Source organism: Ceratotherium simum, chromosome 25, assembly GCF_057802395.1.
Source record: "Ceratotherium simum simum isolate JZ-2026a chromosome 25, ASM5780239v1, whole genome shotgun sequence".
NCBI lineage: Eukaryota > Metazoa > Chordata > Mammalia > Perissodactyla > Rhinocerotidae > Ceratotherium > Ceratotherium simum.
In genome coordinates, this window is record NC_141924.1 from 769,077 (window position 1) to 909,398 (window position 140,322).

A 140,322-nucleotide genomic window follows, 5' to 3' on the forward strand; every position below is an offset into this window, starting at 1 on the left:
AATGAGGCGCTTAAAGCCTCAGATCCCCCCAGGTGTTCAGGTCACTGAGAAAGTGATTGCATTCACTTGTAGAATTAAGTGCTTATTTTTTTCTTCCAATTTACAGCACTTAAGTATCGATGATATTTCTTTTATTGAAAACAACTTAAAAACAAGTGTTTATTGAAAACAACTTTTTAATTAGAGTTTTTTGAGAGTGATTGAAAATTAATGGTAATTTTATTACAAACAAACAAGTGACAGAAGAGGTGACTGCGGGCTCCCAGCACAGCCGTCAGGTGGGCGCTAACATCGTGTCTGGCCCCTGAGCGCCATGACACGGGAGGAGCAGTGCAGGGAGGAACTTGGCTACGACCGGCTGCCCACCCTGGAGCGGGGAAGGCTGGACTCAGGGAGCTACACCCCGGACGCCAAGCCTAACGACCTGCAGCTGTCATCAAGGCTGCCCCCGTGCTTCAGTCACAAGACGTGGGTCTTCTCTGTGTTGATGGGGGTGAGTAGCTCCATGCCAGGACCACGGAGGCATCATCCCCACCCCCCACCCCCGTCCTCTATGCGGTGTCCCCGGGCCTGGGTGTTGTGGGAAAGAGCAGCTCCCGGTCACTCCTGTTTCTGGAGAGCCTCGTGGGCGCTGATGGGCTTATTTTGCTTGCGTTCTCTGAATTATTTTCCTGAATTCACGAATATCTATTGCACTAGTGCCGCTGGCCTCCAGGCTGTGGCTGCTCTGTGTCCCACCAGGGTTGGGACAGCACAGGGCCCGCGCTGATCATCTCCTGGGTCGTGCATCGTGCCAGGGCGGCCTCCAGGACCCTCGACACCTGGGGGCTCTGGAGTCGCCCCGCAGAGATGGGGAGGAGGGCTGCGTTCTCAAGGCAGGCGTCTGGCAGAGGGAACCGTGGGATGGGCTCCCAAGGAGGGAGGCTGGGGCCAGGGAGAGGAGCAGGCCGAGGGGCTGGAGGGACAGGGCCAGCAGAGAGCTGGGGGGCAGGCCTGGGGGGACCAAACATTTGAGGGGACTTTCCTGGGGTCCCTGGAGTCCTGAGCATGCATGGTTGCCTGGGGATGGGCCATTGGATGTGACTTTCTGCAGGCGGGACCCCAGGGCTTCTCATGGCCCAGGCTGAGAACCGGGATCCTGGCCAAGACCTCATCCCTCCCCGAGCCCTGGCTTCCCGGGCTGCCCACGCAGCACCCCCAGTGGTCCTGCCTGCCCTCCTCCCCAGCTGTGACCCCATCCCATGGAGACTGGAGCCTCTACCCTCCCTCCTGCTCCTGGGGGTGGCCAGTCAACCTCCTGTAGGTCCGGGGCCCTCGGCTCTGTGCAGCGCCCCCAGCAGCCTGCGGCCACAGTGCCCGATCCTGCCTGTCCCCTCCTTGCTTTGGTGTGCGCTGTGGTCTCTTCTGCCCCCTAGGCCCTCAGGCCCCAGGGCTCCCACCACAGCGGGGAGTGCACAGCCCCCTGCCTGGACCCAGGGTCCAAGTGACCTTTTAACATTGACCTCTTCTTCATGGCCTCACCCTCTGCTGTGAGTTTCCATCTCCCAGGCCTTGCCTGAGGCCTGGGCGCCCCTTGCCACCAGGAAACCCTGGAACCTACAGCCCCTGATTTGGCGGTCATTTTCCAGCTGTCCGCTGGGATCAGCTTCTACAGGGGGAGCAGGAGGGAGTTGTTTGCCAGGCTCTGTGCCTGGACCTGGGGATGGGGATCCTGGGGCCCCTGAAATTGCACATGTTGGGGTGAGAGAGTTGTCTGGGGAGAGGTGCCATTTCTTGCTTTAAATTTTGACAGAACTCCCTTCTTCTCTCCCCCAAGTAAGTGTTGAGGCCCATAGTCTGACACAGGGACAAGGGTGGGCTGTGGCCATCCTTCTGGGAGGAGTTAGGTCTGGCGGGACCCAGGGGAGGATGTTGGCGTTGTCCAGACAGTGAAGTTGCAGTCAGAGGGCTAGGTGTTCCACCGTCTGATCTTCGGACACGACTGCGTTGTCACCTGGACTGTGCTGCTGTCCTGCAGAGCTGCCTGCTTGTGACCTCGGGGTTTTCGCTGTACCTGGGAAACGTGTTTCCTTCTGAAATGGATTACTTACGTTGTGCTGCAGGCTCGGTAAGCAGTGCCCCTCTTTCAGGACCAAAGTTCACGGTTGTGCCTTTGAGCTTTTGCTCCGAGATTTACCCGTTGCTGTCGCTTGCTCCTCATTCATGTGATTTTAGCTTCAAATAGGATTTATTACTTTTGAAAATGATTGAGGAAGCGTGTCTGAGTCTCACCCCGTAGACTTCTGGCAAGAAAGGGCCCTTTGATCTCTCACACCAGCTGCAGCTGTCCTGTAAGCTGGCAGGGAACCCTCCCTGTGGTCTGGGAGCTGCACTCCCCACCCTCTGGACTCATAGAGTGCAAGGCCTGGAGCCACTGGTCCTCCCAGGAGAGGCAATGAGTGACCCAGCCAGCTGAGCACAGAGCCTGCCCCTGGGGTCTTGTGGGGGCCTCTCACCCGCCTGCTCTCCGGCTCCTGTCTCCTTTACTTTGCCCTCACCCCCACGTTGCCGGCCTCTGCTCCCTTAGGACAAAGTTCCTTGAGAGAACTTGACCCACCCCCTGCCCTTCTTTCCAGAAACTTCTAGGTGGCCTTTGTCCTCACCACTGCAGCAGCCCTTGTTGGGGGGCTCGCAGTGGCCTCTGACCTCTGACCCAGTTGGGTCTCGGGCAACGCCGACCTAGGCCAGATGTCCCAGCAAAATCCTCAGTAGGGCCTTTCATCCTCAGGTGACGTGCTGGGGAGCCAGGTCACGTGGTCCCACTGGCTCCTCCTCGGCCCTCGGTGGCCCAGCCCGTAGAGCCCCCCTCCAGCCACTGCCCTGCATCCTGTGGGCTCTGCCCTCCCCGCCCCCCGGCTCGTGCTGCTCCTACTGCGAGCAGGGTCTGCAGGGGTTGGTTGTCCGCAGGAGCAAGACCTGGCATGGCCCTTAAGGCCCGAGCTGGTCCCCCTCTGTCCACCTCCCCTCTGCCCTGACCCCCATGCTTGCCCTCTGCCTCGTCCCTGCTCTTGTGGGGGTTGCAATGGGGGACCTCCGACAAGAACCCCCAGGGGCCCTGGGACCCTGAACATTTCCGCTTCCTTCACACACAGATGCTTTTCCCTTTTTGGGTCATTCTTAAGCTAAGACAAACCCTGATCTCGTGCAATAGGAGGTTATGTTCTGGCTTCCAAGTGCGTCCAGCTAGAATAGTTCTTGTTGTCGAACATCTTTCTCATTTCATCAGAAAAATGAAAACTTTTTCCAGCGTAAATTATTTTGAAATACCTGGGAACCTTTCATCGTTGAGCAAAGCCCCTGCGTCCGGTGGACAGGCAGCACCTGTTTTGCTGATATGTCTTGGGTCCTTCTGGAAGCTTCAGCATTGCAGTGCATTATTTTCAGGACACAGTTGTGACCAGCAGGGGCGCTCAGGCGATGAGCCATCAGCTCACTGAGCTCTGGTGTCTTTTCAGTGCATTCCCTCTGCAATTGTGAGCTTTGCTGTTTCGAGGAAAACCATCAACTCGGTGAGTCAGCCTTCTGTCCCAGCTCTGTAGACATGGGGGCCGCTGTGCAGCTCACGGGCTGTGGAAGAAACCCTGATGGAAGGATGCACTGGGGAGGCAGACTCAGGCCCTCTGCGGGGCTGACGGGACGTGTGTGCACGTGTGTGCATGTGTGCGCGTGTACGTGTGCGCACACACGTGCACACACACGTGCAGGGATGGCACATGCTTCCACCACCAACAGCAGCTCTGTGCTCCCCACTGTGGGGCCTCCCGTGTCCTCCCACCCTCTGCCCCCACGAGGGGGTGGAGGCTTGAGCTCACAGGGCACCCATCCAGCTAATTCTTATGTGTCCCAATCTTTGGGATTTTTTCATTAATGAACTGGAATTTGGTTTAATGTTACCTTTATTCTTTAGTTATGTGAAGGAGAATAAACCCCTCCTGTCTTGTTTTCCAGATTCCCAACTTTCAGATATTGTTTGTTTCCACGTTTGCTGTCACCACGACGTGTTTAATCTGGTTTGGATGCAAACTTGTCCTGAACCCATCAGCAATAGACGTGAGTCACGGGGAAGCGAGGCGGGTCCCCCATGCTGTCCTGTTTTCTCTGGGACGTGTCTTCCTGCTGACGCGGGTGCCAGGCCGCTGGCCCACCGAGGCTCTGCCCACCATGTGGGCACGTGGTTGGTGTCAGTGAGCACGGTCTGTTGGGCTGGAAATGTGCAGTCATTACAGTAAATGTGTACCACAGCTCTGGAGTTTGGCAAATTTTGAGAATTATATTTATGCTTCTGAAGAAAAGGATTGTCTTTATTTAACTTTTTCATTGATTCCAGCAGACAGATTTATTGATAATATTTTTAATATCTCTTTCACAATAGTTCTTAAAAATTAACAGTGACATAATAATGTATTTCTTCAAATCTGTGATGCTGTTGATCATAAGCACACTTACTTTATGTACCACTAAGAAAAACAGAAGAGCCTTGTCGTTTAAATTATGATGCCCAAAGAGAACTCACAGGAAACAAGGACCTGATCAGAGACACCTCAAAAAAATCTGCTTTGTGAGACGTTGAATGCACTTTGCTTAAGATCAGGAAAGGGTTGAGGCGGCCCCAAGGCAGTCTTAGCCAGGCTTACAAGGCACCAACAGTGAACAGACACGCGCAGATCTGAGAGGAACAGCATCCTGCCACTGTCTGAAGGTGGGATGGTTTCCACTCACCTGACATCAGAATTTCTAAGTGTGTGGAGGAAGGTTGCTGGATGTGAAAATCAGTGTAAAACACTTGTTTGTGCCAGCAACAGAAAGTTGTTAGAATGTAATTTAAATATAGATATCATTTTATGGAAATAAACATACAAAGTTCCTGGGAATAAATGTAACACAGGGTCTGCAAAGCTGTTTTGTGGAAATTCGTGAAGCCTCACTGAGAACGACAGTCAGGAAATCTGCCCAGTGGAGGTGGGAGCGCCTCTCCAGTGGGTCCAGAGTAGGTGGGCCTACGGGCAGGACCCGGCAGGTTTAGGGAGTGACCGAGGAAGGGCCAGGGCAGGGAGCCCCTTGAAGAACAGGTTGGGGGCTCACCCACCCCCCACCAGGAGTTATCATACAGGGGAGCCACGTCTGGATCAGGTTGGCCCGAGCGTGGGTGCAGACCCGGGAGAAACTGTGCACGTGTGACCAGGAAGTGTGGGTCCCAGCAGCACTCTTTGTCGTCGGAAAAACCCCAAACCAAAGCAGATCATCCAGGGTCCGTTCCCTAGGACGGTGCCTCCAACGTACACAGAATGGATAAATAAATTGTGAAAGATCATGACACCACATGCTGCACAGCTTTCTACCAAAGGGTGACCCGTGGGCCAGCGGTGTCGCCTCAGCTGCAGCTCGTACCTGAGAACCTCCGCCCTACCCAGGCCACTGCGCCAGAATCCGCAGTTACCCAGTCCTCACGTGGCTCCTGCCACATCGAAGGTGAGCCACGCTGCACTGTTTGCTGCATTGAGGACGCAGGGCCCTGACACCTGAACCCTACAGAAGAACCTCAGGCCCCTCACGTTGGGACACTAGTGTCAAGAACAGAAGACACACACACACGTACCATGAAGTGGGAGGCAGCACCCAGGAAAGGCCCATGTGAGCGGATGGGAGGTGGGCTACCCCCTACCCGTCCTACCTGCTCAGCCCGGGAGTGGGATCCTCCCAGGCTCTGCGCTGAGGCGCTGTCCCCTGTTGGGAGGCCTTTAGGGGGAACCGCGTTCTCACTTCCCCTTGGCGGTAGAGCTCCTCTGTTTTCTGTGTTTCCACCCGTGCTTGTGGATCTGCCCGTCCCACTGAGGCTGCACCACTTGCACCACTAACACTGCTCGGGGCCCACGGTGGGCCCTGCCGTCTCCCCAGCATCCTTCAGGGATGGATCTGGACTGATCGTCTCCCAGGCTCCACTGCCACAAACGGTGCCGACGTGGACACGTTTCTTTGGGACACATTTCATGAATTGTACCCGGATTTAATTTGACAGAGAACACAGTTCGGTGCACGCCCTCGCTACCAGCTTGAGGCTTTGGTTCCCATAGCCTCCCCTGGCGTCATCGACTTGCTACCGTTTACCGGTCAGATGACTGTGGTGTGGCTACTTGTTCTTTTAGCTTACATTCTCTGATCACTGACATTTCCGAGCACCTCTTCTGCTCTTTCCTTCCTGGGCCTCCTTCCTGGTCACCTGCCTGGCCATGTCCTCGGCTTGGCTGTAAACCAGGTTGTCTTTTGCTGGTTGAGTTGCAGGACTGGGTTCCCATCTCTGCGGCTGCTCGTGGTTTGTCTGTGACAAGGCAACACCGCGCTGTGGGGCAACGGCGTGTAGTGCATCCTGATGTCTTGTGGGGGGCGCCCGCTCCACTCTGCTCTCCCCCAGAGTTCACCTCTCTTACTTCAGGTATATTTTAGGACAAGTTCATTGAGCTCCCCAAAAAATGCAGCTGGACCTTCATTATGATTATTGTAAGTTTATAGATTAATTTTGTGACTTGACATCTTTATGATGTTGTCATCCTCTCTGGGAGCATAGGCTGTCCTTCCATTTCTTCAGATCATCTTGCAAGTCCTTTCTCAGGCCATCAATGTTTTGTGTATTCTTGGCTAAGTGATCCCTAGGTAATTTACAGATTTTGTTGCTAGTAAGAATGGTGTCTTATTTTTTAAATTATATATTCAGATTGATTTTTGTTAGTGCAGAGAGAGGCTACTGATTTAAATTTTTTCTTTATTTTGAAATATTTTGAGATTCAAAAGAATTTGCACAAATAGCATGGAGAGTGTCTATGTATCCCTCATCCCGCAGCCCCCAGTGACGGCGTCTTACATGGTCAGAGTAGTTGTCAAAAACAGGAAATTGACGCTGGTACTACCCATCAACTCAGGTACATACCTTATTCAGATGTATTGGTTTTTAGAAATGGATTTTTATAAGTTGATTTTGTGCCTGGAAACTTTGCTGAACTCTCTTATTCTCATAGGTTTTCTGTGGGTCATGTTGGTTTTTCTATAGGTGACCATGTCCTCTGCAAATAATGACAGTTTGTGTTCCCCTCTCAGTCTTCACCTCTGACTTCTTTTTCTTTCTTTATGGCTATGGCCGGGATCTTCAGCAAATGTGGCAAACGGGCGATGTGAGCATCTCTGTCTTCCTCCTGATTTTATATGGATTGTATATCAAGAGTCCCTGTTACATTGTTGTGTATCTTTCACCAGTTAAAGTGTTTTCTTCAAGTCCTGGTTTGCTGAGTTTTTCATTTTAAAACTATAAAGATGTGTTGAACTTTAATAGTTGTTTTGTTTTTGCAGATATTGAGATGATCTTTCCTCATTTAGTTTATTAAATTGATAGATTTTTGTGGTGCTGAGGCTTTCTTTTCTGGGATAAACCTTACCTGATCACAGTGGTATTATTTTCAATATTCTGATGGGCTGACTAGCTGGTATTGTGCTTAGGATTTCTGCACCAGGGTTCTTGAGTTAATTAGACCCGTATTTCCTTCCGGTTTTGGAATCAAGGTTATACTGGCCTCATGAAATGAACTAGGCAGCTCTTATCTCTTTTCTGTGTTTAGGAATAACCTGATATGATAAGAATGCACTGTTTCTTGGAAGTTTGGTCAAACTCACCTGTAAAATCATCTCCATCTGGGGCTGGGGTGAGGGGAGATCTTCATGGTTAGTATTCAAGTTTTCTGTTTCTTTTTGTGTCAAGTTTTGGCTTTTATATTTTTATCAAAAATGTGTCCATAACATCCAGGTATTTAAAATTATTAGCATATAGTTGTTCATAATATTGCTCACTATTTTTAACTCATGCCAGATATTTCTCCTTTTCATTCTAAAATTTAGCTTTATTTTCAGTGTATCTGTCTCATGAAGATGTTCAAGGGCCAGCTTGTGCTGGAACCTCCTTCAGTTTGGGGTTGTCATTCTCCGCTTTATCGGTTTCTGTTATTTTCTTCGTCCTTGTGTCTTTGGGGTCACCTTTGGTCTCTGTGTGACTTTATGAGCTGGAGGCCCAGTTGCTCGACCTCAGCGCCCCCGTGTCCTGATAGGTGTGTCTGGCTGCATAGTTCCCTCTTCGCGCTGGGCTAGTGTGTCCTGGATCTGACACGTGGCGTTTTCATTGGGTTTGCAGATTTCCCCTTGCCCCTCCAGACCCTATTCCCACCCACTGCCTCCCGTCTGTGTCCAGGAGGTGGCTGTGTGGGCTGGTCCACTGGGTGCCTCGCCCTCTGGCCTCCATGGGGTTCAGCCTGAGGGAGATACAGATGGGACATTCCAGAGAGGTTGGGGTATTAGTTCCCCTGGCCCTGAGCCCTCTGGGATGTGGTTGGACAGGGGCTGGTCCTCTGCTGAGGCCACAGCCCTGCTCGCAGGCCTCCTGCAGCCGCCCATGTGGGCTCTGTGACCACTCCCTCCCCACTCCGGCCGCTGTGGATGCCATGTCCCTTGTAAGTGTCCCTTCACCCCACCCAGACTTTTGTGAGTCACCCTCTCATTAAACTTTCTCCACTCCTTCCTCTTGGTGTCCATCTGCTTCTTCCCAGGACCCTGAGGAAACAGAAACGTGGGATTATTTTTAAAAGTCATCCATTTATTATTGAGTTCTAATATTATTATGTTATGGGCAGAATGCACAATCTATAGTGTACTGATTCTTTGGAATTTACCGAGGCTTGTTTTGTGGCCTAATGGATGGTCAGTTTTTGTTAATGTTCCACAAATGCTATAAAAGAATGAACATTTTGTTTTATTTTGCATGTAGGGTTCTGTAGATCAAACTTATTAATTGCATTTGTTTTTAAATGTGAGTATTATTATTATTCAGGTTTAGTGAGGCCAACAGATCAGGAGACGACTGCCATTGAAAGGACAGTTTGTGACTCACAGTTCCCAGGAGGGGGCATACCATGCCTGGGGGAGCACACGGGGAAGCACCAGACCGGTCAGGGGGCAGAGGGGAGGGGAATGTGGGCAGGAGCCTTTCCTGTGGATTCCGCAGGAAAGAATGGGTGGGGCAGGGTGAGCAGGCTTAGGACTGGCTCCTTTGACCATTTCAGGGCTCCAGGCACCTGACCCTGGGTGCTGAGGGCAGGTGAGGGGGCCCCGGTGCAGGAGCCCCACAGAGGAGGGGGTGGGTGGGGCTCTGGGCCGGCTGGTTTGTACCTCATACAGTTAGATGGACTTTTTCAGCGTACAGCTCTATGACTGTTGACACGGGTACAGATTCATGTAACTGCTGGCACGTCGGGACACGAAATAGTTCCATTACCCCACAGCCCCGGTGTCTTCAGTTTGGGACAGTTACACATAGAGCTGCTAGAAACGTGCACAGATTTTGGTGTGAATGTAAGTTTTCATCTCGTTAGAGTAGATACCCAGGAGGGGCAAACCACCAAGGAACGTTTAGATCAGGGTCAGCAGACTGCAGCCCAAGGGCCAAATGCAGCCCTCAAGCTAAGGATGGTTCAAACAAACAAACAAACAAACAAACAAACAGAAAAAGGACACGCATAAGTCAGGGCGGTGTGTGGGACACGCCTGGCGCCTTGGACAGAAGTTGCCCAGAGCTCTGCAAAGGCCTCTAAGCCTGTCCGTGGACTTGTCCACGTTCACTGGATAAAAGTGGGGAAAGCGGTTTCACAGACACGTGTGCTCTCCTTTGGCAGATAAATTTCAATCTGATTCTGCTCCTTCTGCTGGAGCTTTTGATGGCGGCCACGGTGATCATCTCCGCCCGGTCCAGCGAGGCGCTCTGCAAGCAGAAGGTAGGTCCCGCTCTGTGCCACACAGTGGACACAGCAGACGCCGCTGCACACTGGCTGGCTCACGCCCCTGCAGGCAGGGCAGGCGCCCAGGACACTTGCCCGCCCGGGTGGGTCAGGCTGCTGAAGGGCATCCAGGCAGCCCCAGCTCTGCGGGTCCTGTGGAGGCTGATGGCCTGTCCCGGGAAGGCAGAGATGAAGACGCAGCAACCCCTGTCCCACCAGTGTGATTCTGATCAAGCTCCCCCCCCACCGGAGAATCACACGGAGAGACCAAGTCTGCTAAAAATACCCCCAGTAAACTGGGATTGCAGCAATTAAACACGTTTTCTCGTGCAAGGAAAATGTCTGTGTCTGAACTTCTGCTCTCAAGCCTGAAGATGCACTAGCAACTTCCAGACGCTCGTATTTCGGAACGTCACTCGAGCAACACAGCCAGCCTGCGCGGAGGGGCTGGACGGTGCGCGTGCCCACCCAGCAGCATATTCAAAGTCACTGTGTCGCATTGTTGCTTGTGACATTTTTTTTTAGGGTTCCATCTCAGATAGTGCCAACGTTCTGTATGACGTGACATTTCCTGCTCGGGTCCTGAAATCCTATTCAGTAAGAAAATCTTTCCTTTTCCTTCTCCTTCTTATTTTATTTTGTTTGGGGGAGGTACGTGGTATGTTTGGTATAGGCGTACGTGCTAACACACACTGTCCTGACTGACACCTGCTGTCCCCGAGGAACTCTTCCTCTCGTCCCCTTTCGCTTTCAAAAGTATCCTGGTTTGGAGGATACATTATATGGCCATCTTCTCTTGTTAACTGCGTTTAAGTCTTTTACACCTTTTCCAATTTTTTTTTCAGTCTACTTGTTCTATTACTGAAAGGTCTGTGGAAAACCTCTCACTCTGAGTGTGAGATTTCTCTTTGTAGATTTTTGGAGCCCGTTTTTAGTTACATACAAGTTTAGAATTGCTTCCCGGTGAATTTCCTTCTTTTTTGCATCATCACGTGGCAACTTTCTATCTTTAGTAATGATACATTTAGCCATAAAATCTGTATGGATTGGTTTAATTTAAGTACATTGATTATCTTTTGGTTAATATTTGCCCCCTGTACCTTTCTCCCTATTACTTTCGACTTTTCTTGTGCTTACATTTTGGTATGTGTCAATAAACGTCATATAACTGTATTTTATGTTTTATCTCATCCGTCGGTCTCTCTGTCCTTTGAATTACTGATCACTATTTCCTGACACATTTGTGTTTATTTTTGCCGTCATTGGTTTCTATTTTCTACATGTTTTCACGCCCTACCTGTCTTCCTTTGAACTGGCGGGAGCTCCTTCCTTCCTTTTCCCACTGATTTTGGGTTGGAGCCGGTGCATTTGTCGGTATTCCGTTGGAGGGTACCCACAACGTTTCGACACAGGCGCGTCACTTACCCTCCCTCCCTGCCTGCCACGTTCACTGACACCTTCGGGGTGGGGACTCTGGGGAGCCCATGCCACCTCCCCGGGTGAAACGGCTCCGCCATCTACCCCTCCAGGTCATCGAGGTGATTGCCGGTGTCTCTGCCGTCCTGGGAGGGGTCATCGCCCTGAACGTGGATGACACCGTCTCGGGCCCGCATCACTCGGTGACCTTCTTTTGGATCTTAGTGGCTGTGAGTACATCCTGGGTGGCCCTCGTCCATTGTGGCTGGCCAGGCCTCGTGGTTACCTGCCGCAGCCCTGGGCTACTCTCATCAAGCCGGTCGTGGCCGGTCTTTGAGCTCAATTTTGGTGGATTTCGGGCAAGAAAGCAGCTGGGAGCGAAGAAGGTGGGAGAGTGAGCACTGGTGGGCGGGGTGGAGGAATTTGGGAATCAAGGATTAAATGAGTCAGTGGGTTAACTACTATATATTAACTGCTATTGTTATTTTATATTTTTGGTATTTTCTCCTGAAAAATACTTATTTTTATTATTTTATATAATTTTATAATATATAGCATTTACATTGTTTTATAATATAATGTATTTTATAAGATGTGATATGTTTATATCATTTTCCATTAAAAGCTACTACAGTAAACGGGTAGTACAGCATCTAGGTCAGGTAAGTACTTAATACACAGTTTCTGTGTTACATATGGTCCTTTCATCATTTTATAAGTGATTCTAAATTTATAATTAATTACTTACATAATTTAATGTTGTTTAATGTTTAACTGGAAAGCAGCCTGTGGAACGCACGGCCCTGAGGCCACAGCCCGGCACCTCCCGGTCTGGTCTGTGGCCTCGGCTGGGTTGGGGCTCCTCGTGTCTGTCCCTCGTGGGACAGTTTAGATTGACCCCTGCACCCCCGAAAATCCACAGGTCATGTGACACACCGAGAAACCATGTCCACCTACGCTTGTGCTTCTGGATGTTGTCACCACACGGCCACTGAGCAGTGTCACTGTGTCACGTGGTGATGCCCGCAGGAGGGGCCTGGTTTGTTTACACCGTGTCCAGCTGTGCTCCTGTCACCTTGCAGGAGTGAACGGGATGCAGTAGGCATCCTCGGCCTCGTCCACATGCTCCTCTTCCTGCAGCTGCTGCAGGGCACAGGCTTAGCCCTGATCACTTGCCTTTTAACCGCACGTTCAGCCGTGAGAAGGCCGAGGGACTGATTCTGGGCTGGAGCAGTCCACGGTGGATGCTGGGACTGGACTCCTGCTGTGTTCTGGGGGTCCCAGCCATGCCCTGGGGTGCCCATGTCAGAACTCACTGAGCCCCGGACCCGATGGCTCGAGGGGCCCTCCGAGGACAACAGTCCAGGGAGAGAGCGGCAGGGCAGGGCGTGGGGTGGAGCCACTCACCTGTGCATGGCCGAGTGTGACTGACAGAGGAGGAGGCACATCTGCGTGTCCAGCCTTGGCGGTGACACAGAAGCACCTGGAACAACGTCCTCGGTTATTGAGGACGGAAACCAAACGCTGCCTGAAAGTTGCTAACGAAAGACACTCGTCCCACAGCAGCGACCTCGGTGTTTCCTGCACGTCTGCACAACCATCTCCCCCAGACCCTTCTCCTCCCGGGCCCCTCTCTCAGCAGAGGCCCCTCCATCCCTTCCGGCCAGCCACCGGCCTCTTCCTCTCCCTCACGCCCCATCCCACACCTGACCAAGTGCTACCCTGTCCTCCTGGCCATCCCTAAATCCACCCACCACTCCCACAGCTGGGAGGAGGGGGAAGGATGCGGGTGGGGTTTTCCTTGGTGGGGAGTGAGCCAGCTCCACCTGCCCCCATCTGGGTCAGTGGCCAGTGGGAGAGGCCAAGGGCATGGACAGGGAGCCAGGCAGGGGTCCAGGGCTCGGGGGCCTGGCTGAGAGCCTGTCCCTGCAGCCTTCCCACCCCCGTGGCCCAGTTTCCTGCCTCTCCAGGGCAGGGGGCTGGAGCAGCCACGCTGGATTGAACAAACACACTTGTGCCCTCCCCTTGGCTCATTGGAACCACTCCAGTCGCTTCCTCACTGGCTGCTCCACATCCACCACCCCCTCCTCTGCCCCTGCTCCTGCTTGTAACCAGAAAGCCCTGCTGGAAACACCAGCCTCAGGAGAGGCCCCTGCATTGACATATCAGCCTCCGCACACCACCTCAGAGGGAGCCGACTCCCGGCCCAGGCCCACCCACCTCTGCAGCCACCTCCATACCCTCTCCCGGCCACATACTCTGCCCTTGTGCAGGCTCCACTGCTCCTCCCACCCCAGGGCCCTTGCACGTGCTGCTCTCTACACCGTCCTTGGTCTGCTTCTCTCTTCAGTCCTCCCCCTGCTGCCCAGAATCTCACTGCCCTGAGCCTACCTCTGTCCCACTCACCTTCTCTCCAGAGCCGCTAATGAATGCAGACGCCTCCCAGTGTCCAGGGGTCTGAGACATTCCCACCTCCGGGAGGAGTCTGCTGCTGCCCAGGGCGTGGCATTTCCTTTTCCTTTGTGGGTGTGTGGACAGGTGACCAGAGCTTGGACTCACTGGGGTCACAGGCTTAGCGGGCTGTGCCAGGCTGGGCAGCAGAGGGTGCTGGGCACCTAGAACCTGGAGGGTGAGGGAGGGTGGGCACAGCACCCAGACATTTCGAAGAGGACTCATCTTCTCACCATGCTCCCTCTGCCCAAATTGTGTGGAACTAAATCAAGCTCCTTATAATAAGTGGAAAAAGGCATTTATTGACTACGAAGGGGCAGGGGTGCCAGTCACCGCAGACCCCACTTAACCCAGTGGTCAGTCAGCGTGGTGGGTGGGGCGCCTCCCGGTGTCCTGGGAGGCACGTGTCTCCTGGGTCTGATCACGAGGAAACACCAGACCAACCCACACTGAGGCCAGTCTGCAGCCAGCTGGTGCTCGCTCCAGAAATGAGAGGGTCAGGGCCATCTCCCCATCAAGGAGACCAGCAAACACGACAATGAAATGCGAAGCGTGATGGCTGATGGGACCCTGAACCAGGAACAGGAAACACCACGACCAGGACATTGTCAGGACAAACCGGAGGACACGGATTCTAGGCTGGATATTGCGGTTGAATCTGTGTTAAGTTTCCCCAGCATGGGACTGAACTGAGATGGCACGGGAGAACGCCCTCGTCTCAGCACACGCACAGCGTTTGGGGCGGGCGTCCCGCTATCCCAGAGAGCAGGTGTGCCGACATGTCTACAATCGGTGACCGGCTCTTGCAGCTTCTTTTCAGAGTTGAGTTGAGTTGCAGTCGAGGAACAGAGAGTATACGAGCCTCGGAGAGGCCGCCCTGCTTCCTTCCCACTGCCTGTCCCAGCCCGGCCCCACACCCAGCAGGCTGCCCGCTCCCTTGGGAGGAGGATGGCTCCCATCGAGACGGGAGAGCATGTTGGGAATTGGACTCTGGAACTGTCACCTCTGAAGCTTTTCTTTTTTCTTTTCTCTTAGTGTTTTCCAAGTGCCATTGCGAGCCATGTGACAGCGGAGTGTCCCAGCAAGTGTCTGGTAGGTGATGCCCCATCCCCGGGAACCAGGGACCCACTGAGCGGTGCCAGCGCCGGTGCCCTGCGTGTGACGAGGCTCCCACAATGGCGGGCACCGGGCTGCAGGGCTGCCAGGCTGGGCAGGGGCGGGCTGAGCATCCAGGGGTCGGGGGGGGCCTGAGGAGGCCTTGCGACTTCCCAGGGCTGGACTGTCTGTGGAAACAGACAGAAACGAGCATGCTTGGTGTGCAAGTCAGCAGAAATTCCTGTGACTCAGCAAAGCAGGGAGGAGGAGCCGCAGCCTCTGGCTGCACCCTGGGTCTTGTCAGGTGGTGGCTGTTTGACAGCAACCATCACTAGATTAGGCCCAATGCCCTGCGGCATGAGTGTCCACACTTGTGTGATGCACGGCCAGAGACTTCGGGCTGTGTGGCCTCTGAGACCATCTAGGCCTCACTCTGCGATGTGGGGAGAAGGTTAAAACAACAGATTTTAGGACAGCGGGAGGAGGCCATTGATTCCTAAGTGTTATTTTTTCAACATGGATTGGAGAATTGTGCATAAAGTGAGAAAACTCACGTGACACAGCGGTGTGCTTTGAATTAATGAGCAAACTGAGCTGCATGCTGAACCCAGACACACACATTCACACACTCACCTCGGGGTGGGTGGTGAGCAGCACCCTCTGTCCACGGGCTGGCTCCTGGAGCCCGTGGGCCGGCTGCAATGTGCGCCTCTCTGCTCTCCGTCAGGTGGAGGTGCTGATCGCCATCTGCAGCCTCGCGTCCCCGCTGCTGTTCACGGCCTCCGGATATCTGTCGTCCAGCATAATGAGAACCATGGAGATCTTTAAGGAGTACCCACCGGCCATCAGGGTGTGTGCTGTTCCACTTTACCGTAAAGCTCTGCAGAGACATGGGGCTGATGTGCCATTCGCGCTCATCTGAGGGGAGGCGCCGGGATGGGTGCCCCCCTGGCCCGAGCTGCTTTGCACATGGTCCGACCTGCGTGGAGCTGGTTCTGCGTGCAGCGTGAGGCTTTTCTGGTGGACACTCAGGTGTCTGGGCACCGTTCTTGGATGTCCCTTTGTCCCCCTGGCCTGCAGGGCCAGCTCTGCTCCCAGCCCCGTTCCGTTCGGGCTGTGTCTGTTTTTCCAGCTTTGGGCCGTTCTGCCCAGTCTCCCTGTAGCCCTGGCGCTCACCCAGACACCCCTTCCTCACAGGTACCCTGGCTTCTCTTGCCCTCTCCTCTTCCATTCACGTTTTAGGATCCATCGTTCGTCAAGTTTCATGAGAGACCCTTTTGGAATTTCTATTGAAAATCCATAGGTTTATGGATCAATTTGGCGGGAATTGAGAGCCTTTCTGGGTGTGCACGTGCCTCTAACCAGGACTTCCCTAGAGCCTTCTGCTGACATGTCACCTTCTCCCCGCACGCTCAGGCATACCTTGCTGGGTGATTTCTTAGACACCTTGCGTTGTTTCTAGTACCAATGGTATGTTCCCCCAAATGTTTATAATGAGAAATTTCAAATAGACAGAGAAGTTAGAATAGTCTGGTAACCCCCGAGATTTTCCAGTGGTGTGGGCGTTGCTCTTACACCCGTGTGTTTACACTGACGGGGGGCAGAGTGCACACACGCACAGCGTTGCTCGGAAGTGCCTGAAAGCAAGTGGAAGTGTTTGACCACATGACCACCTTTAAATACTTCTGCATTTCTAAGAGTAAGGACAGTCTCCTACACACCCACAGTCCCACTGTCACACCTAAGATGGCTAAAATTACCCCATGTACCTCATTCAGTTTCCAGGGATCATCCCAAGAGCGTGCTTCGTGGGCTGAAGTTTTCAGAGCAGGACCCAGCCGAGGTCACACTTGCACTTTGGCCTCTTTTGGTTCAGGACTCACCTTTCCCCGTGACGCTGACTTTTAGGCCAGTTGTCTGGAGATGGTCCCACCTGTGGATCTATTTCCTGTGGCGTATTCGAGAGTGAGTTCAGCAGCACGTGGTGTCACGTTCTGCCTAGTTCGGTGGTGGCTGCCAGAGTGCCCCCCGGGAGGCATGCCCTTCCTCTGGGGTCAGCCGGGCACCAGTGTAGATGCCCCTGTCACCTGTGGGTTGGCACTGATGGCTGGTCCTTGCCTGAGTTGTTTTCACACCGAGGAGTCAACAGGGTGGTCCTGGGCCTCACTCCCGCTTCCTGTGCGAGCTGGCACGCTGTGTGACAACAGTGCTCCTGTCCCTTGGAGCACCACGAGGGACTCACGGGTTGTCATGATTTGCTGCAGCTGTTATTCTCTGACGCTCAAGTTGACCCGGGTGTGGCCGGAGGGAGCACACTCCAGCTCCGTGCCCCCATACAACCCCGTCAGCCTCTCCTTACAGACACCCCGTCCTGCCCCTGCCCCGGCCGCACCCTGGGCCCCTCGGAGGGGACGGCACGTGGGAATCCAGATCTGGGGGCTCCGTGTGTTCACTTCTTCTGGGATGTCATTGCTTCTAAGCCCTTTCAGTGGACAGAACCGAGAAATATATATATATGTGTGTATATATATATATACACTCAAAAATCCTGAATTTATATTGGTATTTCCAATTCAAATTTCACATTTCAGGGGTTTTTTCCTTAACTTCCATTATTTTATATCTGCATCCTTTTCTCTTACTCCAAAAATCTTGTTTCCTGATAATATTGAATATAGTTACTACTTTACCTTACAAGACACACAGAACTTTCACAGTTACGAGACCAGGATCACTGACAGTGGCACACCACTGAGTGAGCTGACCGCTCCCATATCTCCCTCAGGAGGCCGGTCACCCGCCAAGTGAACAGTCCCCTCTGCGTGGCCGTGCTGTTGATCTGACACACAGTCAAGTTTAACGGTTTCTGTTCATATTCAGTTTCAGGGTTTGATGCTTTTTTCCTTTTTAATAGCATTTTTGAATGCATAAAACTTTCACATGGTTCAAAAGTCAAACCGTCCCACTGCATTCTCAGAGGAGGTGTGGCCGTCCTCAGCCCCCCGCTCCTCTTACGGGCGCTGTGCGTGTTTTCCTTGTCCTTCCTTTCTTACAGAACAGCTCCCACACTCTAGTCACCTCTCTGTGTCTTGCTTTTTTCTTTTTTAGACTTAATAATCTGTCCTGGCGTTTCCTCAGGACCCAGAGGGATCGGAGCTCTCTGTGTCCTTTAATCACACATGCACACGCGGACGTGGCCCAGCCCGCCTGACCAGGCCCCAGTGATGGAAATGGGGTTACTCCCAGCCGTCCACTGTGGGAATGACTCCTCTTGGTTTTGAGTCTGTGCGGTGCATCTTTAGGACAATTAGCTAGGAGAGGGGTTGCTGGGTGCGAGGGTAGAGGCTTCTGTGGTTTTGTTAGATCTCCACAAATTCCTCTCATGGGGGCCCATTTTCCTGTTTCTCCATGGCCCTCACACAGGGTTGTCACCCTGAGTCTTGTAACACAGGTGCGTGTGTAATGCGCATCTCTCTGAACACGAGTGGTGGTGATGAGCTTCTACTCTGCCAGATGGCGTTTGGGTGTCTCTTCCAGGAAACCCTGGGGGTGTCTTCTGCCCATTTTCTGGGGAGCTTTGGAAACTCTGCTAACATTAGGAAGACCAGTCCGCTCTCTGTACGGAAAATGCAAATAGTGGGCTCAGCTTGGCAGTTGTTCCTTTTGCTTATCGTGATTTTTGTCATGTGGAAGTTTTTTTGTTTTTATGTAAATATATCAATATTTTCCTTTATTCCTTCTGGATTTAAGTCATAATTAGAAAGGCTGGTACTTGTGTTTCCAGCTGGAGTTTATCCTGGAGCTTGGCATAAGGAATGGACCCAGTTGGATCTTTTCTCAGATGGCTCTTCAGTGGTTCAAACACCATTTATTAAAAGCCCATCTTCTCCTCAGTCATTTGAGACGCTGCCTTTACCACGTGCTGAGCTCTGTCTGGGTTTGGGTCTCTTTCTGCCTTAGCCTTCTCCTCCACCAGCCAGTCGTGTGCCATGTGCCCTGTTCTGATTACGGAAGCTCCACGGCAGGCTTCACCAGCTGATGGGCAGATGCTCAGCGACTCAGGCTCTGCCCTGCAGGGGTGGGTACCTGGCCTATGATGCTTGTTTGTTTTCCTCTGTGAATTTTAGAGTCAACCTGCCTGGTGCCAGACAGCACGATGTTGCTATTTTTATTATTGGACTCACTGTTCAAGTTAATATAACTTGAGGAGAGTTGTTATTCTGTTTCTTTTTTTTTTTTTGACAGTGATATTGTATGGGTGTTGGGTTCTTTTTTGTGTTAACATTTAGTTGCTTTGTATTTTGGAGGCTGGAAGGCCATCGGTGCAGGGTGGGGAGGGGCGGGGTGTTTTGGGGGTGTCTCTGCAGCCCGATGGGTCCATTTCCTCCGGCCCAACAGGACTCTTTGCTTGCCCGAGACACCTCCTCCTGCCCCCCCATTGCTCCGTCTGGTCCGGGGCACTCCTCAGCCCCCTCCTTCCAGCAGCCTCCAGCCTGACCTGAGACCAATCCATTGACGGCGCCTGTGTCCGGGATCTGGTCCCTCTTCCTCCTCTGGCTCAGGGCCCTCCAGGGCAGAATCTGCCAATCTCGAGAGCGTATTTCCTGCTTACACATAACCGGTCACTTCCGTCCCATACAGGCACCCTTGGTGTGGCCACGAGGGGTTTTATGGGCTCCCTTGTTGACCTATGTGGTTGCTGAGGGGCGTGGAAAACTTGACCGTAAGCGGCCAGGACTATCCACAGGGCTTGGCCGCCTGTGGGTCGTTTTTGTGCCTGTTAAACCCAGGCCAGCAGAACTTCTAGCAGAGCTGATTTCCTCATTCTCATTCACTGGGACAGAATGATCACTGCTTGGGTTAGTGAAATAATAGGACACAGTGGGGCTGGAAGGGCCCAGGAGTGAACGCACCTGAAACTGTTAGACACGGACTTGCTCTAGGGCTTGAATTCTACACTCTGGAAGCTGGATGCCAACGGGCCACGGGCACAGGGAAGCTGTTTGCATTGTCTCCTTGGCTGGAGCAGGGCCTCTCCCACGCAGCGGGGTCCCAGGCGGCCGAGAACCAGGATGGGGGAGGTGGGGCTGGCGCTGCTCATGCACCTTGTTTCTGCCGCCAGCAATCCTACGACGTGCTCCTGCTGCTCCTGATGCTGGAGCTGCTGCTGCAGGCGAGCCTCAACACAGGCACCGTCATCCAGTGCGTGAGCTTCAAGGTGGGTACATCCTGGGACGCCACGCAGACCGGCCAGCAAGAGCGCCCAGCAGGGGAGGTGAGTGGCCTCCGAGGCGGTGACCTCCCCGTCTGGTGGGACGGCCCACCAGGGCCCCGTGCAAAGTGACAACCCACTCTTGCTGACTTCTTTCAAGACCTGTTGTGTCACTTTGTTGTTTTTTTTTTTTTTTGTGAGGAAGATCAGCCCTGAGCTAACATCCATGCTAATCCTCCTCTTTTTGCTGAGGAAGACTGGCTCTAAGCTAACATCTATTGCCAATCCTCCTCCTTTTTTTCCCTAAAGCCCCAGTAGATAGTTGTATGTCATAGTTACACATCCTTCTAGTTGCTGTATGTGGGACGTGGCCTCAGCATGGCCGGAGAAGCGGTGCGTCGGTGCGCGCCCGGGATCCGAACCTGGGCCGCCAGTAGCGGAGCGTGCGCACTTAACCACTAAGCCACGGGGCCAGCCCTCACTTTGTATTTTTTAAAACACCACGGAAAAATCTTGAAGAAGTAAAATATGTAATACGTTTTTTTAAGCCAGCTAGGCAAACACAAATTCATTCCTGAAAAAACATTATGGACTGAATGCTTTCAGTTTTACTCTTAAAAGTGTAGAAGAGAACTTTGCAAGGATCCGAACGGGTCACAGAGGTCCCTTTCCTGGCCCCTCTTGGGGACGTGGCTCTGCTGGGAAGGGGGCACCCACCAGGCTCCCTACAGATGTGGCATCAATGACCTCTGGCCAGCAGGCTCTAGGAGGGGTTACACTAGCCCCTCTGCCAGGCTCAAGGCCGCCTGGACAGTACTCTGCTCAGGTCCTGCCTCTCGTCCCACCACAGCCAAAAGGCTGGGGGGGTCAGCGTCTCCTTCAGGTGCACAATGCCCCGTGTACCTGAGAGGCTGCTGCAGGGCCCTCCAGGGCCGCCCGCGGTGGATTGGACACTCCTCCGCCCCTTACGGTCTCACATCCTGCCCTCCTGCGCTCTGCATGACACCCGCTCGCATCCTGGAACACGCCTGGCGCTGCTGGCCGCTGCCAGGGCTGCTCCCCGCTCTTCCTGGGGGACACACTCCCGCCACCAGGCCCCTTCCTAGTGACCCTGCCATTCCCCGTGCTTCCCAGTGCTGTTCCCTTCATTGTTCTTCTCAGACGGTGTCGTTTTCACCTGTTGTGGTCTGTCTCCGGCGGGATGGCTTTGTCCCGGCCCACGTGAAATCACCCGGTTCTGTGTAGGGATATCAGGTGTGGAGTCGGGTGCATGAGTCCCCCTACCGGGCTCCAGGACTGCTGGGTCCAGGGGCTGAGGGGGCAGGCCCAGCAGCTTCCTCGAGCGCCCTCCTTTCCCGGTCAGGTCCCCGACCAACTACTGCCTTCATACCTTCCAGGCCAGGTCAGACCCTTCTCTGTGGGGCATCCGTCCCCTGCCCTAAGGAAGGGCTTGGAGGTCCTCACCCACCCCTACCCATTTATCCCCGCACTGTGGTGTCTGTCATTCCCACAGTTGGTGAGTATTTATCTATTGAGCACCTATTATATGCAGACGCTTGCTCTGCTGGTGCTGGGATGCAGCCCCACCTGCAGAGAGCCAGTGGGAAGAGTAGGTGGGGGTTCCACCCAAGCCCCCACCTCCTCGGCTGTGAGGCCAACAGCCACCCATGGCAGCCCCGCACGCCCCCCCCCAGCCCAGGTCCTGTTCCTGCAGAGGACTGAGGACAGAGGATGGAGGACAGGCACAGACGAGGTGTGGAACGTGGGCAGAGGCCCCCGCACCTGTGAGAGCCTGAAGGAGCAGAGGCCCCCTTCTCTCCTCCGTCTCTCCTCCCCGAGGTCTGGGCCTTCTCTCCCTTCTTTCACAGCTGAGAAAAGCTCTCAGATTAACAGAGCCTCCCTCCCTGCCCTCCTGCGCATGGCTGGCCAGGGAGAAGTAACACTTTGCCTGTCTTGGTCGCAGGTGGCCAGAAGCCCCCTGAAGGAGTTTGACAAGGAGAAAGCCTGGAGAGCCGTCGTGGTGCAAATGGCCCAGTGACGTGGGAGGGGAGCCCGAAGAGCAGGCCGGCCTGGCCCCAGCGCTGAGCTGCAGAAGTGTCCCCGAGCCCCTCCTTTCTAACTTGCCTTCCCCTTGTGAGGGTGGGCGGGCTGTAGGTGGTTTTCACTTGTTACCTAGTTTAATTTTGAAATGGGCAAATGTTGACCATTTGTGCTTGTCGGTCCCTCAGTTCAGTGCTCCCAAGGCGGCCTGACTGCATGAGGCCAGGCCCCCAGGTGCGGAAGGGGCTCAGGGTAGAGCTGGACCGTCCAGGCACTGCTGTTCAGGCAAACCACAGGTCTCTGGGTTTCCTGTCCACTCTATGGCCGGCTGCCTGTATCTGCGCCTCCCCCATCTCACCCCCATCTCATCTGCCCTGCTCACTTTTTTGAGCACCTACTGTGTGCAGCCAGTATACACCCTGTGCTCAGCCCCGTGTGGATCTCACTCATTTTGGCGTTTCTCTTCCGAGACATGCTCAGATGAGGGAGTCCAGCCTGCCGAGCGTCGTTTCCTTGACAAGCAGCCCCCACACCCAACACACTGCTCTGCCCCCATCAATCCACTGTCCCACAGCTGTCCTCTCTTCTTACTTAAGCCCAGTTATTCCGGAAGGACCCCATCTGCTCAGTGGCGCTGGTCCCTGTCCGCGTGCCCTGCATGGCATGTGGAGACCCAGCTCAGCAGCGGCTCAGTCTGCATGTGTCCCGAGGTTCCCAGCTCCTGAGCCCATTGTCAACACCCACACTGAAATGGACCCCTGTCCGCTGTGACAGCTCAGTGTTCTTTGGGTGGGGCTGCATCTTAGGCTTTGAAAACCAACTGGGCCATATCTCAGTGTCTCCATGGCCTTGGGCCCCGGGCAAGGCTGGGCCCTCCCTCCTGCTGCGTTGGCTCTGCTCCCACTCCCATTACCTCGCTCAGAAGGCATGAATCCTCACGGCCCCGGGGCCTTTCCCAGCCCTCCCCATCTCCTAACAAGCAGGTACCTTGATCCTCACTCACATGAGATCTAGCCCAGGCCGGGCGTCTCTTCCATCTGCCGCTGCCCATGCCAGACTGCAGGGGCAGTTTGGGTGTGAGAATAACACTTGTTTTGATTAAAATAACAGCCAAGAATTAGTTTGTGTGCCATCTCCCTGTCACTGAGTACACCTGGAATCTTCTAGAAGAACTGTTAGCTGAGCAAGGCTAATAAATCCCCACCTTGTACAAGTAGAAGTGTTCATTGTTTCAGGACTTGTTTTCAGCAGTACTTTCATCACTGTGGTTCTGTTTCTTTCCTCCAGTAGAAGGAGGTAAGCAGCACTGGGCTGGAAGATGCTGACTTTGCTCTTTACTAAGCTGAGGTCCATTACTGTTGCCCCGGGAGATGAGGGCTGGCCAGTGTAGACCTGGCGAGGGGGTTCCAGGGTCCTCCCTGGTTTGTCACTTCTGAGCAGGAGTCACTGGCTGCCATGGTATCCTCACAGCGTTCATGACAAGTTGGGTCATTATTTTCAATCAAACGGGAGGAATGCCGGTAAGACACCTGAAAGGAGGGGTGCCAGCCAAGGAACCGTTGCCAGAGCCCTGGCCGGCTGCCCTGAGAGTGCTCTGTGAAGGGGCAGGGCCAGCCCCTCTGCTGTCTTCGGCAGCTGCAGAAAGCAAGGACAGAGCCAGGGGCCAGGCGGCAAATGCCTTAGCCACGTCCCCAGACAAGCGTGTGCACGGGAGGTGGCTCTCCACACACACACAGACCCCACCCAGCTGCAGCCTGCCAGTCCCCTTCCACAGCTCCAGGAGGAGGCCAGGTGGGACCTGCCCCACAGCCTGGGACGGGAGCCACGGGGACAGGGCAGGCAGTGTGGACGCCTTCTTGGGGGTCCAGAAAGTCTGAGTCTTAGAGCCAGAATTAGGTGCCCCGGGGGCTTAATACTGGCTTGTACTTTATTATTTTAGAGAGAGCTTGAAAACTCCAGACAAATGTTTAAAAAATTTGTAATTCTGTCTCTGTCGATTTACATCTTTGTTTGATATTGTTTAGTGCTTCCTGAACAATAAATGCTAACATGTAAACATGGCCCGAGGCCTATTTAATTTTGGGTCTCCCAGGTGTCTCCTTGCTCAGGTCCTGAAGAGGCAGAGCACAGGAGGGCGGGTGGAGGTGAGGGCCACCTTTTAATTTATTTACGATTTACCTAAGCTCTGAGGCCAGTCTGGAGGTGGCATCCGGTGAGAGCCCAGTGGCTTTCCTCGGGTGAATACGGGAAGGGGGCATGAAGGATCCGTCCCCACCCAGGGGAACAGCCCACCTACAGTCTCCACAGCCCCTTCAAGGGGGGAACTGAACCGCACTTATGGGCTATCTTGGGAAGTTAAATGCAAAATAAAGATGACATCTAGGTTTCGGAAAGTTACTGGAGAGCCAAGGCACCGATGAGGCCGGTGGGTCTTCCCTCCACAAAGATGCTGGACTGAGAGGCGGCGACCAAGAAGGCAGCCAAGGGCGGGAGGAGTGGGGGGCATCTGGGTGGCGGGGGACCTAGATGCGCTCGGGACAAGCGGCGGCGGCGCGGGCCCCGCGAGTCACCATGGGGATACGAGGCCGCCCCGAGTTCTCTGTGGGACAGACAGCTGCCCCGGCCACCCGGACCGCCCCAGCCGGTAGCCCCCAGCCCTGCATCCGCACGCGGGGACTGTGCGCGCCGTCTCCGACCCCCGAACCCGGCGCGGGGGTGGGGGGGCGCCGGGAGTGAGGGTCGGAGGGAGGCCCGGGGTGGCGCGCGGAGGCGGGCCAGGAGGGTGGCGGGCGGAGCCTGCCCAGCGCCCGGGGCTGGTCACTGGGGGTCCGGTTGTGACCCTCGGGTCTTTATGACTTGGGGGCTCTGACTGTAAGGGCGGGTCTGTGTGACTCCGACAGCCGGGCGCCGGACAGGACCACGGGACCCCGGGCGCAGGCGGGGCGGCCACTCCTCCCCGCGGACACCATGGCCCGCGCGTTCCGGCGCCCCGGTCCCCGTCCCCGCGCCAGCCACGGCCGCGCCTCGGACCCCAGCCCCGGCCCGAGCCCCGAACCCGGCTCTGGCCCCAGCCCGAGCGCTACCGACTGCGGTCCGTCGGGGCCCGCGCCCCCCGTGCGCCCCCGCCGCCGCTCCCAGCGACCCCCGCCGCCCGCGCGCCCGCGCAGCCCCACGCCCCGCGCCGCCCGCCCGCACCCCCGCGTCCCCCGCGCCCCCGGGCGGCACCAGGCGCCGCGCGGCCCCGGCCCGTTGCCCCGGGCAACCGCAGGACACAGGGCGGCGCGGCAGGGGGCGGGGGCGCGGTGCGCGCCTCGGGGCCGGTCCCGGGTGAGCACGGATCCCACCTCCCCTCGCAACCCTACCTGTGCCCCCTGCGGATCCCAGATGGGACCCCAGGCCCCGCCCCGCCCGCCCCGGGATTCTAGTCCACCCCCCTCGGAACCCCAGACCTTCAGCCAACCCCAGACTTGCCCAACCCTCCAACTCTTACACCCCCATCCCTGACCCGCCCTCCCACTCCCCTTGGGATTCCAGGCTTGCCTACCTTCCTTATGTCCTTGGAACCCCAGATCTCCTCCTTTTTGGAACCCCATACCTGCCCCCCCAACCCCAGCCCTGCCTCGAGCTCCAGGCCTCCCCGCTACCCCAGACTTTCCCACCCCTACTCCTGCAACCCCAGACCTGCCTCAACTGCCCTCCCACCCTAGACCTGCGCCCGATCCCAGATCCGCCCCGACCCCAGATCTGCCTGGACCAGGCTTCAGAACCTGGACACAGCCCTAGCCTGCCCTGGATCCCTAGACCTGCCCCCGACAGGGCAGCTGCCGCTTGGTCCATCACTGATGCCCCTCCCTGCAGGGGCCCGAGCGGCCGGAGGGAGGAAGGGCAAGCTGCCGGGGGCCGGCATGGAGCCGGGCGAGAGGAAGAGGCTCTCATCTGCCTCGTCGGAAGGAGACCGGAGAGAAGAAAACAGTAAGCATTGTCCTCCCCGCCCAGGCGAGACCTAGCGTCAGGGCTGCCCTTCTCGCTGCCAGCGGACTGGGTGGCCGAACTGGTCAGAGCGCGCAGAGCTCGGGCGCGCGCGTCTCACCAAGGCCGGCTGGTTCGGGTGTTTACGTGCAAATCAGGTGGAGGTCTGCTTTTGGTTTCTCCATTCCCTTCCGTACTATCCTGTTTTAATTCCAGTAGCTGCATAACAAGTTTTAATATTTCCTAGTGTAAGTCTTCTGACTGTTCTTCAAGATTTGTTAGGTTTTCTTGGACTTTTGCGTTGCCATATAAATGTTAGAATCAAAGTGTTAATTTAACTCCCTTGTCCCCCACCCCCCAAATCCTGCTGGGATTTTAATTTTGATTACAATCAATCTATAGATCAATTTGGAAACGTAAGAATTTACATCTTAGCATCTTGTCTTCCAGCCCATGAACATTTAGTTCTTTAATTCTCGTCAGCACTGTTTTGTAGTTTTCACTGTAGAGCTATGCAAGACCTCTTTTGTTAGATATACTCCTGGATAGATAACGTTTTTTAAAGATGCTGTAGATGACATTTTTGAGTTTCATTTTCTAACTGTTTCTAGTACATAGAAATACAATTGATTTTAGTATACAGACTTGGTATTTGGTGACCTTGTTAAATATATTTACTAATTCTTTTTTTTTTTTTTTTTTGTGAGGAAGATCAGCCCTGAGCTAACATCCATGCCAATCCTCCTCTTTTTGCTGAGGAAGACCGGCCCTGAGCTAATGTCTATTGCCAATCCTCCTCCTTTTTTTCCCCTTTTTCTCCCCCAAGCCCCAGTAGATAGTTGTATGTCATAGTTGCACATCCTTCTAGTGCTGTATGTGGGTTGCCGCCTCAGCACGGCTGGACAAGCGGTGCGTCGGGGCGTGCCCGGGAGCCGAGCCACTGCTAAGCCAGGGGGCTGGCCCCACATTTACTAATTCTAATGGCTCGTAGATTCATTTAGATTTGTTACATACACCATCATCACCTGCACATCTTTTCAATCTTTAAAGACCTTTTATTTCCTTTTCTTGGATAATTGCATTGGCTAGTACTTTCAGTGTAATGTTGAATAGAAGTGGTATAAAGGACATCTTTATTTGTTTCCAAGCTGAGGGGGAAGGTGCTCAATAATTCACCATGATGTACGATGTTGCTATAAGCTTTAAAGGAGATTCTCTTTTATTCCTGGTTTACTGAGAGTTTTAAATGAAAAGTTATTACATTTTATCACATGTTTTGTTCCATGTCTATTGAGATGATAATATATATTTTTTCCTTTAGTCTATTAAAGTGATGAATTATGCTGATGGATTTTCAAATATTAAACCAACTTTGTATTCCTAGAATAAACCTCACCTGGTGATGTTGTATTGTCTTATATGTCACCAGATTTGATTTACAAATGTTTTAAGATTTTTGTGTCTATTTTTATGAGTGAGATTGGCCTGTATTATTCTTTTCCTTGTAATCCTTGTTAGATTTTGATGTTAAATGTATGGCCTCCTAAAAAGAGTTGAAAAGAGTCTCCTACTTCCCTGTTCAATGAAAATGTTTATGTAGGTATTTTTTTTCCACTTAAATGTTTAGAAACATTGACCTGTGAAGCCATTTAGACTTGGAGTTTTCATTGTGGGAAACATTTTAATTGTGGAGTTAATTTCTTTAACAGAAATAAGCCCATCTGGATTTTCTGTTTCTTTTTTGTCAGTTTTGATAAGCTGTGTTTTTCAAGGAAAATGTTCGTTTCATATGAACTGTCAAATTATTGGCATGTGGATGTTCATAATACCTTATTATCATTTTAATATCTGTGCAATTGATAACAATGTCTTTTTCATTCTTGATATTGGTAATTCGTGTTTTCCCTTTTCTCTTAATCTAGTTATCAATTTAATCTAGGTTTATCAATTAAAAAAAATTGTTTCAAAGATCCAATGATTGGTTTTGTTAGTTTTCTCTGTGGTATACTTGTTTTTACTTAGTTGAATTCTGCTCTTTTCTTTATTATTTTCTGTCTTCTACTTTTTTTTTTTTAAAGATTTTACTTATTTATTTATTTTCCCCCCAAAGCCCCAGTAGATAATTGTATGTCATAGCTGCACATCCTTCTAGTTGCTGTATGTGGGACACGGCCTCAGCATGGCCGGAGAAGCAGTGCGTCGGTGCGCACCCGGGATCCGAACCCCAGCTGCCAGCAGTGGAGTGCGTGCACTTAACCGCTAAGCCACGGGACCGGCCCATCTGTCTTCTACTTTCTTTTTGTTTGATTGTTGTTCTCTTTCTAGCCTCTTGGGATGACAGATTAGATAATTTTCAATTAGTTTTCTTTTCTAATATGCATTTAAATCTATAAATTTCCCTCTAATCACTATGTTAGCTACATTGTAGTGCTTTTGTATGTCATATATTCATTATCATTCAATTCAAATAATTTTAAATTTTCCATTTGTTTTCTCCTTTGATCCATTTTATTTTATTTTATTATTTATTTTTATTTTATTTTATTTATTTATTTTTGAATTTTTTGTTTATTGCAGTAACATTGGTTTATAACATTATATAAATTTCAGGTGTACATCATTATACTTCTATTTCTGCATAGATTACATCATGTTCACCACCCAAATACTAATTACAACCCATCACCACACACATGTGCAGAATTATGCCTTTCGCCCTCCTCCCTCCCCGCTTCCCCTCTGGTAACCACCAATCCAATCTGTCTCTATGTGTTTGTTGTTGTTATTATCTACTACTTAATGAGGGACATCATATGGTATTTGACCTTCTCCCTCTGAGTTATTTCACTTTGCATAATACCCTCAATGTCCATCCATGTTGTCACAAATGGCTGGATTTCATCGTTTCTTATGGCTGAGTAGTATTCCATTGTGTATATATACCACATCTTCTTTATCCATTCGTCCCTTGATCGGCACTTAGTTTGCTTCCAAGTCTTGGCTATTGTGAATAATGCTGCAATGAACACAGGGGTGCGTGTATCTTTATGCATTGGTGTTTTCAAGTTCTTTGGATACATACCTAGCAGTGGAATAGCTGGATCATATGGTAGTTCTATCCTTAATTTTTTGAGGAATCTCCATACTGTTTTCCATAGTGGCTGCACCAGTTTGCACTCCCACTAGCAGTGTATGAGAGTTCCCTTCTCTCCACATCCTCTACAACACATGTTGTTTCCTGTCTTGTTAATTATAGCCATTCTGACGAGCGTGAGGTGATATCTCATTGTAGTTTTGATTTGCATTTCCCTGATAGTTAATGATTTTGAACATCTTTTCATGTGCCTGTTGGCCATCTGTATATCTTCTTTGGAGAAATGTCTGTTCAGGTCTTTTGCCCATTTTTTAATTGGGTTGTTAGTTTTTTTGTTGTTGAGATGCATGAGTTCTTTATATATTTTGGAGATTAAGCCCTTATCAGATGTATGGTTTGCAAATATCTTCTCCCAGTTGTTAGGTTGTCTTTTTGTTTTGTTGATGGTTTCCTTTGCTGTGCAGAAGGTTTTTAGTTTGATATAGTCCCATTTGTTTATTTTTTCTATTGTTTCTCTTGCCCGGTCAGACATGGTGCTTGAAAATATGTAGCTAAGACCAATGTCAAAGAGCGTACTGCCTATGTTTTCTTCTAGAAGTTTCATAGTTTCAGGTCTTACATTCAAGTCTTTAATCCATTTGGAGTTAATTTTTGTATATTGTGTAAGGTAAGGGTCTACTTTCATTTTTTTGCATGAGGCTGTCCAGTTTTCCCAACAACATTTGTTAAAGAGACTTTTTCTCTATTGTATGTTCTTGGCTCCTTTGTCGAAGATTAGCTGTCCATAGATGTATGGGTTTATTTCTGGGCTTTCGATTCTATTCCATTGATCTGTGTGTCTGTTTTTGTGCTGGTACCATGCTGTTTTGGTTACTATAGTTTTGTAGTATATTTTGAAATCAGGGAGTGTGATACCTCCAGCTTTGTTCTTTTTTCTCAGGATTCCTTTAGCTATTCGGGGTTTTTTGTTGTTTCATATAAATTTTAGGATTCTTTGTTCTATTTCTGTGAAAAATATTGTTGGCACTTTGATAGGGATTGCATTGAATCTATAGATGGCTTTAGGAAGTATGGACATCTTAACTATGTTAATTCTTCCAATCCAAGAGCATGGACTATCTTTCCATTTCTTTGTGTCGTCTTCAATTTCTTTCAGCAATGTTTTATAGTTTTTGGTGTACAGATCTTTCACCTCTTTGGTTAAATTTATTCCTAGGTATTTTATTCTTTTTGTTGCAATTGTAAATGGGATTGTATTCTTAATTTCTCTTTCTGCTACTTCATTATTAGTGTATAGAAATGCAACTGATTTTTGTATGTTGATTTTGTATCCTGCAACTTTACCATATTCGTTTATTACTTCTAAAAGTTTTTTGGTGGATTCTTTAGGGTTTTCTATATATAAAATCATGTCCTCTGCAAATAGTGAGAGTTTCACTTCTTCCTTTCTAATTTGGATCCCTTTTATTTCTTTTTCTTGCCTGATTGCTCTGGCTAGGACTTCCAGTACTATGTTAAATAGGAGTGGTGAGAGTGGGCATCCTTGTCCGGTTCTTGTTCTTAGAGGGATAGCTTTCAGTTTTTCACCATTGAGGATGGTATTAGGTGTGGGTTTGTCATATATGGCCTTTATTATGTTGAGGTACTTTCCTTCTATACCCATTTTATTCAGAGTTTTTATCATAAATGGATGCTGTATCTTGTCAAATGCTTTCTCTGCATCTATTGAGATGATCATGTGATTTTTATTCTTCATTTTATTAATGTGGTGTATTACATTGATTGATTTGCGAATGTTGAACCATCCCTGCATACCTGGAATAAATCCCACTTGATCATGGTGTATAATCTTTTTAACGTATTGTTGTATGCGATTTGCTAGTATTTTGTTGAGGATTTTTGCATCGATGTTCATCAGTGATATTGGCCTGTAATTTTCTTTTTTTGTGTTGTCCTTGTCTGGCTTTGGTATCAGGGCAATGTTGGCTTCGTAAAATGAGTTAGGAAGCTTCCCCTCCTCTTCAGTTTTTTGGAAGAGTTTGAGAAGGATAGGTATTAAGTGTTCTTTGAATGTTTGGTAGAATTCACCAGGGAAGCCGTCTGGTCCTGGACTTTTATTTTGGGGGAGGTTTTTGATTACTGTTTCGATCTCCTTACTGGTGATTGGTCTATTCAAATTCTCTATTTCTTCTTGATCCAGTTTTGGAAGGTTGTATGATTCTAAGAATTTATCCATTTCTTCCAGATTGTCAAATTTGTTGGCATATAGCTTTTCGTAGTATTCTCTTATAATCTTTTGTATTTCTGAGGTGTCTGTTGTAATTTCTCCTCTTTCATTTCTGATTTTACTTATTTGAGCCTTCTCTCTTTTTTTTCTTGGCTAATCTAGCTAAAAGTTTGTCAATTTTATTTATCTTTTCAAAGAACCAGCTCTTGGTTTTATTAAATTTTTCTATTTTTTTTTTAAGTCTCTATTTCATTTATTTCTGCTCTGATTTTTATTATTTCCCTTCTTATACTGATTTTGGTCTTTGTTTGTTCTTCTTTTTCCAGTTCCTTTAGTTGCATTGTTAGATTGTTTATTTGGGATTTTTCTTGTTTGTTGAGATATGCCTGTATTGCTAGAAACTTCCCTCTTAGAACTGCTTTTGCTGTATCCCATAAATTCTGGCATGTCGTATTTTCATTTTCATTTGTCTCCAGGTCTTTTTTGATTTCTCCTTTGATTTCTTCATTGACCCAATCGTTGTTCAGTAGCATTTTGTTTAATCTCCACGTATTTGTGGCTTTTCTGATTTTCTCCCTATAGTTGATTTCTAGTTTCATACTGTTGTGGTCAGAAAAGATGCTTGATATTATTTCAATCTTCTTAAACTTATGGAGACTTGTTTTGTGGCCTAATATGTGATCAATCCTGGAGAATGTTCCATGTGCATTTGAAAAGAATGTGTATTCTTCAGTTTTTGGATGGAATGCTCTGTATATATCTACTAGGTCCATCTGTTCTAGTGTGTCATTTAAGGCCAATGTTTCCTTATTGATCTTCTGTTTGGATGATCTAACCGTGTAAGTGGAGTGTTAAAGTCCCCTACTATTATTGTGTTACTGTCTATTTCTCTTTGTATGTCTGTTAATAATTGCTTTATGTAGTTAGGTGCTCCTACATTGGGTGCGTAGATATTTACAAGTGTTATATCCTCTTGTTGGATTGTTCCCTTGATCATTATGTAGTGCCCTTCTTTGTCTCTTTTTATAGTTTTTGTTTTAAAGTCTATTTTGTCTGATATGAGTATTGCTACCCCAGCTTTCTTTTCATTGCCATTTGCGTGGAGTATCTTTTTCCATCCCTTCACTTTCAGTTTGTGAGTGTCTTTAGGTCTGAAGTGTGTCTCTTGTGTGCAGCATATATATGGGTCTTGTTGTTTTATCCAATTAGCCACCCTATGCGTTTTAATTGGAGCATTTAGTCCATTGACATTTAAAGTAGCTATTGCTAAGTATATACTTACTGCCATTTTTTAACTTTTTTTTTCTCTGTGTTTTAGTAGTCATCCTCTTTTCCTTTCTCCTTCTATACAGAATTGATGGTCTCTTTAGTTTGACCTCTGTCTGAAAGCTCTGCTCTTTAATTCCCTTCCTCCCTCATTTTATGTTTTTGATATCATATCTAACCTCTTTTTTGTGCATTTGTATCCATTACCCTCTTATCATGGAAATAGATCATTTTTCCTATTTGTGGTCTTCTCCTTTCCCGTTAAATCAGTCCCTTTAACATTTCTTGTAGCACTGGTTTCTTGGTGACAAACTCTTTTAATTTTTGCTTGTCTGGGAAACTTTTGATCTCTCCTTCCATTTTGAATGATAACCTTGCTGGGTAGAGTATTCTTTACTGTAAGTTTTTTCCTTTTAGCACTTTAAATATATCGTACCAGTCTCTTCTAGCCTGTAAGATTTCTGCTGAGAAGTCAGCTGATAGCCTTATGGGGTTTCCTTTGTATGTAACTTGTCTTTCTCTTGCAGCTTTTAGGATTCTTTCTTTATCTTTAATTCTGGACATTTTGATTATGATGTGTCTTGGTGTGGGCCTCTTTGGGTTTATCTTGTTTGGTGCTCTCTGTGATTCCTGTACCTGGATGTCTGTTTCCTTCCTTAGGTTAGGGAAGTTTTCATCTATTATTTCATCAAATAGATTCTCTGCCCCTTTGTCTCGCTCTTCTCCTTCTGGGACACCTATAACACGGATATTAGTGCACTTGATGTTGTCCCAGAGGTCCCTTAGACTGTCCTCACTCTTTTTAATTCTTTTTTCTTTTACCTGTTCAGCTTGGGTAATTTCTTCTAGTCTTTCGTCCAGCTCGCAGATCCGTTCTTCTGTATCCTCTACTCTGCTTTTGAGTCCCTCTAGTGAATTTCTCATTTCCAGTATTGTATTCTTCATTTGTGATTGGTTCTTTTTTATATCTTCCATTTCTTTGTTGACATTCTCACTGAGTTCATCTATTCTTCTCCCCACATCAGTGAGCATCCTTAACACTCTTTGTTTGAACTGTCGGGTAGGTTTCTGTTTTACTTAGTTCCTTTTCTGGGTTTTTGTCCTGTTCCCTTACTTGGAATGTATTCCTTTGCCTCCTCATTTTGCCTCTTTCCCTGTGCTTGTGTGTACGTATTAGGTAGGTCAGCTACGTCTCCTGCTCTTGGAGAGGTGACCTTATATAGTGATGCCTTAGGAGGCCTGCAGTGTGCTTCCCTCAATTCTCAATGTTCCAGAGGTGACCCATATGTGGGCTACGTGTGTCCTTCTGTTGTGGCGTGTTTGCTCTCCCTGTAGGCGCCCAGGGAGGCTGAATTATGCTCCTGGCCAGCTGTTGTAATGCTCAGCTGCTTGTAGTTGTTGTGGGCCTTTCAGTCTCTTTATCATGTGTGGGGAGCCCCAGCACAGTTGGCTGCAAGTTCTAACACCACATTTGTGTTTCAATATCTCTTTTAAGTGAGTAGGCCCCCAGCATGGCCAGTTGTTAGGCTCAGGGCCTTACAACTGCTATAAGCCTCCAGCCTTTAGGTCTCTTGTCAGCTGTCTGAGGATTGCAGCTGGGTGGAGCTGGCCTCAGGCACGGGTGTACCCAATTGTTTCAGGCTTTGGAAGGTGGGGCAAACCCCCTATGTGGGTCTTTGAGAAGCACAAGTGTTCTGCAGCTGACGAGCCCTGCTGCCCACAGGTCCACACACACAGTCAACACAGTCCTGCCCTGTGTGCACGCCCTGACCTCCTAAAGTGGACCCAGTCTCCCCATGGCGGGAGCCCCACACACTCCACCACTGCCTCACACTCTCCACCCGCTCCTTGTGCGTGCCCTGCCCCAGTAAAGTGGGCTCAGTTGCCAGGCTGCAGAGAATCCAGTCACCAATCTTTGCAGGCCCACAAGTTGCCTGAAGGCTTGTTGTTGGGTGGGGCCAGTCTCTAGGGTGGGCTGCCTGCCTTGGCTGAGCTGGATTAAATCAGTGCTCCAGTGGGTGGGGCAGACCCTGGGCTAGCAGGCCCCAGGGAGAACTCCAATGGTGTGTGTGCCAGCACACCCACACCAGGCCACAACAATGGCCGCTGCCAATGTCCCAGTCCCTGGAGAGGTCTCATCTCTCACTGCAATGCACTCAGAGCCTATCAGGTGAGTCTCTTTTCACCAAAGCACTGTGCATCTTTCTTGTAATTGTAGGTTGCTTTCTGAAACGCATGAGTTTGCGCATGGGCCCTTTAAGAGCCGGTTTTAATTTCTTTGTGAACCAGCTTTTCTGGGGGTACTCCCCCGTGTTTTAGTAGCAGGCAAAGTCAGATATTATTCCACTCATCTTGATTGTGCTGGGTCCACAAGATGCCTACAGTGGGAGTGCTCCCCGGCTCAGGGCCCCCCTCCTCCAGGGAGGGTTGCGTACCTTTGGGCTGCTCCCGGGCCGCCGTGAGGCGCTGCAGCTTGTGAAGGCGGCATTTTTTCTCTCCAGAAGGGAGTTTCTGCCTCTTCCACCTCAATTAGGATTGTCCTTTGTTGCAGGAGTTCCTCTTATCCAGTTTTTAGTTCTCTCTCAGGGGTAATTTTTCCACAAGTAGTTGTAAATTGGCTGTGTTGCGGGAGGCGGTGAGTTCAGAGTCTGCTTATGCCGCCATCTTGACTTCTCTCCCCCATGTTTTATTTTAAAAGTGTGCTGTTTAATTTTTGAGCATTTAGGAAAATTTCTAGTTACCTTGTTATGAATTTCTAGTTTAATTCAACAGTTGTCAGAGATTTAATCTGTATTATTTCAATCTTTTGAAATTTGTTGAGACTGTTGGTGGCCTAGCACGTGATCTGTGTTGGAAGATGTGTATGAAAAAAATGTGTGTCTCAAGTCGTGGGACCTGTTGTCCACATGTGTCGTTTAGGTCTAGTCGCTTAATCCTGAAGTTCAAGTCTGCTACATGCTGCTGATTCTTTGTTTGTTTTATCTTTAATTTACTGAGAGAAGCAGGTTAGAATATCCCAATATGGTTGTGAATTTTCCATGTCTTTTCTTTTTTCAATTTTGTCAACTTGTGTATTTATATGCCTTGAAGCTCTGTCGTTAAGTATTGTCAATTTAAAAAGCAAATTCGCCTGTTATTTTATCCTCAAAATGAGTTTATTCAGGAATAGCTAAAAGAATGGCAATTTGGGATGTGCATGCTATGGAGAACCATAGGCAGATCCAACAAACAGGATGGGAACTGCTTTTATAGAGAAAAAGGCAGAATAAGGAGGGGCTGTTCTAAAGGAAAGTCCATTGGGCCAAAGTGACAGTTCAGGGCAGCAACTTCTGATTGGCTGAGCTGCGGCATTTCTGATTCGCTGAGCTGTGGCATTTCTCATTGGCTGAGATGCAGTGTTTCCCATTGGCTGAGCTGCAGTGTTTGTCATTGGCTGAGCTGCGGTGTTTGTCATTGGCTGCGCTGTAGCATTTCTGATTGGCTGAGCTGTGGCATTTCTGATTGTCTGAGCTGCAGTGTTTCTCATTGGCTGATGCACTTCTGATTGACTGAGCTGTGGCATTTCTGATTGGCTGAGCTGCAGCATTTCTCATTGGCTGTGCTGTTGCTGGGCAGGGAGGGAAATCTTCCTTCAGTAGTAAATAGTTGTGCCTCCTGAGGAAGATGCAAGTTTGTCTCTTCCTATTTTGAGTAATTGACTGTGTGTGGTGGGGCTGAGAGCTCCCCCTGCAGGCCTTCCCGACTCCAACCTAGTTGAGGTTTCTTTTATTAATTTCCACAGTATATATACATTTGGAATTTTTTAATCTAACTGACAAACTCATCTTTTTCGTATCATGGAATGTCTCTCTTTTGTCTTTAATAATGATTTTATTAAAATTTTATTAATATTTTCTAAATAAATATTAGTATGTGTCTAAATATTTATGATGTATCTCTAAAAATGACATTTATTACATAACCAAACATTTTTCACACTCAATAAAATGAACAATAATTCCTTAATAAAACTCAATAACCAGAATATATTCATATTCCCCCAAATGACTTTCCTGTTGTTTTGTTCAAATCAGAATCTGGTCAAGGACCACACATTGCATTAGGTTGTTTTGTCTTTTAATCTAGACTAGCCAGTCCTCTTGTCTGGGGTTTTCAAGGTGTTGACTTATTGGTGAGGACAGCCTCTTGTTTCTGGAGGGTCCCACCTGGGGATTCGCCTGGGCACTGCCTCGTGGCAGTGTGTGACCTGTTCCTCTGTTCCCTGCTTGCACCTCGTGGTCTGGAGGTGGGATGCAGAGCCCCATGGCTTTGGGTTAAGTCTTGCCGAGACTCCCTCAGAGGTGGTGCTGTCACCTAGTTTTGCCCACAGTGTCTGGCCATCCCATCGTCAGTGCCATGACTGGTCACTGGGCCGGTGCTGGCCAGGCCTGCGTTTCCCGTGGCCACTCTGAAGGGTGGTGCTTTGGCACCTGGCACCTGTCCGAGTCCCCTGCCTCAGGAGGTTCCCTGGAGAATCCTTCTGAGATGGGATTAGGGCGCAGGAGGTTGCTTGGAGAGTAATTCTGGATCAGTGCTGGGGTTGTGAAGAACCCAGGCCTGGCCAGGGGACGTGGTCACTACTCCGCTGGGAACCACCCTGGCCACCACAGCTCCCGCAGTGCCCCCTCTCCTCCTGGGGCTCTGCAGCCTTTCTCCGACACTGACGAGCTGATCAGCTGCTCTCTGGAAAAAGAGCTTCCCTCCCCACAGGCCTCCTTGGCCTCAGCGAGGTTCAGATCCTTCCAGAAGGTCTGCTCAGGTGCTATTTCTTCCCCTCAGTTACTGATTTCCAGGGAAGGTGTTGGCATATCCGGCATCTCCCATGGCCTCGGGTGAGCTTTCTCACTCTTGAGAATCTTTCTGACGCCTGTACAGTCAGTCGCCATCATATTTTGTGACGCTCTGTGGTCTCCACTTGGCCCTCTCGGCCTCTTCAAGCCGTTTCTCCGTGTTTTTGCTGTCCCCCCAGGTCTTTAAGTGCCCCACGATGCCCTGAGAGCACCTGGGGCTTCCAGTGTCCCAGACCAGGAATCACAGTCCAGAGAGCTCTGGTCCCCTCCAGTGGGGGGCAGGGTGGGGTTTAGAAACCAAAATCTGGGTGCTGGGCAGTCGCTGCCAGGCTGTTTATGTGCTTCCTAGCCCACCAAGAGTCTTCAGCCAGAATGGAAATTAAGGTTTATTAAGATATTTCTGTATCTGCTGAGATGGAATTTACAATTTTTCTTTCTTCCCTTCATCTGGTGAATTACAATGCTTGGTTTTCAATCCAGCCTCCGGGTAGCCCAAGCTGGCCGTGACTTGGTGCCCTGTCTGTGTCACTGGTGTCCTTTGCTCATCATTTCCGTCTGATTTTGTCATCCGTGTGTGAGTCCCCATGGGCTGTGATCTTACCTTTTTGTGACGTGTCAGGATGGCCCCGCTCTTTCTACTCCCGGGGTGAGTTGTGTGGGATTAGATGCTGGTGGCATTCGCCCATGAAGCCATTAGCCTGGAGTTTTCCTTATGGGAAGGATTTAAAATTCAGATTTAGTTTCTGTATTAGGTAGAGTATTATATATATCTTCTATTTCTTCTTGCATCTGTTTTGGTAATTTGTATTTCTCCAGGAATTTGTCCATTTCGTGTAAATTTCTAATTTATTGCCATAAAAATTCATGATATCCTCTTAGATTTTAAACATCTAAAGAGTTTCCCTGTCCCGTTATTACTTTTTATGCCTTTTCTCTTTTTCATTTGTCCCTCTCACCAGTCGTTCATTAATTCTATCAGACTTAAACCCTGGCTTGGTTAGTCCTCTTTATTAATTTTTAATAATTTCATTCATGTCTTCTCTAATAATTTTCTTATAATTTCTTTGGGTTTAAATTTACTGTGTTCTTTCTCAAGTCTTGAGATGGATGCTTAGCTCGCTGTTTTTAGCCTTTCTTATTTTCTAGTATATGCAGCTAAAAGTCTCTATGTAAACACAGCTGCGGCCCACAGGAATTCATAATTGGTATTTTCATTATCATTTAGTTAAGAAATACGCAGCACTTTCCATCGTGACTTCTTCTCTGGCGCATGGGTTGTTCAGAAGTATGTTTGATACTTTGTTCTATTCCTGATTCCTGACTTCATGGCTCTGTGATCAGGGGACAGATCTGTGTGATCACAACCCCTTTGAAATTTGCTGCGACCTTCTCTGTGGTCGGTTTTAGTAAACGTCCCCTGTGTACTGGAATTAAGGTGCCCGGCAGCTGTTGAGTGAGGTGGTCGGCGTGCGTCCGGGACATGCAGTTTTGACTGTCATGTTCACATCCGTGTCCTCACCGATCTTTGTCATCAGTTCCTGAGAGCAGTCTCGTCCTCGGCGTGGCTGTGGCTTTGATTTGCTCTCCTGGTTGTTCTGCTAACCCTGTTTTGTCTGCTCTGAGGCAGAGCTGTTAGCCTATTCATCCCATCCCACACTCTCCTCTGGTTTCTGTCTCTGGAGGTGACTTCCTCGGCTCCAGAACCTCACTCACATGAGTCACTCGGTACGCCCTTGTGCCTGGCTTTGTCAGATGTCTGTACTGTGACTATTTCCTCCAGTCTGTGGTCGACCGTTTCATTTCTTAGCAGAAAGAATGTTTCAATTTTGATGCGTCGGATCCACCAGCTCTAACTTGTATGGTTAGTGCTCTTGTGCCATCTCGAGACTCTATATGACTTGAGATTGTAAGTCCTTGTGTGTTTAGCTTCCCCGTTAGGCCTGTGATCCACTTCACATCAACTATGTGTGTTGTCAGGTCGGTCTGTGGTTCACGTTCCCCGTGTGGACGCGTGGCTGTCGTGGCACCTTCCGTCCTGAGTTGCTTTGGTACTTCAGTCTCAATCAGTTGGCCGTGTGGATGTGGGATCCAGAGTCCATGGGGTGGAGGGGCTGCAGGAGGAGCAGGGGTGGGTAGATGGGGGGTCTGCTGCCAGCCTGTCCCACCTGTGACGTTCGTTCGACATCCAGAGACCGTGGGTCCAGGAGGCGTGGGGAGGTCGGGTGGTCTGGGCGGAATACGTGCATTCCAGGGCATCGGCATGGTGGTATTTAAAGCCACCAGACGGGATGAGATGGCCCAGGAAGTGGGCATGGATGGCGACGCAGGGAGGTGTGAGGTCCAGGCCTGGGTACCTCCACGGTTAAGGCGTGAGGAGAGAGAATGGGCCACAGTGAGGAGGGGGAAGCAGGATCCCAGGGAGGAGGGGCTGCCAGCTGGAGGCCAGGACCCAGGGGAGTGACCATAGGATGGCCTGTGCGTGCGTGACCTTAGCATGAGCCGCGTCTGTGGTGGAGCCCAGCAGACGGGGTGTGGGGAGGAGGGGTGTGGAAGGGTGTGGAGTGCAGGGAGGAGGGTTTTAATTTTTATTTGTAGGGTGGATGCTACAACACTTGGTATGTGCTGAGGGGAGTCTAGTGGCCAGGGTCAGAGAAAGGAGCCGAGAGGGGGCTGGTGGTGGGGAGGCTGGCCCAGGCGGAGGCTGAGGGGGTCGTCGTGTGGCCACACAGCGGATGGGGAGCCCGGTGAGGAGAGAGGGTGCCCCAAGGCCAGAGCTGCAGGGGAACATGGGCGGGGGACACAGAAAGGGCGAGGCCAGGGGGTTGCAGCCTGGGGAGGGGGCTGAAGAGACGCAGGAGGAGGGTCTGGGGGTGTGAGCCAAGGCCGGAGGAGGGCTGCATTGGCTGCTCCTGGCTGTGGGCACCCTGAGTCGGCCCCCAGGTCTGCTCAGGACAGAGCAGGTGACAGGTGTGTGGGCGGGTGGAAACACTGGTGGAACCCTTGTGATTAGGCCTGGTGTCTCCCCATCCGAATGTTGCTGTGTAGAGCGCTCTCAGGCCTCTTTCCTGTGCCTTGATGTCTGTTTCTCTTTTGCAGAATTAAAACCAGGAACTTCACAAGACTTGACTTCTTCCTCCAAATTAGACAGATACAAAATAGCAAGACAATTAACAGAAAGAGCAATCAAGGTAAATGTTCTTCTGGGCTCGATGGGGAGGGAGTACTTTTTAACAAGAGAAATTTATTTTGGAGTGTGGAGAGTAAATCCCTCGCCTCTGACACTCCTTGGCCAAGGTTCCCGGGCTGTGGACACCGTGGCTCCTGCCCTGGGCCCCCAGTCCAGGCCTCAGTGGAGGCTTGGACCAGAGTTACTTTGTGTTTCAGCTGTACTTTTGAAATAGGTAGTGCTTTCAAAATTCGAAAAGTGCAGACCCACAAATGCACGCAGTCGGCGTGCGGCCCCACCGTGATGCACATCCCAGACGAGGTGTCTGTGTCAGGGACAGACTCAGCAACTCGCACAGCCTCTTGTATCGTTCCCCATGCCCCAGGCCCCTTGGGTGACACCGTGGGGACAGATGCACCTGTGTGTGCAGACGGAGTTTGCACCACAGGAGGGGAACTCGGAAGTTATGACCCTCGCAGCTCACGTGGGGCAGCGGGCACAGCCACCCTCTTTCCGGGGGTCTGGGGGAGATAAGGGAGGTGCCTGCATTCGTTATATGGGGGCAGACGGCTCCACGTCTGCCGCCCTGAGAACAGGAGAGCCTTTTCTGGGGAGAAGGCTGCATTCTCTATCTTTATCATGCTCGACTGCTGTTGCTCAGAAGGCTGGGACTGTGTGGGAGCAGTGAGAAACCTGACATTAGTGCGTGAGAATGTCCTCATTCCCTTCCCTCTCTTCTGAAGCACAACACGCACAAGGTCCACCAGTCCCCACTGTGGAGCTCGGCTGTGCGGCCGGACGCACCTGCGGAGAGAAGCACAGCATGTGCAGATGATGTGGTCGGTCACGACGGAGACACGCCATGGCCTCGAGTTGCTTCCGGCCCCCTCTTATTCCCCTCCCCCACCCCAAATCCCGGCACCCCCATGTGCTTTGTGCTTCCTATCGCTGTCCTTGCTGGGATTTCAAGTAGATAGACCCGTACCAGCTCACTAATTTTCAGATTTTCTTCTGAAACCTTAAACCGTATAAACATATAGGGCTACAAGCATCCCTCAAGTACTGCTTTAGCTGCATTTCACAAGCTTTCGTTTGATAGTATTTTTGTTGAGATGCAGTTCAAGGTATTTCCTAATTCATGTCATTGCTTTTCATGGATGTGGGTGACTTAAAAGCATAGTTCTTAATTTCTGTACCTGTGGATTTTTTTCTAGGTTTTTTTGCTGCTGATTTTTTGCTTGACTGCATTGTGGTTGAGGATGTAACCTGTATAATCTTATTCCACTGAAATGTGCCCAGACTGGCTTTACACCTACCATTTTGTTAATTTATGTGAAAGCTGATGTAGATGCTCTATTCCTGCTCATCAGGGTAGAGTTTGTTTTTTGAGTGGTTCAAATCTTCTAGTCTTATTGAATTTTTGTCTGTGTCTTCTGTCGTTTACTGAGGAAAACATGTCAAAATATCCTGTTAAAATTGTGGATTTGTCTACTTTGTAGTTCTGTAAATTTTTGCTTTATATAATTTATAGTCCTCTTAAGAGGTGCATACAGGTGTATCTTTCTGGTGAATTGAACCCTTTTTAAAAATTATGGAATGATTTTCTTTACTTCACTGATGTCAATTTGTCCTAAAGGCTATTTTGTCCTCAGACTCTTTTATTTCCTCCCCATCTGTAGGCGTGTGCTTTTGGTTTTCTCTTGTAAACAGCCTAGAGTTAGATTTTTAAAAAATCTGGTCTGCACCCTTCACCTTTTAGCTGGAGTGCTCGTGTGTGATTCTATAACTAACCTACCAGCCTTCGCAGATATTCCGAGTATTCTCTCTCATTTCTCTCACCCGGTTTGTCCTCTCTGCTCTGTTTTCCTCTCATGCCTCTTGTTGACTGATTACTTTTTAAAATTCCGTTTTCCCCTCTCTTATATGTTAGAGATGTTATATTTTGTTTTTATTCTTTTTGTAGTTCCCTTAGGAATTGTTTTCGGCTGAGATCGAAATTAATCAATTTTTCTGAAGTTGTTCAATTTGACTACAATTAAGCAGAGTCTTGAGGGCAGCCAAGTGGCCTTGCTGGAGCTGCCTCTGCTGTGAATCAGGCTCATCACATGCCTCTTATCCCCATGCACGGCCCCACTGAGGGGCGAGGGCAGGCTTTGGGCCAATTTTCCAAGCAGGAAGAGGCTCAGGGAGGCCCTCTGACCTGCCAGGTCTTGTGTGGGTGCTGGAACTTGGACTCACAGCTTCCAGCCACAGGCACCAGCTTTCTTGGTGTGTGTTCCCGATGTGTGCATGTATGTCCTCCCATTGAGACCTGTTAGCCATCGATGCTGTGTAACAAATCACCTTGAACTTAGCCCATTAATTATCTCACAATTTCTGTGGGTCAGGAGTCCAGGCACAGCCCTGCTGGGTCCTCTGCTCCGGGTCTCTCAAGGCTGAAATGAAGTGTTGGCCGGGCTGGGTCACCCGGAGGCTCGACTGGGGAAGGATCCACTTCCAAGCTCCCTCAGCTTGTTGGTAGAATTACTTTCCTTGTGGCTGTAGAACCCGTGGCACCTTGCTTCTTCAAAGCCAGCAGCAGGGGAGAGTCTCTGCTGCTTTGACTCTCTGACTTCAGGGAAGCCTGGACCTGTTTTTGAGGGGTCACCTGGTTAGGTCAGGCACACCCAAGATATCTGTCTTTTTTTTATTACTTTAAAGTCAACTAGTTAAGGACCCCAGTGAGTTTGAGGCACTTCCTCCTGCTGCCCTGACCTCCTTGCCTGCTCCCACAAACTCATGAGGCCCTAAGCTCACTGCCGACCATGTGCCTGTTTCCTGACTCTGTCCTGCAGCTGCCACTCCCTGTGACCTTGCCCAGGTGAATTGTCCAGGCTGTGTCCTCAGTAGCCTGGCTGCCCGGGGCTCCAGCATGTTGTTTCCTCTCCTGCCCTTGTCCCTCAGCTGGGGAGGCCGAGGCATACCCCACCAGCTGCCATGTCCCTGCCTCGTCCCCAGGCAGCTGAGCTCATTTCCACAGTGACGGGTGGAGTCCCCAGCTTGCCCTGGGGCTGGCCCTGTGCTGCTGGCTGTTGGCACCTCTCAGTTGAATGGCTCCTGCCTCCCTCTCTTCCTCAAACCTCGGGCACAGCCCCACAAAGCACCAGGGACAGTCACTTCTAGAGATGAGAAAGCTGAGAGCACACGCCCTCAGCCTGGCCCCCTCTGTCCCACATCGCGGGTCCAGACTTGCCCTGAGCTGGATTGCTCCCAGTGCATCTCGGGAAGTGCCCACGGCCCTGGTTGTGCTGTGCCTCCCAGCCTTTGTGAGTGTGAGTGTGCAAGGCCTGTGTGTGCAAGGCCCCATGAGGAAGCAGACGCACACACTGGGCCCTCCCAGTGGCTGCCCTGGCCCGGCACACCCGTGTTTGTGTGTTCTTGGGTGTTCCTGGGAGCAGCGCGTGGGTGTCTTCCCGCCGGTGCAGTCTGTCTCCTGCTTTGAAACCCCTCCTACAGAGAGAGAATTAACTTGTTTTTCAATTCTTTAATTCAAATATGCTCTTGCAATTTGAGGAAAGGAAGATTTTCTCCATCTACGGACACTACCCGGTGATCCGGGCTGCCTTGCGGAGGAAGGGCTGGGTGGAGAAGAAGTTCCACTTTCTGCCCAAGGTCGTTCTGAATGTCAAGGATGACAGTGCAGGGGCGACAGGTAGAGTATCGAAGGCGATTGTCTTTCAGTGTCAGACGTTTGTGTGTCTCTGTCACGAGGACCCAGAAGTGAGTCCACTGCCCGGGAGGGATGCTGTCACGGTCCCACAGGTCCTGTGACTTGGGCCTCCCCCAGCGTGTCTTGGGGTCTCCCTTGGGGGACAGAGGACCCCATTGCCCACCCCAGAGGTCACCCTCCCAGCCTCCCTGACCCCAGGTGTCCATGTACTGGGAAAGCGCTCTCAAACCCTGGTACTGGTCACTCCTTGGTGTCCCCACTGTCCGCATCCTGACCGTCCCTTCTCCGGCCCCAGCTCCCCACTGGTCACTCCTCAGCCTCTTGCAGTGCGACTGCACCCTGGCCCCTCATCTGGTCCTCCCTGGCCCCTACTGTGCTCTGCACACAGTGCCTGTGTCCTGTTGGCTCTGGGGTCTGCACGGGGCCAGTTCCCACACAGTCATTGAGACCCACAGCCACCCCCCCATGGTGCTGCGTCCCTGTGCCTCTCCACACACTCGCCCCCTGGCTGTCTACACTCCTCACGCCCCGGGGTCCCCCAGCCCTGGGACAGCAGCTGGCAGATGGGTGGATGTGGCCTGAGCCTGATTCAGCCTGGCTCCTCTCAGGACCCACAGAGGGCACCCGGAGACGAGGCTGCTCAGAAGTCAGCAAGTGCTGTGCTGGCCCTGGCGGTGGCAGCTGGCGCCGTAGTGAGTGTGGCTATGGTCAGGCCTTCAGGCCGTGACGCTCTGACGTCTCTCCCGTGTGTTGTGTTTGCAGAAAATAAACGTGCGGAAGGCAAAGAAAATGAAGACGTGGCTTTGGAGAAAACAGAGGACATCCATGATGTGATGGTAGGTGCCCAGGCTGAGCTCCCCGAGGGGCCTATGGTGAGCCGTGACCTCACAGTGCTTCCTCACACTCTTCCCTGCGTCGGTGCCCATGTCCTGGGGGAGGGCCGACAAAGCCAGGGTCATGTTAGCCTCTTGACCGCCGACAGACATGTGTGTGCATGCGTGTGTGTCTCTGCGTCCCCGATTCTCTGTGTCTGCGAGTGTGCGTCCCTGTGTTCCCATGTGTAAGTGGACAAGCTGTGTCTGTAACTTGGTGGAGATTTTGTGGGGGGCTCAAAACAGCCCAAGCCTCTTGAAGAACATATGGGAGAGCATGCCTCTCCCTCTGTGAGGCTGCGGTAGTGAAGACGGCACTGTGCTGGCTATACACTCCAACCACAGAGCAGAAGAGGGTCCCAGACAGTGCCAAGCTCCTGTGACCTTGATGTTGGCCAGGGTGGCGGATCAGCTGGCTAAGGTGGACCTGCCGGAGATGTGCTGAGACAAGGAGATGTCCACACGGGGAAGAGTGTACCCTCCTCATGACACACGCAGGAGACAGCTGTGCAGCTTCAGAAGAGAGCGAGGGTTGCTTTGTGACTTGACAGGAGGGAAGAAATTTAAAACAAGACCAAAAGCACTCACTGTGGAGAAAACCTGATACATTCGACTACATTACAAATAAAAGCACCTGTTCCTCAAAAGACGCCATTAAGAAAGCAGAAAGGGGGCCAGCCCTGGTGGTCTAGTGGTTAGGATTCAGGGCTCTCACCGCCGTGGCCCAGGATGGTTTCCAGTCATGGAACCACACCACCCGTCTGTCAGTTGTCATACTGTGGCAGCGGCTAACACAGAGAACTAAACTAACAACTAGGATACATAACCCCATGTACTGAAGCTTTAAAAAAAAAAAAGGCAAGGCCAGGCTGGTGGCGTAGTGGTTAAGTGTGCGTGCTCCGCTTCGGCAGCCTGGGGTTCGCCAGTTTGGATCCTGGGCGAGGACCTACTCACCGCTCATCAAACCGTGCTGAGGGGGCATACCACATAGAAGAACTAGAAGGGCCTACAACTAGGATATGCAACTATGTACTGGGGCTTTGGGGAGAAAAAAGAAAAAAGAGGAAGATTGGCAACAGATGTTAGTGCAGGGCCAATCTTCCTCAAAAAAATAAAAAATAAAAAAAAAAACAAAAAAAACCACCAAAGGGAATCAGAAAAGAATCGCTTTAAGAAAAAAAAAAGGCAGAAAGATAAGCAGGAGTGGGGGAGGTATTTACAGTATGCATAATTTAAAAGATCTAATATCCAGACCACGTAAAGAACTCACACATTGGTAACAAAAGACAATCAAATAGAAAAACGGGCAAAACCTGAACAGCCCGACGCGCACAGTCGGACGTCTTAAGTTCCGGAGTTGATTTGTTTCTGTAACAGTTGGCCCCATGTGACTCTGGGCAGAGCGTGGGGGGCCGGGTTAGGCAGCCGTCCCTGCAGGTGGGTGGGTGGGCAGCAACGTCAGCTGTTTCTCCCCTTCGGTGCCTGCCAACCGCTGCTCTTCATACTGTTCTCTGAGAGAGTTCATCACACACGTTAACAGTGAGACACGGTGGCAACAAAGCTGCAGATGCCGCCCTTAGAGTCGGGAGAAAGAAAGGCTGGGCCGGCACGCGGGGAGGCAGCCAGGACGAGTCTTAGGAGGTGCCCTGGCGCCAAGTCCCAGGGCCCTCGTCTGAGGGGTGGGCGGAGCCCAGTCCTGCGTGACCTGGGGGTCGAGGTAGACTGGTCCATGTGGCAGGACGTAGGTGTGTCCACGCACACTGGTCTGCAGAGATGACCCTGTAGGGTCTTCAGGGTGTTGGGTCAGGGGTCATCTTGGGGGTAGGAGTTTGGAGAATATTTTCCTTTCCTTGCATCTCTTTGGTTAGAATTTTGGCCAAACACGTGCCATTGTTTGTAAACACAGTCACCCAGGACACCCCAGTCTAGCTTCAGCCCCACCCTGAGGCCCCTGCGTTCTGGGGGGCCTCAGCCTCCTGCTCTGAGGGAGTGGGGGCAGGGGAGGAGCCCGTCTCCCAGGGGTCCAGGTCAGGAAGCAACACATTCACCCATATCCACACGAGGCCTGTCCCTGGGCTGGACGGAGGCACCCAGGGGGCGGGCAGCTCAGACCCCACTCGCAGCCCTGAGTCCGGGGCTTGTTTCTGAGAGCAGACACCCTCGGCAGTCGCAGCTGCTCCCATGCCCAGCACACAGCAGGCCCTCGAGGGACATGCGTTGGCTGCAGTCCAGATGGCAGCTTCACAGTTAGAATCTGCACGTCGTTTAAAATCTGGTTTCCTTCACTCTCAGTTAGATCTTAACTGTCAAAGGATGTGAACCTTAAGTGCTGGGTATGGATAAAGGTTTTTTCTTGCCAGTCCAGGTTGGTAAAAAATGAAATGCCATACTTCCTCTGGACCATCAAAAGGGATGTCATTGACTATCACAGCCTGAACTGTGACCAGATGCTGAATCACTACTGGAAGACCGCCTCCTTCACCACCAAGGTGAGCAGGAGGCGTGGGGAGGCCGGCGGGAGCAGGTGCGGGGCAGCCCCTCGCTTCCTGAAACACCAGCGCCCTGTGGCTGGGAGAGCCACGCATGGACTGGTCACCTCGGGGCTCCTCCCCAGGCCTCGGGCCTCCTGCTGGCCCGGCCAGAGGCCATGGCCACTGCCCAGCATCAGTGCCTAGAGTCGCTCAGCACCTGCCCCACCCACTGCCCCTTGGAACCACAGGCGGCCCTTGCCCTGTCCCTGGGAGGCCCTGAGGCCACATAAGCACCCTCCTCTGTGCACACAGGCCAAGCCTAAGATGGGGAAGGGGGAGGTGGCCACCACAGCCCGACTAGGCTCTGGCCCAGGAGGGGCTCTGTGTCCCAGGGGCGGGCCACCCTCAGCTGCACTGGGACGTCCAGTGGCAGGGGATCTGCAGCGAGGCATTGACATGGCATCTGCCACGCTGGGCACTTGCCACTCGCACCTCCTTTCAGCCGCACAGCCCCTCCTGGGGGCAGCCATCCGCCGTCTACCTGGAGGGCTGGGGCCAGCGCAGGACAGAGGGGCCTGTGTGCACCTGCTCCAGAGAGATTGGGGAGCGGGGCTTCCCTGGCAACAGGGAGCATCCCCTCAATAGGCAAAGCTGACATGGGGCATCAGGGCCGGGGCTCGCGGCTGCCCTGGTGGCTGCCCCTGTAGGAGTCTGGCCCCCCATGCATCCTCGCCAGGCCTGGGGCCACTGGCGTCCTTGGGGGTGTGATCGATACCTGCAGCCAGCCCAGTCAGGCCGGGCTCCCTGCAAAGCCCCCGTGTGGAGCAGTCGCCAGTGTGCCTGGCGGCCAGTAGGCACTGCGTTTCCCAGGCGCTTGGCACTTTTTTCCAAACAGGGAGACAAGCTGGACCCTTGGGTGCAGGCCTTCCCGCCAGGCCTCTTTAACAACTAGTATCACGTCCATGAGGCCAGAGTGGTGGGCATGACCATGCTGTAGACCCGCCTGCTTGCTCCCGCCTCTCCTGGGCCTGAGCCAGGCACCATTTGGGACCTGGGGGGTGAATGCAAAGCCCACAACCCTGGGCACCTTCATACGGCCCCCCGCCCCCCTTGGGCCTGCCGCTCCTGCCACTGACCAGAGGATGAGCCAGGGCTCTGGCCTGCACATCAGGTCATCTGGCTGCTAGGACCAGCTGGCTGGGGGGGCAGGAGGGGCTGGGAGGCTGGGGAGGGGTCCGCTCCAGGAGGTGCACCCCCTCGGAGCCCGCTGGAGCTGGCGCCGCCCAGCCAGGCCTGCGGGCGTTCAGGCTGGTCTGAGATGGACTGACCGGCCTGCGGGACCTGACGTGCCACTGTCCCTGCAGATAGGGCTGTGCGTGAACATGCGGAGCCTGCCATGGTACGCCTCGGACAACCCCGACTCCTTCTTCCCGCGATGTTATGGCCTCTGCACCGAGAGCGAGCAGCAGGAATTCCAGAGTAAGTGGCTGGAGGCCGGTGGAGGCCACCTGGGGCAGGACGGTGGGCAGCAGCCTCTCTGGTCCACCTTCTGCTGAGGTGGCTGCAGGAGCCTTGGGAAGGGAGGCGGGGCGGCCTCAGCCGCAGGGCTGGGGCTGGGGGTGCGGTGGGTGATGGTGGAGGGCCTGGTCCCATCCTAAGGCCTGGGGGCTCAGCTCTGTTTCACGTGGTGAGGGCTAGTCCAGGGACTTCCATGGGAGCGGACAGGCGAGCCCGGCGCGGGCAGTGTGCCTGAATGTCCACGGGGCAGAGCAGCTGGGGGTCAGGGGCAAGCTCAGGGGCATCTGTTCTGATGGAGGGAAGAGGCTTGGTGAGCGGCCAGCGAGGGGAGCTCAGGTTCTGGATGTTTCCAGGGTGGCAGCAACTGCTGGGCAGGCGGATGTTGGGTGGGGCGGCCCCAGCTGAGATGAGGAAGGAGCAGGTTTGGGCGAGAAGGTGCTGGAATCCCTGCAGACCTCTGAGAGGGCATGGTCAGTCTGGAGCTGGAGTGGGGAGAGGCCTCATGGCACGGGCTCGATCACAGAGGTGCTGGCCGCCTGCCCTGGCAGACGACGGGCACTGAGAGCCAGGCTGGGCCCCAAGCCCGGGCCTGCGGGACCCAGAGCTGCCTTCTGTGCTGGGTGGGCACGGTGGGACTCCCGGCCATCTGCAGAGAGGGGAGTCCAGAGAGGCTTCCAGGATGGGGAGGGTCCTGGTGCTGTCAGCAGGGGAGCTTCTAGAAGGGTCCCTCTGGTGCAGGGCTGAGGACACAGGGAGCAGGGAGATGTGGTGAGGGTGCCCACGGACTGTGGCCCTGGGGGGCAGGAGAGGGGCAGGGAAGGGGGCATGTGAGTTCTGCCTCTGGGCCTGTGGACAGGGCGGGTGAGCCGCTGGGGTGGAGGTCCCAGGGGTGTACTTAGACTCCCATTGGCAGAGGGGTGGGGGGCAGAAGGACGGGGTTGGAGGTGGAGTCTGGGGGCAGAGGGGGCAGTGGGGGAGTCCTGCCCCTCAGAGGGCTGTGAGGCAGGAAGTGAGGCCCCGCAGGCTGTGAGACGCCTGGGCTGAGGAGGGCTGGCACTGGCAGAGGTCCCCGGTCCCCAGTGCAGGCAGAGGGGGCGAGCCTTGGTGTCCTTTCAGACGACTTCCGGCGCACAGTGGCCTCCAGCATCCTCAAGTGGGTGGTCAGCCACCAGACCTGCGACAGGAGCAAACCCAAGAGCAGGAGGGAGGAGGCCAGTGACAGTGACCCCAGCAACAGGAAGGGTATGTGTGGGGCCCAGGCTGCACACTCTGGGAGGACAGTGACAGGAGGGGTGGGGGGCTGCATGTCTAGGACGGGACGGTGGCTCCGTCCCCACCCCCAGTCTCTGCCAAAGAATCCCATGGAAGAGGACCCCAGGGAACGGGCTCCTGCGTGGTGCAGGGAGACGTGGGCCACCGTGGTTTAGGCCTGCAAAACCCAAATAAGCTTTTTTCATGGTTGTTGTTCACTTTAATAGAGCAGTTTTAGGTTCACAGCAAAGTTGAGCAGAGGGTACAGGGATCTCCCACATACCGCCACCCCCCATAGCCTCCCCCACTGTCAGCATCTCCCCCAGCATGGGACATTTGTTACGATCGATAAACCTACATTGACACGTCGTCATCATGCAGAACCACAGTTTACATTAGGGTTCATTCTTGGTGTTGTACATTCTGTGGGATTTTACAAACGTACCACGACATGTATCCACCATTATGGTATCATACAGAGTAGTTTCACTGCCCTAAAAATCCCCCGTGCTCCACCTGTTCATCTCCCCTTCTCTCACCCCCGGCAGCCGCTATTCCTTCTGCTGTCTCCATAGTTTTGCCTTTTCCAGAATGTCACATAGTTGGAATCATACCGTATGCAGCCTTTTCAGATTGGCTTCTTTCACTTAGTGATATGCATTCAAGATTCCTCCATGTCTTTTTATGGCTTGGTAGCTCATTTTTTTAGCACTGAATAATATTCCATCGTCTGGATGTGCCGCAGTTTATTTATCCTTTCACCTACTGAAAGACGTCTTGGTTGCCTCAAGTTTTGGCAATTATGAGTAAAGCTGCTGTAAACATCCATGTGCAGGTTTTTGTGTGGACGTAAGTTTTCACCTCCTCTGGGTAAACACCAAGGAGGCCAGTTGCTGGATCGTATGGTGAGAATATATGTAGTTTGGTGAAAAACCAGCAAACTGCCTCCCAAAGCAGCTGTACGGCTTTGCGCTCCCACCAGCGGTGAAGGAGACTTCTTGTTACTCTGCATCCTGTCAGCATTTGGTGTTGCCAGTGTTCTGGATTTGGGCCGTGCTAATAGGTGAGTAGTAACATCTCCTTGTTGTTGTTGTCGTCGTCGTTTTGCAGGGAAAGATTCACCCTGAGCTAACGTCTGTTGCCAGTCTTCCTCTTTTTTTTTCCCTCCCCAAAGCCCCAGTGCATGGTTGTATATCCTCGTTGTTAAGTCCTTCTAGCGCTTGTGCGTGAACTGCCGCAGCACGGCAACTGACAGACGGGTGGTGTGGTTCTGCGACCGGGAGATGAACTCGGGCTGCTGAAGCAGTGAGAGCTCCAAATTTTAACCACTAGGCCATCAGGGCTGGTTCTCGTTGTTTTTATTTGCATTTCTCTGATGATGTATAATGTGGAGCATGTTTTAACATACTGATTTGCCATCTGTGTGTCTTCTTTGGTGAGGTGTCTGTTCAGATCCCTGCTCAATTTTTAATTGGGTTAATTGTTTTCTTATTGTTGAGTTCCAAGAGTTTTTTGTATACTCTGGATAACAGTCCTTTACTAGATGTGTCTTTTGCAAATATTTTCTCCAAGTCTGTGGCTTGTCTTCTCATTCTCTTTCCAATGTCTTTTGCAGAGCAGAAGTCCAGCTTAATTTCAATGGAGTCCAGCTTATCCATTATTTCTTTCATGGATCGTGCCTTTGGTGTTGTCTAAAAAGTCATTGCCATACTCAAGTTCATCTCGTTTTTTTCCTATGTATCTTCTAGGAGTTTTATGGTTTTGTGTTTCACACTTAGGCCTATGATCCATTTTGAATTAATTTCTGTGAAGGGTGTAAGGTCTGGGTCTAGATTCATTTTTTTGCATGTGAATGTCCTGTTGTTCCAGCTCCATTTGTTGAAGAGACTTTTCCCCATTGTGTTGCCTTTCCTCCTCTGTGAAAGATCAGTTGACCATATTTATGTGGGTCTATTTCTGGGTTCTTTATTCTGTTCCATTGATATCTTTGTCTATTCTTTCACCAATACCACACTATCTTAATTATTGTAGATTTAAAGTAATTCTTGAATCCAGAGAGTGTCAATCCTCCAACTTTGTTCTTCTCCTTCAATATTGTATTTACTATTCTGGATCTTTTGCCTCTCCGTATAAACTTTAGAATCTGTCTCCAATAGCCACAAAATAACTTGCTGGGGTTTTGATTGGGATGCATTGACTCTATAGGTCAAATTGGGAAGGACTGATATCTTGACATGAGTCTTTCCTAGTCATGAACGTGGACCATCTCTCCATTTATTTAGTTCTTTGATTTCATTCATCCGAGTTCGTAGTTTTCCTCATATAGATCTTGTACATATTTTGTTAGATTTATTTATATATTTATTTCATTTTTGGGATGCTAATATAAATGTTATGGTGTTTTTAACTTAAATTCCAATTATTCACTGCTGGTGTATAGGAAAGTGATTGACTATAATCACTTACTAGTTCCAGGAGGGTTTTTGTCAATTCTTTCAGATTTTCTATGTAGACATCATGTCATCTGTGACAGTTTTATTTCTTCCTTCCCAATTTGTGTACCTTTTCTTGTCTTGTCTTATTGCATTAGCTAGGACTCCCACTATGATGTTGAAAAGCAGTGGTGAGAGGAGACATCTTTGCCTTGTTTCTGATCCTAGTGGGAAAACTTCTAGTTTGTCACCATTGAGTATAATGTTAGCTGTAGGTTTTTTGTAGATATTCTTTATCAAGTTGAGGAAGGTCCCCTCTATTCCTAGTTTGCTGAGAGTTTTTATCATGAATGGGTGTTGGATTTTGTCAAATGCTTTTTCTGCGTCTATTGAGATGATCATGTGATTTTTGTTCTTTAGCCTGTTGATGTGATGCATTGCATTAATTGATTCTCAGATGTTGAACCAGCCTTGCATACCTGGGATAAATCCCACTTGGTTATGGTGTATAATACTTTCTATACATTGTTGGATTCAATTTGCTACTGTTTTGTTGAGGATTTTGCATCTATGTTCATGAGAGATTTTGGTCTGTATTTTTCTTCCCTTGTAATGTCTTTTTCTGGATTTGGTATTAGGGTAATGCTGGCCTCACAGAATGAGTTAGGAAGTATTCCCTCTGCTTCTGTCTTCTGAAAGAGATTGTAGAGAATTGGTATAATTTCTCCTTGAGTGTTTGGTAGAATTTACCATCTGGGCCTGTTGCTTTCTGTTTTGGGAGATTATTAATTGTTGATTCAATGTCTTTAATAGCTAGGACTATTCAAGATCATTTACTATCACTAGTAAGTGAAATAGGCCTATTCAGATTGTCTATTTCTTCTTGTGTGAGTTTTGGTAGATTGTGTCTTTCAAGGAATTGGTCCATTTCACCTAGATTATCAAATTTGTGGGCATAAAGTTGTTCACAATATTCTTTTATTATCCTTTTAATGTCCATGGGGTCTGTAGTAATGTCTCCTTTTTCCTTTATGATATTAATAATTTGTGTCCTTTATATTTTTTTTCTTAGGCTGGCTAGAGTAGTTATTGATTTTATTGATCTTTTCAAACAATCAGCTTTTGGTTTCATTGTTCTTTTTTTCTATTACTTTTCTGTTTTCAATGTCATTGGTTTCTGCTATAATTTTTATTATTTCTTTTCTTCTGCTTACTTCAGATTTTATTTTCTCTTCTTTTTCTAGTTTCCTAAGGTGGAAGCTTAGATAATTGATTTTAGGTCTTTCTTCTTTTCTAATATGTGCATTCAATTCTATAAATTCCCCTTTAAGCATTGCTTTCATTAAATCCCACGATTTTGATAAGTTATATTTTCATTTTCACCCAGTTCAAAGTATTTAAAGATTTTTCTTGAGATTTGTTTCTTTGAGCCATGTGTTATTTAGATGTGTATTGTTTAATCTCCAAGTATTTTGGGACTTTCCAGCTATTTTTCTCTTATGATTTGTAGTTTAATTCCACTGTGGTCTGAGAGCACATATTGTATGATTGTTATTCTTCTAAATTTGTTAAAGTGTGTTTTATGGCCCAGAATGTGATATATCTTGGTAAATGTTCCATGTGAGCTTGAGAAGAATGTGTATTCTGCTTTTGTTGGATGGAGTAGTCTATAGATGTCCCTCGTATCCAGCTGATTGATGGTGTTGTTGAGTTCAGTGATATTGTTACTGATTTTCTGCCTGTTGGATCTGTCAGTTACTGATAGAGGAGTGTTGAAGTCCCGTACTATAATATTGGGTTCGTCTATTTCTCCTTGCAGTTTATCAGTTTTTGTATCATGTATTTTGATGCTCTGTTGTTAGGTGCATACATATAAAGGATTGTTAGGTCTTTTGCAGAACTGATCTCTTTTTCATTAGGTGATGTTCTTTTTTATACCTGATAGTTTTCCTTGCTCTGAAGTCTTCTCTGTCTGAAACTAATATAGCCACTCTGCTTTCTTCTGATTGATGTCAGCATGGCATAACTTCTCCATCCCTTTACTTGTAATCTGTATGTGTGTTTATATTTTAAGTGGGTTTGTTGTAGAAAACATACAGTTGGGTCTTACTGTTTGATCCACTCTACAATCTCTGTCTTTTAGTTGGTGTATTTAGACCATTGATGTTTAAAGTGATTACTGACATAGTTGGATTAATAGCCACCATGTGTGTTACTGTTTTCTATTCATTGCTCTTGTTCTCTGTTCCTATTTTTTCTTCTACTCTTTTTTTGCCTTTTGTGGTTTTAACTGAGCATTTTATATGATTCTACTTTCTCTCCTTTCTTAGCATAGCAGTTATACTTCTTTATATATATATATATTTTAGTGGTTGCCCTACAGTTTGCAATATACATTTACAATGAATCCAGCTCCGCTTTCAAGTAACACTGTACCACTTCACAGTAGTGCAAGTATCTTATAATGACAAAGTGTTCCTACTTCTTCCCTCCTGTGCCTTGTATGATGGTTGTCATTCATTTCACTGATCCATAGCTATAATCATTGGATACATTGTTGCTATTATTATTTTTAACACTTATTATTAAATTATTTGTTCTGTCAGATTATTTAAGAATAAGAAAAATATAACTTTTTGTTTTACATTCACTTATTCCTTCTCCAATACTCTCTTTGTGTAGGTCTGAGTTTCTGATCTTTGTAGTTTTCCTTTTCTCTGAAGACTTTTAGTATTTCTTGCAAGGCAGTTCTACTGGCAAAAAAAATTCCAATTGTTTCGTTTTTTGTCTGAGAAAGTCTTTATTTCTCTTTCACTTTTGAAAGATAATTTCCCAAGATATGGGATTCTAAGTTGGTGGGTTTTTTTTTCTCTCAGCATGTTAAATATTTCACTCCACTCTGAAAAGTCAGATGTAATTCTTATCTTTCTTCCTCTATAGGTAATGTGCTTTTTTTCCCTCTGCCTTCTTTCAAGATTTTTTCTTTATCTTTGATTTTCTTCAGTTTGAATATGATATGCCTAGGTGTTTGTCTTCTGCTTTTTTGGTTTTGTTTTTGGTATTTTTCTTGCCTGGTGTTCTCTGAGTCCTGGATCTGTGGTTTGTCTGACATTAACTTGGGGAAATTCTTAGTCATTATTGCTTTCAAATATTCCTTCTGTTCTTCTTTTTCTTTCTTTTCCTTCTGGTATTCCCATTACACATACGTTACAGCCTTTGCAGTTGTCCCCAGGTCTTCCATATTCTGTTCTGTTTTTTTTTTTTTTAAGTCTTTTTCTCTTTGATTTTCAGTTTGGGAAGTTTCTGTTGCTATATCTTCAAGCTCAGGGATTCTTTCCTCAGTCATGTCCAGTCGACTAGTAAGCCATCAAAGGCATTCTTCATTTCTGTTACAGTGTTTCTGTCTCTAGCATTTCTTTTTGGTTCTTTCATAGAATTTCTCTCTCTCTGCTCACAGTGCCCATCTGTTCTTGCACGCTGTCTACTTTCTCCATTAGAGCCCTTAGCATATTGATCATAGTTGTTTTAAATTCCTGGTCTGATAATTCCAACACCCCTGCCATGTCTGGTTCTGATGCTTGCTCTGTCTCTTCAGATTGTGTTTTTTCTTTTAGTATGCCTTGTAATGTTTTGTTAAAGGCTGGATAAGACATCCTGGTAAAAGAAACTGTGGTAAATAGGGCTTCAGTGATGTGGTGGTGAGGTGTGTTGGGGGGGCGGGCAGTGTCCTGCAGTCCGTGATTAGGGCTCAGTCTTTCAGTGACCTGTGCCCCTGGACTGTGGACTTCACCAGCACTTCTCAGGTTTTTTCACCTTTGGTGGGACAGGCTGGAGGGAACTGGGGTTGGGTATTTCCCTTCCCCCAGGCTGGTCAGGCTCTGGTAACTACTTCTCCTGAGGGCAGCCTTGTTAGGAGCAGAATGGTCTGTGTGTTTCAAGATGGATGTTTTTCCCCTCCCCTTGCCAGATCATGCAGGGATTTTTCTCTGATATTCACTGTGAGAAACCAGTCAGGCTCCTGGAGGTAAAAGTGACAGAAGTGTAGGGGTCGCCCTCCAGCAACCCACCAGTTATGGTTCAGGTCTTCCCACCCTGGCTCTGGTTCCCCCACCTGGGCTCTGGTTTCTGAGGAGGTTCCTGCTCCAGGAACGCGTGGTTTTCTGTACCCACCAGTCGGTCTCTCCAGTTTGGGGGCAGCAATCTGCCTGGGACCTCACTTCTCTGATGGATCTAAGAAGAGTTGTTGATTCTTCAGTTTTTCCAGCTTTTTACTTGTTAAGATGGAATGGCAACTTCCAAGCTCCTTATGTGTCAAATCAGAAACCAGAAGTACAACTTTTCACGTTAAAATGGTTATTTTTTATTTATTTTTGTGTGTGAAGAAGGTCAGCCCTGTGCTAACATCTGCCAATCCTCCTCTTTTTGCTGAGGAAAATTGGCCCTGGGCTAACATCCGTGCCCATTTTCCTCCACTTTATATGGGATGCTGCCACAGCATGGCTTGACAAGCGGTGCGTCGGTGCACGCCCAGGATCCGAACCTGTGAACCCTAGGCCGCCGAAGCGGAGCATGCACACTTAACCACTGCACCACCAGGCCGGCCTCTAAAATGGTTATTTTTATGTTATGTGAATTTCACCTCAATACATCTTTCTAAATGCACATTGTAATCTCTATACCTACCATGTAAACGCGAGCGCTTTCTCTGGGTCCTAATCTCAGGGCCGTGGGGCCTGCTCTCCATCAAGGCTGCCTCCTGGGCGATGCCTCAGCCAGCGCAGGGCCTAACCCCCCGTTGTTTGTGGAGTTGTTTCCAGGCATTTTCCAAGCAGCCTTGTTCCTGGGTTTACCTCCAGGCTCCTACCCCAGAGCCACACGGACTGGTGCTTGTTCTGGGTCCGTTCTCACATCCTAACCTGGGGGCTGTGTTGCTTCGTGTGGGAGCGAGGCCACTTGAGATCCACCTCCACCTTGATGAGGGGACCTCATTCAGTGCCTGCATTCAGTGCCTCCCGAGTCCCAGCAGTGATCTCGCCCCATGTCCAGAGGAGAGTGAGATGCTGTGTAAGAGGATAGACACACGGAGCCGGCGAGCCCACATGGGCGAGTGCTCTGGAAGCACTGGAAATACAGGGAGATGCTCTTACCAGCCACCCACAGGGCTTGTGGGCACGGAACAGTGGGAGGGCAGCTTCGGGAGGGGAGCAGTCCCAGCCCAGACACGGGTGTGGGTCCAGGGTGGCCGCCCAGAGAATCGCATGCTGTCCCCACGAAGCCTTGAGGCACGAGGGGTGGGGTGGCCTTTGTCCAGTGTGCCAGGTAGTGCCATTCACGGGGCAGGTGCAGTCACACTCCGTGTGCCTGTGCTTGGGTTTCAGGTCCTGAGAATGACGGATCGAAGCTCACAGGCCTCTCGGGGCAGGTCGTGGACATGGCGTGCAGGGTGTGCCAGGCCTACCTGGGGCAGCTGGAGCACAAGGACATCGACGTCTCCGAGGACACCACCCAGGACCTCACAGAGGACGAGTGGAAGGACCTGACCCAGCAGTACTACTCCCTCGTCCAGTAAGACGCGCCCCGTTCAGAGCTCTCGGCATGCCTGCTGCTCTGACAGCAGGAGGGAGCAGGTGCCCCGGGCTCACGTTAGTCGAGGATGTCGGGTGGACTCGAGGGGTTGTCTGGGGAAGTCCAGCCTCTGGGACCTCTGGGGCACCCATCTGGGCGTTGGGTGCCTGTCTGGGAGTTGGGGTGCCTATCTGGACATTGGGGTGCCTGTCTGGGCCTCTGGGGCACCTGTCTGGGCATTGGGTGCCTGTCTGGGAGTTGGATGCCTGTCTGGATATTGGGGTGCCTATCTGGGCATTGGGGTGCCTGTCTGGTCATCTGGGGCACCTGTCTGGGCATTGGGGTGCCTGTCTGGGCATCTGGGGCACCTGTCTGGGCATTGGGGTGCCTGTCTGGTCATATGGGGCACCTGTCTGGGCATTGGGGTGCCTGTCTGGGCATCTGGGGGACCTGTCTGGGCATTGGGGTGCCTGTCTGGACATCTAGGGCACCTGTATGGGTATGTGAGGCATCGTCTGGTCATTGGGACACCTTTCTGGATATTAGGGTTCCTGTCTGGGTGCTGGGGCCCAGGCCATCCCACAGGCCCTGTTGGCTGATAAGATGACATCCTCCTTGGGGGCGCCTTTGGGTAACATTACCTTAAGCACCTTCCACTTCCCTTCCTGTCCTTTACCTCATTTGAACCCGACAACAGTGGTTGGAGACAGGCAGGCAGGCCCATCTGTCCTGTCTCGCGGCCAGGCCACCTGGCTGGCTCTGAGTCATCAGGACTGGCAGAGCCGTGCCTGGCCCAGGCCTCCTGAGTCTCCATGACCTTGGTTGCCCCTCAACGCCTGGGGTCCCAAGGCTGAGCCTGGCTCTCCTCCTGTCTCTTGAGGGCCGAGTCCTTCACAGGGCCAGGGGCCCAGCACCCGCTTCCCAGCGGCCAACAGAGAGGAGCTGGGGCAGAGGCAGCCCAGGCTCCCCACAGTATGAGAAGCTGTTGGCCAAGGGAACAAGTCAGGAAAGTAAGAGCCCTCGTTTTGGTGGGTCTGCCCGCAGCCCACACGCACCGCCCCAGGGTCGTTTCTGTCCTTTCCGTCCTTCTTTCATTCTTTGGGATTAAGAGGTATTTTCCTCTTTCCTGTTCTGTGGAGATATGACTACAGGAAGGGCATGCCGGGCACTAATGGTGTTTGTTTGTGGATGGAAGTTTGTGTATGTGCTCACCTGTGTAGCCACCACCCAGATCAAGACAAAGAGCACTTCCAGCCCCCAACAGGCCCCTGGTGACCTTCGCAGGCAGAACCCCCACAGACGTCACACCTGTTCTGGCTCCTACCCCCTTGGCCAGTCTCACTGTGGGATTTCATATTCATGGAATCATACAGGCCGTGCTCTCTCGATTACGACTTTTGCTCGACACAAAGTCTGTGAGGTTCATCCGAGTCGGTGCATGTAGCAGAAGCTGGTTCTTTTCCATGCTGCGTAGAATCCCATTCTGTCCATAGACCACCAAGTATTTACTCATTCTGATGTGGACAGGCAACTGGGTGACCTCCAGCTTTTGAACACTTTCCAAAGTGGTTGTACAGCTTCACAGGCCAACAGCAGTGAGTGCACGCTCCACCTGCTCCGTGACGCAGACAACGCTGGGCACTGTCGGTCCTTTTAGTTGTCCCTTCTCGGTCATCTCTTGTGGTCCTAGTTTGCACTTCTCTGATGACTGATGGTGCTGAACGTTGTTTCATGTGCTTGTTGGTCATTTGGATCTCTTGTGACGTGCTGGTTCACATCTTTTGCTCATTTAAAAATCAGGTTGGAGAAAAGAATCAGGTGGGCTGTCTCTTTTTTTATTGGTTTCTGAGAGTTCTCCATATGTTCTTCATCAAGTCCTTTGCTGTATATATGCATTAAGAATACTTTCTCCCATTTCGTGACTTGTCTTTTTACCTCTTAATGGTATTCATTGATGAAGTCCAGTGTTTTGACTTTTTCTATTAGGTAGGGTGTTCAGGATCCTGTTTAAGAAACTTTTGCCTATCCAAGCTCATGAAGATGTTCTATGATTTCTTCTAGATGTTTTACTGTTTTTCCTTTCGCTTTTAGCTTTTTATGATTAATTAATCTTGAATTAATTTTGTGAAAGATAAGAGAAAAGGATCAAGGTTCTTTTAGTACATAGACGTCCACTACAGAGAACGAATAAACATGATTTGTGTTGAAACTTGCTCTTGGTCCCGCATGTAGTCTGTTGTGGTAAATGTTTCACATATACCTGAACACAGCGTGCATCTGCCGTTGCTGGGTGGTGTGTTCTAAAAATGTCAGCTAAATTGACACCCATATCCTTCTTGACTGTTCTGCTGGCTTGTTCTCTGAGGGACTGAGCGAGCTGAGTCTCCAACTATGTTTGAGGGTTCTTCTCTTTCTCTGTTTAGTTCTGTGATTGTTTTCTTTATATTTTTGATCCAATTAGTCAGGACATCCAACTCAGGATTGTTTTGTCTTCCTTCGATTGGACCCTTTTATCGTTATGAAATGTGCTCTTTATCTCTATTAATACTTCTTGCCTTAAATTCTACTTTTTATGATATTAGCATGGCCACACTAGCTCTTTTGGTTAGTGTTTGCGAGGTGTATATCTTTCTCAGCCTTTTCCCTCAGTCCATTGGGGCCTTTACGTTTTGACGTGGGTCTCATAAAGAGCATGTGTTAATGGCTCCGTCCTGCTTCTTGCTCAGTCTTGCCATCTCTTTCTGTTAGTTGGAGTGTTGGTTGCATTTACACTGAGAGTCCTTGTTAATGCAGTGGGTTAAGTCCACCAGCTGTTTGTTTCTATTTGTCCTATAACGGATACACAATGGATACATAATGGATACATGAGCCTCACCATGCTTTAGCTCCATTCACTTCCGTCTTCCCTGCTGAGCTGCTGTTGTCACATATTTACTTCAGCAGAGGTGGAAACGCCCCAAGACATGGTTATTATTGTTGCTTTAAACAATCAATATTCTTTTGCATTTATCCTGAGGTTTACCCTTGACACGGTTTTCATTCCTTTCTGCAGCTCTGTGATTCTGAACCTCCAGACTGTTTTCCACAGCGGTTGCATCATTGTACATTCCCACCAACAGCGTACAAGGATTCCAATTCCTCCACATCCTCGCCAACACTTGTTATTTTCTATGTTTTGGATAGTATCGTCCTAATTGGAGTGAGGTGGTATCTCACTGTAGTTTTTTTTTGTTTTTTTTTTTGAGGAAGATCAGCCCTGAGCTAACATCTGCCAATCCTCCTCTTTTTGCTGAAGAAGACTGGCCCTGGGCTAACATCCATGCCCATCCTCCTCCACTTTATATGGGACGCTGCCACAGCATGGCTTGACAAGGGTGTCAGTGCGTGCCCAGGATCCAAACCGGCGAACTCCAGGCTGCCGCAGCGGAGTGCGAGCATTTAACCGCTTGCGCCACCTGGCTGGCCCCTCATTGTAGTTTTGATTTGCATTTCCCTAATGATCAGTGATGTTCAGCATCTTTTCATGTGCTTATTTGCCACTGGTATATTGTCTTTGGAGAAATATCTATGTAAGTCCTTTGCCCATTTTTGAATCAGGTTGTCTTTTGTTGTTGAGTTTTAGGATTTCTCTATATATTCTGGATATTAATCCCTTATCAGATATATGATTTGCAAACACTTTCTCCTATTTTGTGGGTTGCCTTTTTACTCTGTTGATATTGTCTTTTGATGCACAAATTTAAAAACTCTTCTTGGGGCCGGCCTGGTGGCATAGTGGTTAAGTTTGCGCGCTCCACTTCAGTGGCCCGGGGTTTGCAGGTCCGAATCCCGGGCGCGGACCTATGCACCACTCATCAAGCCATGCTGTGGCAGCATCCCACATACAAAATAGAGGAAGATGGGCACAGATGTTAGCTCAGGGCTAATCTTCCTCAGCCAAAAGAGGAAGATGGGCAACAGATGTTAGTTCAGGGCCAATCTTCCTCACCAAAAAAACCCACCAACTTTTCTTAAAGTTCAATTTGTCTATTTTTTGTTTTGTTGCCTGTGCTTTGGTGTCATATCCAAGAAATTATTGCCAAATCCAATGTCATGAAGCTTTTGCCCTATGTTTCTTCTAATAGCTTTATAGTTTTTGGTCTTATATTTAGGTCTTTGATCCATTTTGAATTAAGTTTTGTATATGATGCTAAGTAAGGGTCCAACTTCATTCTTTTGCGTGTGGGTATCCACGTCTTCCAGCACCATTTGTTGAAAAGATTGTTCTTTCCCCATTGAATAGTCTTGGCATCCTTGCTGAAAATCGTTTGACCATATATGTGAGGGCTTATTTCTGGGCTCTCTATTCTGTCCCATTGGTCTATTTGTCTGTCTTTATGCCAGTACCACACTTTTTGATTAATGTAGCTTTGTAATAAGTTTTGAGATCAAGAAGTGTAAGTCTTCCAACTTTGTTCTTCTTATTCAAGATTGTTTTGGTCATTCAGTGTCCCTTGAGATGCCATATGAATTTTAGGATGAGTTTTTCTATTTCTGCAAAAAATGTCCTTGGGATTTTGACAAGGATTGCATTGAATTTGTAGATCCCTTTCTGCAGTATGGATATCTTAATATTAAATCTTCCAATCCATGAACGTGGGATATCTTTCCATCTATGTCTTCTTTAATTTCTTTCAGCAAATTTTTGTAGTTTTCATTGTGGCTTTCACATCCTTGGTTAAGTTAATTTCTAAGTATTTTATTCTTTTTGATGCTATTGTAAATGGAATTGTTTTTGTAATTTCCTGTTCAGATTGTTCGTTGCTAGTGTGAAGAAATGCAACTAATTTTTGTGTGTTGACTTTGTATCCTGCTTCTTTGCTGAATTCATTTATTAGCTGTAACAGATTTTTTTGTGTGTGTGGAATCTTTAGGCATGTCTACATATAAGATCATGTCTATGAACAGAGATAATTTTCACATGTTGAACCATCTTTGCATTCAAGGAATAAATCCCACTTGATCATGGTGTATAATCCTTTTAATATGCTGCTGAATTAAATTTGCTAGTATTTTGTTGAGGATTTTTGCATCAATGTGTATAAGGGATATTGGTCTGTAGTTTTCTTTTCTTGTAGTGTCTTTATCAGGCTTTGGTACCAAAATCATGCTGGCCTCATAGAATGAGTTAGGAAGTGTTCCCTCCTCTTCAACTTTTTTGAAAAGTTTGAGAGGGACTAGTATTAGTTCCTCTTTAAATTTTTGGTAGATTTCGCCAGATCTAGGTCTTTTCTTTGTTGGGAGATTTTTGATTATTGAGTCCATCTCTGTGGTAGTTATAGGTCTATTCAGATTTTCCATTTCGTCATGATTTAGTCTCAGTAATTTTGTGTTTCTAGGACTTCTTCCATTTCTTCTAGGTTATCCAATTTGTTGGTGTACAATTGTTCATAGTACTCTCTTATAACTCTTTTTACTTTTGTAGAATCAGTAGTAATGTCCCCAATATCATTTCTGATTTTAGTAATTTTGAGTCTTCTCTCTTTTTTTATTAGTCCATCTAGCTAAAGGTTTGTCTATTTTGTTGATCCTTTCAAAGAACCAACTTTTGGTTTCATTAATTTTCTCTATTGTTTTTCTATTTTGATTAACTCTGCTCTAATCTTTATTATTTCCTTCCTTCTTCTAGCTTTGGGTTAGTTTGTTTTTCTTTTTCTAGTTCCTTAAGTTGTAAAGTTAGGTTGTTGATTTGAGATCCTTCTTATTTTTTCATGTAAGCATTTAGAGCTATAACTTTACCCCTTAGCACTGCTTTCATGCATCCCATAAGTTCTGATATGTTGTATTTTCATTTTCATTTGTCTCTAAATATTTCCTAATTTCCCTTGTGATTTCTTCTTTGATCCATTAAGAGTATGTTGTTTAATTTCCACCAATTTGTGAATTTTCCAGTTTTACTTCTGTTATTGATTTCTAACTTCATTCCATTGTGATCAGAGAAGACATTTTTATGATACATATCTTTTTAAAACTATTGAGACTTAATTTGTGGCTCAATATACTATCTATCTTGGAAAATATCTCATGTGCACTTGAGAAGAATGTGTATGCTGTTGTTGTTAGGTAGAGTGTTCTGTGTATGTCTGTTAGATCTGGTTGGTTTATTGTATTAAGTCCTCTATTGCCTTACTGATCTTCTGTCTGGTTATTCTATCCATTATTGAGAGTGGGATATTGAAGTCTCGAACTATTATTGTAGAACTATTTCTCTCTTCAATTCTGTCAGTTTTTACTTCATATATTTTGATGGTCTGTCATTAGATGCATAAATGTTTATAATTGTTATATCTTCTTGCTCTATTGAACATTTTATTAATATGTAATTTCCTTCTTTGTCTCTTAACTTTTTTGATTTCAAATCTATTTTGTCTGATATTGGTATAGCCATACCTACTTTCTTTGGCTACCATTTGCATGGAATATCTTTTTCTATTCTTTCACTTTCAATCTATTTGTGTCTTTAGCTCTGAAGTGAGTCTCTTGTAGACAGCATACGGTTGGAGCATGTGTTTTTATCCAGTCTGCCAATCTCTTTCTGTTGATTGGAGAATTTAATCCATTTACATTCAAAGTAATTACTTATAAGGAAGGATGTAGGGGCTGGCCCCATGGCTTAGCGGTTAAGTGCGCACGCTCCGCTGCTGGCAGCCCGGGTTTGGATCCCGGGCGCGCACCGATGCACCGCTTGTCCAGCCATGGTGAGGCCGCGTCCCACATACAGCAACTAGAAGGATGTGCAGCTATGACATGCAACTGTCTGCTGGGGCTTTGGGGGAAAAATAAATAAATAAAATTATAAAAAAAAAAAAAAGGAAGGACGTACTTCTGTCATTGTGCTGTTTATTTTCTATATGCCTTGTAGCTTTTTTGTCTCTCATTTCCTGCATTACTGTCTTCTTTTGTGTTTAGTTGATTTTTTTGTAGTGAAATGTTTAAATTCCTTTCTCATTTACTTTTGCGTATATTCTGTAGCTATATTCTTCTTGGCTACCATGCGGATGACATTTAACGTCCTAAAGTTATAACACTCTGACTTGATGTCAATAACCTACAGAAACCCTGCTCCTTTACAGCTCCTCCCTCACCTCCTTCTGTTGTCAATGTCACAAAAGTATCTTTTAACGTTGTGCCCAAAAACATAAACTAATAATTCTTTTAAATGCATTAGTCTCTTAAATTATGTTGAAAACAAAATGTGAAGTTACAAACCAAAAATGTGTTAGTCTCTTAAAGAAGAAAACAAAAAGTTCATTTACAAACCTTTATTACGGTAATACTAGGTCTTGTAATTGCCCACGTATTTACCTTTACTGAGCTCTTCATTTTTCCATTTGGCTTTGAGTTACTGTCTTGTGTCCTTCATTTCACACTGCCAGACTCCCTGGAGCATGTACTGCAGGCCAGGTCTTGTGGTAACAAGGTCCCTCAGCTTTTGTTTATCTGGAAATGTCTTAATTTCTCCCTCATTTTTTGAAGGACAGTTTTGCTGGATATAGGATTCTTGGTTGACAGTTTTTTTCGTTTAGCACTTTGAATATATTGGCCTACTGCCTTCTGGTCTCCAAAGTTTCTGATGAGAAATCTGCTGTTAATCTTATTGAGGATCCCTTGTATGTGACGAGTCACTTCTCTCTTCCTGCTTTCAAGATCCTCTCTTTGTCTTTCGAAAGTTTGACTATAATGTGTTTCCACATAAGTCTCTTTGGAGTTCATCTTATTGGAGTTTGTTGAGTTTCTTGGATGTTGATATTCACATCTTTCATCAAATTTGGGAAGTTTTCAGGCATTATATTCTCACATATTCTCTCTGCCCCTCTCTCTCTTCTCCTTCTGGGACTCCCATGATGCACCTGTTGGCCCACTTGGTGGTGTCCCACAGGTCCTTTAGGCTCTGTTCACTTCAATCTTTTTTTTTTCTCTTCCTCAAACTTGATAATTTCCATTTTCCTATCTTCAAGTTCATTGGATCTTTCTTCTCCCTGCTTAAATCTGCCTTTGGATCCTTCTAGATAATTTTTCATTTCAGTTATTCCAAGAACTCAAGTTTGATTTAACATTCAAAAGTCAATCAGTGGAGTATTATTCAGCCTTAAGAAGGAAGTTCTGACACACGATCCAACATGGATGAACCTTGAGGGCAGTACACTGAGTGAAATAAGGCAGCCACAAAAAGGCAAATACTGTATGATTCCACTTATATAAGGTACTTAGAGTCATCAAAATCACAGAGACAGAAAGTAGAATGGTGAGTGCCAGGGGCTGGGAGGAAGAAGAAATGTGGAGTTAGTGCTTAATAGGGACAGAGTTTCAATTTTACAAGATGAAGAGTTCTGGAGATGGATGGCGGTGATGGTTGCACAATAATATGAATGTACTCAATACTACTGAACTGTACACCTAAAAATAGTTAAGATAGTAAATTTTATATGTGTATTTTACCACAATAAGGAAAAAAGTCAATTGGTAAATTTCATTACATTTACAGAATAAAGAAGAAAAACTATATGATCATCTCAAGAGATACAAAACATTGATGAAATTCAACACTTGTCCATGTTATTATTTTTTTCAGCAAACTGGGAAAAGAAAGAATTCCTTAATTTGATAAAGTTTATCTATAAAAATCCTAAAGCTAACATATTTCTTTATGGTTATGTATTGAAAGTGTTCTCCTTGAAATCAGAATCAGACAAAAATGCTCACTATCATGACCTCCAATCTGTATTGACTGAATGGTCAGTTTAGTTTAATAGTAGAGGAAAAAGAAATAGAAGGCATAAGACCAGAAAGGAAGAAGTAAAACTCTTTATTTACTGATGACCTGATTGTGCACATAGAAAATTTTAAAAATCATAAAGAAAGTATCATAATTAAGTGAGTTTAGCAATGTCACTAGGTACCAGGTAAAATACAAAAGTCCATTGATTTCTATGTACTAGCAACAGCCATAAAATGGAATTTTTGTTTATTTATTTATTTATTTATTTGTGAGGAAGATCGGCCCTGAGCTAACATCTGCCAATCCTCCTCTTTTTACTGAGGAAGACTGGCCCTGGGCTAACATCCATGCCCATCTTCCTCCACTTTATATGGGACGCCGCCACAGCATGGCTTGACAAGCAGTGCGTTGGTACGCGCCCGGGAGCCGAACCGGTGAACCCCGGGCCGCCCCAGCGGAGCACGCGCACCTAACCGCTTGCGCCACCAGGCTGGCCCCTGGAATTTTAAAAATACAATTTACAACAACATCAAATAACAAATATCTAGAAGAAAATATAACAAAATACATTGAAGACCCTAACTGAAAAGTATAAAATTAAACAGAAAAATTAATGACCTAATAATTGTGTGTGTGTGCATAAAACCATGTTCATCAATGACTCTGTGATATAGAAATATTTGTTCTTCCTAAACTAATCTATAGATTCAATGTAATTCCAGTCAAAATCCATGCAGGGATTTTTTTGGAGGGATGGGATGGGAGGAATTGACAAACTGATTCTGAAATTTATTTGGCAATATGAATGATTTAAGAAAAGCCAAGACAACCTTGGTCAAGAAAAACAAGATTAGAGGACTTATGCCTGTATTTCAAGACTTGCGATAGACCTACAGTAATTATGACAGTGTGGTATTGGGGTGAGGTAGATGGATAGAATGAATAGACCCATGTAACTGAAGAGAGCCTAGAAATAGGTCCTCATGTGTATGAGCACTTAAGATCAAGGGGCCACCTCTCTTAACAGTTCCGTGAGGAACGGTTAGACTTTTCACTAACTGGTGCTTGAGCAACAAGCATCCTTATAAGAAAAAATGTTCCTTGAATCCTGCCTCATAAATACACAAAAATTAATTTGAAATTATCATGATATGTGAAAGTTAAAAAAAAGATAAGAAAACACTGGAGTATATCTTCATGATCGTGAAGAAGGAAAGATTTCTTAAATAGTTCACTAAAAGCAGTCATCATAATAGAAAAAACTGAGAAATTTCCCTCTATTGACACTGAGAACTCTGTTTATCAAAAAACACTACAAAAGCAAGCCACAAACTGGAGGAATGTATGTACGATGCGTATGTCCCACAGAGCTCTCGTGTGTGGAATACATACAGAACTCCTATAGATCAGGAGGAAGGGAGAAACAGTCCCACTGCAAATACCAAAAGCCTTCAACAGGCACTTTACAAAAGAGGCAGCCACATAGCCAATAAGCATGTGACTAGAACTCACCGTCAGTACTCATGAGAGAACGCAGATTCAAACCACACGGAGATACCACTGCACACCCCCCAGAACGGCTGAAACAAAAGACCCAACACTGAGTGTTGCCAATACGGGGGGCAGCTGGGGCTCCGATGCACTGCTGGTGAGAGTGCAGATTGGACAACCAGGTTAGAAAGCCTTTGGCAGTTTCTTATAAATTTAGGCATCTACATACCCTACGACCCAGCTGTGCCATTCTTAGGTCTTTATCCAAAAGAAATGAAAACATATGTCCTCGGAAAGACTTCATTCATAATAGCCCAAATCTGGAAACCTCGAGATGTGAAAGAAGGAGCTGCTGGTCCAGGCCACACCCGGGTGAACCTCACAGTCGTTCTGTTGAGCGAAAGAGACCAGACATGGAAGAGTACGTGCTGTGTGAGTCCACCCACGTGAAGTTCAAGGAAGCCGAGTCTACACAGATAGGAGGGCAGAGGGCAGAGGGGGCTGACTGGGATGGAACACAGGGAAACCTTTCGAGGGGCTGCAGGTGTTTACATCTCGATCTGGGTGGCAACTGCACGAGAGTACACGTGTGAAATGTATACATACGTTGACGGTTTTCTCTGAGTAGGGCACTATGCACTTGACCATTTTCTTACACCTTCACAGAGAAGCAGTCCGGGAGTGACCACGAGGTGGCAGCAGTAGACCCGCGTGGCCACTGTGGCGCCTGCAGGGCTTGCTGAGTGCGTTAGGGCTGTTAGGGCCCTTCAGTTCAGTCTGTGCCCTGACTTGGTGGGGCACATGGTGTCCCCAAACGTGATGTGCGTGTCGTCAGGAGCAGAAGGGCAGGCGCTGTGTCCCTCCCTCTTATCCTCAGCATCGGGGTGGGGAGGGGGTTGGTGCTTGTTGTCTAATGATCACGGATGTGTCTGGGACCTGAACGTCCGGACCTGAAACTGGGCTCCTGAACAGCTCCCAGTCCTCCTGTCCTCTCTTCCAAGGGGGGTGGGGGGCGGGTGGTGGTGGTGACGATGTTATTACCATGATGTGCAAACTCACAGTTGACGGCTATCCTGCCCAGATACCACGGTGCCGGGCTGAGGCATCCTCCAGGCCAGGGCTGAGATGCCCTGGAAAGATCGCGGGGATTCCTTCCTGAGGGAGAGCCAACCACTGGTCCTCTTCCTGAGCCAAAGTCGAGACTGCATTCGTGTCACCAGACGCATCTACTGGTCTCCTGGGCAGCTGTGATCCTGACCAGCACTGTGGACGCTCTCGGCGACCTGCTTTAGTTCACCACGGTCTCCAGGGCCAGTCTCTGCAGCCAGACGGGACTGTCATGAGGCGCACAGGGACTCGCGCCCGTTTCCACCATGTCCTGTTGTCATCCTGGGGTCAGATAGAATCTGTTTGCTACAGAGGAGGGCCTGGCAGGTCTGGGGGCTCCCCTCCAGCAGGTCCAGCTAGAGCCAGGGCGGCAAGGCCCTCTCTGACACGTCACCCACGTTCCCTGCGCCTGGGGAAGGGCCTGCACCGCCTCGCGGCTCTTGCTTTCTCGTGCCCTCATGCACAGCAGCACGGTTGGGGGGTCTCTCCCCCATCATCGGGGACACCACCACGCTTCACTTTTCCCTTCCATGTTGCCCTCCCATCCCCAGCAGGTGTGAACAGAACACTGTGCACAGACATCCCTATCCCAAAAAGCTTTGCTCCTGCCTCCAGGCCATCACCTCAGAGCTCAGCACAGCCCACCCTCTGCTACAGCCCACCCATGCGTGGGGGGTCTGATGCGGCCCTGGGGGCAGGTTCCTTGTCCCAGCTTTCAAAAATGCGTGGCTGCGCTCTAAACCCTCTCAAACAGTTCTAGCGTCCACCCTGCCTTTATTCCCTTAAATTATGGTGGCTTCCTGAGCTGGCCCCATTGCCACCATGACTGTGTGGCCACCAGCCGGTCCGAGTGACGGTCAAGCCTGCAGGACATTAAGCAGGCGTCCAGCCCTGGTAGCTGCAGCACATGGCGTGGCCAGTGTGGGCAGGTCGGCTTTCCCATCAGGACCTCCCTGCAGGCAAGAGGTCATCCCAGGCGCCACCAACCACTGGACACATGGGCCTGCAAGGGCCACACTGACGAGGGGATGCGGCACAGGGACCCCGCCCTCATCTCCCTGCAGCTTTTCCTGGGCCCCAGGCACAGCGCTCCTGGGGTGTACGTGCAGTCTAGACCCACAGTCGGGGTCCCCATGTCTCCCCCTGCCCAGCCGGGAGCACCTGGGAAAGGGCGTGTTCCCAGGCACCCCTCGGGTGGTAGGAGGAAGCTCCAGGTCCACCCCTCGCCCTTTCCCGCCAGGTCAGCCACTGGCCGCACCTGGTCAACAGAGCCTGGGCACTGCCCTCCGAACCTCATGCGCTCGCTGGATCTTGTTTTGTAGAGGCGACGCTTTCATCTCTGATTCAAGAAACCACTTTTCGCGGTGCCAGGCTCTGCTGAGTAAACTCACCTCCGTGAACCCCCAGATGGAGATTGACGGGCTTCGGAACATCTGGATCGTAAAACCCGCGGCCAAGTCCCGGGGCCGAGGTGAGTCTCGAGGCTGTGCGCTGTGCGCAGGGGTCCACCGAGGCTAGGAGCCGGCGGGGACAGCCAGCCGTGGGAGCGGCGCCGGCTGGACGCACAGGATTCGCAGGCGCCCGGTGGTCCTGGTCCCGGGGGAGGGGCGTCTCAACAGACACTGGTCTTCACAGTTTATGTCCAAGGTTTGCTGATTCCTTAGGACGTTCCCATCTGTGTTCCTAAGTTAAACTGGTCTGTAGTTTTCTTTTCTATATTTCCTCCATCCATCCTGGTGATAGGCTTACGCTAGCTACTAAAACGGAGTAAGGGCCTCTATCTCAAGCAACAATGGAGTCGTCGGAACGACGGAATTCCTGCTCCTCGGATATATTAGGAAACTGGCCTGTAAGCGCCCGGCTCTCTCTTGGAGGCATCTCCTTGGCACCGTGTACATTTCACCGTGTACTCATCCTCCTCTGTGGTAGCTGCAACCATGTCTTCTTTTTATTCCTAATGGTGGATACTATGTGTTCTTTTTAAAAACAGGATTTCAATGTGTTTTCCAATCTTATTCGTGCTTCCAAAGAACCAACTTTTGGTTGCATTTTTTCAATTTTCCTGTGAGGGATTTCTTCCCCCGTGGCTCTGACTCAAACGCTCAGCTTATTTATTTCAAATCTCTCTTGTGCAACAATTAAAGCTTTTACACTGTGAAATTTCCTCTGAATGTGGCCTTGGCTGCATCCTCTTCTGAAGTTCTACGATGTTCTCATTTTCCTGAGTATCTAAATAGACTTCCCTTTTTGTTAGGCTATTCTATGTGCCCCCTGAGTTATTTGAAGAGTTTTGTTGTTGTTTTAAATTCATAGGTGGTTAATTTTTATGTGATTTTTAAAAAATCTTTATTAATTTGTGATGTTACTACATTCAGTCCTAAACATCTTCCATCCTGAAACATTCTCCTTTCTGGGCTTCCGCCTGCCCTCCTCTGAGCGTCCGTCCTCCCAGGTGGGGCCGGGGCTCCAGGCTCTGTCCCTGTCTGGATGGCAGCATCCATCTGCTGGCAGCTCCCTCCTCCTGTCCATCAGGGCAGACCTCCCTTCACCGCAGACACCTGCGTCCCCAGGGATGCTCCACGGACACCTCAGAACCCAATGTACCGCTTCCTGCCCAGTCACTGGCTGTGCCCCTGCCTCTGTGCGCCCCCTGCTCTTGGCCCAGGATAACTTCAGTGGCCTGTTGCTTCGTCCTAGACTTTCATTTCAAGATGGCAAGGTCTCAACTTACCGTAACTGAAGAAACTAGTCCTGTATTTTTGTGAGGAAAGCTCATCTTGTGTCTTGTGATGCTTGTGCTCTGGGCCTCTGCAGATGGTGCCCCCTCCACCCTTGTATCCATCAGGACAGGCTGGATTGTGCTGTGTAACAAACAGCCCCCAAACCTCAGTGGCTCTCAGTAAGACCAGTTCATCTTGGATCATGCTTGTTGTCCACTGCGGGTTGGCACAGGAGGATGGGGGGGCTCTTCCCATCAAAGTCCCCCCACCATCTGTGACACCACTCCCTTCAGGCTTCAGGGCTGTCACGGCAGAGAAAGAGAGGGCTGGAGGGTCTGTCGGTGACATTAAATGCTGCGGCACAGAGAGATGCATGTCACTTCTGCTCAGATGTCACTGGTCACCACCTGTCATGTGGCCTAATTTTGGGGTCTGAGAACGAGAAGCTGTAAATCCTCCTGCAAAGTGGAAACATGGGTGAACAGTAGTGCACTCCAGTCCCCCCTTCCCTGGTTCACCCCCATTCGTCCAGTCATCCTTGGGTGTGAGGCCTCACTGGACCCCAGGGCCACTGGGCACCTGTGCCTTGAAGCCAGTAGAACACCTCACTGCCCCTGCCTGCTGGTTTCCCTGCAGCCCACAGAGCTAGCCCTGCTCCCCTGTTCACCTCACACCCAGGGCTGGTGCTCAGCCACCACTCCCTGGCTGCCTTTTAAAACTGCCTCCGTCCCCATCCCTCTCGCTCCCATGCTGGTGTCCTCTCTGGAGCCCTGAGGGCTGGCCTCGTGGTGGGAGAGACTGGGGGCTGCCCTGCCCTGGCTGCAGCCTCGACCCTGAGGGCAAAGCTTTTCCTGCCCGGCCCCACCCAGCCATGCTGCCTCCGGGTCCAGGACCCAGGCCGTGTTGGGTCTCAGGACTGAGCCTCGACTGGGAGCGCCATGCCCGGGGCTGAGTGGGGACCTCCTGCAGATATAGTGTGCATGAACCGCGTGGAGGAGATCCTGGAGCTGGTGGCTGCAGACCACCTCCCCGCCAAGGACAACAGGTGGGTGGTGCAGAAGTACATCGAGACGCCACTGCTCATCTATGACACCAAGTTCGACATCAGGCAGTGGTTCCTTGTCACCGACTGGAACCCCCTGACCATCTGGTTCTACAAGGAGAGCTACCTGCGGTTTTCCACACAGCGCTTCTCCCTGGACAATCTGGACAGGTCAGTCGGGGGTCAGCTCGGTGCCATCGGGCGCAAGGGTGTGTGGCGTGCTCCCACTAGCACCTGGAGCAGGAGACTCTGTCCTGCATGCACGGGCAGGACACGGAGCTGTCTGCTGTTGCCCATCACCACGTGAGGCACAGATGGGGAAACTGAGGCTCAGGAGGTTCAATGACCTCCCTCCCTGGGGGACAGGCCCAGGCCCACTGCCCTTCAAAGCCAGGGCTCTGCACTCCCACAAGGTGTGAATCTTCTCCCGAAAATCCCCAAAGCCCCGCTTACCCTGTGCCCATGAAGCACCAGGCACAGCCCAGACACGACGCGTCTCAACGACAGGCCCAGAGCCACCCTCCAGAGCCACGTGGTGGGTGCCACTGCCCCCTCTGCTGGGAGGCTGAGTGGCCGGCCGTGTTTGCATGCTGACCCACGGAGGCCGAGCTTGAGTGTGCATGCTCTGCCAGCTGCGCTGTCCTGCTCCCTCGGGGTTCACTCAGCACATGGAGCAGGACAGGCCAGCCACCTTTGGGAGGCTCCCCAGGAACACCTGCAAACCCCTTCAGTAGCCCCTGCCTCTCTTTGTGAGCCCCAAAGCCCTGGGGTGGGGGATCCTGTGGGTAGGGAGGCTGCTAGAGCTTCCGGGGAGGTGGAGTGCAGCCCCCCGACAAGGAGCCCGTGGGACGTGAAGGCAGCCTGAAGCGTCCTCTGAGGACCTCAGTTGTGCCAGGCAGGATGAGAGGGTAGGGAGCATCTGAGCCAGGAGAGGCCAGGACAGGGCAGGCAGCACGCTGGATCCCGCAGTCCCCGGGCGGCAGGGTCCCAGGGAGGGCGCCGGGCAGAGGATCAGACATTCAGGAATGGGGTGGGTGAACTCGCACCTCACCAGGGTTTTGGAGTGTGTGTGGCAGGACAGTGAGAACCTATCTTCAAAGCCTTGGGAATGTGCTGTCCTTATGGCAGAGTATTCCTGCTGCTTTTCTGTCCAAACCAAGGGTTTCCGTGCTCTGCTTTGTGATCACATTCAAGGAGCTGGGCTGGGTGCCTCGGTTCCTTGGCAGGGGCTTTACGGAGCACTCAGTCAGAATACAATGGGCTGAGAGTTGCTCAAAGACACCTCGGGGAGGTTAACTGTGCCCCCAGGCTAGGGGCTGTGGCCACACCTGGAGTCACACCTGAAAGGTGACACCTGGAGTCACACCTGGCAGGAGCAGGCAGTTGGGGAGAAGTGGTCCTGGCAGGCAGCTCAAGCAGCACATTTGTCCCCTCCAGGCCAGCAGGCCCTGGAGGAGGGGTCCTGGAGCTCGCTGTGCAAAAGAAGCCTCTGGGGCAGTGAGAAGCCCAGGGAGCCCCTTGTAGCCCTCCCACCCGAGACTGCCTGGCCTCACAGCCGTGAGGGTGTGCCTGGCAGATCTCTCACCCACTCTGAGCCCCGTTTCTCCATCTGGGATCACAACCCTCACCCCAGGCTGACGAGAGAGTCCCTGAAGCCATGTCTCAGTGGGTGTGGCCCAGCCTGGCACATGCTGACAGGAAGTGCAGGCGAGGTGCTGCGTGCACCTGTAGGTCCACTAATATCCCGTTGTCCTTTCCAAAACTTCCTGAGGCCTCATCTTGTTTTTCTGTCTGTCTCGTGGGAGTATAACTCACCCAGGTCACAGGGGCGCGTCTCACCACTGGGGCAAGATGGAAAATCCCCAGGCCTAGTGATGCAGTTAAGTGAAAGGACCCTGACAGGATCCATAGTATCTGATAATCTCCTAGTAGAAGTTATCTGTTTTCAATCCTGTTGAGAACAAGGCAAGAGTATAAGTTAATTAATTAAAACTTCACAGTGAGTCTCACCTTGTCTCACCAGACCAGCTCCTCAAGGGCCCCGTCTCTACTGCCATGTGCGGGTGGGGACACTGAGGCTCGAGGAGCTTGTTACCTGCCAGTGGGCCCTAGTTGGTGGCCACGGACTGCCCCCTACATCCATGGTGTCCCCAGGCCGGGGAGGGCTGCAGAGGCTGCCTCCGGATGGGGAGCGGCCAGAACCCTTCTTGCGGCGGCCCTGTGCCGGGGGCGGGGTCGCCGGGGGGTCCGGGGTAGGGGCGCCGGGGCCCGCGGGGGCGGGGTCTGGGGCCGGCTTCGGTCTGGGTCCTGGGGCGCTGCCCTGACGGCGGCCTTGCCCGCAGCGCCGTCCATCTGTGCAACAATTCCATCCAGAAGCACCTGCGCAACGACAAGGGGCGCAGCCCGCTGCTGCCGGGCCACAACATGTGGACCAGCACCCGGTTCCAGGAGTACCTGCGCCGGAGGGGCCGGAGCGCCGTGTGGGGCAGCGTGGTGTACCCGGCCATGAAGCGCGCCGTGGCGCACGCCATGAGGGTGGCGCAGGCCCGCGTGGAGCCGCGCAAGAACAGCTTCGAGCTCTACGGGGCCGACTTCGTGCTGGGCCGCGACTACCAGCCCTGGCTGATCGAGATCAACTCCAGCCCCACCATGCACGCGTCCACGCCCGTAACGGCGCAGCTGTGCGCGCAGGTGCAGGAGGACACCATTAAGGTGGTGGTGGACCGCAAGACCGACCGCAGCTGCGACACCGGCAACTTCGAGCTGCTGTTGAGACAGGTGAGGGGCTGCGCACGCTGGTTCCTGGTGGGGGGGCGGGTGGAGCCCCTAGCCCAGCCTGGCGAGGAGGACCACAGGCCTGGTGCCTGCCCCGCCCGCCCGTGGGCGCGGCCGCCTCCGCACACTGAGTGGACGGGTAGCTCCGGTCGCCCCGGGGTCTCACCCGGCCCCACCCTCCAACCTTCCTCCCTCTCGTCCCTAGCCACCCCCAGCTCTGTGGCCACTGGGCAGGGGTCCCCCAGCCTGGGCTGGCGGGATGTCCGCTGCCTGCCGGCCCTTCTGGGCTGTTCCTTTTCAGACCTGCAGTGTCCTCCCTTCTCTCCGCGGGTGAAAGCCACGCTCTCCTTCAGGGGTCTTTCCAGGGCCTGTGTCCTCCAGGAGCCTTCCTTCTTGCAGGCCCGGTGACAGGGCTGGGTGGTGGCTGTGTCCCGGACTCTGGCTCCGCCTGGGACCCTGTGCCTGGGCCTCCCTGGAGGAGGGCCCAGTGGGCAGCCTGGCGGTGGGAAGTGTGGCTGATGCTTCTCTTTAAGGCCTTACTGCTGGCCAGCAGACCGGGAAAGGGGAAGGCAGATCCTTGGCGGTGGGCCAGCCTGGCCCCTAACCTCCCCTCCCCCCCACCAGCCTAAGGTGGAGCTGCCCCTGTTCCACACCTCCGAGCTCTGTGTGAAAGGCATCAGCGTGAGGAAAGCCAGGAAGCAAATGCGGCCCATTTCCAACCTTAATTGTTCATCTTCGCTCTCGGACAGTCAGCCACTAACAGGGAGGTGCCCCTCGGCCATGCCAGACCCAGTATCAGGAGCCCCACCAACGGCCCTCCAGCAGGACTTGAGACTGAGGGACGAAAAGGTACTTCCTTGCACCTTGCCTGCGCCCTTAAAGAGGCCAACTGAGAGAAGCTATAAAGTGCAGTCCATCCACAGCGAGTCTGGCGGGAAGATACAGTTCCCCTCCTGTCATTTTCAACACGTAGACAATAAGGCCCCCAAAACTGGTCTTACCAGAGCCGAGTCCGACACACACTCGGATCCAAACTTATTAGATGTGCGCCCACTGCCGTTCGTGCTTCCGAGCGTGAAGATGGTGGAGGGCACTCTGTCTCGGCCACCCAGACCACCAGGTAACCATGCCTGTTGGCATCCCGTGTCTGCCTGGGGCTGCCTGCTCCACGTCCTCTAGGGCCTTTGGTTGGGGCAGGGAGCGGGTGCTGGCCTGAGCTCAGGGCAGGGTTGGGGGCACCCTGGCCCTGTCCTGGGCAGGCCAAGTTGTCGGGATAGTGGGGGTCCTGCTGCAGCAGTTCCAGGGACCAGCTGAGCACCGGGGTCCCCTCCACAGGACTGGGTAGATGAGCCTTTGTCTTGCTCCCTCATGGAGTGTGGTGCAAATGGGGGTTTGAGTAGAGATTTGAACAGCGCCAAGGGCCATGCTTGGGCAGTGGCCAGTGATTGCTGGGCTCTTGCGTTCAGTTTTTTCACGTTTGTGATGGAGCTGACCACATGTGGCCTGGGAGCCTGTCCTTGGCCTAAGCTCGGAGCACAGGTAGACAGGTGTGGGGGAGCCCTGAGTCTCTGTCTCCCCGGGCTCCCAGTGCAGCTTCCAACAGTGTCTGGCACCCAGCAGCGGCCTGGAGAATGTGTGCGACGAAAAGATGTGGGCCAGGCCCACAGTGTCTCCGTCACTACCCTGGACCACCCCGCAGTGTCTCCGTCACTACCCTGGGCCACCCCACAGTGTCTCCGTCACTACCCTGGACCAATCCAAAGTGTCTCCGTCACTTAGCTTTGTAGGACATCTTCATGCACTCAGGCAAACCCCGCAGTGTGGTTTTTCTTCCTTAGACATGACTCAGCTGTTCTTGGCCCCTATACTTCCATACAAGTTGTGGAATCAGATTGTCCAGATCCACCAAAAAAACAAATAAACATTAAAAGGTCTTTACATGGCAAACACGCACCGTCACTCTCCAGCCTGCTGGTCCTTCTGCCAGTATAACTCTTCGAAAAGAAGCTTTTAAAATGTGTTTCATTCCAGCCAACTCTGTTCCAAATCCACGCCCACGACGGTTTTGAAGATGTAGTCCTAGCTCCTCTGGGAGTGCCTGGCTTCTCTGGGACAAAATCCACAGCCTCCTACTCGGAGCCTTCTTGTCCACCACGTCAGTCCTTTCTGAGCTCCTGACAGGGGAGCCAGCCAGCCCTTGGCCTGGTCAGTAGGCCAGGCCCTCACAGAGCTTTCTAACTGGAAGCATGTCTCCGTCACCTGTCTCTGGACTGAGATGAGAACTTGTCTCAGGTTTCAGCTCTGCGAGTTCTGGTATTTCTCCACACTCTGCTCAGTTCTGCGTTCTTTGTTGAGCTTACTTCTTTCTCGTGGTACCATGTCCCAACGCTCTCAGGTTCTTCTTGAGGCTCCGCTAAGCGTTCTGACTCGTGGGACTTCCACGGGCCACACTGGGCCTCTGCTCGCTAAGAAGGACTCGGGACAGGAACACAGCCTGGCAGCAGGGCAGCATCGGGCATTCCTCGTGCGTGGGGGTCCTCACGGCGGGGCATGTGGCCAGCCTCGCTGGGTGCCATCGTCTCCCCCGTTGCCCACTCATGTTCAAGGTGGCAGGACTCTGCTGGGCGTAGGTGCCTCCTGCCCCATAGGAGCTCATGTTACTCCTGCAGCAGCTCCACAGACAGGGCTTCCAGCTCCCATCAAGTGCATGCCCAATTTCGAGGGTCCCTCAAGGAAGGCCTGTGGTGTGGCTCTCCCACACGGGGCATTTATGACTCTCCCAGTCCCCACGCAGTCTACCTGCCAGAGGTCATTCTTGCTGTAAGCAATGTTGCCTACCAACATAGTTCACATCGACCTTGATCGAGTTACCAGTAGGGGAGAGTGAGAGGATTAACCTCACGTCAGGTTCTCCTGCGGAAGGGGAAAGGTCTTGTTACCGCTCTGTCCAAATGAATTGGCTCTCCTCACCACCGTTCTGCCCAAGCCTTCTTGCCCGGCACCGTGAGTGACAGGCGGATTTCCTGCTTCCATGTCGCTCCTGCACAGCTGCGCCTCTTGCTTTGCCCCTTCCTTACGCAGGTCTCCGTTTTCCCAGAGCTATAACGTCTCCTCACCATGCTCTGGCTGGTTCCAAAGCCATCACTTCTTTTAGGTTTCTTTCTATTCTGGATACCACTTTCTGTGTCTGAATCAGGTTTCTGCTGCAGTAGTCACGCGGAGCAAACGCCTTCAGCACTTGAGGCTTCAGCAAGTGTTTTTCAGTCATGAGGCTGGAGTGTTCGGTGGGGATTAGCTGGACTTGCCTCCAGGCTACCCGCTGGGTGTGGGCCAGCTCCACATGACCCCTCATCCTTAGACCAGTGGCTGCCCAGAGCTTGTTTGTTCCATGAGAGCCAGCCAGCCATGCCAGTGTGCTCGGGGCCTTTGCTGCAGAATGTCTGTGGGTGATAGCAGGTCACCTGGCCAGGCCCGGCCAGCAGGGCGGGAAGCACATTCTGTACCCGAAGCTCTTCATGGCCCTTTGCGTTTCCGTACATGTTTCAGGATCAGCCTGTCAACTTCGGAAAAAAAAGAAAAAGCTGCTAGGATTTTGATTGGGATCACCGTGAATCTGCAGATCACCTTGGGAGAACTGATGACTTTTTTTTTTTATATAGTCAATATTTATTTAGTTTGACATACATGTTTATATTCTGTTATTCTCCGTGCTTTTTTTGTGTGTATGTGTGAGGAAGATCAGCCCTGAGCTAACATCCAATGCCAATCCTCCTCTTTTTTGCTGAGGAAAACCGGCCCTGGGCTAACATCTGTGCCCATCTTCCTCTACTTTATATGGGACGCCACCACAACATGGCTTGACAAGTGGTGCGTCGGTGTGCGCCCGGGATCCGAACCTGCCAACCCTGGGCCGCCGAAGCGCAGCGCGCGCACTTAACCACTGCGCCACCGGGCCAGCCCCTGACAACTTTTTTATATTGAGTCTTTCAGACCGTGATCATGATCTGCTCCATTCAACTAGGACTTCTCTGATTTTTCTCAGTTGTGTTTTGTGGTTTTTCGGGGTAGAGATCTGGCACATCTTTCATTAGATTTCTTTTCCCCAGGTATTTGTGGTTTTTAATGCCGTAGTCAATAGGATCTCATTTTACACTCTGTTCTTAGGCATGACTTGCCGTAGGTGCAGATCTTAAGCAGACACAGCTTGGGTGTTAACCTGCATGACCCTCCCCAGATCCAGGCAGGTGCCCCTTCCCAGCCTACCTGCTGGCCCCGGAGTGACCACTATTTGCCTTAAATCGCCATAGATTGCCTTTGACTGCTGGGCCAGCATGCGGGATCATATAGTACATGTGCCACAGTGTTGGCCTCTCTCATCTGAGATGCAGGTGCACGGAGGGCCCCAGCCGTGTTTGCTGTCCTTGCTGGACGGTGTCCGTGTGTCCCCAGGATGCCGCATCTCTCTAGTGCGCTGTAGACGGGCAGTCAGGTTGCTCCCCAATCAGGACTGTTCTAAAGAAAGCCGCTGGATGGTTCTGTGTGTATCCTGGTGTGGACGTGTGCACTCATTTGTCATGGTTACTTACCTGGGGTGGCATGGGGGTCACGGGGGTGCTTATGCTTTACTTTAGAAGGAACTGTCGGTTTTCCAAGGGGTTGGATGTGTACGCCCCTGGCCGTGTGTGAGAGTTCCGCTTGCCCCGTGTCCTCACCAGCGCTCCGTACTGTAAGGCCTTATGTCTCAGCCGTCTGGGAAGGTACGTGGTGCTGTCTCGTTGTGGCTTTAATTTTACTTCCCTCATAGGTCATCCCGCTGAAACTCTGCCTCATGTTGATCGGCTATTCAGATCTGTTCTTTGTGAAATGTCTGTTTAAGGTTTTCATCCATTTGTTAATTAGGCCGTTTGTCTTTTTTGTGTGTATTTGTGTGGGTTTTATATACTCTGCATATTTGTCAGGTGTGAGTTTTGAAAATATTTTCTCCCAGTCTGTAGTTTGCCTTTTCACTTTTTTAGTGATGCATCTTGAAGGGTAGGAATATTTTAGGAAGTCTAATTTATCAACTTTTCCTCTTGTGGCTAGTGCTTTTGGCATCTGCCTACCCCAAGGTCATAAAGATGTTCTCCTGTGTTTCCTTCTAGAAGCTTTATGGTTTTGACGTTCACAGTTTGGTCTCTGATCCATCCTGAGTTAATTTTTGCTCATGGTATGAAGAGGTCAAGGTCCATTTGCTCTCATATGGATGTTCCATGCAACCCAGCACTGTTATTGAGAAGAATTGCCTTTCTCCCATTGAATTGCGTTGGCATCTTTGTCAAAAATAGACTCTCCAGAATGAATTCTGATTCTCTATTCTGTTCTGTCGATTAGTTTACCTGTCCTTATGCCAATACCACACTTAATTATTGTTTTATTATTGCAGTTTTGGAATAAGTTTTTTGTGTGTGTGTGAGGAAGACTGTCGCTGAGCTAACATCTGTGCCAGTCTTCCTCTACTTTATATGTGGGACGCCACCACAGCCTGGCTTGATGAGCAGTGCATAGGTCGGCGCCCAGGGTCCGAACCCGTGAACCCTGGGCCACCAGAGCAGAGCACGTGAACTTAACCAGTACACCACGAGGCTGGCCCCTGGAATAAGTTTTGAAATGCGATAGTGTGAGTTCTCCAACGCTCTTTCCTCCTCGAGATGGCCTTGGCTGGTCTATGTCTTTTGAATTTTCATGTAAATTTTAGAATCCACTTGCAGATTTCTACAGAAGAGACCTTGGTGGGATCTTGATTGGGATCGCATCAGACCTATAGGTCACGTTAGGGAGAATTGACATCCTGCAGTATTGAGACTTCCAGTCTATACACACAATGTAGCTCAATGTTTATGTAGGTATTCTTTAGTTTTCTAAGCAATATTTTGCCATAATTTTTGCATAAAATTTATTCCTACATATTTGCTGTATTTTTGATACTTTTATAAATGTTTTTTATAAACAGATTTTGATACTTTTATAATTGTATTTTATAAATAGATTTTGATACTTTTATAAATGGTGTTTTTTTAATCTTTTTTTTTTGTGGGAACATTTAGGTTGTACTCTCTTAGCAATTTCAGTTATACAACACAGTGTTATCGGCTACAGTCACCGTGTTTTACGTTTGATCCTCAGACCTTGTTCATCTTATAGCTGAGCGTTTGCACCCTTTTACCAACCTCTCCCAATTCCTCTACCCCCAGCTGCTGGCAGCCGCTATTCTGCTCTCTGTTTCTATGAGTTTGACATTTTTTTTTAGATTCCACATATAAATGATATAAATGGTGTTTTAAATTTTATTTTCCAGTTATTTGCACTAATGTGTAGAATATTCCATTGTTTTTTGTACATTGACCCTGTACATTGACACTGTTGCCCACGGTGTCATAAATTCTAGGAGTAAATTTTCTGTCATAAATTTTCTAGGAGTTTGTAGGTGCCTTTGGATTTTCCACATACTCATGTCACCTCAAGTAAAGTCCACTTTACTTCTTCCTCCCTGAGCTGCGTGCCTTTGCTTCTTATTCCTGCCCCACTGGCCCGTCTGGAGCCTCGGGGTGAGAGTGGAACCCCTTAGCCACATCAGCTGTGGGTTCTCACAGAGACGCTCATCAGACGGAGGACGTGCCCTCTGTTCCTTGTTTGTGAGCATTGTTTTCTTTCTCTCTCTTTTTTTAATCATGAATGACATAGAATTTACCAGGTGTTTTTCCTGTCTATTGAGATGATCATGTTATTCTGTTCCTGTGGTGAAGGCATTGACGGCTTCACGAACTAGAGACGAGCCTTGCATTCCCTCATTATCGCTCAGTGTCCACAGTCTGTGAGACAGCATCTTCATTTTATTTTTAACGTTGGCTACTCCCCCTGCCCCGATCTGTCTCACCAGAGTTCTGTCGCTTTCTTCAGCTTTTTCAGAGAAACGACTTTAGGCTGTTGAACTTACTGTATATTTTCCATTTCACTTGCTTTTGCTCCTACCTTAATTATTTGAGTTTGTTCTTTTTCTTGAGCCAGACGGTTGGCTCATTAATTTTCAGCATTTCTTCTTTTTAATACATACATTTAAGAATGTCAATTTCTCTTTATTTTCTACATTAACTGCATCTGAAAATTTTGAAGTGTAGTACTTTGGGTATCATTTAATACCAAAATTAATATTTGTTTAATATTTTCTAATTTTCGTTATAATTATTTCCTTGATCCCTGAGTTATTTAGAAATTGATTTCCTACAATGCGTTAGCATCAGGTTTATAGTTAGCTTTTATTTTCATGTTAGCGTAACTGTATCTTGATCAGAGACTGTTGTCCATGTCACTTCAATACTTAGACATTTGTGAGGTCCCTCATGTGGTCAGTGCTCCTCGGCACTTGAAAAGAATGTGTGCCCCGCGTTTGTTGGGAATCACAAGTGGGGTCAGGTTTGTTTATTGTCTTGTTCAAATCTTTCATATTCTTGCTGATTTTTTGGTCTGCTTGTTCCATCAATTATTAAGCAAAGTGTAATAAGAATCTTTGGGAATGCATCAGTTTCTTAGAATTCTGTCATTTTTGGTTTATATTTTTTCACACTGCTATTAACTTTATTTTCGTTAGAATTTACGTGGTGTATCTTTTCCTTTCAATCATTCTCTAATCTTAGGTTTTAGATATCTTTCTTCATAAAATTTGATTTTTTAAATCCAGACTGACAAGTGTCTTTTAACCAATGCATTTAACGTTTACATGTAATGTATCATGTGTATATGTGGATATAGATTCTGTAGTAATCTATTGTTGCATAACAAATTACTCCAAAACATAATGGCTTAAAACAACAAGCACTTATTATCTCACAGTTTCTGAGGGTCAGGAATCTGAGAGGGGCTTAACTGTGTGGTACTGGCTCCCGGTCTCTCATGAGGGTCAGTCAAGATGCTGACCGAGGCTGTGTCATCCAAAGGCTTGGCTGGGCCGGGGGTCACTTCCGCGGTGGCTCACTCACACGGCCGTGGGCTGGAGGCCCGAGTTCCTTGCCTGCATGGACCTCTCCACAGGGCGGCTTGAGTGACCTCACAACGTGGCAGCAAGCTTCCTCCAGGAGTGACTTGGGAGACCAACCACTGGAGTCACCAGGTCGTGTATGGCCTAGCCTGAGAAATCACACTCCATCACTCCTGCCACGATCTGGTGATCACATACGCCAGTCCTGATACAGCGTGGGAGGAACCACACGAGGCATGGACACCAGGAGGCAGGGGTCATTGGGGCTGTCTCGGAGCCTGACAACCACAGTATCTGTCATCTGCTGAAATTTCATGTCTGTTTATCCCATCCATTCCATGTTCCTTTTTCTCTTTGTTCTTGCCTTATTTTGGATTGATTTTTTTTTCTCATTTCAGTTTTCCTTCCTCTAGTTTGGAGGTTGTACACTCTGTTTCTCGTATTTTAGTGGCTGCCTAGAAATTGCTAGTTGCATGCTGAAGTTATAGGAGTCTAAAGTTAGGAAAATCATACTTTTACCCCCACCCGGACGACACAGTGACCTCCACGCTTGGAAAGCTTGCAGTTGCCCCTCCCCCGACCTCCGGCTACTGTTGTCATGCAGTTTCCCTCTGGGTTTCTAACCGCCACTAGACATCATTATTCCCATTGCTTATACAGACAGTGGTTTCTAGATTTACCACGTACCTTCCCCTTGGCTCTTTACCCCTACATGTCTGAGACTTCCAATATTGAATGACTATTATTCTGTTCAAGAATGTCCCTTAGGGAGGACCTGGAGGTGGCACACTCAGATTAGTGTTTGGTCTATAAATGTCTTTTTCCCATTTATTCTTGAAAGAGAGAGATTCTCTGCAGAAGGAGCCCAGATTGACAGCCATTTCCTCTCAGCACCTGCTTTCATACTTTATGCCCCAGGTTTGGTGATTTTCCCCAGAGGGTGGGTCTGGATCCCAGACCACCAGTTCCTGAGCACACCCACCTGCTTCGGGGCCGCTGCTGCTCCCTGTGCACCCTCTGCCTCCCCATCTGGCCTCTTTCACCCCCGGGATGCACAGATTGCTGCTCTCCTGCTTCTCAGCCCCCTCGGCCCCCAACCCTAAATAGGCCCAGGGCCCGGGGCTCAGGCCCCTCCTTCCCTCATCGCACTCACAGCTTGCGGGTGGGTGCAGTGCCTGGGGAAGTCCTGGCACCGGCCTGTGTGCTTGGCCGGCAGGTGCTCCTGGGCTCCAACACACTGGCCCTCACTGCAGACACCTGGTCCTGTCTTCCTTAGCTTGCGGCTACCCCAGCCTCCGTCCTCTGGCCCCACACTGGGCCCTGTTTAGCCCTGGATGCATCAGTGGGCAAAGGGTTGCCCCCCAGAGCTGCCACCCTCGGCCGCTGAGCCTGCTTACCGATGTAGGCCAGCACCCAAGCCCAGGCCTCCTGCCTCCTGCACCCTCATGTGCCACACAGGCTCTGGCGTGTCCTGTGGGCCAGGCTGGTGCCAGCCCCTCAGGGAGGCCCTGTTCCCGGGCTCTGGCTCAGCATCTGCTCGAGGCTCCAGGAAGCTGTGGGCTGTTTGGCATAGGTGCTGGGTGGCCCTGATCCCACTTACCCCACCCAGACCCTACCCGGACCCTGAGGAGGAGTGACTCAGCCCAGGCCATTGGCAGTGGGGGGCTCTGGCAGGCGTGGTGTCCCAGCCTGTGGCAGGCCGTTGCTGGCTGGGGAGTGCCCTGGCCCTGAGGCAGGAAAGCCTGGGGAGCCCCCATCCTCTCCTGCCCTCACAGGCTGCAGCAGGCATGCTGCCTGGCCTTCCCGGGCTGGGGCAGCCCCAGGGCTGACTCACGGGCCTCAGCACAGGCCCACCCCACCCCCTGAGGAGGGCTGGCCAGAGACCAGCCTGGGGGATGGCCATGGAGCAAGGGGAGTGGCCAGAGGCCTGGAGCACGAGGATGGAGGCCTGTGGGAGCCTGGCCGAGGCCCCAGCCACTTGGAAGGGCACACAATCCCACCTGCCTGCTGGCCTCACCCGTCCTGGGGTGTCAGAGGAGCCGTGTGAAACTCCGCGTGAAGCAGCAGCTTCCACAGAGGGGGTGGCCTGGCATGGGGTGGCCTGGCAGTATGTAGTGCCTGCCCACTCTCGCCTGTCACGGCCACTGCTGGGCTACCCATCTGCAGACCCGCCAGCCACAGTACCCCGACCAAACAAGGTCACCACCTCCTAGTCACCAGGCCAGTGTCCTGGAGGGGTCAGCACAGAGCCCAGCCTGTGGGTGACGTGGATGGCTCCCCCAGGGTGCCAGTGCACCCCAGGAGGCCAGTGGGCAGAACAGCCTTGCCCAGGGCCCAGGCCTCACCCGTCAGCTCTTGGTGGAGCCCCGGCCCTGATACCCTAGTCTCCCTACAGAGCTCCTCCAGCCGCTGACCCGCCTGGGCTTTTGGGTCCTGGTCCGGCACACTGGCGGTGGGCATAGCTGGCTGTAGCCCCACCCTTGTCTCTTGGCATTCAGCCCCATGCCCACGGCCCGTCTTGGTCCTGGCCCAGTGGACAGGGCCTCAGCTCCAGGGCTCTGAGCTCAGGCCGGCCGAGGTGGGCGGTGCTGCGTCCTTCTGGGCACGGCCTGTTGTAAGGAAGGCCGGGGTGGGTTAAGGGCTAGGGGAAGAGCTGGACCAAGTGGCCCCTGTTCAGGCACCAGGGGAGGCCCAGGGGAGGAGGCAGGCTGGGGGCCAGATGGCCGCATCTCTGCAGTCCCTGCCGATGCCTAAGCCCTGGAACCATCAGCCTCTGTGGTCTGCAGGTGTCCTCCACCCTGGCCTCCTGAGCAGGGGCTGAGGGATGGCCCAGGGGCTCTGGGTGGGTGCTGGTGGCCCTGCTTCTGAGAGAGGGTGCCCAGGCTGGCTTTTGAGGGAGGCTTACGAGTGCTGACGGGCTGTAGGCTCCAGGGAGCTTGAACTTGTTTGTGGCTTCCTACGGCAGGCCCCTGCCTGCCTCCCCACAGGTGGAGGACCAGGGCTGCTGCCCCATGCCCACCTGCTCTACCTGCTGGGACCTCAGGGGTCAGGGAGCAAGCAGAGGGGCGTAAGGGCAGATGAGCAGAGCTCATCTTCAGTCCCCACAGCCTTCACCCCAGAGGCACGCTGCTCCTGGGACCCCACCTCTTGGCCTTGAGTGGAGGTCTGGGATTTTCAGAGAACTGGGGAAAGAGCAGTGGGGTCTGTGCGGGAGAGGTGGGCTTGGGAGCCAGCTGGGACTGGACTTCCAGCTAGGTGCTGGCCTTGCAAGGGGTGAGGGCAGCCCTGAGGTGGGCGTGCCCTGAGGTGGGCATGCCTGAGGGAGCACAGTCTCCAGCAGGTGGGCATAGTCTCAGGGACTGTGAGTGTGGTTGGGGTGTGGTCTTGGGGCAACAGGCATGGTCTCTGGGGCCAGTATGGCTGATCTAGGGTGGTGAGTGTGATTTCATGGACTGATGGTCGCGGTCTGGGGGCTTCAGTGGGTGTGGTTTGGGGCAGGTAGGTGAGATCTGGAGCAGGTGGAGGTCTGGGGTCGGCACGCGTGGTCTTGTGGCTGGTGGGCATGGTCCGGGCAGGTGGACATGGTCTCGGGGATGATGGGTGTGGTCTGGAGCAAGTGGGTAGGTCTGGGGCAGGTGGACATGGTCTAGGCAGGTAGGCATGGTCTGGAGAAGGTGGGGGTGGTGGGAGTGGTGGTCGTGGTCTCATGGCCTATTCGTGTGGTCTGGGCTGGTTGGCATGGTCTCGGGTGGTGGGTGTGGTCTCGTGGCTAGTGGGCGTGGTCTCGTGGCTGATGGGCATGGTCTGGGCAGCTGGACATGGTCTCAGGGGTGGTGGGCCTGGTCTCATGGCTAGTGGGCATGGTCTGGGGCAGGTGGGTGCAGTCTGGGCAAGTGGGCATGGTCTGGGCAGGTGAATATTGTCTCAGGTGGTGGGCGTGGTCTAGGCAAGTAGGCAAGGTCTGGAGAAGGCAGGGGTGGTGGGAGTGGTGGTCATGGTGTCATGGCCAGTTGGCGTGGTCTGGGCAGGTTGGCATGGTCTCCTGGCTGGTGGGTGTGGTCTGGGACAGGTGGGCATGGTCTGGGCAGGTGGGCACAGTCTCCGGCTGGTGGGCGTGGACTGAGGGCCTCTCTCTCTCCCCAAGGGCTGCCAAGGGAACCCCCAGCGTCGTGCCTAGTGTGCTGTGGCTCGCTGCCGCCCGCCTGGCCCTGCAAGCGCTGCCGCTCCTTCTGCAGTGCCGTCCCACGGGGCGCCTGCTTTGTGCCCCTTGGCAGTGGGCCGGGCGGCGGCCCATGGACCCCATGAGCTGAGGACCAGCACGGCCCAAGGACCAGGATGGGGACAGATGTGCCCAGCCTCCAGAGTGTGGCTTATTTCTCTGAAATCTCCACGTAGATGAGGGACCTTGTATACAGAGCTATTTTAGCGAAACTGTGAGATCTTCACCATGGTATTTCTTGTGAGCCCCAGCCTGTCCCGGTGCCCACGCCCCATGCCCGCATCCCATACACCCACGTGCCTTTCACCTCACCACCACATCCCTCACCCTGTACCCCGCCCTGGCCACAGGAGGACGCCTGCCGTGGGCAGATGAGAACAAGACGCCTCCTGGCACCCGGCTCCTCCCCAAGGTGCCCCCGCCCCTGGAGCCGTCCCTGCTGGACGGTGCCCCTCCTTGTCCCCCAGCTGGAGGTCCCGGGTCATTTACTCACTCGTTTATTCAACAGAACCTCACTGTGCTGCTCCAGGTTCTTTGCACCCAAGTGTCTCCTTCCAGCCTGGCGCTGAGCAAGGGGTGTGAAGGGGGTGCCTGCCCTGGGTCAGACCCCTCAGGTTCCACCGCGGTGGGACTTCTGGGCCTTCTGGCTGTCAGTGGGCCACAAGGGCTATGGAGACCTGGTGGGGGGAGCCCCTGCAGCCTCTTCAGGCTCAGGCTGGGGTGTCCCAGCCCCCACAAGCCTGCATGGAACAGGGCGGCCTGTGAGGAGTGGACATTGGGAGGGTCCATGGCCCCCAGCTCTCAGAGACAAGACAGGAACCCCAGGGCCATCCCCACCATGCTTGTCCCTCCCGTGAAGTCATGTGGTTGGGTCTGCTGTCCGCTTCTAGTCATCTGCGGCCCGTTGGTACAGGAATGTCACGTTCAGGGCACCAGATGTGTCACCTGGTTGGTAGGCCCGTCCTGGGGTGACCACGGAGAGGGGGCTCGGGGCGTGAGTGGGCCCACAGGAGTGTGTCAGGCTGTGTGGGCCTCCTTGCTCTGAGGAAACACGGTGCCCACGGAGTCATTTGGTACTCCTGTTCCCACCTGTCACCTCGATTGTAAGAAAGCAAGTGTAGTGCTTGCTCCAGCCCTCCAGGCTGATGGAGCCAGGCCCACGTGCTCCCCCTGCCTGGCCCGGAGGGCAACTCCTGGCCCGTGGAACATGAACCCCTTGGGGCAGCATATTTTCTTCTAATCACCCCATCTGCCTGACCCAGAGGCCGAGGGTGCCCTGAGTCTGAGGGCCAGACTGGGGACAGCAGTGGGACCAGTGCCTGGCCTTCCTGGGCCACCCCTCAAACACGCCGGCCTGCTGCCACTGTGCCCCCCGGTGTGGAGAGGCATCGGGCTCTCTCTCCTGGGCACTGTGGCCACAGGTGAGCACTGCAGAGGGCAGGGCTCCATCCCCATTTACTTTGCCTCCCCGGCAGCATGGGATGGGGTGCCGAGAGCCCAGCAGTGACCATGGAAGTCCAGCCCACACATGCTCTAGCCCAGACGGGGGCAGGGTTGAGGCTGGCCCAGGAGGGAGGGAGGCTGGGCAGTGGGCTCTGGCGTAGGGGCTGGGGTCCATGGTCGTGGGTGATGTCTGCCAGTGGGTCCCATCCTCTGGGGCTGAAGCGTCTGCCTCGGGCCTGAGTCCACTTCATGGAGCGCTCGGGCTCACATGAGGGCCCCAGAGGTGGCCCGGCAGCCAGTGGGGCTGTGTCTATACCAAGGGTGCTCCAGGGACCCATCTGCCCAGCATGCCCGGCCTGGGGATGGGGCCACCCTGGGTCAGCTCTCCTCCACACTTGGGGTGCCCTGTTGGGATTCCAGGCAGATCCCCAGCCCTCCCCAGGCTTTCCAGCTATACACCCCTTTCTGTGCTGCCCACTCATGCGACCGTGCCCTCCCAGGGCCAGAGGTGTTCACACCTGCCCAGCAGGTGCAGGAAGAGGGTTGGACAGGGACTCTGGGTCTGCCCAGGTAGGGAGGGTGGGGCCCCAGGGGCCCCAGAGCCACACCTTGGTTCTCTCCTTCCCACTGCCCTGCACGTGGCCGGCTGGGGCTGGAGGCAGGCAGGATGTGTGAGCCTCAGCCTAGAAACTTCTCCTCTGCATAGGACGATTCAAATGAGAACAGGAGCACGGAGTGATTCCCCGAGCACAAGCCAGGCTCCAGAGTTACAGGCCACAGGGCACTGCCCTCTGGGGTGAGGGAAAGCCATGTGAGGGCTCAGCAAAAGGAGGAGCCTCTCGCACCTGGTGGGGTGATGGGGGCACCGGTCCTGTGGTGGAGTCCCAGGTCCCCTCCAGGAGAGAGCTCCCCTGTGGGGCTCAGGGCTCCAGGTGCAGGCGTCTGGGACGGCTCCTGCTCTTCTGCTAGCCCAGCTGAGCCCAAGGACCAGGGCCACTGGCCACCATCCATCCTCCACCATCGAGATGGGTGCTTGAGAGATGGGGGTACACCCATGAGCCCTGGGGTGTGCAGGGCAGCTCTCTGATCCCATGGCCTACAGCCAGCCCTGTTCCAGCACTAGCCCCGGGAGAACCTCGTTATCTGGAACCCCAAAGACTCAGAGTTCCAGGATGCCTCCTTTGGCAGCCTAGACACTCCATGGGCATCTGGCCAGAGCCTACCAGCCCCACAGCTCAAGTGGGGACCAGGCGGGGAGTGGTGGGGCTCTGGTGGCAGCCAGCCCGTTTGGGCTGTGTTCCACCGGGAGGGGGCGTGTCTGCCCCAGGAGCAAACTCAAGACTCCTGTTTGCTTTTGGGGCTGGAGCTGCAGGCTGAGAAGGCAAAGAGCAGCAGCCACCCGGCATCCTGCAATCTCGCCCCCAACGCACACCTGCCGTCACTGTCACACGGGCCCGATGCTGACTGGGCTGGCAGTTGCCTTCCTCTCCCTGACCTGGATTACTTACCAGAGCCTGGCCATCCCCCGGATTGCAGAATGTGGCCTCTCCTGTTCTCAGGTGAGCCCCTGCCCGCTCCTAGGTCCCTGTCCCGAGGGCAGGTGGCCTCTCCTGTTCTCAGGTGAGCCCCTGCCCACTCCTAGGTCCCTGTCCCGAGGGCAGGTGGCCTCTCCTGTTCTCAGGTGAGCCCCTGCCCCCCTCCTAGGTCCCTGTCCTGAGGGCAGGTGGCCTTTCCTGTTCTCAGGTGAGCCCCTGTTCCCCCCACCAGACCCCTGTCATGGGGCAGGTGGCCTCTCCTGTTCTCAGGTGAGCCCTTGCCCTCCCCGAGGTTCTCCTCTTGAGGGGCCCTGGTACCTCTGCAAGTGGGCACTGGCCTGGTACCCTCAGCACAAGAGCAGTAGGTGAGGGGGTACAGAGTCTGGGGGGCGGAGGTGATAGGAGGTTGAGGGGACCTGGGGCCTGGGGATCCCTGTGAGGGGCCGGGCCGGACCTGCAGCTGTGCTCTGGGAATATTTGCTGAGAGCCTGAGGGGTCTCAGAGTGACCCAGCCCTCTGAGTGGCCGCGTGAGGGGCAGCCTGAGAGTCCCTGCCCCCCACACTCGCTGAGCCCTATCGTGTCATCGGGCTCTGGGCTCTGGGGCAGCAACCGGGCTTGTGTGGACACTGCTGAGGAAGTGCCACGGGGCACGTACTCATCCCGCTCGTCCTGGCAGGACAGAGCCGCGGGGCAGGAAACGTGCGGTCCGGGACTCCTCACCCAGGCAGGCTGACTCAGCCAACCCGAGGGAGGCACCAGCAGCACCGACGTAAACGTGTGCCCACGTCCAGGAGGGGCCCCCAGTGCCAGGCCGGCCCAGGCTAGGGAACACAGCCCGGAAGGTGTCCCAGGGACAGTGGGGGAGACAGCGGGGACACGGGCACGGAGAGAACAAGGCAGGTGTCACAGGGACAGGGGAGAGGGGACTTACTGAGCACCTGCTGTGTGCACTGTTCCAGGTGTGGGGACAGCAGGAGAGAGGCAGCCCTGACCTCAGGGACTCGTGTTCTAGGAGGAAAAAACGCGCACCAAGCCAGATGTAGGTGGTGGCGACTGCTGAGGAGGAAGTGAGGGAGCAGGGGACGGCTGAGCTGCAGTGTACTGGGGCCGCCCCACGACGGGATGAAATGGGACCAGAGTGTCAGGCTGAGGACTGAGCCCGGGGCCAGCTGTGAGAAGGAGAAAGAATCCCCCAAGGGGAGGAGGGGAAGGGGAGAGGAGGCTGGAGGGAGGACACTGAGACAGGAGTGGGGAGGACAGGTGTTTGCCGCCTGAGGCTCCTGCCCTGACAGGTCAGCCGAGGCCTGGGCACCACTCTGACCACATGGAGCTCCAGCCACTTTGGTGCCCTGCTGGGCAGTGGGGTTAGGGGAGCGGAGGGGCCTTGGAGGTGGGGGTGTCCAGCTGAGGAGGAGGGATCAGGAAGCGCATGGTGGGGGCAGCCCCTGGGGGAGCTCAGGCAGGACCCAAGATGCCAGGGGACACACGTGCCCACTGGAGGGCAGTCCTGGGCCTTGGCCACTCTTCAGTGAAAAACCGTCCTTGCTGACCTGACAGTGGGGGCTAGGGGGACAAGAACAGATGACCACAGCACGCTGCTGCTGAATAGGGCGATCAGGGGCTTCCCGGCGGCGGCCCGCAGAGGTGACTCAGCAGGGAGGAAGCACTGGGGACTCCACCCCAGGAACCCCGTCCCAGGACTCCCCCGCCCCCGCCCTGAGCCCCTTCCCACCGCCAGAAGCAGAGCCTGGGATGCTGGGTCCTTTCCTAGATGGAGCTCAGGCCCCACGGGCAGCATGGGGACCCAGACTTCACCCAAAGGTGCGCCTCGGGGTCCCACCCCACGGACACCCCTCTGCCTGCCAGGAATCCCCGAGAAGCCCAACGGAAACCCCGGGGGGAGGGGCACTTCTACATCCCGCCCTGTTCCACGTGGGCCCAGGGCGCTGGCCAGCCCTCTTCTGTGTCCCCAGCCCTCCGGCTCCAGGGACACCAGGATCCCTGGGTGGCATTTCCCACAACTGCTCTGTGGCCTCGACCTTTGCCCCTCCCGCTCCCTCTCCTGTGTCCCTGAGGGGAGAGGAGATATGGGCACTGAAGGGTCCACCTCCAGACCACATGCACCTGCCCTCCTCAGACACCCATGGGGCCAGCTCCAGCCTGCGTGGGCTTCAGGCCCAGGGATGAGCAGGCAGTGCCCAGTGGCCAGGACACAGGCACGCCCTTCAACCTCTCGGGCTTCCAAGAGCCCCCGCGAGGGCCTCTTTCCCTCCTTGAGGTCTAGCGGGTGGGGGTTCAGGCCACAGGTATGACCCAGGTTGCCAAGGGAGTTCTGAGCATCTGGGGCTGTGGGAGGGAGTGAGGGGGCCCCTGCCCCGTCTTGGTCCACTCAGGGCTGCGGCCCAGGCCTCTCTGCTGCCTCCTGTGCACTGGACTGGCCCCTACTCCTGCCCTCCTCCCACCCCCTGTCTGGCACATTCTGGAGGGGCACCCAGGTGGACTCAGCCCCTTTGTCTGGGCAGAGCCCTCTTGCCATCCCCAGGTCAGGCCCCCAGGGTCTGGCATTTGAGGTTCTGCTCCTCCCCAGGGGGCCGTGGGCAGGGCTGAAAGGATCGAGGTGGCTGGTCTAGTCTGTGTTCCTCCCACCTCAGCCAGTTCTGTGGCAGCTGGAGATTGAGGAGGGGGACACATCAGCAGTCTCTAGGGAGATATTATGGTGGTTGGAAAATAGGGATGGTGCCAACGGGCTGAGAATTAAAAGGCTGGGGAGGCTGAACGAAACGTGGAACAGGAAATGGACATTAGTGGAAGAATGGGTGAGCTCCCGATACAGTCGGGAGCTCCGCTAATGGGAGGGCCCCGGTGCTGGTCTCCTGGCTTCCACAAAGGCACCATCATTACGTGAGATATTGACATCAGGGACACTGTCTTTGCAACATTTCTGTCGATCTAAAATTATTCCAGAAAAAAATTTATTTAGAAAGGAGATGGAGTGGGAGATGGAACCACCAGTCCTGGCTGCACCACAGATTCAAGGAATGGACTTGACTTTTAGTCTTCCATCCTGCCACCTGTGCTACGAGCAGGAAGCCCAGGATCTCCATCTCGAGTCCCCCATCCCCCCACCCACGACTGTCGGAGACTTGGGATGCTGGAGGATCAGTTCTCCCCCCGGGGACGAACAGAGCCTCGGCCTGCTGTTGCTGTTTGCTGCCACCTGGTGTCGCTGTTGAGCCCAGGCCCAGTGCAGTCCGGTGCCCCAGGGCAGCAGCCGCTGGCTGGTTTGGATTCCCGCCGCTGGTTCCGCCTCTGGGCTCCCAGCACCCTGCTCTCTGACCTCATTCTCCCAAGGACAGCTCTGCAGCCCCATGGCCCACCTACTCAAGAGGGGTCCACAGGCAGTTCTCCTGAGAGATTCCAGAAGAGGGGGCCGGGCTCAGACAGGGGCCTGTGGGAGAACTGCGCCAAGCACCCTTCTTTGGGGGCTCCCTGCGTTGAGCATAAGGGGAGATAAGAATCAGCTGAGAGTCCAGCCTGGAAAGGCAGTTTGCACAGATCTCCCCGCGGCCCACACTCCGCTTAAGTCCCCTTCTCTGCGGGGCCTCCCCTGACCGCCCCGTGCAGATTTACAGCCCCCCGTCCCAACCCCTCTGTTCTTTCCCACGTCACTTCTCAGCATCTAACATGAAATGTAGCTCACTGATGTCTTACGCTCGCTGTGTCTCCCATCTCAGAATGCAGGCTCCTCAGAGGCAGGGACCTCTTTTTTTTTTTTATTAGTGAACTCAACACCCAAATGGTGCCAGCCCAAAGGAGGCCTCAACCACAGTTCACCTGAAGGGGGATGCGGGGCCTGCGGGAGCTTCGAATGCCAGCAGCAGAAGTGGGGAGTGTAGTCAGGGGCAGGGGTCTGAAGGTCCACGGGGTCCAGGTCACACCACTTACTGAGTGACCACTGCATGTGGGGCCTTGGGCTGGACTTTCACAGGGTCAGCACCCCTGGACACAGAGGAGGAACCAGGGGCTGTGGCACCCCCAGGCCATAGCGGAGAGTGAGAGGCAGGGTGGGGCAGGATAGGCAGGGCCGTGTGAGTCGCCTGGCCACCGGGGGTGGGGGGGGAGGCTGGGTTCAGGGGGTGGGACAAGAGGTGGCCCCGCTGACCTGTCACTCCTTCTTGTTCTGTCCCCAGGGCTTCGCCTGCAGGAGCCTCGTGAACTGTGAGTACCTCCCAGGCACAGGGGGCGTCTTGCCCTCCCGGTCTTTGGTCCACCCAGGCCACCAGGGTCCCCTTGTCCTTCCGGGGGCCAGGTCTGCCCTGCAGCCAGGGTCTCCCTCCCGGGCAGGGGGGGCCAACACTGCACTGGCCTCCACCACCCCCTCAGAGAGCAGAGCCCCCCACATCCCTGTCCAGGGCCTGGTGCATGTGGGTGAGGCCCCAGCTCAGGCCCAGAAGTCATGCCTTCCTATTTATTGGACAACCCCACCTTGCTTCCCAAAGTGGCCGCACCTGTTTGCATCCCTGCCAGCAATTTGTGGAAAGCCCCATTTCCTCTTATCAGACTTTTTCATTTTTGCATTTTTACATTTTTCATGTAAAATGACACCTCGTTTTAAAAATAGCTTTGTTGTCTTTGTAAACACTTTTATATTTATTAAAAGGAATATAAGTGATACAGGATATATAAGAAGGAAAGTTAAAATGAATCTTGCTCCAAACCCCCATAGAGAAATAAATATTGTTTACATTAGGAAAACATCATTCCAGACATTTTTGTAGGCAAATATACAGTTAGTAGGATAAACACATAAAAATATAAAAATGAAATTACCTATGCCACTTAAAATACGCATTTTATTTAATTTGACTTGAATTTAATAGTAAAAATAAACTGAAGAAATGGCTGAACTTTAATTAACTGTTTCTTCACGTCAAGAGATAGTATTTCCTCAAGGACCCCTCCAAGGTTAAGACGAGGTTACGAAACTGGCAGAGAAGTGAGAGTGTGGCTGGCTGCCCTCTCCCGCCCAGCTCCCCACAGGTCCGCATACCCGGGTTGGTCTGACCGCCAGGACTCTCCCCTGCCGGAGGGCGGAAGCCGTTGCTTTTACGTGAGCCACATCTTGTCTGAGCTCTTCCAGGGCCACATGAGCTTCCCACGCAGACCCTTGTCCTCATCGCTCGCGGTCACCTGGCAGTACCTGTGGAGCGGTCTGGTGCCAACCTGGGCTTCCGCCTAAGGACTCTTCCTGTCCCTCAACGCCACCACTTACCCAAATGCATCCTAGCCCCGCTGCTCTGAACCACTTCTCCTGGATCCCAGTGCGCTTTTCAGCCCACAGATGGCTTCTTTCCTAACATCAGAGAAAGTGTTAATTACACCGGAATACTCCTGTGAGCTCTCAGCCTCCGGTGTGTCCCTTCTTTTCACATCGGGTTATCTCCATGTTCCGTCACCTGGTTCCATTCATTTTGTCTTTCTCAACTGCTTTTTCGGTGGTTACGTCAACCATTCTAAGCCAGCAATTTAATTTTCAGTCAGGGCCACCCCTCTGCGCCTGTCTCCCATGTGTATCAGCTCTGAAATGGGGCTGCTTGGTCCTCGACTTGTCCCTCGGGTCCTCCTGTTCTGATTGTCCTGCTTTAGGGCATCTGTCTGTGGCTCCTTGTTTTACGGAATCTGCATCTGTATTAAGATGTTCTGGTTTGGAGGCGCCTGAGGAGCATCCCCTCCTTTGGTATGCTGTCTTCTGTCACATGTTCTTTGTCTGTCTTTTGAATTCTATGTTCCTTTCTCCCTCCAGCCACCCTTCCTTCTCTTCACTCATATTTTAATTTTTTCCCCATTATGGTGGTGACATTCTTTCCGTCTTAGCCACACGCAGCCCCGTGACTTATGTTCCCCCGCCCCCATCTGACTTTGCAGATGTCAGACTCACAGCTGCTGTGGGTGGTTCCCCGCCTTGCCGTCCTCACCTCAGTCATCACTCATCTCATCCAGTCAGTGGTTTCTGGTGGAGCGCATGCCCTCTTTGTTCCTTTCCTTCCGAAGTTGTCCCAGGACGTGGTGGTGGCCTCCCTGAATCCTCAGATGCAAACAGCAGCGAGAGAGTAAAAGAGAAGTGATGCACAGCGCTGACGACAACGCGAGGTGCAGGCTCCCAAACCCCAAAGATGAGCCCGAGCCCCAGGGTGTGTGAGGAAGCAGAGGGGCGTCTGACGGGGGATCCCTAGACAGACACCGTAATCATGGGGAAGCACGCAGCCAACTGTCCCGCTGCGCTCCTTGGGAGGTGGCTGACTGTGCGGGGCAGGGCCTGTGAGGAGCCCTGTGAGGCGGCTGCACGCGGAGAGGCTCGGGGTGGCATCAGGTTGAGCAGAGTGAGGACAACAGGGCAGGAAAAGAGGAGGCGAAGACGAGGGGAAAGGAGCCAGGAGCTGAGGAAGCAATCCCCCTGTTTTTAAACACCTCACGAAACAACTTGTGCAGTTAGGGAAGCCGTCAGAACCAAGACACCTGCTGAAAGCTCAGGGAAAGTGAATTCTCATAGATATATGCCACGGCGTAGCATCAAGGACAAACTCCAGACAGGTAATGGTGATAGAAGCAGACTAAGGGACAAATGGTGTCCTGGCAGATGAGGCAGTGAACCAGGAAGGCGGCGAGAACTCACCGTCCTGTCTTGTTTCAGGATGGTTTAGAATGCTCAGAAAAGGATGCAAGATATGAAAGAGTGACGTGAACAAAAATTAGAAAAATTCAGAGGCCGGCCCCGTGGCTTAGCGGTTAAGTTCGGGAGCAGTTCAGCTCCCGGGCACGCACCGACGCACCGCTTCTCCGGCCATGCTGAGGTGGCATCCCACATACAGCAACTAGAAGGTTGTGCAACTATGACACACAACTATCTACTGGGGCTTTGGGGGTAAAAAAAAAAAGGAGGAGGATTGGCAATAGATGTTAGCTCACGGCCGGTCTTCCTCAGCAAAAAGAGGAGGATTAGCATGGATGTTAGCTCAGGGCTGATCTTCCTCACAAAAAATAAATAAATAAATAAATAAATAAATAATTAGAAAAATTCAGAAATGAGGTGACAGCTCATTCAGAGTTAGAAATAAAGGAAAAAGTCATTTTAGAAGTGAGGGCTGCATTAGAAGAACACAAGAGTGAGTGGACCCAACACTGAAAGTCTTCAGAGAAATAGAAGGTGAAAGGAGGAAATGTTTTTTAAATCAAAAAGAAATGAAAAGAGATTGAAATGACGTGTGGCAATAGGCAAAGAATGTCTGAACCACAAGTGACAGGGACCCTGGGGACAAAAACAGAAGCAAGAGGACAAACACCAAAAACTACAGGTCAAGAAAATTTTTAACTTTTTTTATTGAAACTAGATATCGAAAGGGCAAACCACATACCCGAGAATAGCCAACCTATTCTAGTAAAATGACTGGATTTTAAAGAGAAAGAGAAAAATCTTTTGGGCATCTGCGCAAAAAGAACATACAACTGACCCTGGAAGGAAGGGACATGACATCAGACCCTTCAGTGGCAGCATTCAGGCTGGAAGAAAGTGGACACACAGCCACACGGTACTGTAATCACCACACTTCTGAGAGACCGGATCCTAGTCCTTCCCACCCCAAAGACAAAACGAGAATTCTTAGATAGAGGTACTAACCATCGCCACAATGGCAGTCATATGACAGCAAGTTCACATGTATCACCTTAAATGTACACAGCATCATATGTCAAATATACTCCAACAAAAGAAAAGCTGACCTCCAGGTGTCGTCCCCATGGGTCCCTCTGGAGGAATCTACAGGGAACAAGCTTCAGGTGAGAGAGACCCACATGGAAATGGGGTGAGAATCAAATACACGGCTGTTTGTAAAACTGAGACCACACGTTGAAAGGGAGATAGCGTGGTGTGTCCCAGCTCGATGCTCTGACGCTTTAGATAGGGGACAGCCATAGAAGATGGGGAGAGGATGAGAAAAGCAGATGCCGAGATATGTTTACTGTTCAATTCATCCTGTTCATTCATCAGTTCATTCAACCATCCTGGTTGGTGGTGCTGTGACTCTGAGACTCTATTATGTGGAACACAGCAAGTGGACGTGTTTCCATTCTAATCCCCGTGTTCTGGAGAATCAGGACCCTCAGCTTGCCAGAAAGGAGAAGCAGATTCATATAGAAAAGATGAAGTAAAACCTTTCCTCTGAATTGGTAACATCAATATGACCTCGTGAGTCATACTTGTATTTATATAAATATATCACAGCTCTGCCCACAGAAATATCCTAGAACCGAGACCAACTCATAGCCACGAGCCTCCCTGGTGCCCAGGCCGTGGTCTTGAAATACCATTGCCCACCCGGAGAGACCTAGCAGGGCTTCTGAGAGCAGTGACTGATTCCCAGTCTGGGGCAGAAATGTGCAAGAGCCTGAACTTCTTGTCTTATCAGACAGCAAGGAGGCTCTCAAAGGCTGTGGGGACATGGGAGCCAACTGAAGAAGCTCCTGTTAGCCAAGAGGACATCACCGGAGCTTCAAAAAAGAATAAGAATTGCAAGGAATTGCAAGCCATGTTTAAACTCATGCATTCATAATGATTTTGTTAAAAAAGAAAAATTGTTCATCGTCGGTGGATGAGAAGGAACCAGTCCATCATCTTGAAAACTGGGAAAATAAAAGAAAGAGTCAAGCCTCAATCCTGTCTTTCTTCTTTGAATGCTACCTTGAGTAGGTAATTATTCCAGCTAATAAATGGAAACAAAACGATAGAATTATCATATCGCCATTTTGCGTCTCCCAATGAATTGAGCGTCGCCGATGGCTGACATCAAACACTGCCGAGGTCCAGATGTGGCGTGCCTCCTTGTGAAAGCATTCAGCACCAGCTCTGGTCCCATCAGAGGACTCGATCCTGAGCGTGGTCAGGTCTCTGGGCTCCACTGCTGATTTGCCAGAACTACAGGGCACAGAGGTTGGTGCTGACCTGCCCAAGGAGGAAAGGAAATGCCAGTCGAGGACGCCTGGCGGGTTAAGAACCCTGTTGTTCATCTGAACAGCTGCAGGGAGAACTGGTCCACTAAGAGAGACCCAACAGATACCACGAGTTTAAAAAGTGGGCAAGACTCAACGATGCGTCTGGAGAGGCACATTTGGGTGATAAAACCCTAAAGAAATGCAAAGAAGTCATGACTTCTTGCCTCTGGAGTGAGGCAAGGAGCTGCAGTGGAACCCGGGGAGGCTGTCTTGGTGGTGGAGGCTGGGGAGACCGTCTCGGTGGTGAAGCAAGGCCGTCTGCTCTATGATAGTTTACTCAGCTGTGTTTCTTTTGTGTGCTTTCCAGTATCTATCGTTCATTTTTACAATAGAAGGGTTTTTAAAAGGGTCTTAGCATTTTGTACACCTTCAGCTCTTCAATATGAATTTTTGATTGTGAAGTTTCCTGAGAATTTCAGCAGGCATTTTCCAATGTGTGTTTTTTTCAACACCACCAAGCGATTACCTCAGTTCTGACACTGCCTATCTGGGGATAGCCTCAGATCCCACAGGTTAAGGGCTCAGTCCCACAAGACTATCCCCAACTTCAGACACCAGTTGCAAGTCCAGGTTGTCACCTGTGCTTCTGAGCAACTTCTGGCTATAGATCAGACACTCCCATGACCCCCTCCTCAGGTTCAGTTATTTTACTTGAGTGACTCACAGAACTCAGAGAATCATTTTACTTACTAGATTACCGGTTTATTATAAAAGGATATAACTTGGGGCCAGCCCCATGGCATAGTGGTTAAGTTCAGCACCCTCTGCTTTGGTGGCCTGGGTTCATGGGTTCAGATCCCAGGCACCGACCTACAGCATTCATCAGCCATGCTGTGGTGGCGACCCACATATAAAAGTAGAGGAAGACTGGCACAGATGTTAGCTCAGGACTAATCTTCCTCAGCAAAAAAAAAAAAAAAAAAAAAGGTATAACTCAGGTGGAAGAGATGCATAGGGCACAGTATATGGAAGGGGGTGGAGCTTCCATGCCCTTTCTGAGCGCGACTTTCTTCCAAAATCTCTGCGTGTTCACCAGGCTCTCAGAACCTCATCTGTTTTTATGGAGGCTTTATTACACAGCCATGATTGATTAAATCATTGCCTGTTGGTGATTGAACTCAATCTCCAGCCCCTCTCCCTCCCTGGAGGTCAAGGGAGGGACTGAAAGTTCCAATCCTCTTATCACAGGGTTGGGTCCCCTGGCAACCAGCCCCATCCTTAGGTGCTTTCCGTAAGTCACCTCATTAACTCAGGTGTGGTTGAAAAGGGCTTGTTATGAATAACAAAAGATGCCTTTATTGCTCTTACCACTTAGGAAATTCCAGGGATTTTAGGAGCTCTGTGCCAGAAACGGGGATGAAGACCAAATATATATTTCTTATTGTGTCACAATGTCAAACATTTTGATGGGAATTGCATTGAATTTATTGATCAATTTGAGGCAGAAATGACACCTTATCAGAGTTGAATGTTCCAACCATGAACATAGTGTGGCTTTCCGTCTATTTAGATCTTCCTCAGAGCATTTATTTACGCTTTTCAGAGGTTGAGGGATACTGTGAATAGTTTCCTTATTTCATTACACTTGCTAGTTGATTTTTGCTGGTGTAAAGCAATGATATTTTTGTATATTGATCTTGTATCCAACACACTTGTTAAAATCTCTTTATTTCTAATAGATTTCCCATTGAATCTCAAATGTTTGTACATAGATAATCACATATTCTGCAAATAATGCCAGTTTATAAACGTACATTTGTTTGTTGGTTGCTTGGTTGGTCTTATGGGATTGGCTCGAATCTCCAGGACAACGTTGACTGGGGAACCCTGGTCTTAGCCCTGATATTAATGGCAGTGATCCCTGAGGCTTACCATTAAGTATTAGGTTTTTTGGGTGTTTGGAGTAGATGTCCTCGATCTAGACAAGGAAGTGCCTTTTTCCCCCTATTTTGCTAAATGTTGTTTTATCATGAATATGTGTTGAACTTTATGAAAACTTTTTGCATCTATGAAGATAATCATATATTTTTCGTCCTTTAGTCTTTTAATGAGGTGAATTTGACTGACAGATTTTCTAATGTTGACCATATTGCTGTCCTGAAATAAATCCTATCTGGTCATGTTTAATATATTGTTAAATCAATTTGCTAAAATTTTATTTAGGATTTTGCAACTATATTCATAATGAGACTGGCCTATATTTTTACTTTCTTGTGTAAGTCTTAGAAAATTTAGCCATCATATCAAATATTGCCCCTGCCCATCCTCCCTCTCCTTTCCTTCTGGAACTCCAATGGACACGTCTTAAGTGTTTTACTTCTTTCTCCATATTTCTTAATCTCTCTTCTGTATCTTCCATCTTTTTGTCCTTTTGATGCCTTCTGGATAATTCATTGTGATCTTTCTTTCACTTCACTAATTCTCTCTTCAGTGATGTCCAACTGCTCTTAAAATCATTTATTGCATTTTTAATTTCTGTTTGTATGGGTTTCGTTTTTAGAAATTCTGTTTGTTTCTTTCCAGTGTGCTTGGCCCCTCTTTATATTTTTCCCCACTGCACATATTTTCAAGCTTGTCTGTTTAGCACACTTGGTCTGTAGTTTGGGTCTCACACTTCTGTGACTGGAGAACGTGGGGCTGTCATTTCCACTCCTTCTCCCTCTTGGTGTTTTGTTTCCTGGTGTGTTTGTTTCTCTGTAAATACATCTGCTCAACGCCCTTGAGAAATGATTCTTGGCCTTTCCTGAGGCCTCGGATGAAGGGGCCTTCCCCCAGACCAGAGTCACTTTTGTTTCTGAGTGGTACCCAGGAGTAAGGCAAGACTGTCAGGACCATTTCTAATTAAATCACAGATTGAGGCTTCTTGGGTCCCAGCACCCAGACCCACCAGAGGCTGCGGCTCCAGGAAGCTCTCCACTCGTCCTTGCCTGCTCAGAGCAGCTGGCCCAGGATTTGGGGAGGGGGTGGGTTTCTGCTGACTCCCCCTCACCCAGGTCAGGGCCTGGCGTGACACCAGGGCAGCTCTGGGGCTCCCCTGGTCTGCCTGTCCCTGAAGCCCTCGGCTTCCCTGGGCTATGAGATGCCCCAACAGACGTGGCTTCCTGGGCTCTGCATCCGGCTGGCCTTTCTCAGCTTGGGGCCTGATGATCCTGATTCTTTTATCAGCTTTCACAACTCTTTAAGGAGTTTAGTATATGTATGTTTTCTTCTCCAGCATTGTTAGCTGTCTTCAGCGGTAGAATTGGTCCAAATAGGGCCGGCCCCGTGGCTTAGCGGTTAAGTGCGCGAGCTCCGCTGCTGGCGGCCTGGGTTCGGATCCCGGGCGCACACCAACGCACCGCTTCTCCGGCCATGCTGAGGCCGCGTCCCACAAACAGCAACTAGGAGGCTGTGCAACTATGACATACAACTACCTACTGGGGCTTTGGGGGAAAAAAATAAATAAATAAAAATTAAAAAAAAAAAAAAAAAAGAATTGGTCCAAATAGCCTGGTCTGCTGTATTATGGGAAATGAAACTCCCAACTTGTTTTTAAACACACAGAGTCTTTCTTTGTCCTCCTCCGTCATTGCGAATTTAAATTCACCACCTGTTTACCAACTCCTGTGTCCACTGTTACTTTCTGTAACTCACTTCTTCCTTTTGAGTTCACATTTCTCCTTTTTAAATACATCTGTTAGACCTTCTAGTAAGGCTCTGTGGTAGTCTTTAAATATTTGATTAAGACCAAATATCTTTACTTCCTCCCCAGTCTTTCTGATGAATTTGAGTTCACAGTTATTTCCACACGGCAACAATGAACAGTTTTCCCCGTTTGAACCACAAACAACTCCGCGTGTTTCCACCCGCCTCGCTCCCTCCCCTACGTACTCTTCTCTCCTGTTTCTTCAGCTGAACTTGGGACAAGAGCCTGTTCTTATTTCACTTATTTTATTTTACAATAGGCAGCTTTCCTTTGTGTCCGTCATACTTAACTCTACATGTTTGCTCATTTCCATGCTCGTCATGAGCCCTTCTCTTCTGTTGCTCTACTATTTATTTTCTAGTTCTGGCTTTGATCCTTTTCTTGGTTGGCTGGAACAGGTCTTTTCTTTTTCCAGAAAAGGTCAAAAGATGCAGACTTTTCATTTCCTGCATCGAGGAGGAAGTTTTTGCACATATGAAGGGCCAGTTGGATAGAGAGAGAATTCTAAAGCCCAATCACGTCCCTTAGGGCCGCTGTGCACCAGGCTCCACGCGTGACCCTCCACGCAAGGGGATCAGGCTTGGGGATAAAGTTCTCCTCCCTGCACATAACCCACTAGCCCACCGGGCTTTCCCACGAAGCTGGTGGCCAGCAGGGGATTGGGCTGCCTCCTCAGGTGGCCTCTCCTCCAGTTCCAGCCACTGTCCTTGGGTGGTGTCCTTCCAGAAGGCTCTGAATAGTCTGTTAGATCCCACACATTAGTTACATGAGCTCCAGGACAATGGTGGGCCCAGGATGCTTGGTGCGGGGACCACACCAGGTGCAGGCAATTGTCTAGAACTTGGAGCAACTGGGAGGAGGGTTTTATCACTGACGCTGTTGGAACTGCCCGCACACGGTGATAATAAAAGGCAGACCAGCTTTTCGTTGGTTTAATGGTTTTTAAATCTCCATCAATCTGGTGGTGGGAGCCTGTGGTCCCCAACCTTACCCCCTCCTGCATTTGAGGACATGAGGGCACACTGACAAAGAGAAACTGCCAGGGGTATGAAGACAGTTGTGCCCCTGGTATTTAAGACTTCTTTTTTTTTATTATTGTTTTATTGTTTTCTTTTTCCCATTTCTGATCTCGTGTAAATGTAAACTGAGTTGGGAGAAAGCCCCTCCCAAGAGGCCACCACACCTGGGGAGGAATTTGGAAACTTGCTTCCCTCTTACACACGTCGTAATTGGGCAGGGAGAAGGAAACGACCTTTTTAGCATTATTGACATATGATTGACATAAAGCAAACTGTACATATTTTAAGTATTCGATTTGCTAAGGTTTTACATATGTGTACACCTGTGAAACCTTTACCACAGTCAGGATAACGGATGGGTCCATCACCCCAAAGTTTCCTCGGCCCCTTTGAAACCCTCTCTCCAGCCCTCCCCCTCCCGCTCCTCCCTGAACAGCCACAGATCTGCTTTCTGTCCATAGGGATTAGTTTGCATTTTCTAAAATTTTATATAGATGGAATCATGCAGTGTGTACTCTTGTGTCTTTCACTCAGCATAATTAGTTTTGGATTCCTCCTTGTGTAGCATGTGTAAAAAGCCCGTCCCATTGCATGGCTGTACACAGTCTGTTTGCCCATTCACCTGTTGGGCGTTTGGGTTGTCTCTGGTCTTGGCTACTAAAAATAAAACTACAGTGAACACTGGGCGAGTCTTTCTCATTACTCCTGGGTAAAGATCAACGTGTGAATGGCTGTATCATATAGCAGGTGTATGTTTAACTTTTAACGAAGTTGCCGAATTGTTTTTGTAAAGTGGTTGCACCATTTCACATTCCCACCAGCAGTGTGTAAAGATTCTAGTTCCTCCACGTCCTGTCAGCACCTGGACTAGTCAGTCCTTTTCACGTTGGCTGTTCCAGTAGTCACAGTGCTCATCACGCTTTACATTTGCATTTCCCTAATGTCTGATGATGTCAAGCACCGCTTCATGTGCTCGTTTGCCATTTATATCTCCTATGGTGAAGTATCTGTTCAAATATTTTGCCTATTTTTTATTGGGTTGTTGGTTTTCTTATTATTGAATTTGGAAAGTTCTTTATAGATTCTGAATACGGTTTCTTATCAGATATATGAGTTGCAAATATTTTCTCCCAGTTTGTGACTTGTCTTTTCAATTTCTTAACCGTATCTTTCAGAGAACAGAAGTTCTTAATTTTGATGAAGTCTAATTTACCAATTTTCTTTCATGGATCATGATTTCAGTGTTGTGTCTAAGAAATTATTGCCTTACCCAAGGTCACAAAGATTCTTTTTACTATGTTCTTTTAAAAGTTTTATAGTTTTAAGTTTTACATTTATATTTCCAAGTTGTGTTTTTTTTTTTGGTGAGGAAGATTAGCCCGGAGCTAACATCTTTTGCCAATCCTCCTCTTTGTGCTGAGGAAGATTGGCCCTGGGCTAACATCCATTCCCATCTTCCTCTATTTTATGTGGGATGTCTGCCACAACATGGCTTGATAAGTGGTGCATTCTGTCCATTTTGAGTGAACTTTGCCTTGCCCTATATACAAAGTTCACTCAAAATGGACAGAATGCACCACTAGGGCAAGGCATGGATTAAAGTTCATATTTTTGCATATGGATATCCAGTTGATCCAGCACTGTGTGTTGAAAAGACTGTCCTTTTCCCACTGAGCTGCCTAGCATGTTTGTTGAGACTCAGTTGTCCATACGTGGGCGGGTCTGTTTTGGGACTCTATTCTGTTCCATCCGTTTGTCTTTCTAGACACCAATACCACACTGTCTTGATTCCTGTACCTGGCTACTTTATAATAAGTCCTGAAATTAGGCAGTGTTAACTTCTGATTTGTTTTTCTTGATCAAAGATGATTTGTCTATTCTAGATCCTTTGAATTTCTGTATGAATTTTAGAATCAGCTTGTCAGTTTCTGGGGGAAAAAAAAGACCTTCTAAAAAAAGACTTTTAATCATGATTTCCTTGAATCTATACATCAATTGGGGAGAATTGACATCTTAACAATATGGAGTCGTCTGACCCATGAACCCAATATACCTCTCCATTTATTTAGGTTTTCTCTAATTTCTCTCAGCAATATTTTGTAGTTTTCAAGGCATAGATTTTGCACATCTTTTGTCAGATTTGTCCTTGAGTAGTTCATATTTTTATGTTATTGTAAATGGTATTTTTAAAATTTCAATTTGCAGTTGTTCTTTGCTAGCATATAGAAATATAGTAGATTTTTGTATATTGATCTTGTACCTTCAGTTTGCTAAACTCATTCATTAGTTCTAGTATCTTTTTTGTAGACTCCATCAGATTTTCTATAGAGGCAACTATATCATCTGCAAATGAAGACAGCTTTACTTCTTCCTTTGCAAACTGGAAAAGAAGTTTATTTTCTTGCCTTATTGCATTGACTAGGATCTCTAATACAATGTTGAATGGAAGCGATCAGAGCAGCGAACCTGGTCTTGTTCCTGATCTTAGGGGAAAATAATCCATTCCTTCACTATTAAATACAATATTAACTGTAGGTTTCTCATAGATGGCCTTTATCAGATTGAGGAAGTTCCCTTCTAAGTTTGCTCTGAGCTTTTATTAGGAATAGATATTGTATTTTGTCAAATAATTTTGCCATGACTATTGAGATTATATGTGTTTTTAAAAATTTGTTAACATAGTTAATTATCGTGATTGATTTTCAAACATTAGACCAACCTTGCATTGCTAGGACAAACCATACTTGGTAATTATGTGTTGTCCTTTTCTAGATTGTTGGACTCAATTTGCTGTGATTTTGTTAGAGTTTTTACTCTATGGCCATGAAATATATTGTTCTGTAGTTTTCTCTTTTTGTAATATTTTTGTCAGGTTTTGGTATCAGAGAATGAGTTCTGAAGTATTCCCTCACGTTGAATACTCTGGAACAATCTGTGTAGAACTGGTATTATTTCTTTCTTAAACATGTGCTTTCATTAATTTTCTCTATTGCTTTTCTCTTTCCCATTTCATTGGTTTTCACTCTGATCTTTATTATTTCCTTTCTTCTCATTACCTTGGGTTTTGTTACTCGTTTTTCCCAGTTTGAGATGTAATTGACATATAACGTGGTATTAGTTTAAGGTGTGTATTTGCTCCTCTTTCTCTAGTTCCTTAAGGTGGAAGCTGAGATCACTAATTTCAGCTTTCTTTTTTTTTTTTTTTTTTTTTTTTTTAAATATTTTATTTATTTATTTTTCCCCCAAAGCCCCAGCACATAGTTGTCTGTCATAGCTGCACATCCTTCTAGTTGCTGTATGTGGGATGCGGCCTCAGCATGGCCGGAGGAGTGGTGCCTCGGTGCGCACCCGGGATCTGAACCCGGGCCGCCGGCAGCGGAGAGCACGCACTTAACCGCTAAGCCACGGGGCCGGCCCTCAGCTTTCTTTTCTAACATAGGAGTTTAATGCTACAAATCTCCCCATAAATGCTGCTTTTGCAGCGTCCAAATTTTTTAATATATTGTCTTTTTATTTTCATTCAGTTCAAAGTAGTTTCCAATTTCCCTTTTCATTTCTTCTTTGGCCCGTGGGTTATTTACACATGTATTGTTTAGTTTCCAAATATTTGGATATTTCTCAGAAATATTTTAATGATGTGTAATTTAACTCCATTTTTGGTCAGAGAAGATGGTTTGTATGATCTGAATCCTTTTAAATTTATTGAGACTGTTTTATGGACCAGAATATGATCTATCTTGATAAATGTTCCATGTGCACTTGAAAAGCACACAGAATCTGTCACTGGGGATGGGGGGCGGTTCTATAAATGTCAATCAAGACAACTTGGTTGATTGTACTGTACAAGCCTACTATATCCTTTCTGATTTTCTGCCTGCTTGTTCTGTCAATTATAGAGAGAGAGTACTGAAATCTCCCACTATAATTGTGGACTTCTCTATTTCTCCTTGTAGTTTTGTCAGTTTTGTTTCATGTACTGTGAAACTCTGATATTAAGTGCATAAATGTTTAGGATTGTTATGTCCTCCTGATGAATTCCTCCCTTTATTGTTGTGAAATGACTATATCCCTACTAATCTTCTTTGCTATGAAATCTACATTGTCTGGTAGTAAGAGCCACTCCAACTTTCTTTGGATTAGTATTAGCATGCCATGTCTTTTTCCATTCTTATCCTCTTGCTTTTAACTTACTTGTGTCTTTATATTTGACGTGCATTTCTTATAGGCAGCATACAGTTGGTTCTTGCTTTTTTTTTTTTTTGGTGAGGAAGATTAGCTCTGAACTAACATCTGTTGCCAATCCTCCTCTTTTTGCTGAGGAAGAAGATTGGCCCTAGACTAACATCCGTGCCCATCTTCCTCTATTTTATATGTGGGAGGCCTGCCACAGCATGGCTTGGTAAGTGGTGCATAGGTCCGCGCCTGGGATCTGAACTTGTGAACCCCGGGCCACCAAAGTGGAGCACATGAACTTAACCGCTACGCAACCAGGCTGGCCCCCGGTCTTGTTTTTTTATACAATCTGAAAATCTTTGCCTTTTACCTATGGTATTTAAACATTTACATTTAATGTGATTATTGATATAGTTAGGTTTAAATTTATCACCTTCCTATTTATTTGTTCCATCTCTTCTTCATTAGCTTTTTCTTCTTCTGCCTTCTTTTAGATTAATTGAGTATTTTTGTGTGTGTGATTTCACTTTTTCTCCATTGTTGACTTATTAACTTAACTCTTTGCTTTGTTATTTTAGTGGTTGCTTTGGGGTTTATAATATACATCTTTAGCTATTATATTCTACCTTCAAGTGATAATACACCGCTTCACATGTAGCCCAGGTGTCTCCGCAGAGGACAGTTCCATCTCCCCTCTGGGCATTTGCAATATTGTACTCATACCTTCCCCTTTTACACATGTTCTAAACCCCACGTACATTATTATTATTTCACTTAAACATGTCAATTGTGTTTTAAACAGATTTAAATAAGAAGAAAACATCTTGTATATTTACCCACGTGGTATTTTATACAACATCTTGTATATTACCCATTTCTGGTATTCTTCATTCTTTTGATAAAATTTCCATCTGGTATCATTTTCCTTCCTACCAGGACTTTGTTAACATTTTTTTGTAGTGTGGGTCTTTTGGCGAGGAGTTCTTTCAGCTTTTGTATGCTAAAGAAGTCTTTATTTACCTTTCATTTTGAAGGAGATTTTCACATGGTATAGATTCTAGGTTGGCAGGTTTTGTCTTTCAGTAATTTAAAGGTTTTTCTCCTTGTCTTCCTATTTGCATTGCTTCCAAAAAGAAATTTGCTGGGCCAGCTCCGTGGCTTAGCGGTTAAGTGCGCGCGCTCTGATGCTGGCGGCCCGGGTTCGGATCCCGGGCGCGCCCCAAGGCACCGCTTCTCCGTCCAGCGTGAGGCTGAGTCCCACGTACAGCAACTAGAAGGATGTGAACCTATGACATACAACTATCTGCTGGGGCTTTGGGGGGAAAAAAGTGAATAAATAAAATCTTTAAAAAAAAAAAAGAAAAAGAAATTTGCTGTCATCCTTATCTTTGTTGCTCTATACATAACATGTCTTTCTTCCACTGTTGGCTTTTACAATTTTCTCTTTATCACTGGCTTTGAACACATTGGTTCCGGTGGCCTTGATGTCATTGTCTTTATATATCGTATACTTAGCACTCATCGAGCTTCATGGATCTGTGAGTTTATAGTTTTCATCAAGTTTGGAAAATTTCTGTCTATCATTTCTTTAAGTCTTTTTTTCATTTACCCTATTCCTTCAGGGACCCTAATTACACATACATTAGGTCATTTGAAGTTGTCCTACAGCTCACTGATGCTTTGTTCTATTATTATATCATCATCAACATCATCATCATCATCATCACCATCATCACCATCATCGTCATCGTCACCGTCACTATCATCACCATCACCATCACCATCACCATCACCATCACCATCATCGTCAACATCTCATCTCTTTCCATTTGCTTTTGGATAGTTTCTATTTCTATGTCAAGTTCCCCAATCTGTTTTTTTTCAATGTCTTGTCTACTCTTAATCCTATCTGATGTGTTTTTCATCTCAGACATTGTAGTTTTTATCTCTAGAGGTTGGATTTGGGTTTTTTAAAATATATTCCATGTCTATAGTTAACTTTTTGAACATGTGGAATACAGTTATAATAATTGTTTTAATGTTCTTGTCTGCTAATTCTAATATCTGTGTCAGTTTCAATCGATTTTTCTCTTCATTATTGGTTGTGTTTTCCTGATTCTTTGCATGGCTTATAATTTTTTATTGGATGGTAGACATTGTGAATTTACCCTGTTGTATTTTGGATCTATTTTCTTTTTCTTACAAATATTCTTGAGCCTTTTCTGGAATACAGTTCAGTTACTTGGAAACAGCTTAATCTTTTTTGGGTCTTGCTTTTAAGATCTGTTAGGCAGGACCAGAGCAGTGCTTAGTCTAAAGCTAGTTATTCCCCTCCTGAGGCAAGACTCTTGTATGTACTGTGCCCAGTGCCCCGTGAATCACAAGGTTTCTAGTCTGGCTGGAAACAACAACTATTCCTGACCCCGTGTGAGTGCAGGATACTATTCCCTCGAATCCTTTTGGCTGGTTCTGCCCCTGCCTCTGGTAGCTCCCTCACATCGTGTGCTGATCGATGCTCTGCTGTGTATCCTTTGTGCATCATTCTCTCCTCTCTCATACTCTGTCCTGCAAACTCTGGCCACATTGCTCTCCCCACACTCTCTGTCCCATTTTCTCAACTCAGGAGGGTGCCAGGCACCCCCTGAGCTACCCCTCCCTCTGCCACTGCCTGGAAACGCTCTCAGGACAGTGGTGCATCGTGGAGGTCACCTCATTTGTTCCCGTCTCTCAAGCATCACTGCCCTTTGCTTCCTCGTGTCCAGTGTCTTGAAGCCATTGCTCCACACATTTTATCTGGTTTTCCATGCTGTTCCTGGCAGGAGGGCAGATCTGATCCTCATGGCTCCATCTGGGCCACGGGGGGATCCAGAGTTGGATTTCTTTCCCATGAACACATTCAGACCCCGCAGTTCCCACTGCTCCTTTGAGTCTGTTTCTGAAACCATTCAGCATGGGCTCCGCTGAGTGATGGGCTCCCCGCTGACTCACTAACAGTGTGTTCTCCGTGCCTCGGTGGCAGTGCCACTGCCTCTCCTTCCCTGAAGACCTGGATCTGTGGCCACCTGCCTTCCGGGCAGGCCTTCTCCCTCGCCTACCTGCTTGCGTTTTGGTTGGAGAAAGGTCCCTGAGCGGGAGCAGCCTGAGACCCCTGGCCTGGGGAAGGACAACTGCTCTGTGCCCCTCAAGCCACAGCCTCGCCTCAGTTATCGAGGCCCTTGGGGGCTGTGGCCCCTGGGGAGCGCTTGTTTCTGCTTCCCTTTCTCTGCAGAGAGGTGTGTCTGTGTATCTCTGGCCGTCGTGCTCTGCTTCCCCTCCTTTCACTTGCATTGGCCATAGGGGAGGTCCCTCTCCTCCTGACACTCAGGTAGGGCTGCAGGGCTGGACACCTTGGTCCTTCACTTCCCTGAAGTTTTAGCCCTGTGGTGACCTCCTGATAGAGCCCCCAGGGTTTGCCTTGGGGGCCCCTGGAATTCTGGGCCCCCTGGAAGCACCCACTGAGCACACACACCTTCCCCTTCCTGGGTGCATTGTCCCCCTGGGGGTCACTCCCTCCACCTGACATATCACCAGGCCTGAATGCCATCTGTCACGCCTGTGGAAGAGCCACAGCCCTGAGTGCAGGAGGGAACCTGGGCTGCCGGCCCCGTGGGACAGGCCTCCTCAGGGCTCGGTGGCCTCCAAGTCTCCACCTGCAAACCTGGCAGAGCAAAGACAGCAAATACCGCTCAGCCCCCAATGCCTGAAAGTGAGACCCCAGCTCCACGATGTCAGGCCAACTGCCCTGCATGGCACTAGTCCAGCCACAGTGGCCCAGGCCCTGACCCGAGGGGGGCAGTCCCACCTGTGCCAGTGCAGCCACTTGCCTGCGGGCAGAGCCCTGGGCCGCAGTCACCTCGGGGTCATGTCCAGGTGCCCCCGGCATGCCTTTTCTGTTGCTCATCTTTGAAAGGGGGTGATAGGGCTTGCTGGCGTGCCAGAGGAGGGTCTCCTCTGCCCCTTTGCTGGCCAGGTGGGACAGCAGCTGCCCACGCTAAAGTGCAGCCCGCTCCTCTGACCTGGGCCCCACTCCTGCTGCCCACAGGCAGTTCTGAGTGTGGTCAGCAGTGGGCCCACCACTCACCAGGGGGCTGCTTCCCTGACTGAATTGGGGCAAGACAGTGAGGACCCCTCCCCAGACTGTGCAGCCTGGAGCTCTCCCCTGAACCAACCTCCCACAAAGCCTGACTGGTGCCAGGGGACCCTGTGGCACTCGCCCTCCTCCTCCTCTCTCCAGGGAACGTTTTCAACAGCTTCTGCCGGCAACCCCCCACATCCATGTCCAGGTCGCTCCTGGAGACCCTGACGCTCTCCACCGCCATGAAGTGTGCCCCCCACGATGGCTGCTCCCTGCTCCTGCGCGTGCATGCCTCCCTCACGCTGCATGGTGAGGGGCGGCATTGTGGGCCCAGCTGGCTGTGATGGTGGTAACACCCAGGACGTGGGGCGGTGGGTTCTGGGCTGTAATCCTCACAACAACGGGGGGTGGGGACAGGGGACCCTTCTAACTGCACTTCACAGTGGGGGTGGGGAAGGGGTCTCATCACCATGGTCTGACCAGTCCTGCCGGCCCCTCCCTTCACCCAGAGAGCCTGCGGGGCCTGGAGGCCTGTTCCATGAGCCTCGACACCCAGGAGACACAGTGTCAGAGCATGCAGGTCTCTAGGGCCTCCCGCCATCTGCAAGTGGGGCAGCAGGTGAGGCCAGGGCCTGACCCAGACCTGCTGGTCCAGCCCCAGGCTTTGCCGGGCAGTAGCGGCTGTCCCGGGCTGCTCCTGGCTATCCTCCCCTCCCTGCCTGAATTCACACCCCGTCCTGGGGCTCTGCGCCCAAGGCCCAAGGAATGGGTCCCCCTCCTGCTCTGCCCAGCCTGGGTTCCAGCCGTGTGAGGTGGAGCTGGCCTGTCCAGGGGTGGGCCGCAGCCCCAGGTGCACCTGGCTCACACCTGTACCGGCCCAGCTCCAGGTGCACTTTGACTGCTTCGAGGTGAGCGTGGCCCAGAGCCTCTATGTCACCCTGAGGACTGTTCCCCACTTCTGCGGGGTCCAGCTAGACCAACAGTACCACGTGGAAGGTGGGCACCCATGGGGCCATCCTGGGCACAGCTGCCGTCCAGCCTCTGGGGACTGACTTGGAGTGGGACTCACCCAGGGCAGCGGGCAGGGCCCCATGCTGGACAGCTCCTAGCAAGCGCATTTGGCTTAATTCAGGGTCCCAGCCTCCCTGGAGGGGAGGAGCTTCTGGAAACCACATGAACAGAGGCCCAGCTGTGAGGAAGGCCCCTGGGGGTAGAGTAGGGTGGGCCCACCATTGCCTCTGTCACTTGCAGCCTGCAGAGATGAGGACGTGAGGAGGAACATGCCGGACTGCTTTGGTGAGGCCCCGTTCTCAGGTGGGACCACGGCCGCCCGCCCCTGGGAAGACCCTCAAGTTGCTCGCACTGGGGTCTTCTGCCCCCTCTTGGGAAATCATGATGGGTCCTCTGGTGGGTGACTCCAAAATGCCTGGGTCTAGCAGGGGTCACCACCTCGAGAGTCTCAGGACAGATAGAGTTCTGTGTCCATGATCCTGTGTCTGGTGACCTCTGGTCCTACTGTGGCCCCCATTTGCCGCCCTCCTGCAGCCCAGAAGCTCTCCTACTGGGTGGACCGCAGCCACAAGGTGGTTCGGGTACAGGTACCCGAAGCCCCGGGGGGCCCCGACTACTATGTGCGGCTCTGCCTCAAGCGGTTCACCTGTGAGGATGCCGGCGCCCACGTGCTGGTGAGCACCATCCTAACCCGCGCCCCAGACCACGCCCCGCCGACCCCCAAGCCACGCCCACAGCCTCGCCCCTCCTGGCCCAAGCCTGCCTGCGACCAAGCCCGCCCGCCAGCGGCCCAGGCCCCGCCCCGCCCACCCGGCCCCCAGTGCCCAAGCCCTCCGCTCTGCTGCAGGTGACAGCCAACAGGGTCTCCCAGAACATCTCTCTGCCCTACAGCCGAGAGCTGCCGTGTCTGTGCCTTGAGGTCAGTGAGGGTGTGGCCTTGACTGCCGGGAGGGGACAAAGGGATGGGCAGGCCCTGCGCTGACCCTAGCCCCTCCTGCAGGGCTGGTCTGCGACCCCTGATGCAGTGCGGACCCAGACCTGCCCCTTTGAAGATGGCAAGTGCCCTATGGTGCCAAGGGGAGAGGAGGAGGCAGGGAGGAGATGCGAGGGTCAGAGATGCCCAGAAGGGTCAGCTGGCCTGGCCCAGCTGGGAGGGCTGACAGTGGGATGAGGCCTGGGGGCAGGACCAGCCTCAGCTCTTGACGGCACGTGGCCAAGGGTGTGTCCTGGGCAGACCCCTCCAGGTGGCAGAGTCTGTGCACGGATGTACAAGTGTGTGTGCGTGTGCGATGGCCTGACCCACCTGGAAGAACCAAGTCTTGTTGAGCGGGGCTCTCTGAGGGCCGCAGGAGGGATACCCTGCTCTTGGTTCCACTCAGTGACACTGCGCACGCACAGACTGGGGCCAGGGCCCAGAGACCCACAGGAGAACTGCCCTCGAGTTCCTGGACCTGGCCCAGTGGTCTCTCAAGCAAGTGCTAGGTCCTGTGGCCCACTGGCAGCTGAGGTAGGGCCCAGCTGACTCAAGCCTGGGGGGGTGGGTCCCTGCAGACATGGAGGCACTGTGGGACGCCATCCACTACCACCCGGGGAGCCAGGCGCTGAGCTGGGAGCCTGCCTGTCCCGTGAGTGGCCACGTGAGCCTGTGCTGGCGCCCAGGGCCAGGGGCCCATTGCCACGAGCTGGAGCACTCGGGCCAGTCTGCACATGGCAGGGTGAGTGCCCATCAGGCGGGGACGGGGGTGGGCGTGGATGGCCAGGGCCCTGACCTGAGCGTCCCTCAGGTGCGGTACTCGCTGGTGGACACACAGCCCCAGCTCTGCCTGAAGGTGAGTGGGCCAGGCCGCAGCTGCCACATGTACCATGAGCACTTGGAGAGGGGGGCGAGGAGGCACGCAGAGGGGCCTGGGCATCGGGGCAGGGGGCCTGCAGCCACACACCCCATGCCTTGCCCAGCCCTGGGGTTCAGACTCCCAGTGGCCCCTCTGACCCCCTTCCTGGTCTGACAGTGGGTAGAGCTAGGGCTCAGGGTGGGGAAGCCTCCCAGAGGGGCCTTCAGGAGGCCCAGCCTGTCCCAGCCCCCAACACCCCTACACGAACCCCACACCCACGTCTCCCGTGGCCTCTCTGCAGTTCTCCACCAGCCTCAACTTCTGGGTGAGGTGCCCATTCGAACAGCAGCACTTCCCAGGTGAGCTCCCCACGGGGCAGCAGGCGGGGGGCTGGCTCGGTGCCTTTGCAGTGTGAATGCAACAAATGATGCTCTTTTCTCCTCGTCAGGGAGGCAGGATGACAGGGTGCTGGGTCAGTGGGAGGGGGGAGGGGAGGTGGGTGGGGTGCTGGCCTCACCCCTCCACCTCCGTAGCCTGGAAGATGACTGTCCAGCCGGCGTCCTCTCCGAGCCACCTCCGGGTCACCTTCTTCTCGCCCAGCCCTGCCCGCTTCCAGGTGCACCTGTGTCACGGAAGGAAGACATGGCCGCCTGCCTGCCGCCCAGTGCTCCAGGCCACCCCCCTCCCTCCAACCTCTGTGAGAGCCGGGTGGGGTGGGCACCATCCTGGGGAGGGAGGCTGACCCCTCGCTTCCCTGCAGTCCTCTCAACCTCCCTGGAGGCCACCTGGGAGGGACAGTGCTGAGAGGGCTGACACCTCTGCACCACGCACATAGGTGTGCATGTGGGATGGGGACGCGGTGTGGTCTGGTCTGCCCCGCCCCCCCACCTGAAGACCAACCCACCCCCAATCCAGGGTGACCTCACAGCTGACCCTGCGGTTGCCTTTGTGGAGATTCCTGGGGATGAGGCCTGTGTGCCTGGCACCTGCATCCAGGTGGGTGGTGCTGCCCTGCCCAGCCCCCACCCACCTACTCCACTCCCAGACCTCAGTTTCCCCCCTGGCATCAGCTGACAGGGGAGCTCCTGTCTCCCCAAAGCTGCCCTAGGGCCCTGGCCTGCTCTGGGGGCCCCTTCAGCCCAGCATTCTCTCTGGGCCGGCCCTCTGGGGCATGCGGGCGGGGTGCAGGGAGGGGCTGCAGGCTGTGCTGACCCAGTTGCCTACTGTGCACGTCTGCAGGGCTGGAGAACGGATGTGAACTTCTCCGCCCCCCAGCAGCTGTGTGACCTCCAGTGCAGTGAGTGTGGGAGCCGGGCTGCAGGCTGGAGGGGGCAGGGATGGGCGGGCACTCGGGGGCTGGGCTGCAGGAGGCCAAGGGCTGGACCCCAGCTTCTGCTCTGAGCCTGGCCCCTGGCATCCCAATTTCCACTGTCAGAAGTGGGTGTGGTGTGCACTGCACAGGAGACTGGGGGTGGGGGGTGACACCACCCACCTCCCGCCTCGAAGTCAGGCCAGGTTTCCCAGCCAAGGTGGAGGCAAACCAGACAGGTGGTGGAGGTCTGGCCCTACCCCTGACATGGGGGTCTTGGCCCCTCCCGGCCTCCCCAGCATGCTTCCCTGGCCACACTGTGTCAGTGGTGCTGTGTCCTGCTCCCTGAGTGTCCACCACCCAGACCAGGGCTCTAGTTCCAACTGTCCAGGAACACAGAACGTCACTCCGCCCACCTTTGCCAGCCCAGCCACTGAGGCCCAGACTCCTGGGGCCTTGGGCTTGGCAGGACAGAACTAACCATGCAGGTCCTGGGTGTGGCCCAGGAGGGCAGCCTCTGCCTGGGGGCCCAGGGGGACCCCTGGGGTGTGAGTGGGGAGCAGAAGCTCTCTTGGCTGCTGGGTGGAGGGTGGACTGCAGGAGCCAGAGAGGCAGGAGGGGTGGAGGGGGCGACAGCATCCAGGGCTTCTCACCACCCTTCCCCCTGACGGGCCCCGCAGGGTCTCAGAACCACCTCGGAGCTCAGCCGAGTCACAGCAATTCCAGGCCAGCCCCAAGCCTGCCCCTCCTCCAGGAAATGCCCCAGGGCCTGCTAAGGATCTCAGACCTGTGTCCTCCACCTCCTCCTACCCCCCAGCAGAGCTTTTCAGCCAAGTCTGGGTCCCATTCCCCAGCAAAGGTCACCTCCGCAGCTCACAGGCCAAAGGGGTGAAGGTCACCCCTGGGGGCCTGGTGTCTGGACTGGAGCTCCACTACCCGCCAGCCAGGTGACCTGAGGGCTGGCCCTGGCCACTCCCGAGCCCCAGTGCCACACCGGGCGAGTCCCAGGGTCCCAGGGACAGGCCCGTGAACTGTGGGACGGTCTGGGCCCAGCTCAAGTGAGAGACATGAGGGGGTGCATACTGCTCTTGGGGTGCAGGGGCTCCTTCTGGAGATGGGACATGTGCCTGCTGCGTGGGCACTGGCTCTCCAGGTCCAGGTAGCCTGGGAAGGGCCTGCCCAGTGAGCCCTGCGTTGGGGTCTGCAGCTCCCTCTCCTTCCTCCCGCCCGACAATGGGGGAGGGTGTGCCCCCAGACGAGGTCGGTACTGGGCCACTGAGCCAGCCCCCATTCCTCTCTCCCCAGCTGCCACCCAGGGGACAGCAGAGTGAGGCCGGCTGTCTCATCAAGAACAAAAAAGTGCCAGAGCTGGACTCCTGGGCTGTCGCAGGGGGCCAGCTCACATCGGGGCACCCCAAGCTTCTGACAGCGAAGGCCAAGCCTCAGGGTGTGGGAGTGGTCTCACCTGGCCCCTGGTGTGGGACCCAGGCACCTTCCAGCTCCCCAGAGGCCTGCAGTTCCATGGAGGCCCTCAAGCTGGCCTTCAGCCCTTTCCTGAACCCCCTGGGTGGGAGCCAACAGAGTGGCTGGGCGGGCTGCCCCCTTCCCCAGATGGCCCAGACCCTGACTTGCCCTATCTCAGCTTGGTCCAGGCTCTCTCTGGACGACCCGTGGTCACAGACACTGTCCCTGGCCCTGAGGACAAGGGCTTGGCCCCTGCCCCCTGGCTGCCAGAGCCCAGGGCTCTGGCGTGCAGGGTGTGACCCCGTCCTCTCTGTAGCTGACCAGGCCCAGGGGGCCAGGACCATCTCCAGCTTCTGCCTGAGCATCCCCATGCTGGCTGGGGTCCACATGCTTCATGGCTCCTTGCTGCCCAGGCTGGGCCTTCACCCAGTCCCCACCTCACAAGCCCCCCAGCTCTCCCTCCACTGTCCCCTCAAGGACTCTGCTAAGAACTGGGCTGCTGCCCGCCACCAGGAGCACCCACCCTGCCCCACCCCCACAGAGGTCAGGCCCCCTTCCACTCCCCGGCCCCCTTCCACTCCCCAGCCCCCGAGCCGGGCCGGTTCAGTGAGGGCTGGCCACTTCCAGTGGCCTCAGGGACCACCTGCCAGGATGTGCCATTCTCAGACATGTCACCCTCATTGAGCGCCACCATGTGCCATCTGTGCTCATGGACCACAGAGGGACCCTTGGCTCTGCAGCATGACTTCCAGGCCCCAGGCCAGGGGTCACAGCAGTTGGCCGGCCAGCTCAGCCCTCACAGAACTTGCATGCCAGCCCACAAGGACCACCCCGCTGCCCCTTCCCAGCTGCCCCTCTGGAGTCTGGGCGTCTCTCCAGCTGACGGCAGTGCACCCAGGGACAGGCACCCCAGGCCTGGCCCCTGGGTGGTCGATAGTGCTGCCGTCTGCAAATGCACTCCCACCTCCAGGCCCTGGCTCAGCTGTCCTTCCTTCAGCCGCCACACCCACTGGGCCTTCTCCTCCCTCCCTTAATGGGCTGCTGCCCCAGCAGACTGGGGGGTGGGAAAGCCAGCATGCCCCCTCACTCAGTAAACACCTGTCCATCTGGTTCACCTCTTCCCTTGAGGACAGAGATGGGGTCTGCAGGGCAGGGTAGGTCCTCAGGGCATGTGGTGTGGATGATTGTGGGGGCAGGTGTTAAAATGGGGCTGAGGTCGTGACTGCCTGCCGCCAGGGGCGACGGGGGAACCACAGCTGCAGGATGCAGCCTGCCTCCCCCCACGTAGGAGCCCCCCAGGCTGTATCCGAGGACATCTGGGGACAACCAACACCCCCGACACCCCCGCTCCCCGTGTGTGTGGGAGGGAGAGGGGCGTCTGCCCATGCACAGGCCTGCAGCTCAGCCCAAAGACCCGCCCCCTGATGATTCACAGGGGGTACCCGCCCCTTTCTGGAAGCCCCCCACCCAGCGTCACCATAAAGGCACTGATGAGGGGGCACACCAGGCTCCAAGGTCAGGGGCTGGAGAGCGGGGTGGGGCGGGAGCAGGGAGGCTCCCCCACCCCTGCCCGGGTCGGGGTCATGGGGCGGGCTGCAGCTCTGCGCTCACCGCATGTCCCCATTGTGGGGGATGGGGCGGGGCCCCCCGGAGACCCCTGTCAACACCTGGTGCTCCGCCCACATCGAGGCACGGGGTCCCGTGGGGGACCAGAATCCCGGCACTGGCTGGGCCAGCCCGCTCCAAGTTCCTGCTCCCATGCTTGGACCATCCATGGGCCCCCTTTCTGAGCGCGGAGACCCCCGCCCTGACCCAGGGCTACCCCGGAATCCTTGCCCGCTGGAGGTTGTGGGGGGGGCATTTCCAGGAAGGGGTCATGGGAGCTGACCAGGTGCAGGCTCCCTCACTTCAACACAGCCCTGGCCGTCCCACAGATGGCAAAACTGAGGCCCCAACAGAGGTGATGACCGCTCCTCTCCAGGACTGAGGACCTTCAGGGCCACAGGGAATGCGTGGGGAGGGGCATGCTTGGGCCCAGCTGCCCACGTGTGCTGCCACCAAGTAGTGCTCCGCGCCCTGTTGGAGAGACGCGCCATCCCACCTCCACTCAGGATCGGGGACCACACCCAGTGCCCCACAACAGGCCCACTGCCTTGGCCAGTAACACCCCCTACCTCCGGCCAGAGACCCCATCCCCACCCCAGGCCACACCTGCCCAGAAGAAGAGTGCTGATGAACTCAGGTCCCAGCATGGGGAGTGACTAAGGGATGTGGCAAGGTGGCCCAGGCCAGGGTTCACAGTTTAACTGGGGTGAGCCTCCTGACCGCTGTGTGCCTTGTTCATTCATTCATTCCTTCATTCATTCCTCAAGCAGGTGCTGAGCACCCCAGGGTGCCGCACTGACCCAGCACTCAGACAAAGATCCCACCCCTTGCAGCTGGGGACCAAGGCTGGGGCAGCCCCGGACTGAGGGGCTTCTCGGGTCTGGATTCTCAGCCCTAAAGCCAGGCGAACGGGGGACAGCGGTCACCCCACCTGGAGCTGACCTCTGCGTGGGGGAGACAGACCACAGGCTAAATACAGAAATTATCTGGGGTGTCCAGGGCCAGCGTGAGGGTGGAAGAAGGAGGCCAGGAAAGCAAACAGGAAGTGTGGGAGGGGGAGCCATGTAGATAGGGTGGTCCCGGCCACGTGTGAGCAGACTGCAGAGGCCAGGGGCAACAAGCTGCCTGGTTCTAACAGGACCCGAAGGTGAGAGGTGGGGTATGGCAGGCAGGGGGACCATGGAGTGACCCCACACAGGTATGAGTAAAACAGACCAACGTTTTGGCCTCAGTGACTGGAGGGCGGAGCTCCACAGGCTGAGATGGGGACACAGCAGCAGGAGTTGTGTTTGGACTTAGTAAGTCTGAGCTGCCCATTAGACTCATTCATTCATTTATTCACCAGTGCTCATGTAGTGCCAGTGAACAACACAGACACGGACCCCTGCCCGTGTCTGTGGGCAAAGGAGAGAGGCACAAACATAAAGAATGAGTAAGTTAGCTAGGATGTATTCAGAAAGAAAAAGTGGAGCAGATAAAGGGAAGCAGATGGTTGTGGGGCAGAGCAGCAGGGTGGGTCCATGCAAGACATGACAGGGATGAGGGAGTTAATGGACACTGGTGGGACAAACAATTCAAAATAAGTCTCCTGCCAACCCAGTGAGTCCTCTCCACAAAGGTTGAAAACAATTAAACAGTTTTATTATTCCATAAGCATTAAGAGATTGCAAAGACAGAAATCGTGCTCTTTCAATATGAGCCAGGCAGGTACAACCCATTTTATATGTGATGATAGTATAGCCACCCAGCTCTCTTTGGTTGCTATTTGCACAGAATGTCTTATTCCATCCTTTTACTTTCAACCTCTTTGTGTCTTTGTATCTAAAGTGAATCTCTTGTACACAGATGTAGATGGATCATGTTTTTTAATGCACTCTGCCAATCTCTGCCTTTTAATTGGAGAGTTTAGTCCATTTACATTTAAAGTGATTACTGAAAAGAAAGAATTTACTTCTATTTAGTCATTTGTTTTCTGTATTTCTTATATGGTTTTTGTTCCTCAATTCCTCCATTACTGCCTTTTTTGGTATTTGGTTGATTTTTTGTAGTGTACCATTTTGATTTCCTTCTTCTTTCCTTTTCTGTATATTTTTTCAGTATTTTCTTAGTGGTTTCCTTGGGAATTACGATTGAAACCTTAAACTTATAACAGCCTAGTTTGCATAATACCAATTTAATTTCAATAGTATACAAACACTCTGCTCCCATACATCTCTATCTCTTCCCCTATTGTCACAGACACATCTTTATATATTGTGTGCCCATTAACATATTTATAATTATTGTTTCATGCATTTGCCTTTTAAACCTAAATATAGAGGAAAAAAAGAGGTGTTACAAACCAAAGCTGCAATAAAACCAGCTTTTATATATTTTCCTATGTAGTTACCTTTACCAGTGTTCTATATTTCTTCATATGGCTTTGAGTAACTATCTATTGTCCTTTCATTTTAGCCTGAAGGGCTCTTTTCAGCATTTCTTGTAGGGTAAGTCTACTTATAATGAACTCCCTAAGCTTTTATTTAGCTGGAAACACCTTACTTTCTCCTTCATTTTTGAAAGATAGTTTTATTGGATATGGAATTTTTGGTTGATAGGGTTTTTTTCTTTCAAGACTTTAAATATGTCATCCCACTGCTTTCTGGTCTCCAAGGCTTCTAATGAGAAATCTGCTGAAAATCTTACTGAGGATCTCTTGTATGTGACAAGTTGTTTCTCTCTTGCTGCTTTCAAGATTCTCTCTCACTTTGCATTTGACAATTTGACTATAATGTGTCTTGGTGTGGATCTCTTTGACTTTATCCTACTTGGAGTTTGTTGAGATTCTCGGATACATAGATTCATGTTGTTCATCACATTTGGGGAGTTCGGGGCCATTATTCCTTCAAATACTTATATGCCCCCTTCTCTCTCCCCTCTTTCTACAACTGCCCTGATGTGTGTGCCAGTACTCTTGATGGTGTCCCATAGGTCTCTCTAGCTCTTCCATTTTTCTTCATTCTTTTTTATTTCTGCTCCTCAAACTGGGTAATTTCAATGTCCTTATCCTCAAATTTCCTGACCCTTTCTTCTGCCTGCTCAAATCTGTTATAGAACCTCCCTAGTGAATTTTCATCTCAGCTATTGTACTTTTCAGCTCCAGATTTTCTATTTGGTTTCTTTTCTTTTTTTTTTTTTTTTTTATTTATTTGTTTCCCCGAAAGCCCCAGTAGATAGTTGTATGTCATAGCTGCACATCCTTCTAGTTGCTGTGCATGGGACATGGCCTCAGCATGGCTGGAGAAGTGGTGCGTCGGTGTGCGCCCGGGATCTGAACCTGGGTCGCCAGCAGCAGAGTACGCGCACTTAACCGCCAAGCCACGGGGCTGGCCCTATTTGGTTTCTTTTTATAATTTCTGTCTTTATTGATATCCCCTCTTTGTTCATACGTTGTTCTCCTGATTTCCTTTAGCTTATTGAACATATTAAATACAGTTGATTTAACATCTTTGTCTATCAGTCCCAATGTCTGGACTTCTTAGAGATGGTTTCTGTAAAATTCTTTTTTTCCTGTGGAGAAAAAGTTGAAGAGAAGGAAACACTTCCTAGCTCATTCTACAAGACCATTCTGGCTTTGATTCCAAAGCCAGAATGACACTACAAGAAAACTACAATTCAATGTCCCTTATGAGGATAGATGCAAAAATCCTCCACAAAATACTAGCAAACTGAATTCAGAAGCTTGTTAAAAGGATTACACACCATGACCAAGTGGGATTTATTCCAAGTATGCAAGTGTAGTTCCACATGTGGAAATCAATGTAATACACCACATTTATAGAACGAAGGGGAAAAACCACGTGATCATCTCAATTGATGCAGAAAAAGCATTTGACAAAATTCAACAACCTTTCAAAATAAAAATGCTCAATAAACTGCGAATAGACACGAACTTCCTTAACGTGATAAAGGCCATAAATGACCAGCCCACAGCTAACATCTTTTGAAGAAATGGTGCTGGGAAAACTGGATATCCACAGGCAAAAGAAGGAAGGTGGGTCCTCACACACGTGTCCATCAAGAGATAAACAGAGGGGCTGGCCCTGGTGGTGTAGCCGTTAAGTTCACGTCTCTGCTTCAGCGGCCTGGGGTTCACGGGTTCGGATCCTGGGCATGGACCGAGGCACTGCCTCTCAAGCCATGCTGTGGCAGCATCCCATATAAAGTAGAGGAAGATGGGCATGGATGTTAGCCCAGGGCAAATCTTCTTCAGCAAAAAAGAGAAGAATTGGCGAGGGATGTTAGCTCAGGGCTAATCTTCCTCACACACACACACAAAGAGATAAACAAAATGTGGTTTAGACACACAATGGAATACTAACCAGCCATAAAAAGGAAGGAAGCACTGACACACACTACAACATGCATAGACCCTGAAAACATTTTGCCAAGTAAAATAAGCCAGTTACAAAAGGACACATCGCATATGATTCCACTTGTAGGAGCTTTCTAGGAGAGGCAAATTGACAGCGATGTGAATTATGGCCTGAGAGGTGAGGGAAAGGGAGTTATTGTTTCATGGGTACAGAGTCTTTGGAATGATTTAAAAAAGTTCTGGAAATAGATAGTGGTGACAGTTGCACAACACTGTGAATGTGCTTAATGTCACCGAATTGTACATGATTAAAAATTATTAAAACGGAAAATTTTATCTTATGTATATTTTACCACAATTGAAAAAAATTGGGGGGGCCGGCCCAGTGGCGTCGCAGTTAAGTGCTCTCGCTCCACTGCGGTGGCCCAGGGTTCAGATCCCAGCCGTGCACCAACGCATCACTTGTCAAGCCATGCTGTGGTGGCATCCCATATAAAGTGGAGGAAGATGGGCACGGATGTTAGCCCGGGTCTTCCTCAGCAAAAAAAAAAAAAAAAAAGGAGGATTGGCAGATGTTAGCTCAGGGCTGATCTTCCCCACACACACAAAAAGTCTTTTTTTGAAGAAGACTTGACAGCACTGTGTATGACTCACAGTTCATCCTAAATTCACCTGGTAATTGGAGTGGTCATTGTGTTGGCTATTTCTCTTTATTCAAAGGAAAATTTTAAAAATTCCCATATCTCTGTGACAAGCAGGAGTTACAACGTGCAGCTAGGCATCTAAGTTACTGAACCACCAAGACAGGGAAAGAGGGATCTATCTTCCTTGTTGCTTGTGTTCCAAAGAGATGGCTCCCAGACTATTAAAAAAAACATTCCTGGATTGTAAAACTGGCAAAAGACTTATTTAACTTTTCAAAAGGTTCACATACATCTCGAAGAGACAGAATTTACAAGTTTTCTAAAGGAAATGCTTTAAGAAAAGGGAGGGTGAGGAGTCTCTCCATCTTGGATTTCATTTACTCTTACAACACCTGGAGGAAGAGCGTTAGGGGCAGAGGGAAGAGCCAGTGCAAAGGCCCTGAGGTGAGCCCTGCAGAGTCACGTGAGCAGAGGGGCGAGCGGAGGGACATTGGGTGGAGAGGCAAAGGAGTCCTCCCAGCCATCGAAAAGAAGCTGGCTTTTACCCCTAGTGAAAGGGGGCCGTGGGAGGAGTCTGCGGTGAGGATAGGGGCGGGGGTGGAGGGTAGAAGCCGGGAGAGCAGGTGGGCGCTGCCGCAGCATCCAGGGAAGAGGCCGCCGCAGCCGTGGAGGTGGAGGCGCGGTTAGGTTTGGGAGACGTTCTGGAGGCAGAGCCAACGGGACTTCCCGGTGGAGCAGGTGAGGAGTTGGAGAGAAAAAGGAGATCGCTTCGGGGCTTTGATCTGAGCACCTGGGAGCACGGCCTTGCGGCCCTCCGGGACAGGCAAGGTAAGAGGGAGCGCCCTTGGGGTGCGGCGCCCAGGAATTCAGTCTGGGGCGCGGTCCGCTGCGATTTCCGCGGAGAGGCCAGAAGAGCTGTCGCGGCAAGACCCCAGCGTGGGCCCCGTGGGCATAAGGAGGGGCCTCCCGCCGAGAGGCTGGGTGAGGTCGCCGGGGAGGGAGGAGGGAGCAACGGTCACAGTGCCGACGGGCCAAGTGCGGGGGCACCAAGGATGAGCTGCCGGAGGTGGGGACCGGCCTTGACAAGATGCGCTCCGGGGGAGAAGCCTGACTGGAGAGGGTTTGGGGAGGGAGTGGACAAAGGAGGACGCGTAGACACCTCCTGGGTTAGTCGGGAAAGAACAAAGAAATGGGCGGTACCTCGGAGTTGATGCGGGATCAGAGCGGTTTGGGGTTTTCTAGTTGGCAGGAATGACACGTGTACGAGCTGGAGGGTTGCGGCTGCGAACTGGGTTCTGGGATAAGCCGGCGGACGCGCTCGGTCTTGTGCGTCTCTGCGCGGGGAGGTCGTGGAGGGGCCAGGGGCCAGCCCCGGGCCGCCAAGCGGACTCGCAGGCGGGGCAAGGAGATGGGGGCTCGCAGTGGGGTCCCCCGGGAGCAACGCGCGGGCGTCGTGGCATCTCGCCCCCCCCCCAGCAGCTGCGCCCCCCGGCCCCGCCGGCCGCCAGCCACCGAGCAGCACCGGCCCCTACAGTCGCCCTCCTGCGGCCGAAGCACGTAGAGCGTCTCGGGTTCCCGCACAGAACCTTAATCAGCACAGCTTCCAATAAGATTTTGATTATTTTAACGCTAGTTTTAAATCGCTGCTTATTACTTAAGAGACAATCGGATTTTTTCCTAAAACTCTAGGTTGTGTACATTTAAGCGCGCTGTTTTCTGGGTCTCCTTGGGCACCACGAAGACCAGCATGAGGACAGGACCCAGCGGATCGCGGGGCGCAGGTGGGGCGGGGGTGCGGGGCGTGCGGTGGCGACCCCTGGGAGCCCACCGGAGTCGGGGCGGGGCACGGGCGGCGAGCCCTCGGGCCAGGCGTGGGGCGTGGGGGGGGGGCAGCGGGGGTCGTTCCCGGAGGTGCGAAGACGGAAAACGGCCTTCCAGGTGTGAGAAACGGTCATACGGACGTGGGTTGAGCAGACCTGGGATCGGGAGATACGGGAGACCGAAGACGGTCGGAGGGCGTGCCGGGCGCGGCTGGCGGGGCGGGGACCCAGCAGTGACCACGAGGATGGTGTGTGCCCCCCCCCCATTTGGGGAAAAGGTGTGGGGAGCAAACCGGCCGAGAGCTCAGGGGAGTGGGCACCTGCCTCTCCAGCGAAACCAGCGCCATTTGGCGCCTTTGGCGAGTGTCCTTGGTGGCTCTGACCGGCCCTGGCGCCCCCGGAGCGCCCAGCGCCTGCGCCCCAGGAGCGCGTCGGTGTTCGGGCGGGGGGCTCTGCTCCGAGCTCTAGGGGGTGGGGGGACCGCGTGGATACCTCCCCCAACACCTACCGCGATTTCGAGGTCTGGTGTCCTCCCAGGTCCCCGCAGGCAGGCTGGGGAGGGTTGGGGTTCCCCCTGGGGGTCGGCAGCCGAGACCCAGGTGGGGTGGGGAGAGGGAGTAGCTGCAGCGACGGACCCGGCGACCTCGAACCGCCCCGGGGCCGTCGGAGGAGAGAGCTGCCCCGGGGGACGAGACTTGGGCTTGGCTGACAGGCCCTGGAGGGCGAGGGGAAGGGGCCGCGTCTGCTGTAGGGAAGGGCGGCCCTGTGGGGCCTCCGCAGTCCTCTTGGGGCAGAGGCTAGGGCGGGATTGAGGAGCATAGCGCCCCCTCCACCGGCAGGGCCAGGGAGGGGGCTCAAGGGCTCTGGCTCTCCTCCCCTCCTACCCACAGCTTCGGCCTTTGTTGAGGGGAAGTGTCTTTGAGGAACCTCGTCTGGGGCCCACGGGTTCCCAGAGCAAGTATCTCGCCGCTAACCAACCCTAGACCCGGCGCTCCTGGAGACTTCCTGCCCCTCACCCCTTGGGACCCCTCCGGCCACCTACCCAGCTCCCGGGTGGTGACGCCCACCAGGACCAGCTGTGGGCGCAGAGGGGGTAGGGGGGAGCCGGAGAGAGGGCCCAGTGATCCGGATAACTCGCCCCAAGGAGAAGGCCCGGGCGCACGCAAAAACTGCCTGCAATATATATTTTTAAAGTATTTTATTTATCTAATTTTTAATTATCGTACAGTCAAGTTGACTTTTGTGTTTTAGTGTACAGTTTTATAAATTTTAACACATTCGAATAGCCATCACTACAACAAGATACAGAACAGTCCCATCACTCCAAAACACTCCCTCCTATGGGGGCCCTCATAGGCACAGCTCCCCTGCCCATAACCCCTGGCAACCACCGCTCTGTGCTCCATCAGCACAGTTTTGTCTTTTAGAATATTGTGTAAATGGAGTCAGACAGTGTGCAACCTTTGGAGGCTGGCTTCTTCCACTCAGCACAATGTCCTCAAGAGTCCTCTGGGCTGTTGTATGACCCCGGACTGAGCAGTAGTATAGACTACCAGTCCGTCTGTCTGTTCATCCATTAAAACACATTTGGGTTGTTTCCAGCTCTTACAAATAAAGCCACTACCAATATTCACGTACAAGTTTTTGTGGGAACGTACGTTTTCATCTCTCTAGGATAAATGCCCAGGGGTGAGATTGCTGCATCCTGTGGTAAGCATGGAGCTAACTTCCTAGGAAACTGAGAAACCATTTTCCAGAGTGGCTGCATCATTTTTGACGCCCAGCATCAGCATATGAGAGTTCGAGTTGCTTCGCGTCCTCACCAGCACTTGGTATTGTCAGTGTTTCTTCTTTTAGTCATTCTGATAAGCAAGTGGTGGTATCTCATCAAGGTTCTAATTTGCATTTCCCTAACTGCTAATGATGTTGAACATCTTTCCGTGTGCTTATTTGCCATCTGTACATCCCAATTTTGTGTATTTGTAAATTGTGTTGTTTTTTTCGTGTGGAGTTTTAAGAGCTCTTTTATATTCTGCATACAAGTCCTTTTCAGATATGTGGTTTGCAAATATTTTCTCCCAAACTGTAGCTTCTCTGTCACTCTTGACAGTGTCTTTGGCAGAGCAGAAGTTTTCAATTTTGATGAAGTCCTATTTATCTATTTTTTTTCTTTTATGGATTGTGCTTTTAGTTTCATTTCTACAAACTCTTTGACTAAACCCATGTCGTCAAGATTTTCTCCTGTTCTTCCTTCTGAAAGTTTTATAGTCTGTGTTTTACATTTAGACCTAGGATTCTCTTTGAGTTTGTCTGTGCATAAGGTGGGAGGTTTAGGTCAAGTTTTGTCTCTTTGAATGTGGATGACCAGTTGTTTCAGCACCGTTTGCTGAAAACACTATTCTTTCTGCACTGAATTGCACTTGCACAGTTGGCAGAGATTTTTGTGGTTCTCTTTCTGGACTGTCTGTTCTGTTCCATTGATCTGTGTGTGCATCTGTCACTTCACCAGTGCCCCACTGTGTCGACTGCTGTGGCTGTGCAGTAAGTGTCAAATCACGCACTGGGATTCCTACGACTTTGTTCTTCTTCAGGTTGTTTTAGTTATTCTAGTTCATCACCCTTCCTTATACATTTTAGAATTGGCTTGTCTACATCAACAAAAAAATCTTGTTGGAATTTTGGCTGGTAATTTGTTAAATCTATAGATCATTTTGGGGAGAATTGACATCTTTACTATGCTGAACATGGTAAGTCTTTCCATTTATTTAGATCTTCTTTGATTTTTTTCCAATAGCATTTTGTAGTTTTCAGCACACAGATTCTGTACATGTTTTGCTAGATTTACACTTTATACATTTTGGGAGCTATTATAAATGGTAACATTCTTAAAATTTTGGTTTCCAATTTTTCATTGCTTGTATATGGGAATATGATAGATTTTTATGTGTTGACCTGTATCCTGCAACCTTGCTAAACTCACTTATTGGTTCAGGAGTTTGGTTCTTTTTTATATGTATATATAGATTCCTTGGATTTTTTACACGGATAATCGTGTTGTCTGCAAATAAGGACAGTTTTAGTCTTCCTTTCCAATCGGCATGCTTTTTATTTCTTTTTCTTGCCCTGTTGCACTGGCTGGAACTTCTAGCACCATGTGGGATAAGAGGGTGAGAGTGGGCATCCTTGCCTCGATCCTGATGTCGGGGAAGCATTCGGTCTTTCACAATAAGTATGGTGTGGGCTGTAGGACTTTTGTCGATGCCCTTTATCGAGTTAAGGACGTTTGCTGGCTATAGAAATCTGAATGGACAGTTCTTCAGCGTTTGAAGGATGCTGTACCACTTCCTTCCGGCCTCTGGTTTCTGATGAGAACTCATTCATTCGAATCATTGTTGTTCTGTAGGTAACACATCATATTTCTCTAGCTGCTTTTAAGATTATTTCCTTTGTTTTTAGTTTTCAGCAATTTGATTATGAAGCGTCTTGGTGTGGGTTTCCTTCAGTTTCTCTTGGATGGGATTTGCTCTGCTTCTTGGATTGTTAAGTTTATGTCTTTCACCAAACTTGCAAAGTTTTCAGCTATTATTTCCTCAAATATTTTTTCAGCCCCACACTCCTTCTCCTCTCCTTCCAGGACTCCAATGGCACAAATATTAGCCCTTTTACTGTGGTCCCACAGGTCTCTGAGACTCTACTCATTTTTTTTGTGTGTGTGTGAGGAAGATCAGCCGTGAGCTAACATCCATGCCAATCCTCCTCTTTCTGCTGAGGAAGACTGGCCCTGGGCTAAGATCCATGCCCATCTTCCTCCACTTTATGTGGGACGCCGCCACAGCATGGCCTGCCAAGCAGCGCATCAGTGAGCGCCCGGGCTCTGAACCCCAGGCCGCCAGCAGCGGAGCGTGTGTACTTAACCACACTAAACTACACTAAACTACACTAAACTACACTAAACCACACTAAACCACACTAAACCACACCAAACCACACTAAACTACACTAAGCGCGCACTAAGCCACAGGGCCGGCCCCAAGACTCTACTCATTTTTTAAAATCTTTTTTCTCTCTGTTGCTCAGATTAATTTCTATTGATGTCTTCAAGTTCATTGACTCTTTCCTCTGTCATTTCGATCTGCTATTGAATCCATCCAGTGAAGTTTTTTTTCAGTTATTGTCTTTTTCAGTTCCAAAATTTCCATTTGCTTCTTTTTTATATCTTTCTATCTTTTATATCTTTCTTTTATGTCTTTGCTGAGTCATTCATCCTATTTTAATATTTATGTCAAGACTGCAATTTCTGGTTTAAGCGTTTTTATAATAGCTGCTCTGAAGTCTCTGCCAGATAATTCAGACACCTGTGTCATTGCATCGTTGGTGTCTGTTGTCTTTTCTCATTTCACGTTTTTTGTATGTCAAGTGATCTGAGTTTCTATCATGGACATTTTGAGTATCATGAGACTCTGGATCCTCCCCCTGCCCCATGGAGAAGGTTGATATTCTTGTTTTGGTCCCTGTGGGCTGTGGTTCCAGTGTCAGTTCAATATTCAGCCTTTGCTGTTCTAATCAGGTCTGTCCTGCGTGTGCACCACCTAGTGGTCACTCTGAGACTTGGGTGGAAGTCTGCCTGTTAGATCTCCAAGTATCTGATATGCTAATGAGGATCAGATACACACCTGCGAGTCAGGACAACTTAAACCTCTGGGGTCATTTCCCTGAGCTTCTTCCTCTCCCTTATTTTCATGGTACTTTCCAGTTACCTGTGGTTCCCTTTTCATTCACCAGAAACTCTCCACTTCTGCATTTGTGACGCATTTGGGGCCAAATGGCAGGAGGACACAGAGGAAAAAACACTGCTAACAAGTGAGTTCACCAAGGTTCCAGGATTCAAGATCGATACACAAAAATCAGCTGCATTTCTATATGTCAGCAATGAGCTATCTGAAAATGAAATTGAGAGAACAATTCCATTCACACCATCGAAAAGAATAAAATACCAAGGGATAAGTTTCACAAGAGGAGTGCAGGACCGTACACTAAACTACACAGCATTTCTAAGAGATATGAAGGAAGGTCTAGGTGAACGGAGAGACATTCGAAGTTCATGGATGGGGAGACTCAATCCTGTTAAGATGGCAATACTCCCCAAATTGATTATAGATCAAATGCAATTCCTATCAAAATGTGAGTGGATCTTTGCGGAGTGGGCAAAAATTAGCAATCTGAGTGTAAAATTTGTATGGAAATGCAAGGACACAGAATAGCCAAAACAGTTTTGAAAAGGAACAAAGTTGGAGAATTCCCAGTTTCCAATTTTAAAACTTACTGCAAAGCTGCAGGAATAAAGACACTGTATTCTGGCATAGGGTTGACATATAGCTCGACAGAATAGAACTGAGGGTCCGGAAATAAACCCATAGGTTTGTGGTCAATTGATTTTTGACAAAGATGCCCAGGCTTTCAAAGGGGAAAAGGATACTCTTTTCAACAAATGGCGCGATGACAATTGAATATCCACATGTAAGAAGAGGAATGTGGACCCTTACCTCACACCATACACAAAAATTAACTCAAAATGAACCATAAACCTAAATGTAAGAACTAAAGCCATAAAACTTTAAAAAGGAAACATAAGAGAAAATCTTTGTGACCTTGAGTTAGTAGAGTGTTCTTAGGTGCAACACCAAAAGCAGGATCCATGAAAGAAAGAATAGACACATTGGACTTCATCAAAAGTAAAAGTTTTGTGCTTCAAACAACAGTAGTAAGAAAATGAAAATTGGGATAAAGTGTTTCCAAATCATATATGTAAAAAAGGACTTGTATTTGGAATAGATAAAGAACACTTGCAACTCTTAAAAATAAGACAGACACTTAAAATTGTCATGTATATTTTACCATAATTAAAAAATATATAAATTTAAAAATAACAATAGTAAAACAAACAACCCCAGTAAAAAATAGGCAAAAAATTTGATTTTACATCTAACCAAAGAAGGAAGAGGAAAGCTGAATACCTTCTTTGGCGAAATGTCTAACCAAATTTGAAAAGATGCTCAACATCATTAGTTATTAGAAAAATTCAGATTGCAACCAAATGCAACACCACTTCATAGCCACCAGGTTGGCTGTAAAAAAGACAGACAGTAATAAGTACCGACAAGGATGTGGGGACATTGGAGCCTTCATCTGTTGCTGGTGGGAATGTAAAATGTGTAGCCAATTTCTTCAAAAGTTAAACATAAATTTACCATATGGCCCAGCGATTCCATTCCTAAGTATCTACCTAAGAGAAATGACAACCTGTGTCCACGTATGTATGTGAATGTTCATAGCAGCTTTATTCACAATCACCAAAATGTGGAAACAACCCAAATGTCCACCTACTGATGAGTGGATAAACAAAATGTGGTCCATCCATACAATGGGATATTATTATGGGAACCAACTACTGACATAGGCTACAACACGGATGAACCTCAACACAATTATGCTCTGTGAAAGCAGCCAGACACCAAATACTACAAGTTATATGATTCCATTTTTATGAAGTGTTTGTCCAAAAATGGCGAGTCTGTGAAGACAGAAAGCAGGTGAGTGGTTGCTTAGGGCTGGGGTGGGAGAGAAAGTGATGGCTGATGGGTATAAGAGATCTTTGAGGTGATGGAAATGTTCTAAAACTGGACTGTGGTGGTGGTTGCACAACCCGGAAGATTAACTGAAATCATTGATTTGTAGGTTGCTCTCTGAAATCATTCAAAGTGAGTGGATTTTATGGTATGTAAATTATACCGCAATAAAGCTGTCTTAAAAATACTTTTCACGGATTTTATTAGATTTCCATTTAACTCTCTGAGAAATGTTTAAATGGCTCCGAGTATTAGTTAAGAGGAATTCTGGTTTTTATTGAAAGTTTAGCCAGCTGAAAGAGAAAGCCAGCCCCAGACCCTGCCCCTGGGGCTGTCCCCTGGTGCAGCCTCCCCCATCGCCATCCCTCCACACAAGTCCTGGAGCCAGCGCGGTCCCTCAGGAGGTGGGGAGACTTGCAACACCCCTGGGGACCAGAGGGGACCAGAGGGAGGCTGGGGCACTGTCTGGGGAGGTGGGAGGACCCCAGGGAGGTGCTGTGCAAGGCTGGGCCGGGCCCACAAGTGCCCCTACCCTGTCCTGGGCTCTGCCCCCAGGCCAGGGCTCCTCCACTCAGTGCTCCAGTGTCCCCAGAGAAGAGACCATTGAGTAGCAGCCAGAGTGAAAGATGGCACCGCCCCTGCCCACTGGGCAATGCGCACCTACTGCATGCACACCCACTGTGTGTGGCTCCTGGCTCAGCCCTAGCCTTCCTGCCACCTAATGGGCCCCGCTGGCCCTGGGGACCACCCACCTTCAGCTCCTTTGTGCCCAGGAGGGAGTCAGGTGAGGGAACCGAGGCCCAAAAATGGAAACCCAGCATGGGCACCCACAGTCTGCAGTTTTCCCAGAGCGGCCCACCCAGGACCAGGCTCTATGGGCTGGGAAGCCCCCGAGGGAGCTTGGACCTGTGGTCCAGGAGACAGTGTATTCCCGCTCCGGGGCCCTGGCCCCCTCCCTATCCTCATCCCTTGCAGGGCCAGGGCTGGATCCTAGTCTCCCCAGGCCACCAGCTCCTGGTACCAGTGTCCCGGCCGGCCGGTTCAGGGTGCCCACAGCTCATCTGGCCATTAGGGCACAGTGGTGCCGGCCGCAGCCAGCCATGGGAGTCAGGTGCCCGGCGGAGTGGCCGGGTCTGGTGACCATGTGTGGTGAGGACAAGGACAGAATGTCCCAGAGGCTGGGCCAGGGTGTGGGGGCGGGGAGGCCAGTGGACCACAGCGCTGAGTCCTCAGTCACCCCAGGCCCCAGCTGCCCCCTCACCACAGGGCAAGAGGCACCCTCAGGCCCAGGGTCAGCACCAACCAGCCTGCTCTCCTGCACTGATGAGGGGTGCTTCGGTGGGAGGGGCCTCACTGCGCACTGCGGGGGGGGCTCTCTGGCCTGTGGGCGGGGTCCTGTCCACCCTCCACTCCTTCTTGGGGCCGACTGAGCTTCTACCTCCCAAATCATCCAGATCGGACCCCTCCTGGTCTTGGAGGGTTCCTGCTTGTCTGGGCACTGAGCCCCCGCACCAGACTCTGGCCCCAGGGCAGCCTGCACCTGGACACTCCACAGCCTCCTCCAACAGTGTCCGCCCTCCCCCTTCCTGGGAGATCTGGCCTGCAGGCATGTCTGCCCCCCACCTAGGACCGCCCCCCACTCCAGACATGCCCACCTTTTCTCTGCAGCTGCCCTTGGCCCCTAGACTCCCTCCTGCCTCACATCTCAGCACCAGTGGCCCTCTGGGGACGCCCCCACTTCCTGATACCCTCATGGTGGCCCCCGGGCTGTGGGCTCCATGAGGGCCCAAGGATGTTCTTGAACCCTCTCCAGGGCCACAGGTGGTTCCTACACATGAGCCGACACGCCTGTGTGCCCTGCTGGTACACGTGTGTGACTGCACTGCCACCATGGCTGGCCGGGAGCCCCAGCCGAGCAGTGGGGGGCCAGGAGGGCCAGTGGGCACACCCTCCTCTCTCTGCCCCCTCCCAGCTCCGGGCTCCTCCTCTGTCACCAGGCTGCCCGCCCCCCACAGGCTCTGAGTCACAAGGACTCCCCCACGCGCTGCTGTGCCCTCTGAGGGGGTGAGTCATGCAGCGGTGGCAGCGGCGGCAGCCATGGCGTGTGCAGGAGGACGCCCGAGTCTTGGCACCCGGCCTGCCTAGGGTCCTGCACGGGTGCACACACACATGCACACACTCGAGCATCCATGCACATGCACACAGATACACATGCATGCACGCACACGTGCTGGATCACATGTACATGTACATACACACGGATCTACTTGCACAGACGCACATGGACATGCATGCACATGCATGCATGTGCACACACAAACACCCAGACACACACACGCACACTTGGAGCACGCACAGATTTACGCACCCACACATGCCTACATGCACACTCTCAGGTACACACAGGTGCATGCGCACACACGCTCACAGGCATACACATACCGTTTCTATGGCCCCGTGGGTCCTCCAGGCCCTTTCTGGAGGGAGATTCAGGTGGCTGCTGAGTGGCATGGACTGGGCAGGGGCAGAGCTGGGACTCTGGGACCCCACAGCAGCCCCAATCTGCTCCACGGCCAGCACGGGTGACTGGGCGAGCAGAGGGGCCTCCTCTGGTCCCTGGTGTGGGACACCCACTACGGCTCTGGCCTGTTGAGAAGAACACGGAGCTGGCCACGGCACCGAGGTCCTCGGCAGCCCACGTGCTGCAGATTTGCCACCCTGCTCTGTCCCAACCCCTCTCCCAGTGAGAGGAGCTGAGGCTGGGCAGGAGCTCTGGCCCTGTGCTCAGGGCCTCTGAGGCCCCTGCCTTCCTCCCCTCAGCTGACTATTGGGGAATCAAGGCTATGGGGCAAACCAGGAGAAGAGTCCCGGGGGGTGTGTGTTCTGGGCGGAGACCGCAGTGCCCCCTATGCCTCCCCTTCTGTTCCTCCCTTGAATAAGCTGGGCCTGGGCTCCTCTGCCTGCCTCAGGGCCTTTGCACCTGCTGTTCTCCCTGCTGGAGCCCCCTCCCCAGATCTCTGCAGAGCTGCCTGTGCCGTGTCTCAGGCCCCACTCAGAAGCCCACTCTGCAGAAAGGCCAACAGTGACCCCTGAGAACCCCACCGCCATGTCTCTCTGCCACATCCTGAAACTATCAGGCCAGTTTGTCTGGGTCACTGCTCCACTGGCAGGGTGAGCCCCTGGGGTCAGAAATGTCTGGTTCTCTGCAGAGTGAAAAGGGCCCTTTGAGCTGCATGAGGGAAGCTTGGCGAGCAGAAACCAGATGGCAGGGGAGGGTCAGGAGCCTTGGGGCCGACCCCTCTGTGTGCTCCCTGGGGTCGGGGTGTGGACCCCCTCTGCATGTGCTCCCTAGGATGGAGGTGCCTCTGTGGGGAGCTGTCGGGGAGGCCATGCCGGGGTACAAACCCCAATCCAGGAATCTCCAGGTCCCTGGCCCCCTGCACCACCCACCTGCGAGAAGAGAAGTCTCCTGAGGCTTTAGGGTCACACGGCCTGGGGCAGTGCCCCAGTGGTCCAGGATCCCTGACCTCCTGCCTGGCCTGGCCCCATGGGGGAGCCTCCCGGCCCTCCTGGTCACTGGGTCCCAGGACCGCGGGTGTCTGCAACCCCGAGAGACAGCCCAGGCCCTGGTGGGGGCCTCAGGGGCCACAAGGAATGGGGCAGATGGCTCTGGGCTGGGCCTGACCGGATGCCTCTGGTGCCAGCACCTCTTCCTCCATCCCCCGCCCACTGCTGGGGTGGCCAGTGGGGTGGGGTCACTGAGCACAGTGTTCCAGGTGAGAACCCAGGAAACCCAGCTCAGGCGCAGCACCTTCGGGGCGGGGCCGGGAAGCCGGAGGGCCCTCAGCCAGATGCCAGCCTCCCTGGCAGGTGGGTGAGGCCAGTGACATCAGGGTCCCTGCGCACGAAGGGCCTGAGCCTCAGATCAGGGCAGGCAGCCTCCTCATAAGAGGGCAGGTGCGAGGGGCCAGAGGCCAGGTCAGAGCCGGCTCACCTCCCTGGGCCCCGTGTAGAGAAGATGGGGCTCCAGCCTAGGGTACCCTCCTCCTCCCTGGGTGGGGTGGGCCTGCTTGGCTGCTTATGACCTTGGGTGGGTCCCTGACCTCCCAGAGCCTCAGTTTCCCCAACCCGGCTCATTTGGAACTGGATACAGGTGACCCACGCCCAAAGGAGGCCCCTTACTCATTCATCCAGGAGTGGACCCACCCCACCCTGGCCAGCATCTGGGGCCCGGGCCCCAGGAAGGGTTTTCCTTTGGGGACCAGGCCAGGAGGAGGGCAGTGACCAGTGCTGGAGGGGCAGGCCCTGCCCCCACCCCACCCGGCCAGGCCTGACTGCCAGGAACTCTGGGGGGGGGGGGTCAGTTGTGTAATCACAGCTCGGGGCTTTGCCAAGGCTGCCTGGAAAGCTGGCCGGCCCGGACGTCATGCGCTGGAGGCTCAGGCAGGCCACCCCCGCCTCAGAGACCTCTGGAGCAAGGGGACTGGCTCGTTGAGAAACCCCAGGGCCAGCAATTCGGCTTGGGCCCCCCACCCCCTTGGCCATGGCCAGGGATCAGGGATGGACAGGGGCCCAGCGAGCTCCTATCCATCCACTTGCTCCACGGGCAGGTGCCAGGCCTGGCTGACACCGTCCCAGCCACTGTGCCCATGACTGTGGGTCACACAGGAGGTGGCAGCCCCTCAGCTCCCCCTGTCCATGCCTCCACTGCCCGCCTCGGACTGCCCAGCCTTCCCCTGGCATTTCCTCTCTGTGCTGATTTCGCTAGCGCATGGCTCCCTGGCCGGCTGGGGTCTGGATGACCGGAGGGGCGGGGGGACTCCCAGGGTCCTGCCAGGAATCACTTCCCTTTTCCGCGAAGCGCTGGCACCAAAGCCATGCTAAGGTTTCGTTTCTGGGGCTGCGTGGGAGGAGGAAACACAGCAGGGCTCTGACAGCTGCAGGTCAGTTTTGGATCCGTGTCCCAGCCTCTCTTCCTGGGGAGCAAGGCTGGCCTTGGGCATAGTGGAGGAGGCCAGGAGAGGCGGTGTTGTAGGGCGCCCAGCCACCTCTTGGGCACAGCCAGCACCCAAGGGCCCTCAGGGGGCCCGGTCGAGAGCAACCCAGTCCAGTGCAGACCCCAGACAGGGCACAGCATGAGGCTCCTGGGAGGGCAGGAGTCCCGGGAGGGAAGACAGAAGCTGGCAAGCCGGGGGGCGTGTGAGCAGAGGCTGCGTGCTGCTGAGGGCTGCAGTGTGTTCAGGATCCTGGTTCTTTAAACGATGATTTCTGGGTTGTGTGCAACCCCGAGGAAAGTCCCTGAGGGATGGACGCTGTTCAGAACTCGAGCGAGCAGTTCTAAAGGAGCCTTGATATTAAATTGGCCCAAGATAGTAAAGATGAGTGGAGTGGGGGACTAGCCCAGCAGAGAGCAGCCAGAGCCGCTGGACGAGGCAGAGCCGGGAGCCTCCTGGGTGTGGGGCAGTGGGTGGAGGGGAGGGAAGAAGGCTAGGCCTGTCCCAGGAGCTGGCAGCCTGGAGGAGGCCAGGACAGGGTCTCGGGGGTCGCATGTTCTACAGAGTCTTGGGCAGCCTATCCCTCTGCTCCAGCCCCAAGCTGTCCACACAGCCAAAGTGCCAGCCTCAGGGGTGTTGGGGGTCCTGCCCATGGGAACAGCCTCATCCTGGCCTCAAGAGGCCCCGGGTCAGGGGAGCCCGCTTGCCCAGCCCTCAGCCCCCAGGATCCGCAGACAGGGCTGGTTCCGACAAGAACAGATCCTACCCCAGAAGAGGAGGTCCTGCAGACACTGGGGACCCACAAAGCTCAGCACAAGTGGCACAGACCCTTGGGGCTGGCACGGGCCAGGGGCAGAGGCCTGCGGCAGCTCCCAGCCCTGAGGAATGGGAGAGTGGGACAGTGGCTCGGAGGCCGCCCACCAGGTGCCACGTCTGGATGGGCACCCTGCCCTGCAGCACACATATAACCGACCACCTGGCCCTGAGTGCCTGGGGAGGGGCTGCAGTCCTGGAGGCTGCCCAGGCAGGGTGGGAGGGGCCCAGTCTGGGGAAAGGGGCCTGAGCACCCGCAGCCAGATCCCATCCCAGAGCCAGGA

At 51.3% G+C, this 140,322-nt stretch overlaps 3 protein-coding genes across 8 annotated transcripts; all 3 read left to right on the forward strand.

Annotated features, from left to right (window-relative positions):
* The first annotated feature begins 313 nt into the window (after positions 1–313).
* On the forward strand, positions 314–22,317 carry MLC1 (modulator of VRAC current 1). Of its 6 annotated transcripts, none has more exons than XM_014793305.2 (11): positions 314–493; positions 2,018–2,107; positions 3,495–3,548; positions 3,988–4,089; positions 9,744–9,842; positions 10,371–10,442; positions 11,375–11,491; positions 14,748–14,804; positions 15,535–15,657; positions 19,930–20,112; positions 21,983–22,317. In XM_014793305.2, exons 1-11 carry the CDS (start codon positions 314–316, stop codon positions 22,055–22,057), a joined length of 1,152 nt encoding a protein of 383 aa, XP_014648791.1. In that variant the 3' UTR covers positions 22,058–22,317. The 6 variants fall into 6 exon arrangements, with proteins under 6 accessions (XP_014648791.1, XP_087304684.1, XP_087304685.1 ...); XM_087448558.1 differs by having other exon boundaries at positions 19,930–20,082; XM_087448559.1 differs by lacking the exon at positions 14,748–14,804 and having other exon boundaries at positions 19,930–20,082.
* Positions 22,318–25,789: 3,472 nt separating this feature from the next.
* TTLL8 (tubulin tyrosine ligase like 8) lies at positions 25,790–77,551 on the forward strand. Its single transcript, XM_087448563.1, has 12 exons — positions 25,790–26,031; positions 40,541–40,632; positions 44,163–44,301; positions 45,082–45,155; positions 47,552–47,680; positions 49,027–49,141; positions 50,297–50,422; positions 58,242–58,428; positions 71,107–71,255; positions 73,474–73,717; positions 75,889–76,324; positions 76,946–77,551. Exons 1-12 carry the CDS (start codon positions 25,902–25,904, stop codon positions 77,498–77,500), a joined length of 2,376 nt encoding a protein of 791 aa, XP_087304689.1. The 5' UTR covers positions 25,790–25,901; the 3' UTR covers positions 77,501–77,551.
* Positions 77,552–91,451: 13,900 nt separating this feature from the next.
* Positions 91,452–119,099, forward strand: IL17REL (interleukin 17 receptor E like). Its single transcript, XM_087448564.1, has 15 exons — positions 91,452–91,553; positions 95,721–95,748; positions 113,726–113,875; positions 114,076–114,185; positions 114,448–114,562; positions 114,818–114,862; positions 115,112–115,251; positions 115,425–115,496; positions 115,578–115,632; positions 116,129–116,406; positions 116,711–116,768; positions 116,943–117,106; positions 117,325–117,405; positions 117,649–117,706; positions 119,024–119,099. The coding sequence occupies exons 1-15, from the start codon at positions 91,452–91,454 to the stop codon at positions 119,047–119,049; spliced, it is 1,482 nt and encodes a 493-aa protein (XP_087304690.1). The 3' UTR covers positions 119,050–119,099.
* The last annotated feature ends 21,223 nt before the right edge of the window (positions 119,100–140,322 follow it).

What these genes read in the sequence shown, in the direction of transcription:
- MLC1 (XM_014793305.2), top strand. Translation starts at nt 314, where the DNA reads ATGACACGGGAGGAGCAGTGCAGGGAGGAACTTGGCTACGACCGGCTG. An exon ending in TACGTTGTGCTGCAGGCTCG is followed by an intron (nt 2,108 to 3,494) that starts GTAAGCAGTGCC and finishes GTGTCTTTTCAG; the next exon opens with TGCATTCCCTCTGCAATTGT. An exon ending in AGGCGCTCTGCAAGCAGAAG is followed by an intron (nt 9,843 to 10,370) that starts GTAGGTCCCGCT and finishes ATTTTTTTTTAG; the next exon opens with GGTTCCATCTCAGATAGTGC.
- TTLL8 (XM_087448563.1), top strand. Translation starts at nt 25,902, where the DNA reads ATGCCCCTCCCTGCAGGGGCCCGAGCGGCCGGAGGGAGGAAGGGCAAG. An exon ending in TGACAGTGCAGGGGCGACAG is followed by an intron (nt 44,302 to 45,081) that starts GTAGAGTATCGA and finishes TTGTGTTTGCAG; the next exon opens with AAAATAAACGTGCGGAAGGC. An exon ending in TCCCTGGACAATCTGGACAG is followed by an intron (nt 73,718 to 75,888) that starts GTCAGTCGGGGG and finishes CCTTGCCCGCAG; the next exon opens with CGCCGTCCATCTGTGCAACA.
- IL17REL (XM_087448564.1), top strand. Translation starts at nt 91,452, where the DNA reads ATGCTGACTGGGCTGGCAGTTGCCTTCCTCTCCCTGACCTGGATTACT. An exon ending in GTGGCCTCTCCTGTTCTCAG is followed by an intron (nt 91,554 to 95,720) that starts GTGAGCCCCTGC and finishes TTCTGTCCCCAG; the next exon opens with GGCTTCGCCTGCAGGAGCCT. An exon ending in GCTGTGTGACCTCCAGTGCA is followed by an intron (nt 117,707 to 119,023) that starts GTGAGTGTGGGA and finishes CTCTCTCCCCAG; the next exon opens with CTGCCACCCAGGGGACAGCA.